The sequence below is a fragment of the Bos javanicus genome, chromosome 22 (genome assembly GCF_032452875.1).
Source record: "Bos javanicus breed banteng chromosome 22, ARS-OSU_banteng_1.0, whole genome shotgun sequence".
Taxonomy (NCBI): Eukaryota; Metazoa; Chordata; class Mammalia; order Artiodactyla; family Bovidae; genus Bos; species Bos javanicus.
In genome coordinates, this window is record NC_083889.1 from 52572152 (window position 1) to 52698728 (window position 126577).

The window sequence follows — 126577 nt, forward strand, 5'->3', positions numbered from 1 at the left end:
ACATTAAAAAGAAGTGTTTCTCTTTGGGGTAGGTTTCCCATAGAGGTGCAGCCATATGCACTGCAGCCAAGCCCAACTCATGCTTTTACACAAGGCTCCAGGTTTCACATTTTCCCAGGAAATCTAGGCAGCCTTTTGTTAAAGGGTGGTGACCAGGGAGTTGCCAGGTTTTAGAAAGGACCACTTTGACGAGGAATTCTGTTACTTCATTTCTCCTGGAGTGTTTTGTTTTTGTTTTTTGGTCAAAATCCTTCCCTTCCAGTCACCCTTTGAAACCTTTAGGCTCAAATCCCCTCAATGGTGATGAGGGTTACTGGCTAATCCAGGGCTGGTTCATTCCTCTCAATGCAGGATTTCACACTCATTGCCGATCTAATCCTCCACACTCCTCTGGCCAACTCCCTGCCTGTACGATGTCTGCAGTGCTTTGGCCTGTTTAAAGCTGACCGAACACCAAGCCTTTCTCTTCTGGGTTATTGCCCAAGGGTCATCTCCGGATGAGGGTGGCTCCAAACCTGCCCTGATCTTAAGGATAAGAGTTAGAGGGTTAAGCAGCCCTGGTAAACTCTGAGGAACAGCAGCCGCAGAGGTCCCCAGCACAGCCAACACTGGTCACATCTCAGCGAGGGGACGGGGTCTAGCCTGGGCACTTGGATGGTGACTGGATCCACGTCTGCTGAGCTTAGGTGGCTGTATTTCTTCAGCACTCTGATCCTGATGGATGCCAGGATGTAGCATTTTTCCTTCCTAGGCAGGGCCTGTCTGCTGTAGCAACACCGTGGAAGCACAGTGACGGACCTGCCGCTCCTGCATTCAGGGCGGCCATATGCGAGGGGTGCAGGTGGTCTGGCTGCAGCTGCCCTGTCCTCAGGTAGGTGGGATGACCTGCCTGTCCTTGGCTTGTGTGGAAGCATCTTTGGACCTCCCTCTCCCGAGTCTGGAATGTGGGTCCTGAAAGGAGAACACTTTCTTCCTTTTTCTCACCTAAAGATGCCTGGAGGCCCTTGGGAACAGAGTCCTAGTTCCCCAGGACCAGTCTGCCTCTTACTGCCTGCCCAGGAGGGGGCAGGCTTCCAGCCTCCCCTTGAGGCTAGTCACAGCCCAGATGAGGAAAATGGTCTCAAACCTAAGGCCTGAGAGTCCTAGCAGGTGGGAGGCTTCTGAAGGTGCCAGTCTATTGTTCTCCAGCTAAGGAAGCATAAGTTCAAAAAGGAAAGTGCTTCCTAACACACTTCAGCTGGGGAATAGCAGATGCAGGATGTGAGCTCGACTCTGCCCACAGAACTCACCCATCTTCTGTGGGTACACACTCTGTCTCGGGTGCCTTTCACCTTAGGGAGCCCAGCCTTTTCCTAGGCCTCTGCCACATTAGCTACCCAACTGTCTCACAGGCCCACGGAGCCAGACAGAGCCTACAACAGTCCAGAGTTGCCTTTAATATGGGGTACGAAAGTAGAAAAAACAGTTGAGACTATGGGGAGGTGAGTGGGGATCGGGCAGGGCAAGACTGCTGCTCCCTGTCCGGCTGTCTCCCGCCCACGTCCTGATCCCTGTCCTGGAAGAAGGCAGGGGGAGGGGAGGTGACTGGTGTTTTGTGTGTCCCCCCAAAACAGAACAAGCTGAGGTCACCAATGCCAGGAAGCCCATAAAGGGGAAAGTATATGAGGTGGGGGTGGTGGGGAGCACCAGAGCAGGTTCCCTGAGAGGCCAGGCTGTGGAGCCACAACTCACACCACAGAGCAACCCTCAGCCGGGGAGCTCAGAGCCCGAATCACGTCTTCACGGCCCATGGCAGCAAGGGCGTCTGCTAGCGCTCTGAGGGTGGCGCCACTGCCTTCCTGGACAGCCCAGTCCCTCAGCAGGGCAGAGGCGGGCCCTGGGCTCCGGGCCATGGTCTCCACTGCCTCAGCCTGGTAGCCCAGGCGGCCCGCCAGGCCCCGCCAGCCGTTGGCCGGTTCACCCGACACCTCCAGGAGCCGTTCCACTTCCTCCTGCTGCTGCCGAGGAAGGTGGAGGTAGAGCCGGCAGCCAAGTTCAGGCAGCGGCCCTGGGATGGGAGATGTGAGGGGCACGCAAGGGTTAGACAGACTGGTACGACAGGGCTGGGCAGGTCTAAAGGGCGACAGGTAGGGGAAGGGGCTCACCTTGGCTGGGGGCACAGGGCTCCAGGCCAGCTGGAGAGTCCCGGAAGACACTGCTGTCCCCATGTAGCTGGTCCCTGCTGAGGGCCCCCAGCTCTGCGGTCCGAGCTTTGGCCAGCTGCTGCCTTTGTTTGCGTGAGCGCCAGCTGTGGGGAGCAGGGGGAACCTGCCAGCCTGCTCCAGCCTTCACTGAGATGGCGAGCTGGCTGGGAGTCCAGACGGGGAGGAGGGGTACCCCAGGGCAGTGCCCAGACCACCTACCACTTGAAGACCACGTAGGCAAGCAGACCAAGGACCACGGTGGCCAGGAGGGCACAGTAGACAGGGATGATGCTGCCTGAGGCCCCTGGGGGCTCAGGGGAGAATGGGGAGGAGGTGCTGGGGGCCAGGGCTCCCCCTGCCGCTGCCCACACCCCTTCCCTGTCCTGCTCCCTCCGGGTCTTATCTGTGGAGAAAAGTACAGACAGGGTCAGCGGCAAGGAATCAAGACCAGGGGTCGATTTTGCTGCTAGAAAAGCTGGAAATCATAGCCCCTACTATGGAGTGACAAAAGCTCATACCATGACAACAAAAGCTGACTGGCTCATTCCCTACCATCACCTCCCACAGCCTCCCCTTGGCTCGCCACGCTTGGACACCTAGCCCCGGATGTACCTTCTCCAGGCTTCCAGACGTCTGCCCTTGCTGGTTTACCTTTGCTCCCAGGCAGCAATCTCCTGCTCTGGGAAGTCATCCTTGGTGACTCCCAGTCTCTCCCTTTCCTGGCTCCTGGGGCACCTCCTCTGTCTACAGTGGCACTAAACCGTGTCCTGTCGCCCCCAGCAAGTCTGGTCTGTGCACGCACAGTCATTCACGCTAGTCCCTGTGGAAGCCTCTGTGCACGGGAGACCTTGCAAATTTTTACAAAATAAAAGTGAACCAGGGGCTTCCTTGGTGACTCAGTGATAAACAATCAGCCTGCCAATGCAGGAGGCATGAGTTTGAGCCCTGATCCAGGAAGACCCCACGTGCTGCAGAGCAACTAAGCACATTGTGCACCATTATTGAGCCTGTGTCTAGAGCCCGTGCTCCACAACAAGAGAAACCATTGCAATGAGAAGCCCATGCACCACAACAGAGTAGCCCCTGCTTGCCACAACTAAAGAAAAGCCCTCACAGCAACACAGACCCAGCATAGCCAAAAATAAAAACTGAACCAGAAGGCAAGTAAATGCTGCTGCTCACTTCTGCCGGCAAGTCAGTTGTCCCTACAATCCAGTGCAGGCAGGGCACCAAAAACAAAATGCTCCAGGGCTGTGACCAGACTTGTATGTGATCGGCAAGGCCAGGGACCCATGGATACCTCCCATCCTACCCAGTGCCCAAAATCTGGATCGAAAAGTACTTACCCACATGGACCATGGCTTCCCTGTGGCTGGAGTTCTGCAGCATGGTTCTACCAGCTAGCAGTGCTCCCAGTGGCTGCACTTCTTAGAGAAGGTTTTTGGAGTGTCGTGAGCAGCGCACAGAAAAAGGAGCTGGGAGACCTCTGAGTCCAGCAGGGGCTGTGTGTAGGAACAAGGAGGAAATCCCTCAGGCTGCAAGTCAGGAGTCCCTTGGGGTAGTCTGCCCCCTCTGCTGGCTCATGTCATCCTGATTCATTCCAGGGCTGCGCACCTCCCCATCTTCCCACTCGCCAATCTGGACCAGTTTCCTCCGGTGTCAAATGGGGTGGAGCTGATACTGCTGGTCCCAGCTGGCCAAAGCTGGAGGAGACCAGAGTGCAGCTGTCTCAAAGACTTGGCAAACCCCGGGTGTGAGTCCAGAGCCAGCACAGGAAGACCAGGGAGACTCCCGTCCCCCATAAGCCAGAACCAGGCGGAGACTCACTGGCTGATGGAAGCTCCCCAGAGTTCCTAGAAGAGCACAGTTCCTGGGGTGACTAACTCTCACTCCTGCCTCCAGGGTCAATGTCCAGCCCTTACCTCCTGGTCAGGGGCAGGATGGGAGGCTTCCTTGGTGGGTTCAGCCAACACAGTGGGCCCAGAGGTACCCGGGCCCTTTCTTATCTGGGAATTTGGCAAGGGCCTGCAGGCTGGAAATCTGAAGAACACACAGTTCCAGGACCCATCTGCCCTTACAGGGCTGATCCTGCTGGGACCTCCCTCCTGAGGCCTGGATAGAGAGACCCTGGACTGGGCAGAGAAGGGGAGCTTGCCTGGAAAAGGGATGGAGATGAGACCTGGGCGAAAGTCCTGTAACTCCCCAACATCCACATCTGGCCCAACCCCTGCACTCCAAATTCACTTCCCTCCATAAGGCCAGGGACGGATGTGGACAGCAAAACGCACACTAGACAAGTGGGTCTGGCATGGAGCCTGTGGCGACCTTTGCAACATGAAGGATGTGTATGTACAGTTGTGTCACTTACCACATAAGGAACCCTGCCTGGATCGGGGTTGGCGGGTGAGCCTGTGACTAACGCTAGCTCGCAGAGACAGCCAGGCCTTGTGCCCGACCCACCTCGAGCTGCAAGACTGGAGCCTCTACCAACCCCTCCTCCACACACACCCATCTGGAGGCCCACAAATATGCACACATGCGCACACAGGAACACCCTAAACGCCCACACTACCCTGACTTCCCACAGGCATCCCAACCCAGATGCTGGCACCACAACCGCGCAGGATTTTGGCTCCAGAATGGGGGAGGTACAGAGAGACAGCCACAGCTCCCTCCTTCCAGGAAGACCCGACGCTATGTCCCCAACCCGCTCCTGACCTGTGGTGGCTGACCCTCCGTCGGTCCCAGGATCGGTTTTGCCTGCAGGATGGGGCCTCCCGGCCTTAAGCCAAGCAGGGAACACGCAGTGGAGTCCCTGGAGAGGCCAGGTTTTCACCCGGCGGAGACGAAAGCGGGCGGCAGAGGACTGGACACCGAGGGGGCGGGGTGATGATGGGGGCGGGGCCGCCCACGGTCTGGCCCCGCCCGGACCAGGAACTCGCACATGCGTGGAGGTGAGCCTGAAGCGGAACTGGGCGTGAAGCTGCCAGAAAAACAGGCCCGGGCCCCTAGGGACAGGGGCGGCGTAACTGGGGGGCTAGGGGCACGGTGCGGTGTGGATGCTCATGGACCAGGGGACGCCAGCCCAGGGCGGTGGCCAGTGCCAGTTAAGACGCGCACACATGCTCGGAGGCAGAACAACTACAAAACTAGTCCATGTTTATTGCTGAGATGCGAGAGCGGGAGGGGTCGCCCTTAGGATTAAGGCCACAGCCCGGCCCCTGTGCTCCGCCAGGACCGGGGATCGGGAGCCTGGGCTCCCCACCCCAGACTGTGCAAAAAGTGCTGTGCGGCCGCTGGGGCCAGTGCTGGGACTCCGGGCGGCCCCTCTGCCGGCGAGGGGCAAGATTTCCTGGAGTGACATCGCCCGCCAATCCCTGAGCTGGGCAGAGGTGGGGCCCCGCCCACCCCCGCCTGAGTGTGGGCGGGGTGTCCCCCCGCCCCCCGAGGGCTCTCGGGCGGAGCCTACTGGGGCGAAGCCCGCTGGGGGCGGGGCGGCGCGGCAGGAGGAGGCGGGCTGTCAGCGCGCCTCTCCAGGGTTGTACTCTGTCTCCCCAGAGGACACCTGGGAGATGCGCCGGGAGGAGGACCGCCACAACTTCCGTGCAAACTGGCTGCTGCGCACCTAGTGGGAGCAGGCATGGGTCAGCCAGAAGCAACGCTCCCACCCTGTGCAAGGCCCACCCTGCCCGCATTCTCACCTCTGAGGGCTGCCCTGCGCCCACCACGATAAGCTTGCCGTCTTCCAGCCCCACGAGCACGTGGCTGCGCTCCTTGGTCACAGCCACGCTGCGGATCGGCACCTTCATGGGCAGGGGAGGAGCGGCTGGCAGCAGTCTGGAGGGAGGAAAGGAGGTGATATATACAAACTTGCAACTGCAAGGAGTTTTGCATCCAGCACATAGTTGTCTCTTCATTCTCCCATCCACCTCCCAGTCCTCATTTGAAGGATGGCTGGAGGAAAATCCTGACAAAAGGGTCCCACACAAGTGTGTGCCTAAAAGAGGCCCAGGGCAAGATCTCCCCATTGGGGGATGGGAGGACAGAGACAGGCCTTGAAGAATGTGTCCATAGGGCATTTAAAGGGGTTAGGGTCCACAGAGCACCTCCTAGTGTCCCTCTGCCAATAACTACCACCTGAGGGATCACGTGACCAACCTAGACAGCATATTAAAAAGCAGAGACATCACTTTGGCAACCAAGGTCTGTCTAGTCAAAGCTCTGGTTTTTCCAGTAGTGGATGTGAAAGTTGGACTATAAGGAAAGCCGAGTGCCAAAGAATCGATGCTTTTGAACTGTGGTGATGGAAAAGACTCTTGAGAGTCTCTTGGACTGCGAGGAGATCCAACCAGTCCATCCTAAAGGAAATCAGTCCTGAATATTCATTGGAAGGATTGATGCTGAAGCTGAAAGTCTAATACTTTGGCCACCTGATGCGAAGAGCTGACTCACTGGAAAAGACCCTGATGCTGGGAAAGATTGAATGCTGGAGGAGAAGGGGACGACAGAGGATGAGATGGTTGGATGGCATCACCCACTCGATGGACATGAGTCTGAGTAAGCTCCAGGAGTTGGCGATAGACAGGGAGGCCTGGCGTGCTGCAGTCCATGAGGTTGCAAAGAGTCAGACACGACTGAGCGACTAAACTGAACTGAGGGATCACAAACCCATAAACAGTGAGGCTCACTTGTTCAAGTGGAGGATGTGCAGGGCACACTGGGCCGTGCCCAGCAGAACAAAGTCCTCTGTCACCTCGAGGGCTGTGGGCTGCTCCACCAAGGGCAGTGAAGCCCGCAACCTCCCATTCACTGAGTACAGGTGCAAGGAGTAGGTGACCTGGAGGAAGCAGGACGTGTTAGCAAGGACAGAATCCCAACTACCCCTATCTTGGCTGGGCGCCCCTTTCCCATACCTGAGCCCCCAGACGCTCCCGCGCTGAGCTCTGCACCACAATCTGGCCCTCAGACCCCAGCACCAGGTGGGACACAGGTCCAGGCAACGTGCTTCCTGGAGGGCTGAGTGTGGCCACAAACTGGCCACGGCGCACCGTGTGGATGATCACAGTTCCGTCCTGCAGGAAGGCAGCTTAGGGTGCTGGGCACAGGCATCTGGCTCCAGGGGCAGGGCCCAGCAAACAGCCTCCCCTGGGCACAGGCAGACACACACCTCCGATCCGGACACCGCCATGTCAAGTTCAGTGCTGATGGCCACACAGCTCACGGCAGCCTCATGCCCATACAGGATCTGCACGGGCTTTGATGCCAGCCCCATTGAGAGACCATTCTGTGGGGAACACCAGGGCTGGCTCAGGACTGAGGCACCCCACCACCTTGGCCCCAGAGTGAGAAGGCTAAAAGCTCAGAAAAGTGAAGGTCTGATCCAAAGTTAGACAGTTGGAGCCCCAGACTCACTCACGGTAGTAGTAGGAAGGGGAAGAGAGCAGGGTAGGACTGGAGGCCCACTAGAGGGGCAGATGGGCCGCAGATCTGGACCAAGGGGGCCCACGGGGCTGCCACCCAGCACACCTGCTGCATGAGCCGCCACACCATGCATGTGGTGTCTCGGGAGCCTGAGATGAGGTAGATGCCACAGGTGTCCAGCGCAAGGCAGGTTACTACATCTGCACAGGAGAGGGGAGGAAACGGGACGGGAAAGAGAGAGGGGAGGGGAGAAGAGGGAAAATAGAGCAGTTACCCCTCCCTGGCCAGCTCCGGAGCCCTGCTCCCACCCGCATAACCTGAGCTCCCAGGCAGCACCTACCAAGGTGGCAGCGGAGCTGGCTGAGCAGCCTGCCCCGGGGCAGCGCAGTCACTCGCAGGCTGCCATCCCAGTGGCCACCACTGAACAGCAGCTTTCCGTCCGGGGACACTGCCAGGGCTTGCCCACTCACACCACTGCCTGGAACCCACGGGCCGCTCAGGAGTCGCTGCATCCTGACCCAGTGAGGAGGACCACAGGTGAGGCCAGGCTACACAGGAGACCCTCGCCTTCAGAGACCTTGGCCAGAGCATTTAGAGCCCACCCTGGCCCACAACCCTCTGTCCTACTTGGGGTTGCCCATGGTGGGGTCTTTGCTGAAGCTGAAGTAGTTGCTTATGTTTCGGTCATAGGGCAGCCAGCTGTGGGTCCCCAGCAGCCCACTGGCACTCACGGTCACCTGGGCGAGAGAGGACAGAGGTGGGTTGGGGCAGAGTCGGGGGTGGAGCTGAGGTGGGGCCCGGCCCGGTGCACTTACCAACAGGTCTGCGGAGCCCTGGGTGATGAAGGAGTGGGGTTGCCGGTGGGGAACCAGGGCCAGCACCAGGGGCACGCCATCGCTGATGACCTGCGGGGGCAGGGCGGGACTAGCTACCCGAGCAGCCGGCTAGAGCCCCCACCATGCTACCTGCTTCTTGGCCCTCAGCCCCGGGGCATCACGTGACAGGCAGAGGTCACTCTGAGAGACATGCAGAGAGCAGTGGGCCTTCAGGGCATCTCAGGAAGTGAGAGACCAGATGGACAAGGAAGACCCTTCAAGCTTGGTTTCAACCTCGGTCATCCCACCCCACGACTCCACATCTCCGAGTCGGCTAGCGTGAGGAGAGGAGAGCCTGAACACCTTGGAGCTGGGGGCCTTCTGGGATGCAGGCAGGAAGGTGAGGAGAGTATTGAGGCCAGACTCCCTCCTTCTGTTCTCCCTAAGGATGACCAGGGGAGTCAACCTGGCCTGACCCTCCCTCATGAAGATGGCACCCAACCCTCAGTGATGTTTACCTCATATTTCCTCTTATTTCCTCGATATTTACCTCTTATTTCTAAGATGTCTTAATATCAGGGACTTTGATTTAGGTTTTCCATCTCCAAGAGATTGGCAAGGACCGTGGAATTAAATGAACTTCACTGGGTAGGTAGTTGAGACCCTGCTTCCTCTCACCTCTGCAAAGAAGGCCTTTAGCTGGCCCAGGTGCTGGAAGATGCTAGGTGAGTTAGTGTCCAGACGTGCAAGGCGCTGGGCTGCTTCCTCCACGGAAAGCCGAGCTGGATGGGGCTCCTGTGGGCAAGGAACCATTCAGCACCGCGGCCAGGGCCTCCCTGACCACGGTCTTCCCAGCCGGCCTTACCTTCAGCAGCTGACAGGGTGTCTGCCCGAAGTTGCTGATGATGCCCTCCAGTGCCTTCCGCTCCCGCTCATCTGCCACCTGGTCCAGGTCCACAGCCCCTGAGCATCGGCAGGTTAGGGGGGGGGGGTGGGGCGGGGGCGGGCAGTCAGGACTCCTTCTGTGCCCCCTGCACGCCCCATCCTCTGCACCCCAACCCTCACCGGCGTCCAGGGCACCGCTCACCCTCGTAAGTGCAGTAATAGAAGACATTGAGGGCCTCCTCTGCAGCTGGCCCCCGCTGCTTGTAGCCAAAGATGAGGTCGATCCACTCATGCAGGTGGGCAGATACATACTCTGACTCCTAGGGGCAGGGAGGTGGCCGTCAGTCCAGGAACAATGGACCCTCCGCCTCGGCCCTCCCCTCTGGCCACCTGCCGGTATCTGTGCGCACATCTCACCAGTGCCCGGCGGTGCTGCTGGATGAAGTCCTCAGGAGAGCTGGCCCATGGGGGCAGTACCACATCACCCACCTTCTCGTTGGTCAGCTGGAGGCAGCCCAGGTCAAAGCCTGGCACAGAAGGCTGGGTCAGCTGTCTCGCTGTGCCTTCTTCACCAGCTCCCCGGCCACCCTCCATCTTCATGCCTCCCGCCCCCACCCAGCGCCTACCGTTCTGGTTCTCCAGGAAATCGGGGAAGTAGAAGAACTCTGGGATGAGCTCCTTCACATCAGCGGGGCTCTCCAGGCGGGCCTGCCAGGCTGCTGCCACTGAGTGGAACTGCCGGTCCGAGCAGTCGAAGCTGGGGAGGGGCACGGGCCAAAGTGAGGCAGTGAGAAGGGAGACAGGGAATGAAAAGGTGCAGCCCTGGACAAGCAGGGAGCCAGCCTGTCCAGGATGCCTGGAAGACCCACCCTTCCCTCATCCACCCTGCCCACCGCCCCACACCATCTGCCTGCCCCTCCACACCGGCCACTCTGCAGCTGGACGTGCAGGGAGGTGAATGGTTCCACGCGGATGAGGTAGTGCATCACGCCCGCCGCATTGGAATAGTGGGTGCCATAATGGAACTTGTCGATGGTGCCCGCTGGGTCCTCGAAGCTCTCATACCTAGAACCACGGTTGGAGGGAATCAGTGGAAGCCCTCCCTGGTCCACCCCAGCCCCGAGCCCAGCCTTGCTCATGCACTCACTTCTCCTTCACAAGCTGGGCGTGCTTGGGGTTCACCACACCAATGGGCTTGGACAGGTCCCGGAAGACGGCTGGGTTGCTGAGGTCCAAGGTTGGGGACACGTAGTCCTGTAGGACCCAGGGGAACTGGCCGCCCACCCGGGCAGGAGCTGCATGAGGGTCCTGATGGCCTACATGGCCAGCCTGCCCTGCCCGCACCCTCACCCTCAGGAAGATGGGTGGAGCCCACAGGTGGGGGTGCACCATGGGGAGCAGGAGGGATTGTCTGAGACAGGATTTCCTTCAAGAACAGAGGCCAGGAGGGGAAGGGAGTGGGGCTGGGTGTGCGTGGGGGGCTGAGCCGAGAACAGAGGCCAGGCCTCAGGCAGCACCTGCCCAGGACTGAGCTCAGGGCTTGGCCCTCTATCAGTACCCACACTTGGGTGGACCAGGGCTGGCGGAGCAGAGGGTGGGTGGAGGGGTAGCAGGCCCTTACCACAGGGTACTGAGACAAGTCATTGTAGGTCCGCCCCGCAATGGTGTTGAGCTGCATCAGGTACTCAAAGTTGGAGATCTCTCGCTGCACCCATTTCTGGGGGGGCAAGGATACGAGGTGAGCCGGTGGGCTGCCAGCACTCTCCCCAGTGGCGGGGCTCTGACCTCACCTGACCCCCACCCTCCAGGGCTCTCACCTGCGTAAGACCTGAGGCGCGCAGCATCTCCTGGGGAGAGCGGCTACTTAGGTAGCCTTGGGTAGGGGGTCGCAGACGCAGGAGCCAGGAGTACACCTGGTTCCGCACCTGGGTGTGGGGTGGAATGAGGGAGGGCTGGGGCCTGGGCACGGGGGAAGGGGATGAGGCTGCGGCCCCGCCCGTCTTGCATGGGAAGTTGAGGAAGTAGTTGGCCTGATCAATGAAGAAGAGCTCAAGAGCTGAGCGGCGCAAGTTGAAACGCCGCAGGTGGACCTCTCGCAGCTGGGCCAGTGGGCGCCGGAAGTCATGGCCGATGCCTGTAGGGATGGAGAGCAGGTGCTGGAGCTACCCGCCCCAGCCCCACGAGACCCCAGCCCCCATCCCTGCCGGCCCTCCAGCCCGCTCCAGCAGAACACACCCTCCTCAGTTTCGACCCGCTCGGCACTGCCATCGTAGAAATACACGTGCTGCGTGGTGACCTCCAGCAGCCCTGGGACCACAGCCACCACGGTGACCAGTTGGCACTCAGCTGACAGCACCAGATTCTCATGCTGCTCATCCAGCTCTGCGGCCTCCAACCTGGGGGCCAGCACCCACTTTAGGTACTAGGCTCTGGGACCCCCATTCCCAACCAACCCAAGGACCACACTCTCAAAGTACCACTAAGTTAGGAGGCATGCTGCTCATGATCCCATAGGAGGAGGAGGAGCTGCCCATGGTCCAGACTGGCCCCAGTCCATGCCCTGAAACCTGGGCTTCTAAAGTTCCTGCCAGGACACCAACCCCTGTCCCCAGCCTCCCCTCACTCAGCACCTGCCCACTCCCATGGGTGCACATCCTGGTCTGGCTTCTCAGTCCTGCTCTGGGGTGCCTGGCCATCAAACAGCAACTCTCCATCCTCTTACAGATCTGCCTAACCCTTCCACCTGACTTTGGACTGTCCCTTCAGGGTGGTTAGCCCCACAGCAGGAGGGCAAGTACACTGAGAAGTCCTCTGCCACTGGCAGGCACACATTGGACAGGCCCCCTTGCCCTGGGCAGCTCTTTCCCAGCCCCACTCACGGGGTCTCCAGTGCAGCCAGCTCGTCCTCGCCCAGCTGGTCTTCCTGTAGCTCCTCAGGTAGGCTGCTGACTTTGGCCTCTTTGGTCACAGCGAGAGGCAGTGAGGCCTCCTCGGTGGGTGTCAGGGGGGCCTCACCTGCAATGGGCCCAAGGGTGCTCAGCCAGAGCTGGACAAGACAGGGCTATGAGGTTGGGTGGACACAGCTCGGCACACCCTCTCACCCAGGTTGTCGCGTAGGGCACTGGCCTCCAGGTGAGGGTTGAAGTGATGGTTGGGCACCAGCTTCAGACGCATGCGCGAGTAGGTCTCAGCACTGGAGAGCTTCCAGTGGGGGGTGGGCGGATCCCTACAGATATGACCCCACTTACGGTCATGAGTGGGAAGCAGCGGGTTGCAGACCCCTCTGCCTTCCTCCCAGGCTTCTCCTCAAAGACACTCTCCTGGCCCCTCCCTCCCAAGACCCACCCACCCAACGAGACTCCTCCCAAAGCCCCGCCCACCTCAGGGCCCAGGCCCCACAGGGGCTGGCTAGCTGGCGCCACAGCGCCCCCCAGTGCAGCAGGGCAGTGGAGTGCTGCGCTGCCTGCTGCTTCAGCGCCGCCGCGTATCGCAGCCCCTCGAAGCGCGCCCGCCTCTGCACAGGGTCCAGCACCAGCTCCTGCGGGGTGGGGGTGGAGGAACAGGTGAGGCCCGCTGGGTGCTTCCAGCTCCTCCCTCTCCTCTCAGTCCCAGCAGCCGTCCTCTGGGTCCACAGAGGGCCCAAGTGTGGAGCTGCTCCCGGCCCCCAGGGCAGGTCGCACACCTGGAAGGCCCGACGGCTGCGCGCGCGCTCCCGCTGGCGCCGCTGCCCACTGCTCATGAGCATGTCGTAGCAGGCGTTCCAGAAGCCCGACATGAGGTCGTGACTCTTAGCGTAGGTGTCCATTTCGAACTGTGACATGGTGGGCTGCACCTGGAGGACCGGACAGGGAGAGGCGACCGCGCTCGATGCGGGCCCCCAGCCCCCACTACTTTGCCCGTGCCCCTGGCCCCAGGCACCTGCTTGTCAATGAAGTGACGCCATTCGGGGGTGGCACAGAAGGCCTGGAAGTCCTCGAAGAAGGTGGGGCTCCCGTTGGTGGGCGGCAGGGAAGGCAGGCCCCACTGTAGCCCCAGTGGGCCGTAGGCGCGGTCCAGCAGCGTGCGCACCAGCGGCACCAACCACGAGCAGCGCTCTGCAGCAGCGGCGGCGACTGGGGGCTCCCCGTTCTCGGTGGGGGTCTCTGATGGGGAGGTGTTCAGCGCCCGCGCCAGCGCCGCCTCCAGCTTGGAGAGCACGTAGCAAGCCTCCTCTCGGCGCATGGGCACTGCGGTCTGCAGCAGCGCGTGCAGCTTCACGTAGGCTTGGGCGTGCAGCTGCGGACGGAAGAGTGGGGGTGTCACCAGCTACTCCCCGAGCTCCCTAGATCCGCTGCGCACCCTCCCCCCACAGCCGCCCTGCGCTCACCTGCGGGTCCTCCAGCAGGATGTAGCCGAGCACCAGGCGCAGGCCGATCTGCGCCATCTCTCGGAGGTCCGCTGTGCCGTTGGCCAGGTGTGGCCAGGCTCCCAGGCGATCCAGCAGGCTACACACTCCTTCGAACAGCTGCCGCACACCATACATTCCAGGTGGCCATCACCAGATGAGGCCAGAAGCCCGTGAGGAGAGAGGGAAGTAAGGTTTGGGCTGGGGGCCAGAGAGGGTTTCCACATACAGATAGACCTCTGCTCACAGATACCAGAGCTGAGGTCCCCATGATTGCACATGTATACTCAGCCACTCTGCAGACCAAGAGCCCTCGGGGCATGTGAACACAGTGCTCCTGCCCCGAGCTGCCATACCTTCTCACTCCACAGCTCCTGGTTACCATGGCCCTCGGCACACAGGAAGTCCTGCAGCAGACGCAGCAGCCAAAGCGCCTGCTGGGTGAGGCTGGCCAGGACCCCAGGGGGGGCCTCTTTGATGTCGGTCAGGGCTGACTCCAGCATCATCTCCAGGAGGCTGGAGGGGAATGAGGGACTCTGGTGTCTACCTGACTGCCTTCTGGGCCCCCAGGCTTCCCCACAGCCCTGCTCCCTCACCTGCGCTTGATGCAGTCTGGTGGGCGCACCAGCGTGGCTGAGGACCCCAGCTGGGTGAGCACGGAGAAGACCTGGCCGCGCTCCCGCCAGGCGGCCTCGTCACTGCCATCCACACCCCGCCACGTCACTGAGAACAGCACGTTGGTGAGCAGGTTACAAAGCTCCTCCTCACAGGTTTGCTGTGGACACAGGGGGTGTGTGGAGTGCAGGCTGGGGAGGGAGGGAATCACTGCCCCAGCACCATCCCTGTTCAGCACCTCTGCCCACCCACTAGTAGGCACAGCAGGAGGCTGAGCCTTTGGCCAACGGCCCAGCCAGTGTGCTGCTGAGGGCCTAGACAAACAGTGTGGGACTCGACCACCACCTGAGTTCCAGGGAGGATCCTGGGGTTCCAGGATTCCTAAGAGGAGATGAGGCAGTTCACATAGTTACCTCACAGGCCTCAAGGACTGTCCCAGAACCCTCTGGAATAATGCCATTGAATAAGCAAAGGCCCCTCCCCAGATCCAGAAGCACAAGGCAGGACTCTTAGAGCCATGCTGCTCACCAGCCCTGAAAAGCCCGTGTCCCACAGGCTCTCAAGGGCCTTCCAAAGCCTGGCAAGTGCCCCCAGCTGTCTCAGCACAACTTGCCCTGTTCTGGAATATCCGCCACCCCTCAGAGAACACACTGCAGAGGAAAGTTATGAGGGGGCAGCGCTGGACCTGACCGGCCGTCACAGCCCTGATGTCAAACAGTACCACACCTCTGGAAAAGCTCCACTGGCTGCCCTGGGCCCCCGAGGAGCCCTACCTCAGAGCCCGCCTCACCTGAGGGTTGCTGGTATTGGAGGTGTCATCCCCACTGATGGTGGGCTCTGGCAGGCTGCCGTCCTCCAGCACGTTGGAGAGACTGGAGCTGTGGCGGCCCTGGGCCATAGGGAAGGGCCGGGGTCCATCGAGTGGGGATGGTGTGCCAGGCTGGCTGGCTGGAGTGACAGTCCCGCTGCCGCTGCCACCACCGGCAGTATTTCCTGAGCTCACACTGGCCCGCTCCAGGCCCAGCTCAAAGGGGGTGGCGAACGGGGAGAGGGCGTGGTAAAAGGCATCAGGGTCAGGGGCCTCTGGGGGCAGGAAGACGTCTGAAGGCTCAGGCGACTCAGTGGGTGGCTTGTGTGAGGCTGGCTCCGGGGAGGTGGGTGGCTCAGGGGTAAAGGGCAGGGGACTGCCGGCTGTGACAGCTTCCAGGACAAACAGCCGGGTCAGCACATCCTGCCAGCCGGCCTGGCGGGCCAGCAGCCGCACTATGTCTGGCTGTCCGTAGATGAGGTGGAAGAGCTGCCAGGCCAGGGCACAGGAAGTGAGGGACTCACTCGACAGCCTGCCCCAGCACCTCCTCAGGGGGCCTTTGCACGGAAGGCCTGCAGAGACCCCTCATCCCAGGCAGGCAAAGCCCTCAGGGTGGAAGCCACCCCACACCCCCAACAAAGCTTTCACTTTCCACTCACCTGACGACAAATGTCCAGGCGGACGCTGAGGTCAGCCTGGAGGGACAGTTGCACCACAGCCAACAGATCAGAGAGGTTCAGGCAATCTGGGAAGATGGCCAGAAAAGGCCTGAGGGACTGACCCCAGAGGGGAACTGTGCCCCGTTGCTGGGTCAGCCTCGGCCCTTGGACCAACACCTTCCTGATTCCCACCTGCCCTGTCTCCTGGATCCATGTCATCCCTCTACCTGGCCTGCCTCTTGGCCCCGCCCAGGTTGTACCTGCCCCCAGGAACAGCTTGTAGAGGCCCTGGCAGAGCTGGGGGGAAACGGCGCCGTCTGGCAGGCAGGCAACGAGACCCTGGAGACCACACTCTCGCAGCCGGAGCCGCTGACGGCTGCGCTCAGGTAAGCGCTCATTCTGTTGCAGTCTGCGCAGGATCTGTGTGGGGTCATCATCAAGGGGAAGGAGTTACTGTAGGAGGGTAAGCCACCACACAGGGGTGGGGCTCCAAGAGAGGCCTGCAAAGACAGCTCCACCCACTAGCCCAGGGCCTTCTGCCTATCCCTGGACTCAGGCAGGAGCCCCAGTGAATGAGAATGCAGGGTTCGGGGGGAGCTAGATGTACCTTGCAGACTCGGTCGGGCAGCAAGGGCATGGGCCTCGGCCTCACCAGCAGTGCCAGCAGCACCTCAAGGTTCCCCGGCTCCAGCAGGAAGACAGCCAGAGACTCCTGTGCTGGGGAGCCTTGCAGCAGCGCCAGCAGCAGATCCAGCGCACCCACCACCTGGGGACACAAAGGCTTACGCTAATCGCGCCCAGCCCCAAGGCCCGCAACATGGTCCACGCTCCACCCCTCATCCAGGCTTCACCTCTGCCAACCTCTAGCCTACCTGGCCATCATCACCCAAGGCCGCCAGAAAGTTTAGCACCACCTGCAGGTCATCAGCGGTAGAGCTCCGCACCAGAAACTCCCGGGCCAGGCCCAGGAGTGACGTCTGCACTGTGCGCAGGTCGTCGGCGGGTAGGGGGCGCTCGCGCTGCGGACTGGGCAGGTCCCAGCAGAGAGGTCACCCAGGGCCAGGGAAACCACCAGGACATGGAAGGGAGGCGAAAACACGGAGGGCCGGCAGGTGAGCTGCGGGGCTGAACAGACCTGCCCCCAAGGCCCGAGGCTGGAGCATCAGCACCCCACCCCATCTGTACCCACCAGCCTCACCTGTAGTGGACACGCAGGGCATCAAGGATGAACTGGACCCCATACTTCTTCCGCAGCTTCTGTCTGTGCTCACGGACTATGCTAGACACATACTGGATGTGGCCTGAGCGGGCATCAGCAGAGGGCTCAGCCCACCAGGCTGCGCTGGGTTCCTTCCATCATCCAGGACAGGGCCATGCCACTGCCAGACCCCCACCCCCACCCCGACCAGGGGAGGGTCGTCGTCCCCTCAGATCAGCTACAGGGCTGTAGCCTCTGAGAACGTCCACTGCCACCCTGGCTGGCAGCATCTCCTCACCCAAGTCGGCACACCTACCCAGGCGCACAGCGAAGTCGCTGAGGGTCCAGAGGTGAAAGTTGAAGAGCAAGTGCTGGTAGAGCAGGTACAGGAGGGGCCCACTGCCCTCGGCTGCCACCTGCTCCATCAACAGCTGGGCAGACATGAGCACATTCATGTCCATGGCCCAGCTGGGGACCTGGGTGGGGGCAGGAGCTGGGGTGAGATGTCAGGCCTTGTCCACCCACTATCAGGCCTCCCAGTTTCCACCCTGCCCTGCACAGGCAGATGGACACAAACATCCTGCCTGCTCCAAACCCTCTGGCGGCTCCCTGCCCTCTGAAGTACAAGCTCCCAGCCTACTGTGCGGGTGTCCTGCCCCAGCCTGTGCTGGTACTTCCCCAGACCCTCTTGGCCCAACCCTGCCCCGCCTTTCAAATGCCACCTCTCCCAGGAGGCCCTCCCTGACTGATGGCATCAGGCACCCCGGCTTGGTCCCTCCAACAGCCCCTTGGTCAGATGAAGGAGTCCCCTCCCCGCCTGCCCCAGCAGGCCTCACCTTGCGCAAGAGGGCCCCGATGATGGCGGGCCCCTGGCAGTGCATCAGGCTCTCCTGATTCACGGGGTGGCCCTGCAGGAAGTTCCGCAGCATCAGCAGAAAGGCAGCCACTGCATTCTTCTCCATTCGCTCCTCTGCCACCACCAGGAAGGGGACAGGTGTGCGTCAAAGGCCTGTCAGGGGCTACAAGACCTCAAGCACTCCAGCCCCCTGCCAGGCCAAGGTCTTCTCTCACCAACACAGGCACCAGGGACACTTTACCTGAGGACTTGCCCAGTGGGAGAAGCAGGCCCTGGGCACTTTGGCCAGAGGTCAGTTCGGGCCCCACAAGGTCATGTGTTTCTGCTGGACCTGCCTCGGCTTCCTGGGGTTGTGCAGCCACTCGCTCCAGCAGGGGCAGCAGGGCACCCATGCCTCCCACGCAGTTCACCACATCCTGTGGGCAGGGGGCCTCCGTGAGGGCAGCACCCCATCATCTCCTGCCCCCTCCACCCTGCAGACCCTCCAACCTGGAATCCTGGGTCTCCTTAAGACCTCCCAGGGCACGGAGCCACTCCAGCCCACCCTGCACACTGCCCGTGCTCACACTTCCTGCACACACTGTCCACGTGGGCACACACCTTCACGTCCCAGGTCTCCACTCTATGGCCCGTAAGGCGGCCATCCAGCCCATGGCCAGGGGACAGGTCCAAGCAGATGTTGTTTTTACAGGCCTGGGAACAGGGGGTGAGCAAGGCTCAGTGTGGGTAGGGGGAGGCAGGCGATAGAGGGTGGGAGCCAGGGAAGATTGAGCCAACTGCCCAGCCCCCCATACCTGAGGTGAGTAATGGAGGAGCAGTTTGGTGCCAAGTTCATGCAGTTCACCCTCAGGCTTGAAGGGTGCTGTCTCATTGGGCCCTGGAGGTGGGCAGGGGGCTTCAGACCTGGCTGGGCTTGCAGCCAGACCCCACCCAGAGCCTGCCTCTTCTCTGCCTGATCAGAAGACAGACCCTTGGGGATACCCACTCCCCACTGGAGCCCTACTTTTGGGCCTGGACACTTTGTGAGACCCAACCTCTTGGGTCGTGGGAACAGGGGTAGGGCTGGGGCGGGGCGTGGGGAGCACGCTGCATACCCAGGGCGCACAGGACGCGCAGGGCGGCCGCCTGCAGGGCTTCATGGAAGATGGCCACAGCCCCCAGTTCGCCCTCCAGGGAGGTGGGGCTGCCCCACCGAGTGTCCTGTGTGCCAGCAAGGGTGGAGCTGATGCTGCCCTCCTGCAGGGGGGCCACCAGCCCGGACCCCCAGCCAAGCCCTGTGGTGGCCGGGACTGACTGGGAGCGGGTGAGCGAGGGGTGAGTGTGAGCCAGGGCGGCGGGGCCCGGTGGTGCAGGCAGCCCCGTGGTGGTGGTCGTTGTGCGGTGCCCAGCAGACCCGATACAGCAAGACGAGAAAGGCTGTGGGGGCCAGGGTTGGGGGGCGGTCGGTCAGGTCACGTTACAGCCTGGGGTTCCACCTTCCTCAGGGACCCCCAAGGCTGCACAGACCCCAGAGGCTGAAGCCTGTGGGGTGGGGGAAGGGAAACAGGGGCTCCAGGGCCCACCCTGTCCAAGGCTGCCCAGCTACCCAAACCTCCCCAAACCCCGCCTGGCACACCTCACTAAGGGACGGGCAGCGAAGGGGTGCTGTCTTGACCAGATGGCCATCTTTGTAGACGTGGACCAGGTTCTGGCTGAAGGGCCGGCGCCCGGGCACGTGGACTATGGCCACACAGTGCTACAACAGAAGCCACGAGATCAGGTGAGGCCCTGGTGTCCCCTGCACCTCCCGGGCCACGTGAGGATGGAGGCTCACCCAGGCGGAGTCGGCAAAGGACACTTCAGGCAAGCTCATGGTCAAGTATTCCTTCCGGGTGCACACAGCCACCACCAGGGTTCCAGCCGCCGTGAAGAAGGCTTCAAACCCCGAGCCACTGCTGGTGAAGAAGCTGAGGGCCAGCCAAGCCGGTTAAGCCTGCTGGTTCTCCCGCTTACCCTGGCAGCCTGCCCTGACCCCTGGCAGTCACCTACCTGTACAGCTGCTTCCGCTGGAGCGGCCGGGTGGGGGTGGGGGCGGGGGCAGGTGCTCCAGCCATGGGGTGCAGACAGAGCCAGGCATGGAAGGTGAAACCAGGGCCTGGCCAGCGCTGCACAGGGGGGACCATGATGCCCGCCATACTGGGTGTTAGGTCAAAGTAGCGTAGGGCTCGTGCTGGGCCCTGGTGCCGGGCCATGCCAGAGAGCGCGCGGATGATGGCACCTGCGTGGCGGGCCTGCCCAGCCTCTGCTCCACCTGGCCCCGAGTCCAACCCTGGCGGCGGGCGAAGCAAGCGCCGCAGCTCCAAGGGCCTTAGCGACACGTGGCCCAGTGCTTGCAGCAGTGCCAACAACTGCTCCTGGCAGCGGGCCCCCAGGGCCACCCCCTCGCTGAGCGTCTCCAGAAGGCAGCCCACCAGACCCGCCTGCACGCACGTGGCACGGCTGGCAGGGCAGCTGTCACAGAGCCACCAGAGGCGCTGTGCTAGGAAGAGCCGCAGCTCAGCCGTGGGCAGGCTCGGCAGCCACCTCATCAGCACCAGCACTGGCTGCTCGTTGCGGATCGGCGGTGGGGGACACGTGCTGTGGTCGCCCTCCACAGCCTGTGGGGGGAGAGGATGGGCTAGCCCCCAGGCATCTGGCATGGAACAGGCCACCCTCACAACAGTGGGACTTCCTGCATCGTCCTGGGACTTGCTAACAAGCAATAGCTTCTGGACCCCATGCAGCTCAGAGTCCTCGCCCCAGTGACCCCGACACACAGGATCAGGACACAGGTCACACTGTGTACGGGCCACAGTCAGTATGGTCCCCCAAAGCGGAGAGCTCATTTTCTGTGCTTGCCCTGACTCAGTCCTGGCTGCCCACAGGGACCCTGACCCCCAGCCCCTGCCCTCACCATGTTGAGCAGCTCTTGCAACAGCCGATGGGTGGGGGGACCGTGGCTCTGCAGGACCTCGTGCAGGTGAGGGTAGCCAATGCGCTCCTTAAACACCTCCTGTGCCAGGATGGATGGGAAAGGCGCGAGCACGGATGTGGGCCCCAGGGTATGCTCACAACCCATGGGAACCTTGGAGGAGGTTCAGGGCTCCCTCGCCCAGCTCTGACTCTGGATCACAGTGATAGTAGGGGTGGGGACCCATGGCAGGATGGGGGGGAACGGCTCTGCCTCGGAGGGCTGCAGATGGTGGTCAGCCACAAGCATCCGTTCCCCTCCAGCCAGGACACCCAGCTCCCAGGACTAATGACGAATGACCATACCTGCCCCATGGGCTGATCTGCACCCCAGAGGACAGGATGGCCACCTCCCCAGCTCACTTGCTCTGACAGCCATCAGCCAGACCCGTTCTATTTAACTCCACCCCATGGCCCTACTGTAGTGCGACGGCAGCATCCTCACCTTGGCGGAGGGGGAGCCACTCATGATGCAGGTCAGCACTCTGACCACGTGGACTGCAATGGCGTCTGTGTCCTGGTCCAGTACCTTGGGGTGGGGAGGGGCAGTCAGGAGAGGCAGGTGCCAGGATGTCGCAGCTGGCAGCACCCTGCAGTGAAAGGGGTGCAGGGACAGGAGGAGATGCCCCCAGGCCAGTAGCTGAGTGGGCTTGGGGCCCCAAGAGGCTGGCACCCTGACATGGACACCAGTGTGTCTACCTTTGCCCAAACTACTGTGACCTTCACCATGACCTTAGGGCCCCCTCTGAACCGCTTGGCAAGACCCACTCCGAGAGAGGCCGGAAGAAGCCGAGGCTGGGAAGATCACCAGTGAACGCTTTTGCTGCAGCCCTCTGCCCACCACAGTCTGGTGGGTTCATAGGCCTCAGTCTCCACCCATCCCCACCCAAGCTAGACACACGTGCAGGCAGGCTGGCAAGTGCCCCATCACCCATGATGATTGACAGGGGGTCTGGGGATTTAGGGACAATCAATCACAGGATGTTAGAACCAAAAGAACCTTCGAGACCTTTAAGTCCTACCCTGCCCCTTTCCCCTAGATCCAGGTGGGAACAGAGGCTCAGCCTGGACAGACCTGACGACCCAGGGCATGTGACTCCTTCACCCGGCCCTACGGAGGCGTGAGGGGCCAGGAGGGCTTGACATTGTGTCAGCAGCTGCTAGACTATTTCAGCTCCGTGGAGCCCTTGGCCCCAGCTCTGCCCAACTCCCCAAGGGATCTCAGGCAATCTTCTTCCCCTGTCCAGGCTTCAGATTCCTCATCTGTAACAAGCAGGGGTCTCACCAGCCTCGCCTGCTTTGTAGAGGAATGGACCTGCAGGTTCTCAGAAAACAGCCAAGTGCAATAGACACACGGGGCTGCTTCATGAGGCCAGAGCAAGGGCAGGGCTCCGGACACGGGGGCCCAGGTGTTGAGCCACAGAGGGGGTGCCCCATGAACAGCCCCCAACCAACACCCTACAGCCTCCTGGAGCCCGCAGGTGAGGTGAGCAGGGGGCACGGCATGAGGTCATGAGGGGACGGGGAACTCCCAGGGACCTGCTTAGGGCAAGTTCAAGGATTCAAGCAAAGAAGTGGCCCCATGTGAGGGACCCCCTCTGTGAGCGCCCACAGCCAAATCCCTGAGTATCTGGCCTCCTGTTTCTGCTTTGGTGCAATGGAGCTGGGTGGTTGAGTATCGAAGGTTCCTTCCGGCTCGGCAAAGCCAAACCCCAGCTCCCAGGACTAACACCAGGCAGGGCACAGATCCCTCCTGTGTGGCTCCCTGGGCTGGGGATCTGGAAGGCCGGTGAGACAGCGTGGGGGACCCAGCCCCATCGCTAGGCTCCACCAGGCCTCACACAGATCTGCTTGCTCCCCCTGCAAACTGCAGAAAGACTCAAAGAGGGAGCCCCAAGGGGTACATGCCCAGGGATGTGCGTGACTGAGGTGGTGTCGGCCTGAGGGTGGTACCTTCTGGACATCGGGCTCAGTCAGTAACCAGGTAGCCAGGTCACTGTCCCCCTCAGGGGGCGCCCGGGCCTGCAGGTACAGCTGTGGGGATGCGGGAGGGCATAAGGTGGAGGGGGCAGAGGAGAGAAAAGATGGGGGAAGGGTGGGGTTAGAGCAGGACCTGGGGTGGCTGCCAGGGCTCCCCCCACAGGCAAGGATGTGCCCTGAGCCCCAGGCCAAGTGCCCCCCGGCACAAGGGCAGAGCAGGGAGCTGAGCCACCCACACCTGCCCAGAGGGACAGCGCCGGGGGCAGATGAGTGGGCAGGAGTAGACACTGCATCCGAAACAGCTGAGCCTTCCCTCCTGCCCGACACCTGGGACTGGGGAGAAGGGAAAACGGGGGGCCAGGGCAGCTCCCGTCCATCTACGACACCCTCTTCCTATGGGGTCCAGAGCATCCTGACTCCAGGCCCTCCCACTGAAGAGCAAGCCACCCCACCAGCCCCAGCGCATCCAGCCCATTTGCTCAGCATCCGTACGTGGTGCCCCTAGCCTCTGGTTCCAGGCCCCTGACCTGGGCCCCGCCCACCTTGCTGTTCTGGATGAGGCGAATCAGGTGTTCAAAGCAGTTGTTGCTGAGGAAGGTGGCCTGCAGCACTGGCCGGTCCTCGCATGCCAGCATCATGGGGATGGCATCTGTGGAGGGGTCAAGGGTCAGCCCCGCCAAGCATCTTGCCAGCACCACCTCTGGTCAGCCTGAAACCTTCCTCCCATGCTGCCCAGGCCGGCCTTTCCATCACCACTTGGGGCTTCCCCTGCTAATGCCACCTCCCCAAGAGGCCATACACACCAAGCATGCTGACCCGCAGGGTGACATGGGCTTCTCCAGGGTCCGGGCTCGGCCCGGCTGGCCAGTCGGTATTAAGGATGCGGAAGTAGCCCTCCAGCAGGGCTCGGAGCTCTGGCCCCCGCGGGGGTGCGCGGCTGGCGTGCAAGACGTGTACAGCACCCACCAGCACCTCCAGGGCCAGCGGCACCAGGCGGGGGTCCTGGGCTGGCCTGTGGCCCCAGCCCCGCACCACATCCAGCAGACCCTGCACAGAGCCGGCACTCACAGCCTTCTGCCCGTTCTCCTGCAGGTGTGGGCAGAGATGGGGAGTTGGTTCACCCAGCAGAGAAACCCCGAGACAGCCACTCCCTGGCCCACAGTCTCCTCCAAGCCTACCTTCCCTCCCGCAAGAACAGCTCCAAAGAGGTGGATGAGACGCAGCAGGAGCACAGAAGGCAAGCGGTCTGCATCTCGCAGGCTCTCTGGACGGGGGAGGGGGCAAGACAAGGTCAGCAAGCTTGCAGGGCTGTGGGTCCAGGGGCCACACAAGAGGTGGGTGCCCTGGGGTGGCAGGGGGAGACTGGGAGATCACATCTCAAGGAGAAGACTGGCTCTGCGCTGGGAGTCTCTAAAGTGTCGTGACTCTGTGCCAGGGGTTCTCAGGAGGACACAGCCCTTCTTTGGGGAGCTTATAAGGGGCATGGCCCTGCCCTAAGAGCCTAGCCAGATCCCTGGATCCTTAATCCTGAAAGTGAGGACCCCAGGGTGAGCGCCCCCCATACACACTTCCCCACGGCAACCTAGGGTTTAGTTTCTTAGATGCAAATCTCCTGGTCCCTTTGCGCTGTGACGGTTGGAGCTTGCCGTGAGCAGCTCTGGGGGCCCTGCAGTGTCTACTACACAGATACCCCACACACCATCCCCCACACCCGCACTGGGACTTCTAGGGGCTTTCACAGCGTCATATCTGGGAGGCCCACCTGGCCCTGCTCCAGCCAAGCTGGACAGGATGCCAGGACATGAACTGAAACCCAGAGAGCAGAAAGGACCAGCTCTGGGTCACATGAGTGTGTAGGGGCTGGGACCATGCAGGGCTGCCTTGACCAGTGGGATGGGGAGGGAGGCTTCCCCAGGAACAGCACCATGGCTGGAGAGCAGAGAGTGAGTGGGGCTGAAAAGGAAGGCTGTGGGGAGGAGCAGGATGGGATTCTGAGGGTGTCAGGCCCCCATAGAGGAATTTATAGCACAGAGAACAAAATCCTGCATGTATTAAGAAGAGTACTCAGGCTGTGGAACAGCAGAGCCAGGAAACTCCCCAGGGGCATCTCCCCTCTTGGAGGTGTTGCCCCCACTCCAGACCCAAGCCCACGGCTCCCTGGGGCAACCCAGAAACACTGAGATATTTTCTAGCCCAATACGCCACCGCCTTCCCAAGCTGGCCTGCCCCTGTCCAGGCAGCACCCTGCCCTAGTAGTGGCTTAGTGCAAGTCACTCAGTCATGTGCAACTCTTTGCCATCCCATGGACTGTAGCCCGCCAGGCTCCTCTGTCCAGGGGATACTCCAGGCAAGAATACTGGAGTGGGTTGCCATTTCCTTCTCCAGGGGATCTTCCCGACCCAGGTCTCCCACATTGCAGACAGATTCCTTTATCATCTGAGCCACCAGGAAAGACCCTGCCCTAGGCCCATCTGAGATCCTGGCCAGTCTCCCTCCAAAGAGAGGAGAGGGGAGACCCAGGGGCATAAGGTGCCCAGGGAGAACAGGTGCCCAGAGATGTCCTGAGGGGTTAGCAGGAAGGGGGGACACCTACTGTAGAGACTGTCATGCGGAAGTGAGGAGACTGGGGGGAGCTACAGGGACAAAAAGACTGGACCAGACAGTTTGAAGACGGTCCAGGCCAGAATGGGGTACAAGTCACTGGGGGGATCCAGGAGATAGGAGAGAAGCAGGGAGGCAAATCAATTCCCCCCTCAGATAAGAAATTACTCATTTTGTGCAGACATGCCCTTCCTCTCCTCTCTGCCCCTCAACTCCCATTTCCCTATAGAGGCCCATTCACATTCCTTCTCCCAGCACCAAGTGCAGCCACAGTAAATGGGTCCTTACTACATGTGCGATGGGGAAACCACAGGAAGGGGCTCGGGTATGAGGGCGGGGCCAGATGGAGCCGAGTGGGATGGGGGTGGGGCCTGACCTCGGAAAAAGGCGCTGAATTCAGAGGGCAAAGCAGCTGGAGGGAACTTGTATTTGCTCTTCTCCTTGGCGCTGATGACTTCCCTGGTGGGGGGCGGGGATGGGGTAGGGGCCAAGGTGAGGCCAGCGCGTCACTCCTCCTGGGTCACACCCCCTCAGGGGCCTGCACCCCGGCCCCTCCCACCCCTGCACCTGGGCCACCCCATCCTCTCCCCGGTCTTCTCTGGGTCCTCTGCCAGTGGGCCACCTCTCACCCCCGGTGCTGGCGCCGCCAGGTCTGGTATGGGTCGAAGAGGCCCTCACAGAGGAGCAGGGCATGCAGGGCTACATTCTCTAGCTGGGGCCCACGGTCCTCCTGCGGTGGTGGGGGTCCTTTCAGCTGTAGGCAGACGGAGAGGGTGGAAGGGTGTTAGCTGGGCCGTGGCTACCACCTGCCACCCCCAGGGTAGAGGCCACCTCACCTCGGCCACCAACTGGGTCAGCAGCGCCAGCACCCGGGGCGCCAGCACCCGGCCCCAGCCCGCCTCTACGTTCTCAGGGTTCCTGATGAGTGAATGATGGGAGAGGTCCCAGTGATATGCCAGTCCCTACCCTGGGCCCCAGCTCCATGCCCTCCCACCGTGGAGAAGACAACAGGGACCCACCTACAGAGGATGACGAAGAGCTTGAGCAGCAGCAGGGCTTGTTCCAGGTCCCCAGCATCCAGCTGCTCGGCCAGCACATGCAGCGCGTCCAGAGGGAGCAGCGGCACCTCGGCACCCACCTCCTCTGGCCTGCGGGGGGTGGGGGGAGGCGTCACTGGGCACCGAGGACCCCTCAGTCTCCCACCCTCTGAGGAGCTCCAGCCTCACCTGCGTGGCTCCAGAGAGGAGAGTGAGATGCTCTTCTCGAAGGCACCCACAAAGGCCTTCAGCCACTGCTGCAGGTAGCCCAGGTCCTTCTGCAAAGGAGGGCGCAGGAGGGGCACAGTGGACACAGGCGGGGAGTAAATGGGGGTGGAGAGAGATTGCAGGCAGAGCAGGAGGGGAGGTTACGGGTGGGGAGAGAAAGGGGGAAGACAGGAAGTGGAAGGTCAACATCAGAGGACTGCCTGACATACTGACCACTCTCCCAGGCACCCCCGTCTGCACTTCTTGGCCTCCCAGTCTCTGCTCCCACTTCCTAAACTCTTGGGGATCCAGGCAAGCTTGACACCAGCAGGGGAGGAGCTTAAGTGTGTACATGTCTAGAGTGTGGCTGTGGCCCACAAGGGTGCTGGGGCTACAGGTCTCCAACCCACTAGCCTCCCTGAACCCAAAGCTCTGGGCTGGGCTCTCACTTGCTACCTTCTCCCAGCTTCGCAGGCACCACCTCCAGGAAACCTTCCTGGACTGTACATCTCAGGATGCATGTGCACCATCGACCAGGCAGAGCCATGCACACACAACACCCCACCCACATGTGCAGGCGCAATGCCTGACCTCACCCCAGGAACCTCCACCCACCCTGGCTGGTTACCTGGACCCCAGGTCCCAGAGCTGGTTCCATGGGCAAGAGCGACAGCGGCTGAGCCCAAGTCTGGGCGCCACCAGCCAGGGAAACTTTGGTGTGAACGGGAAACATCCCCTCCCGCTCTGGCCCCTGGGGCAGGAAGCGCAGAGTCACGGTGGGGGAAGGGGGCCGCTTCCTCCCGGCAGACCGCAGGGATGTGGGGGGGCCTGGGGCACCCAGGGCCCAGCAAAAGAAGCTGTGAAGGACCCAGCCTAGCGCCGGGGGTGGGGCCTGCAGCACAAAGGGGCGGGGGTCACACTGCCCTGGGTGGAGTTTGTGGACAGAAACTAGTTGTACAGGCGTGAAGTTCGGCCTATCTAGGGACAGGCTGTGGTCCCTACTACAATAGTGCCCTTCATTCAGGGCACCCACAGCTCCCTGAGCAGGGTCTGAGGCCTCTGGCCCAGGAAATGATACTGGAAGACTCATCCATACCTTTGCCCTGCCCTCAGGCCAAGTCTTGTCTTGGCTCCCCATCGGCCCTGCAGGTCTCTTTGCTTCAGGGACACAGGTAAGCCCCAGACAGCCCTGACCTCTAAGCTCCTCCCAGGGCATAAAGTGGGCGGTAGCCTGGAACTAAGCTCCTCCTTCCGTCCCTCCACCTTCCCTCCTTCCACGAAGGCGTCATCTGGAGCTCCCATCTAACAGTAGGGCCCAGAAGGCAACTTTCTTTCCCAGGGGCAGAGGGGAAGGACAGGGACTAAAGTGGAGAAACTTTACGGGCCAGGGACTCATCACAGGCAACACCCCGATACTGTTCCCCGGCTGCCAAGACCTCAACTCCAGGCCCTGCACAACTATCTTTGCATGGACAGCTCATTTTCTGGCCACTTGTGGGCCTCAGACCACAGGGCCAAGACTGAACGGGCCCCAGGGAAGAGGGCCTGACCCCAGCAGACTGGGCCAGGCCCCCCAGAAACTGCGGCAGAGCAGCCCTCCACCCCGTGGTTGAACCCTCTCATACATTTTGTCACAGAGCTGAGACCCAGGCAGCTCAGAGAGAGGGTGCGGCCACCCAGGTGCACACCATGAGGACTTTCTGCCGGTCAGTTCTCTTTGGTGACCTCGCCACCCTATGCTGCTGGCCGCCTCCCTGCTCACCTACCTCTGTCCATTCCATACCTCTCCTCTCCACAGACCAGCAAGGACCCAGCATGCCCAGCCCTGAAAACACCAGAGCCGGCCAGGGCTCTCAAGACTATTTCTTCTGAAGTCTTCCCATGGCAGATGGGAAAACGGGGGGCCCCTGAGGGGATGCCTCATGCACTACCGCAGCTGCAGCTGTACCTCTGAGGATGCTAAAAGCCAGACCCGTGTACTAGGCCAGGCCCACTTACGGTGGCTAGAGTCAGTCAGCCCAGCTGACCACACAACCCACGACTCTGCCTTGGTGATCCCACAGATCCCGGTCTACCTGCAGAACTCTCCCAACACCATCCTCCCTTCTACTCCTAAACCACCCCTAGTCAAGCCACCATCTCTCCCACCCAAAACATGAGTCTCTTTTGCCCACTGTAGCTCTGATGAGCACCTATAAGCCACATATGATCATGTCCTCCCTCCCTGGACCAAAGATAAAGGCTCAATTGCTAAGGCAGGCATCCTGGGTCCCTAGTCCAAGCAGGGCCTGCTTCTCCAGCCTGTCTGGCCTTCGTATCTGTGATGCATACTCTCCTGTGCAGGCCTCTGCTCCCCACCCAGGCCCCGCTGCCGTCTGTGACTTGTGCTTGTGGTACTTAAGCAGGAATCCTTCACCCTCTTCATATCCATCACCTCGATCGGCCCTCCCAGACCCGGACAGGCCCCCTCAAACTCTGCACACCTGCTTCCTGTCCCTAGAACCATATCCTCTGCCTGTCCGGTCTTGCAGACTTCCAGCAGGTCCAGGCTGAGGCAATGCAGGCGGCAGCCTCGGTGGGTTCTGGAGGGGTCTCTGAAGCACAGGACTAGGCAGGGGAAGGGGTAACTGCCTGTCTTGGCTCTGTGGGTCTCACCTCTTTACCCCTGGACGCCTCAGCCTGGCTCTAACCCGGGTCCTATGACTTGAGGCTGCAGTGTTGGGGACTGGGAGGCTGAGCAGAGCAGGGGCCTTGTGCATGGAGGCAGTGCCACGTGCAGAAGTTTCCAGAGCCTGAAAGAGGCGGCTGTGCTGCCTGGGCTCCCACACTCCTCTCAACGCTCCGCCTCGCCGGCTCCTCCTTCCCACTCCAGCTCTGAACAGGAGCATGGGCAGGCCAGCCCACTCCCTACCCCACCTGCCTGGCCCGGGGTCCCAACCCTGCCCCTCCCGTCAGGAAGGTCAGGAGCAGCCACACTCCGCCCTGGGCCCTGCAGCCGGGAGAAACTGTGGGTGTGGGGGAGGTCAGTTTCCCGGGGCGGGGGGGGGGGGGCGGTTCTCAGAGTCATCCCTGTAGGGACCCCAATTTATGCCCCACCAGCCTTGAGGACACTCAGTGCTGAGGGAGGGGAGCTCCCGAGGGCTGGTGAGGCCCTGGATGGGCAGGGAACCACCACTTCCTCAAACTCTGAGGTAACTGGGAGGATGGGTGGGCACGGCTGTCTGTCGGAGGGACAGGGACCACTGAGTGCCTGGCGCCATGCTGAGACCTGCCTGCCCTACCCCAAGCCTGACAACTGCCCCGGCTTACTCTGTGTCCCAGGCCCCAGACTTTGCCCCAAATCCCCCATCACCATCAAACACGAAAGTTCTTTAAACAGCACCCAGTGCCCCCCAGGGCACATTGGTTACACCACTGTTGTGGCAGCTGGCCGGCCGCTCTACCACAAGCTCAGGGTATGTCCACTGCCGCCTCCTCCAACTGAAGCCCCACTGGCATGGTGCCCACCTCACCTCCAGCCTCACGTGCCACATTCACTGGATGCCCCGCTGGGTATTACTCACTGTCCCCACCCCCGCAGGTCTGCATGTGTTTGGCTTTCCGTGCTTCCTCTGCCTGAACGTTCCCTATCAGACTCAGCACCTCCCGCAAGATGCAGCTCTGTCTGGAACTTCAGAGTTCGGGGGTCCCACACTGAATGTGGGTAAGGGCATGGGTTCTGGAGTCCAGTCCCGATTCTTACACTTGGTAGCTTACTTAACAGTAATCTCTCAAAAGGGAACCCTCCTACACTGTTGGTGGGAATGCAAATTGGTACAGCCACAATGGAGAACAGTATGGAGGTTCCTTAAAAAACTAAAAATAGAGCAATCATATGGCCCAGCAATCCCACTCCTGGGCATATATCTGGAAAAAAAAAAAAAAACATTCTTTGAAAAAAATACATGCACCTCAGTGTTCACTGCAGCACTATTTACCATAGGCAAGATAGGGAAGCAACCTAATGTCCATCAACAAAGGAAAGAATAAAGAAGATGTGGTATATATATACAATGGAATATTATGCAGCAATAAAAAGGAACAAAATAATGCTATTTACAGCAACATGAATGGATCTAGAGATTGTCATACTAAAAGAAGTCAGGCAAAAAGACATATTATGTGCTATCACTCATATGTGGAATTTAACTTTTAAAAAGTGATATGGATGAACTTATTTACAAAACAGAAACAGACTCACAGGTTTAGAAAACAAATTAATGGTTACCAAAGGGGAAAGGTAGAGGCGAAGGATATATGGGAAGGTTGGGGTTAACATACACATACACACACATATACACATACATATATATATAATAGATAATTAGAAAGGAGTATAGCATAGGAAACTTTATTCAGTGCTCTAAAATAACCTATATGAGAAAAGAATAGACATATGTACATGTGTAACTAAATGACTTTGCTACACACCTGAAACTAACACAGATTGTAACTCAACTATACTCCAATACAAACAAAAATCTAAAAAACAAAAAAAAACAAAACATTAACCTGTTTCAGCTGCCTCTTTAAAAATCCTTGCTTTGTTTAACAGGTAAAGGCTCCCCAACCACACCCACCAGCATGTGGTAAGGTGAGTGGGCTCTGCCTTCCCAAGCCCTTGGCATTCTACAGCATCCCTCTCTTCTCCCCACCCAGCTCCATGAGTGACAGATGAGAGGCAGACCTTGGCTCACTGGCTGAACCAAGGTCCCAAGGGCTACTCCCCAGCTGGGTTGTCCAGGCAAGTGGAATCGGAGGATCATGGTGGACCCTGGGTTAGTGTTAGGAGCAGGGTAGGGAGAGCAGACCGAGGCTCCATAGTGGTGACTCCTCCCAGTCAGCACCCCTTCTCCTGGAACAGGCAAACAGAAATGGGATAAGGTGGATGGAGCCCGATCAGGATGACCTCTTTCAGGCCTGGGTGTCTTCCCAGTCAGCATCAGGAGGGGGATGGCAATGTCAAGCTGAAAGTGGCTTTGGGCTACACCAGGAAGACTGGAGGCCAGACTCAGAGGACCTCAGGCCAAGGAATGAAACGAAGATGGGGACTTCTCCAGGGCCAAGGCAAGTGAGACTAGTGGTCCAAGGGCCTAGGTGGCTGGGCAAGCTGCTCCCCTTACCTGGGGAGGGGTTCTTGAAAGGCATGGACCTTCTGGTCTCCGAAACACCCCTAGGGCTTAACCTTCCCCTTGTCCTATCACTATGGAAACCAAGAATTTCCTTTCAGGGTCCCCATAGTAACCAACCTGTTTCCATGGGGACCCCACACTTCCACATCAGCTCCCCAGTTGCCATAACAACTCCAGTGATTACCAGCCCCTCCCCCAACTCTGGGCTCTGTGCTACTCTCCCCATTACCTCAGTCTCTCCCTCTTCAGTTGCCTCAGTAATGAAGGCAGGGAGGAGGAAACCCTGGTTGCCCCTATGAGGTATGGAAGGGGATTGGTGTGGCCAAGCAGCAAGGAGGTCCTTTTCCTCATCTCAAGAGGGTGAACTGAGGCATAAGAAGAAATATGGCCCAGCTAAGTTCCCAGAGGGAGCAGAGGGCCTGACTAGGTTTCCATGATGCAGTAGAGCTCATCGGTCAGGGTGAGGGACCAGGAGGGGTGGGCAAAGCAAGGTCAGCTGGAGTTCTCACCTGACCTCCCTGGAGCCCCGTGTCCTCAATGACATAAACGGAGTTCAGCCTGGGGTCCACACCTGCACCCTCAACATCTGTCCCGACCTTTGGGTCCCCAAGTGGCCCTCAGCTCTCATGCACCCCAGTGCTCCCTTTCACTGGAGGGCTACCGAGCAACACTGCTGCTCCAGCTGCAAGGGGGCCGCTCATCTGCATCATTTGCATCACCTTTACACACCAGTTGCTAGCCTTTGGGTGCTGTCCCCAGTCGCCTTATCCTTGCACCCACTTCCTAAGCCCTCACTGGGGAAGCCCTGCTGGGGGGTCCTCTCGGTGTGCTGCCACCCGTCCCTCTCACTCCTGACATCCTGCCTCTCATATTTCCCATGGCCATGTGCCTGATCCTCCCTGTCCTGCGCCCTCAGATCTCAAGGCCCAAACTCCGTCCTCTGGCACCACATCCCTGACCAGTCACTGCTCTGGGGCCTAATGCCTCCATTCAGCTATTCAGCTAATACCCAGGGAGCACCTACTAAATATGAGGTGAAACTGTGGAGCAGCAAGCACAACGAGTGTGCAAACGAGGACATGCCTGGGCTTCAGTCCAGCTCAGTCAGGGTGGGGGGGACAGGGCGCAGACCCACCTGAGTCCTGCCCACGGGGCTAGATCTTTCCTGGGCAAAGGAGCGCAGGACGGAGGCTGGCTGGAGCTCTGCTGGACAACCTTCGTACGACCCCGCCTTGGTTTCCCCGCTAAGGCCCTGGGAGGCTCGGACTGAATGATGTCTAGGGCGCACTCTGCTCCTCCTTCAGTAGCCACCCACAGCCCCCTCACCCACTCGTGGCCCCCAGAGGTACAGGGTGAGTGGGGCTGAATCTAGGGTCTGTGAGGGGAAAGGAAGGGCAGAAACGGGGGTGCTCCCTGGGCGGGCCCAAACCCACAACTGGGGAAACAGGTTTGCCAGCTGATGTCAGCTCTCACTGCTGAAGGGAGGGGTGAAAGTATTGGGGGACCTACTGGCTGGGTGGCTGGCCAGCTCAGGGTTTCTTAATAGCCTCTATCAGTTCAACCCCTTACCTATCTTCCCCTCCCCTGAGCACACACACAATAGGTCCCTGCAGGGCTCTGACGAGGACAGCCACCAACCACTCCAACCACTCCCTGGGAGCTCAGTGCAGAGGGTGGAGACCACGTTCCGGGAGCAGGAGCAGGACCAAGCCGGCAGGAAGGCCGTGCTGGGAGGCTGGCTGGAGCTTCCTCTCCCCAGGAAACCTGGCCCCTCCCGGCTCCGGGGTTCACACTCATATCCTGGATTTGTTTGCCTGGCCCCAGGCTGTCCCCTGCCTGCCCAGGCTTCCAAGGCTACAACCAGCTAGCCTGTGCCCCACACCTTCCAAATGAGGTGAGGAGTAGGAGGGGGAGAAGGGACTCAGCACAGGTGAATGCTAAACACCTGTGAGGGACTGCCTGCCTGCAGAGCTCAGCTAGAAGGGGCAGCAAGAGGCACCCATGTTGGAGGTACAGTTCTGGGAAACCAAGACACACCTTCCCCCAGCAGCATGCCACCCTGCCCGAAGACCCACCATTAACAGCCCTCAGACTCATCACCTCATTCAAGCCCTTCACCTGATCACGGAGAAGAAACTCACAACCAAGAACCCGCCCACGACCACGGGGACAATCAGAAGCACAATTAACATCCCTCAGATCAAGCCCCCCTTCACCTGGTTACAACTGAAGGAAGTGAAGACCAAGAACCTGCCCGCAACCACGAGGGCAATGAGAAGCATAAGGGCCAGTGGCAAGTTTCCTCCTAAAGCTTTTCCCCATCACCAGGACCAGTCTTTGGACATAGAGACAGATAAGCCGGGGGAACAGGATCCAATGGAGCAGGGAAGCAGGAAACTTCTCTGGCCTAGACCAGTCATACTGGCTACCCCAGTCATACTGGCTACCCCTCTGCAGAGTCCAGGCCACTCCAGGCCAGGACTGTGCCAAATTTACAGATATGGAAACGGAGCTCAGGGTGTAAACAGTATGCATGCCCTGAATCACACAAAAGATGGACTCTACTCTGTTCACTGCCTCCTGCCAGATGCCTGGATTTCTCACCACCCAAGCGGGCTCAAGAAGCTATGGCCTTTGTGGCCTGGATTCCTGGTCCCTGGGGCCCCAGACCTAGCCTACAGTCCCGAGAGACAGTGGGCTAGCCTCTTCTCAGAGGGCCCGCTGATATGAGCATGAACTTCCCCCCAGTGCCCAGATCAGGAGCATACAATAGTCCATTGTGCCCAAGGTGCACCTGAGCCAGGAGTGTGATGCCAGGCAGGTGCAGGGAGGAAGGTTGGTGCTGGGTGAAGGGCAGAGGGGTGTTGCCCTGGGTTCTCTCCCTGGTTCTCTCCCAGAAGGAAAATGGGGCCCTATGTGTTCGATACAGTTTGGGGGACACCTGTGTTGCTCCCATCACCTTGAGGCCACTTAAGGTAATCAATGAGGCAGGATGAGAATCTCAGGAGACAATGGTATCCCTCCATCCCTTTCAAACATCCCTCCCAGCTTGTCTGCATTCCCCGTCTCCACCCTCAGCATCCAGAAAAAATCTTTTCTTTGGGCTGGACCCCCGGTAACCCACACCCTCCTCCGCGCCCGGGGTTGGGGTGGGGCCGGCTGGGGTCAGGAACTCACCACGGTCAGTTCGCTGCAGCGGATCTGATGAGTTGACCCAAGACCGAAGTAGGGACCTCCCACCCAGCCCACTCGACCAAGACTACCCAACTGGGCGCAGCCGTCAGGAGGAACAAGCCCAAATGTAAAGTAAGCCTCCCAACCCGGCCAGTCTCTTTCCCGCCCCCGCCGGGGCCTCAGTTTCCCCATCTGTAAAAGGTAAAAGCCGGCTTGGTCCAGGCCCCTCTCCTCCGGCACAACCGATGCTACCCAGTCCGCACCCATGAGGCTCCAGTGTGGCGCGCGCCCGTAAGGACCGACCCCCAGGTGTAAACTCCAGAGGCACCAGCGGGCCGGGGGCGCACACGTGCGTGCGGAGCCGGAGCAACCCCGGCTCGCGCGCAGATACGCGGCCCAGGTTGTGCCGGGCGCAGGTGCAGCAGGCGCCGGGCGCGCGGAGCTGGGGGCCCGGCGGGCGCGGGGCGGGGCGGGCTCACCTGCGCGTAGTAGAGCAGCCACAACTCGTAGAGCCGCTCCGAGGCGGCCATGGCCCGATCGGGCTCCGGCGCTGCTGCACACCACCTGCCGCCACCGCCTCCTCCTCCGCGCCGCCCGCCAGTTGCCCACGGCCAGGCCCATGAGCGGAGGGCGTCACTCCAGGGCGGAGCGGCGCGGTACTACTGGGGGAAGTAGTACTGGCCCCCGCCGCGCTCCTCCTCCTCCCGGTCGGCCGCCGCCCGGCTTCCTGCACTTCGGCGGCTGCCACCGCCGCCCCGCCCCTCCCGGGACCGAGCAGAAGGCGGGGAGCCCGGCGGGAGGAGGAGCCTGAAGTCAGGGCGGCCCGAAGGGCGCCCAGCGGCCCCGCCCCCTCCCAGTGCCTCGGGTAGGGCCAATCTGAGCCTTCCGGACTAGGGTCGGGGTCTGGGATTCCAGGCTTGCCCCAGGTCTAGACCTGACCGACAAGCAGCCCGCCTGGCTGGAACGGCCACCATTCGTGCAAGGGAGAGGCTCGCGGGCTTGGGGGAAGGGGCTGCAGGCCGCGTGTAGATGGACAGTGCCCTTCAACAAGTTGTGAGGACAGTAACCGTGACGACCACTTGTAGAACTTACTACGTGCCAGGTGCTGGTCTAAGAGCTTTATGCGGAGACCCAAGTGCCACCTTTTTTTTAATCCTATTGTTAGTGGAGCAGGATAGTGTGACAGGAGTGTGGAGTGGGGCGAGGGGATAAGAAAACTAGGACAAAACTCAAATAGCTCTGGGCGAGCAGTTTCCTCCACCTGTTTAGCAGTAGTCTTCACCTCGCCTGGATCCCCTCCTTCAGGAAGCCTTCCTAGATGCTCCAAGTGGAGGCAGCCTCCACTCCAGGGTTCAGCATTTGGTTCACATCTTTTAACTTCAAGAGGATAAAGGCTAAAGGGTGCCTCGTGTCTCTGTGACAGGCAGAGAAACTGAAGCCCCGATGGACCAAATGAGGACCATTTGGGCAGCATGAACAGGGACAGATGCCGGACAGTTTTCAGACCCAGTGCCACCATCACCCCTGGGCCTCTTTCTTTCCCTACTTCCGCCACCCCCAGCTCCCTGAGAAGTGAGGAGGGCCCTTGGTGGCCAAGGGTAAGGCCCTCTATTGGGGCTGCGGGGGGTGGGGGTGGGGTTGCAGGACCCAGAGAGTTACCATCAATTGGAGGAATTGACTAGTCTGGAGCCCACTAGATTCCTGATGCCAAGAGGAGACAGACTCTGTCTCCATACCCATCCTATTCTGTCCTCGTGGGTTCACGGGCATCTCCTCCACTCTGGCCTTTTCCCCTGCCCCATCCATCCTACTTCTGACATTTCCTGAGCACTGACTACCTTCGTATTGTGTATCACCTGGATACCTGGAAGGGCACCCCACACAGTGCAAGGGAGAGAGCACCAAAAGGCCCAGGTTACAGAGGTCAAGAGGGTCATTTGTGGGGACAGGCTAAAAAGGGTTGTGTGGCCCTGGAGATCTCTGTTGGGAACTGGGAAGGAAGGAAGGAGTGGGTGTCCACCTGCTGTCAGACTGGGAGACCGCAAGCAGGGAACAGCCTTGTTGAGACAAGTCACCAGTGTAGGCGGGCGGGTGGGGGGCATGGCCTCCTCTCCTCAGATGGGAGGAAGTGTGGCTCTGGGAACCTGGATAGGCTATCAGAAGGTACTGACTTCGACCAAAGAGGTCTGTCTGTTGTAGGTTGTCAGGGCATGTTAATTAACTTGGGAAAGGATACCTGGCAGCTCCAGCTGCGAGGTGCACCACTGTGTGCGCCACACCGTCAGCTTAGTTCTCAGGAACTAAGCTCAGGATGGTCTCTTGGGGCCCCCTGGGCCAAGCTGGGGTTTGCTCTTCTTCAGGTTAGGTAGTCTGGCTCTAGGTACTCTGCCACCCCATGAGGGGTTAGGGGTGGGAGGGGAGCAACCTTGAACCCAGAGAAAAATGGTCATTCAGCCAAGCCCTGCTCTGCTCAGGCTCTGTCTGAGCTGACAGCGGCCAGAGAAGGGCCCAGGGGCCCATGAACAAGTGTATCATGGAAGCCACTGGTATCTTTAGAGGAAAGGAAAGGCAGACCACTTAATCTGGGGTCGGAATGGAGTCAGGGAAGGCATTCGAGCCTTGAAGAATCAACGTGGACAAAGATGGGTCAGTTCAGTTCAGTAGCTCAGTCGTGTCCGACTCTTTGCGACCCTATGGACTGCAGCACGCCAGGCCTCCCTGTCCATCAGCAACTCCCGCAGTTTACTCAGAAAAAAAAGATGGGTCAGCGAATTGCAAAGTGGCGCCTAGGTAAAAACCAGAGAGAGCGATGCGCTCTATCCTCCTTCACTCAGGTCTGGCTGCTCTTGCCGCTTTTCTTCCTAATTGGCATTGGACGAATCGAGCCTTGGAGCCTTCTTCACCGGCCCCGAAGAGTTCGGAGAGTCGCGAGGGAGGAAGAAGGCGGGTCCGTTGGTTGGCTTTCAGGTCTTCCTGCTCTCCCATTCTCGTCCCTGGATTGGCCGCGAGAGGCTCATCTACACCTTGGGCCTGCGCGCTGAGGGGCGAAAGAAGGTTGGGGGAGGGGGTTGTCTGTGGGCAAGATGGCGGCGACTGCAGCCGGTGTGGGCCGATTAGAGGAAGAGGCGTTGCGGCGAAAGGAACGGCTGAAGGCCCTACGGGAGAAAACCGGACGCAAGGTGAGGAATGCCCTGTGAGGGCCGTGGCTGAGGTAACCAACGTTTGGATCCGCCATAGCGACGAGAGGGCAGGGGGCTGCTGGGAAAAGGCAACGGCCGAGGTCACGCATGCGCGCTGTTGGAGCATGCGCACTGCGTCTGTGCCGGCCCCGTGTGGCGTTGCTAGAGCTGTTAGTCCTTCGCTGGTGCTGTTGCGCATGCGTAGCGACGGGTAGGGCAGTGGTCGTCGCTCCGCAGTCCCTTTGGCCTCTGTGTTTTCCGTATGGGACTCCAGGGCCACTACGAGTTTCGCATGGTCATTGGTTTAGGCGTGGTTTGTTCGCGTCTGAACACGCTGAGTCTTCCGTTTTCCCATGACCGTCCGGCCTGTGTGCCAGAGCGCTCGGAGAACGGCAGTACGTACTGTACTCTGGGCGCTCAGCTGAAATTCTTGAGTGCAGAAACCGACAAGAACGATCCATTTCTAGATTAGGGTAGACTTCGGGGAAAGAGGCGGGCGCTTAGTTGTTTACCAGACTCTTCTTTGGGGCTGGACCGTCTAGTCCTACTGGTTGCCAGACTTGGAAGCGTTGTTCCTTTGTCTTGTTTGACACCAAAATGGCCTGGTTCTGTTTCTACTTTGTTCATCTCTCGAAAGTAATCGAGGGAAAGGAGAACTCTGAGGCTCACTGCTTCTGTGCGAACCCTGGACCTGTCACTTGGGGTTGTGGGATGTGAGACAAATTGCTTCATCTCCGTGAGCCTCGGTTTCTTCATGTCTCCAGTGGAGGGTAACAACCCCTAAACGTTCGTTCTCACTGGGTTATTTACTCTGTTAGATTATCTATATGCAAGAGCCCTGGAGACTGTAGAGTACAGAGGATGGACGTTGTTTATTCTGCTGTGTTTGGATGGACAAAAACTTTGTCCTCAAGTGTGCAAATTACAAAGGATGTTAAATATCTAGACCTGCAAGGGATTGGGGAAAACAGGGAGGCCATTTTCCAACTAAAAAAAAAAAAAAAGGCAGGTCCCTTTGGTTTGTTACCTTTCTGCATGGCTCTCTGATGTCCTGCTAGAAAAGAGGAAGGGGAAGTAATAGAGAGTGAAAGCCAGCAGAATTGCCTTCTGTGTTTATTGGCAACTTTTCGGTCCTGTCCGACAGTCATCTCTGCAAACTTCATGGCCCAGGCATGCTCAGGACCTCAACTTTATTATTATTTTTTTTTAGGACCTCAATTTTATAAACATTAGCTAGTCGACTGGAGCTGTTGGCTTAGATTTAGGGCCCAGATGATTGAAATTTGGGTTTGAGGGCAGAATACAAAGAACAAAACAGCATCCTGAATGCCCCTTACAATGGGAAGGAGGCCTAGGCTATCAGAAAACTGACCTTTAAATACACTATATATTTATTTTTGGCTGTGCTGGGTCTTTATTGCTGAGTGGGCCTATCTCTAGCAGCAGCGAGCTGGAGCTACTCTGTGGTGCACAGGGCTTCTCTTCGAAGTGGCTTCTCGTTTTGTGGAGCTCTGGGATACAGGCGCAATAGTTGTGGCACCCGGGCTTAAGTTGCTTCGCAGCATGTGGGATCTTCCCAGATCAGAGGTTAAACCCATATCTTTTGCATTGGCAGGCTGATTCTTTACCACTGAGCCACCAGGGAAGTCCAAAACTCAGCTTTTAAGAGGGATTCTCTCAATGGGCTGAAAATACGAGCCTATTTTTTCCCTTTGCTTTAAAAAAAGTTGTGTAGAATATACATAAACACAAAATTTACCATTTTAAGTGTACAAGTCAGTGTCATTAAGGACATTCAGAATGTTATATAACTATACCACTATTTCCAACACTTTTTCATCATCCCAAATGGAAATCTGTGCCCTTTAAACAATGTCTCTTTCCCCTGTCTCCCCAGCTCCTGACAACCACCATTCTTTCTGTTTCTTTACTATTCTAGATATCATATAAGTAGAATCATGTAGTACTCGTCTCTCTGTTTAGCGGCTTATTCATTCAGCATAATGTCAGGGTTCATCCATGTTGTAGCATGTGTCAGGATCTGTTAGCAGGCAGTTGGATTGCTTCTGGGTTTTAGCTGTTGTAAGTATGTAGAGGGTGTACAAACATCTATTTGGGTCTCTGTTTTTGCACTTATATCCAGGAGAATTTGGGGATCCTACAGGAATTCGGTGTTTAATTTTTTGAGGAACCGCTGTGTTTCCCATAGCAACCACATCATTTTACATTCCCAATGGCAGTGCTTAAGGATTCCGGTTTCCCCACATTCTTGCCAACACCTTTTATTTTCTGTGTTGTTGATTATATACATACTAATTGTGGTTATAGTTTTGATTTGCATTTCTCTGATGGTTAGTAATATTGAACATCTTCTCATGTGCCTATGGCTATTTGTGTGGTTGTTTTTTTTTTTTGAGAAGTGTTTATCAATCCTTTCCCCATTTTTTTTTTTTTTCTTTCTGCTGTTGCTTTGCTCATTTTTTAATTGGGTTTTGACTGTAGTTGTTGAGTTGTAGGAGTTCTTCATGTGTTCTGGATATTAAGCCTATATCAGATAGGTGATTTGTAAATATTTTCTCCCACTCCCAAGGTTGTATTTTTACTTTCTGATAATGTCTTTTGATGTGCAGAGATTTAAATTTTGATGGTCATTTTCCTTTTTCTGTTGTTGAGGCTGCTTTTGGTATTGCACCTAATGAACCATTGTCAAATAGAAGATCATGAAGCTTTTCCTCTGTTTTTTTCTAAGAGTTTTATAGTTTTAGCTCTTTCATTTAGGTCTTTGATCCATTTCAAGTTAATGTTTGTATATGGTATAATGTACTTTCTTTTGCATGTGAAGGTCCTGCTTTCCCGGTACGATTTGTTGAAAAGACTGTCCTTTTCTCTATTGAATGTTCCTTGTACCCTTGTTGAGGATCATTTCACCATATATGCAGGAGTTTATTTCCGGGCTCTCTCTCCTGTCCCATTGGTCTGTTGTTTGTCCTTAGGGCTGTATCACACTGTTTTGATTACTGTAGCTTGGTAGTAAGCTTTGAAATCAAGAAGAATGAGTCCTCCAACTTCATTCTCTTTCAAGATTCTTTTGGCTATTTGGGATTCCTTGAGATTCCATATGGATTTACTTTTATTTTTTCTGTTTGTGCAAAAAGCACCATTGAGATTTTGATAGGGATTGCTCTGAATCCATAGATCATTTTGAGGAGTATTGCCATCCTAACAGTATTGTCTTCCAGTTCAAGAGCAAGGGATGTCTGTATGTTTATTTACATCTTCAATTCCTCTCAGCAGTGCTCTCTAGTTTATACTGTACAAGTCTTCGGCCTCGTTGGTAAATCGGTATTAATGTTCCTCAGTATTTTATTCATTCTCGTGCTGTTGTAAATAGAGTTGTTGTCTTAAATTCCTTTCAGGTTGCTCATTGCCAGAAGTGCTGCTGATTTTCATCAGTTGATTTTGTACCCTGGAACTTTGCTGAATTTGTTATTGTTCCTGAGTTTTTTGTTTTTATTTTTATTCTTGTTTGTTTTTATCTGGCTGGGTTGTTTGTCTGTTTTGGTGGACTCTTTGGGGTTTTCTGCATATAAGATCATGTCATCATTGAACGTCCTTTTTTGGCAGGTCTAGCTAGGAGCTCTTGACTATTCCACTCATATAAGCCTTTTCCCGCTTACAAAGGGAAGTTAGAATTTTTAGTTGATTCTTCAGTTTCCACACAGTGGTGTCAATGGTGCAGCAGTGGTAGGCGATGAAATGTTGTTTGGTTTGTCTGCACATGGGTTATTAGAGCTAGTACTCCTTTCGTTCAGCAGATGTCTATTGAGCGTGCACTGTGCACCAGTCATTCAGACGCTGGAGGTGCCACAGTGAACCAAGCAAACAGAAGCCTGTGCCCCGGGCAGCTTCCATTTAGCTGGGGGAGCACACAGTCAAGCAAAATGTATCTCACGTTAGATGGAGATGGTGTTATGAAGAAAAGGAAAGAAGGAAGAGAGATGGGGCATAGATGGTGCTCCTGTTTTACTCAGTAGCTCTGGCAGTTTAATTTCTTTATTAAAGGCAACAGTATTTTCAGATTTAACATGGTTAATGATACCACCTGCCTGGCTTATCTTATCTGGTGTTGATGACAACCTTGAGAAGAAGGAAGAGGGCTAATTTGTAGGTAGAAGCACCGAGACCAATAAACATGAGGCGGTTTTATTTGTCAGGTAACGAGGAGGTACCCTAAATGAGCGCCGGGGTGAGGAGGGACACAAGAACGGGGTGGCTGTCTTTACTCACTGAATGGGACTGGTTTCTCTGAGGCAGAGTGGGGAAGGTTGAGAAACCTTCCTATGTATTTGTGATTCCTTGAGGTTTTATGAATTACATCCCCCCAAAAACAACAGTGGCAAAAGAGTATAGACCTCAATCCAAGCTGCCCACATACCTTAATCTTTTCTGGTTAAGACCCTAACTAGTCCTGATTCTGGCCCTTCTTCACACCAGCAAGGATGGGTGTGGCCTTATTTGCCACAGTTCCTTTTCTTTCTTTTTGATATATTTTTTTATTTTGGTAAAATCTGGGTGACCTAAAATTTGCCATTTAACTGTTTTTCATCGGCATTAAATATATTCACAAATGTTGCGCAACCATCACCACTATTTCTGCAACGTTTTCATCACTCTAAACAGAAACTCTGCAGCCATTAAGCAATAACTCCCCATTCCTGTCTTACCGCAGCCCCTTGTAGCTGCTAACCTACTTTCTGTCTCTCTGAATTTGTCTAATGTAAATATCCCATATAGAAAGGAATCTTTCAGTATTTGTTCTTTGTATTTGGCTTATTTCACTTAGTGAAATAATGCTTGTAATTCTGGGTCCATCCATTCCAGTATGTAACAGTTTCCTTTTAAAAGCTGAATAATATTCCATTATATACATATATATATATGTACACACGCACACTCACCTTATGTATATACACACAACACATTGTCTAGTCATCTGTTCATGGACACCTTTGGACAGTTGTGGTTAATACTGCCATTGGTATATTGGTGTACTTTTTGGTGTATAAATCTTTGAGTCCCTGTTTTTAATTCTTCTGAGTATATATCTAAGGAGTGGAATTACTTGTAATTCTGTGTTTAACTTTTTGAGAAACCGCCGAACTACTTCCCACAGCAGCTGTATCATTTTCCACTACCACCCGCAATGCACGAGGATTCCAACCTCTCTACATACTTGCCAAGACTTGTGATGTTCCTTTAAAAAAAAAAAAATTCTAGCTCTCCTGGTAGGTGTGAAGTGGTGTCTCATTGTGGTTTCGGTTTGCATTTCCCTGATGATTATTGCTGTTGAGCACCTTTTTATGATTTTCCATTTGTATATGTTCTTTGGAGAAATAGCTATTCATGTCCTTTGCCCGTTTTTAATTGGGTGGTTTGTCTTTCTGCTGTTGAGTTGTGGTTGATTTCTTTACATATTCTGGATATTAAACTGTGGTCAGATATGGGATTTGCAAGTATTTTCTCCCATTCTGTGGGTTGTCTTTTCACTTTATTGGTAGTGTCCGTTGATCCACGACAGTTCTTAAAATTTTGATGAATGCCGATTTATCTTTTCTTACCTTTTGTTACCTGTGGTTTTAGTGTCATATTTAATCTTCACAGTTCTTGAGTGACGTTATTGTTGGGGTAGATGCCTGGGAAAAAGACAGTCAAGAGTCTACAGTCAGAGTTAATTTTCCAGCCCACAGTCATTTCCTGTGGGACCTGTGAGTGGGAAGGAAGTATAGCCTGCCTGCTGCTGGCAGATAGGAAGCGAGGGGTCTCCTCACCCAGAGAGGAAGTGGTGCCCCGCTTTTATAGTTCATTCCTCTGATGTGAGGATGAGGCCGCTGTGGGGCAGACTCCAGGCTTGAGCACTGCCTCAGCCTGTTGGTGGAGAGTGCCTGTCTGCCCCTTGGGGGTGGCTCCCTGCTGGCCCCTAGACTCAGTGGTAGGTCCTTCATTGATACCATCTGTGCGCATGGTTTTGCTGGAGGTATCATGGTTTCAGGCATGAGGTTGATTTTCCTCATGGTGTATCTTCTCCCTCACAAGACTGTAAACTCATAATGTAGTGTCGTCTGGAGGAATCCGTCCTGAGAGTGTGACAGACGGACTCAAGGTTCCAGTCACAGAGTTTCCGTGTATTATTCAGTAGTAAAGCTCCATCATGGTTGTGCAGCTTGGCAGTTTTCCAGAGTGCTTCCTTGCTAGCCCATGTGATGCCACTGATTTGAGAAGGGGCAAGACAAGATGGGGTTCAGAGGTGCTGGGATGCCCAAGGTCCTGGAGCCTAAGTAACTCTGCTGGATTCTAGCTCAAGCAAGACCCTCTGCTAGAGGGGGCTTTTATTCAGGGGCAGCCTCACTTGTAGCAGCATCCTGCAAGTCAGCCAGTCCAGGGTGACAGGTGGAGAGACCACATACAATATTCGACCGTGCTCCTGGGGTTCCTGGGAAAGCCAGGCTGGGTCCAGAGATGCTTCACGGGAAGGCAGAGTGGAACATGAGCTGAGTTGTGATGGATGGGACTGAGGTTGGAGTATTAAAGTAGCTGGAAAGGAATGTTCCAGGGGAGCATTTCAGAGGTGGGGACATCAGGGGCACAGAGAGGCCAGCAGGGGATGCTCCAGAGGGTTTGACAGCACACAGTTGGCAGGAATGAGGTCTAAAAGTGCCGCTGGGCAGTCTGGTGGCCAAGTTCTACAAGAGCCAGGGCTTCCGGCTGGGAGGGCAGCCAGCCTTCCCCGGGCACATATTTCTGTATTGTAGCATTGGAACCTCGTTTCCTGATGCTCATCCAGAAGTTCTAAGCCAGGTGAGTAGGTGAACAGTTCAAGGCTGTCGATGAAGCTCTATGTCATTCTCTTCCGTCCTGGCCACCAGGGCACCTTGAGGCCACTTTCTTCTCTAATCTCATCCTCATCAGCAGCCAGTTGGAGGCTTCCAAAAGTGATTCAGTTGGCACAAACATTCGCCCCTTGGCTGTTGGTTCTTCTGACATTTGGCCTGGATTGGACTGTCTCTTTCTGCCCTGAGACTTGGAGACTGGTTGTCTGCTCAGCCAGCCCCTCAGGGATTGGGTGTGACCTCAGGCCCAAGGTTTGGCTGTCAGCTTTCAGGTTCAACAGCAGTTCCTGTTTTTCTCTCTAGAGAGAGCAGAGCAGCGCTGTTCAGTGTTCTCCGTACAATCTGCCGTCTAGCGCTGCAGCAGTGAGCCACATGTGGCTCTTGAACCCTTGAAATGTGGCTAACATGCGTTAATTTTATTCCATGGGCTTCCCTGGTGGCTCAGTGGAAAAGAATTCACGTACAATGCAGGAATCGCAGGAAACCCAGGTTCGATCCCTGAATTGGGAAGATCCCCTGGAGGAGGACATGGCAACCCCACTCCACTATTCTTTAGTCTGGAGAATCCAATGGACAGAGGAGCCTGGTGGGCTACAGTCCATGGGGTCGCAAAGAGTCAGACACAACTGAAGCGACTTAGCACGAATGCAGATTAATTTATATTTAGACAGCCATCCTTAACGTATGACTGCCTTATAGAACAGTGTATCTCTGGAGGGCTTGCTCCATTTCATCCAACTTATAAGAGACCATAAGTGTCTCACCTGAACGCCCATTTATTAAGAGCCAAGAGGGAGAGGGCAGGTGGCAACCCAGGTGACCATCACGTCAGCCTCGGGGTCTAGAGTTGGGGCAGAAGGCTTTGAAGTTGTCAGTCTTTGTGGCCAGCATCTCCAGCCGATGTATATTCCTGACCTTTTGAGTGTGCACCCAGTGGAGTTGAATGCTGACCATTCGGTGGTACAATTGTGATCTTCACACTCAAGACACGTGCATGTGGAGAGCGGAAGCAGTGCCAAGGCAGAGGGGAGCAAGTTGAAACTCTCTGACTTGGGTGTTGTGGGTAAAGTCCTAGCCAGTGTGGGGTGAGGGCATAAGAGGGAGCTGGAGGGAAGGGCTTGCATGGGTTGTGGGCAGCAGAGGGTGGCAGCAAGCGAGGGATGATGGAGGAGAGACGAGCGAGCTGGGGTGGCAGGGGTAGTCCAACTTGTCCGTGACCTGCTCATCTCTCAGAAAGCTGTCTCTGTCCCCACCCCATATGGCCGCATCCCCATGCCCAGCAGCCTGATTGCTAAGTCACTTGAGGCAGTCATGTCTCCTGGGTTGACAGCCTTTTGCAGGTTGGCAGACCCAACATTTACATGACCGCTTACAGGGTCTCATGACTTGTTCATTCCTGAAGCAGTCCTTTAAGATAGATGTTGATTACTCCCTATTTAATAGGTCAGGAGACCTGGGGCTGTAGGGACCTCTGATGTCTGTGCTTTGTCATGTTGTCAGTCCCGGGTGGTCCCTTAAGCTCTGGCTCTGTGTCCCTCTCCACTCCTCACCCCCTGAAGAAGAGGTCACCTTCCCATCATGTACAGAAATTGCCACCAGGTTGCCTGGAGGGATCCACAAGACACAGCAGAGAGCATGTGCTCTGTGTGTGTAGACTGTCCGGTTCAAATCTCAGCTCCACTCATAACCTCTTTCGGATGAGAGCAAATCTTTAAAGCTCTAGACCTCCCTACCTCTGTCTGTAAAATCCAGACCTTGTCCGTAGCCAGGAGCACAGAGAAGGGGTCCAAAAGAGTCCATCTTAAAGTCTTGCACACGGGCCTTTTACCAGTGTGGGCGTCTGTCCTGTCTCTACTGCCCTCCTGGAAGCGGGAGTTCAGGTGGTCCTCCAGCCCTCTTTGCTGGGTGACAGTGGGTAGAGCCCACCCTGTTTCCAGCGGAAGCAAAGAGGACATCCTCCTGGTCCCCTGACTACTCAGCCCAGCCCTGATTCCTTGAAGGTATCAATAGAATTCATTTTTAGTGCAGAAGGTTGAGATTAACCAAAAAAAGAAAAAGTGAATTTGCAGAGCTGCACCCTCAATGAAGTGTGCAGTACCCGTTCATCCTAAGGACCAATCTTCACTTCCCCACCTCTGCTCGGACCCTGAGGTCTTAGAGGCCAGTGAAAGGGAGAACCTCGTGGGTGGGAGGTTTGGGCTCCCCACACAGACACCTGTTGATGAACCAGTATTGAAACCTTGGATTGAGTCATCCCCTCAGAGGGCCCTGACTTGTTCATTTGTCAAATAAAGGTGTTGAATCAGTCAGAGGTCCTCACACCTACTGGTGCCCCAGGATCACCTGGGGACACAACTTGCAGTTTCTTCCCTGGCTCCATCCGAAACCTCCTGTCGGGATCTTAGGATAGTGGCTAGAAATCTGAGCATTTTTGAAGTTCCCCAGATGATTCTGATACGGTATTTATCTGGAAATCCCGGATCACTCCCTGGACATCCCCCCTTGACAAAAGGAAGTGGAACACTCCTTTTCCTGGAGCCCTTCCTAACTGCAGAAACTCTGCAGCCAGCCACCCAACAAGTATTTATTGAGTACCAGCTGTTTGTCAGACCCTGGGGATCTAACCTGTGAATAAGACTGCCTCCCTGCCTCCAGGGGCTTCCATGGGAGGGGCGGGTAAGGGGTGGGTACGGGCCCTTGTTCCTGAGATAAGTCCAGGGGAGAGTGGTCTTGCGGAGGAAATCAGGAGTCCAGTTTAGGCCACTTTAGTTCAGAGATGACTATTAGACACCTAAGTGGAGAGAGACTGTTAGGCAGGCATCTGCTCTGCTGAGAGATTCTTGTGTAGGAGGATTCGAAGCCCTAGACGAGATCCCCTGGGTACCGAGCTTAGACAGCAGAGGGGGTTAGATACTGCCTAACAGTGTATAACTTTATTGCTACTTCTGTCTCAGGTATTTGGAAAAGGTGTATGGATTCATTACACATTTTAATGTATTATCTATAGATTATAAGATAAAGTCAAACATGTATCTGCTGATAATTTTCAACTTGACTTGTCTTTATACTTAGAAATGTCTCTTAATAGTAGGCTTCCCTGATGGCTCAGATAGTAAGGAATCTGTCTGCAGTGCAGGAGACCTGTGTGCGATCCCTGGGTCAGGAGGATCCCCTGGAGAAGGAAATGGCAACCCACTCCAGTACTCTTGCCTGGAGAATCCCATGGACAAAGGAGCCTGGCAGGCTATAGCCCATGGGGTCCCAAAGAGTCGGACACAGCTGAGCGACTGTCACTTACTCAACAGTTTTCCAAAGTGCCTACACCGTTTTACACTCCCACCAGCAGTACTTGGTATGGTTAGTCTTTTTCACGTTAGCCTTGCTGATGGAAGTGTAGGGGTATCCCTTTGTGGTTTAAATCTGCATTTTCTTCCTAATAAAATTCTGTATCTTTTCTTATGTTTATGGGAAGTGCCTGTTTATGCCTTTTATTGGGCTGTTGTTCAGTTGCTTAGTTGTGTCCAAGTCTTTGCAACCCTATGGACTGCAGCATACCAGGCTTCCCTGTTCTTCACTGTCTCCCAGAGTTTGCTCACACTCATGTCCATTGAATCGATGATGCCATCCATTGGGTTGCCTGGCACTTTTTCCTATTGATTTTGGAGAGTTCTTTATTCCAGTCCTGAGCGGGTCCTTTGTTCTGTATGTGTACTATAGCTGTCTCTCTGGATCTTGACTTTTCTTGCTTGTAATCACATTCTTTGATGAAGAGAAAATCTTCATTTAACATAGGCCCGTTTATCCATTTTTTCTGCTAATGCTTCGTGGCCCATTTAGGAAATGGCTGCATACTCTGGGTCATGTTGATATCCCCTTGTGTTGTATTCTAAAAGTTTTATTGTTTTAGATTTATTGATTTAGATTTAGTTTTATCACCTTTAGATTGCTGATCCATCTGAAATTTATTTTTATGTGGTTTAAAGTAGATGTCAAGATTTTCTCCCCATATGGATATCAGTGACTCAGCACTATTTATTTTTTTAGAAAGAAGACTATTTTTCTCTGAATGGTTGGCATGCAGTGTCCTTGATAAGACATACTGCTAATCTCCCGCAACTTTTTTTTTTAATATTTATTTATGTGGCTGTGCCAGGTCTTAGATGCAGAACGTGGGCTCTTTAGTTGTGACATGTGGGATCTGGTTTCCTGACCAGGGATCAGACCCAGGCCTCCTGCACTGGGAGCAGAGTCTTAGCTTCTGGACCACTAGGGAATTCCCCTGCAGCATCTGAGAGTAGTGGTAGTTATTATAATAATAGTAGTAGTGATTTTTTTTTGCTTTAAATGTTACTGAGTCCCAGTTCATGCCAGCCCCCCAAGAGATAGGCAGCTCCTTGGAGCAGGGACAACTCAGATTTATTTTGACAAGGATTTAGACATTTCATGGCCTGGGCAGTTGTCTTGCGCGTTCTGTGTCCCATAACTCTGAGCCTGTTGGCTTTGTGCACAAAAAGGGACTTATTTCGGACTCATGAGGAGGGCGGGGGCCTGTCAACTGGCTCCCCAAAGCCACTTAGACTCCATCCACTCTGTCCATACTCTGGAGCAACTAGGGGCTGTTCTGACTAGAAATACGAGTTGCCTCGAACAGTTGCTTCTAGGTCAGTTGTCTAAACTTGGGCTTTGTGTTTTCCATTCACGCCTGCTGACCCTTGGAGCAGGATGTGGTTGCTCTGTGGTACTAAGTATTGTAATCCAGGATTGAAATGCGATCTGTGCTATTATTATTATTTTAAAAAATTTGTTTGTTGGAGTCTAGTTAATTTATAATGTTGTGTTAGTTTCAAGTGTACAGCAAAGAAGATCAGTTATGCATAGACATATGTCCACCCTTTTTTAGATCCTTCTCCCATATAGCCCATTACAGAGTATTGAGTGGAGTTCCTGTGCTATAGAGTAGGTCCTTATTAGTTACCTATTTTATATATAGTAGTAATGTGTATGGGTTTCTCTGGTAGCTCAGCTGGTAAAGAACCCCACTTGCAATGCAGGAGACCCCCGTTCAATTCCTGGGTCGGAAAGATCTCCTGGAAAAGGGATAAGCTACTCACTCCAGTATGCTTGGGCTTCCCTGCTGGCTCAGACGGTAAAAATCCGCCTGCAGTGCGGGAGACCTGGGTTCAATCCCTGGGTCTGGAAGGTGCCCTGGAGGAGAGCATGGCAACCCACTCCAGTATTCTTGCCTGGAGAATCCCCATGGTCAGAGGAGCCTGGCGGGCTGCAGTCCATGGGGTCGCAGGGTTGGACGTGACTGAGAGACTAAGCACAGCACAGCAGTAATGTGTGTGCGTCAGTCCCATTTTCCCAGTGCATCTCTTTCCCCCTTTTCCCTCTGTGTTCTTGTTTCAGGAGAAGATATGCCCCATGTTTCATCCTGGGATACTGAAGAATACCTCCCCCCAACACACACCCTCATATTTTCCCACCCCCCCAGATACCCCAACTCACCTCCACATACACACAACAGTATACCCCCAAACCTCCCACCCCCGTGGACCCTCTTGCATCATTGCACCCCACACCTCCCCACACACCCCAAACAGCAACCCGCCACACTACGCCCACACCTCCTGTACTCCCAACCCTCAGTCCCCTCATCCCACCCCTGTACGCATCCCATAATTCCCCAAAGCACACACACCCCACACCCCATGCCCCACGCCCTCAACACTGCCCTCCCCCCAGCACACACAACCCTGAACAGCTGGGAGGACTCGCGTGTCTAGCTTCTAAGCCCCCGCAGAGATATGGGAGACCCCGTGGCAGAGCTCGCTGTGGCTGGGGGTCACGGCTGGCCCTGCTTCCTCCAGGGCCCTTCCCTCACTCCTGGGCGGCCTGGCTTCTCCCCGGTTTTGTTGTGGAAGGAAGCAACAGCTTGTACTCTGGAAAGAATTCCTAGAGGAGAAACAGTTGCTATGGTAACGACTCCCAGTGGGGAGTAAAATCTACACTCCAGGGCTATATTGACTCCAGGCTCTCAAGAGCTGCTCTGTCTAGAGAAAGTGCGAGTGGCTGTCCTTTCAAGGACAGCACTCCGTCTCCCTCCAACCAACCCACCTCTCCTCGTGTTCAGGGCAGGGCTGCACACAGGGTCTGGCAGGGCGATCTGAATGCTAAAAAAGAAGTGTGTGTGTGTGTGTGTGCGCGCGCGCATGCATGCACGATCTGAATACTAAATAGAGAGTGTGTGTGTGTGTGTGTGTGTGTGAGTGTGGCAGCTGGAGAGGCAGTTCTCCGCTGACAGAGCCTTCCTGCCCTGGGTCCAGGAGTCCTTGCGAGCCAGGCTCTCTGGGGTGAGCAGCAAGTTTCCGAGCCCTCGCCTCACTCCTGCTGAGGAATGCCGGCTGTGTGCTGGGCCTGTGATGGGGGCCAATTTCAGCGAGGCTGGGCCCAGTAGGGCGATGGACCTGTGCACACCGGTTGCAATCCTGCTGACTGGTGTGCACTGTCCTAGGGCCGGAGTGTGTGTTGGGGGGTGCCCCAAGAGAGCTGTGTGGGCTCGCAGGAGGGGTGAGGAGGAGGGAGTGTGGAGGAGGGAGTCCTGGACCCACTGTGAATCTCCTGTATGTTATTGACTGGCCTGTGGGTCACATCTTCATTTGGGCTTTGTGCTCCAGGCGGCCTAACTCTGACCTGGTGGAGGTGCTGCAAAAACCCTTGAGGAGGGGTGTGAGGGGCTGGCTGTCTGGAGCCTTGGGAGAAGGAGGGTGGGGTTGGAGCAAAATAGGCCGGTGGGAAGGTGTCTGACTTCAGGGAGACCGCCTGTGGAAGCCCCCGCCCCAGCAACCCCGCACACTGCGGCTGGCTTTTCTGACCTGGACTCACATCCCCTGCACGCATGATGGAGCTGCCCTTCTAAACCGTGGTCAGCTCAAGGGCAAAGCCTAGGTTCTCCTCGGGATGAAGGGAGGGGAGGGGAGAGGCGTGCGTGTGGGGTCAGTCATGTGCCCCTTTTCAGCGATGGGGTGAGGGGAGCAGGCCTCACTTGGGTGATGGAATTTCAGGGGCCTCGTGCTCAGGATGCAGGTGAGAGCGTCCGGCGTCGCCGTCATCATCATCGTGGTCGGCGCCTACTGTTCATGGTGTGGCCACAGCAGAGAGCTCCGCACGTCACAGACGCTCCCTCATTTAACACCCCTCTGCACTTTTGGAAAGTGCTGCTCAGAGAGGCCCACGAACTCAGAGGAGTCCCACAGCTCTGCTTCCTTGTGCGGTTCAGCTTCTCAACCTTTCAGCCCAGCACATGGTTAAAAGAAAAACTGCTTTGCTTCCAGAGGAAATATGTGTAGGTGAAAACCGAAAGACCTTGTTCAAGCAATTTTTTCCCCCACAAATAAATGTGCCACTTCTGGCTTGTAGTTTAAATTTGGTTTTAATGAGGACTTTATCACTTGGAGATCACACCAGAGAGGAGACAGCTGTCTTCCCTGTACTTCTCAGACTGTGACACTCTGAGAAGCAGCTGATCAGAGGTTAAAATAGCTTCTAGTCTCCTAGGAGCTTCAGCGCACTTTGTTGCTCTGTAAACCGCTGACTAGCCTGGGAGCTGACTTGTCAAGAATTTGCTGTTTGAACCGGGGTGCCAGGGTGGGGGCCCTGCACATTTCAAGCTCACCTCCAGTTTGGGATGGAGGGATAGTGGGATAGTGAGAGGAACCCAGGTGAGACCCTTGGCTTGCCTGCATCTGCCGTCGGCCTTTGTGGTGGACCTGGTGGGATTCTGGAAACACATCCACAGAACACTTTACATTCCGAGCCCAGCTGCTCCATTTGCAAACTGGGCCTCAGGACCTTTGCCTGGCTTGTATCCAGGGCTTCCCTGTGGATCAGATGAGTCAGGGTATTTAAGAAACTTGGAGTGCTTAAAGTGATGCTCATGATGTGTTCTTGTGCTGTTCTTATATGTGGTCACATTAAGCCAGGGTACTTAATTGCAAGCAACAGGAATCTGTTCTGGCTGGTTAGTTCATTAAAGAAAAGAGAGCATACCTTGGAGATGGGCAGTCAGAAAGAAGCCCAGCGTTTCACAGGAAAAGGGCTTGCCCTCAAATGTCTAGACACAGCAGCTTGCTTGCTGCGAACACTTCCAGAGAGAAGTCTGTTTGCTGGCCCCTCTCCCTGCTGGGACAGCGAGTAGTGGGCACTTTCAGCTTCTAGAGCGTGAAGCTGGCTCGTCCTCTCCCAGGACTCCACATGGAGCCTTCCCAAGTAAGAGAAGGGTGTGGGTGGGCACTGGGCAGCCCATAGAATGACCTGGGAATTCAAGTTCCAGTCACCTTCTTGCGTGGCTCCAGGCAACGTGATAAAATAGACAACATACCAGTCTGATTGAAATCAAGAGACCCCAGGTCTAGACCAGCCCAGCTCTTGGCCTTCTCATGCTGCGCTCTGCCTGGGTCTCTCGTGGCCTGTGTTTATGTTGTATGAGAGATTTCTCTGTTTCTTCTCATCCTGTCTACTCTGATGCAGAGGCCACCCCTATGACCACAGTAAGCCCTCAGGCAGCTTGGGGTGGCCTCATACAGGTCACTTCCCCCCACTGGTCATCCTCTTTGAGAGGAGGGATGTGGTCTGACTCAGAGGCTCCTCAGCTGGGGCCATTCACTGGAATCGTGACCCCAGAGTGGGCCAGCCCTTGAAACATGCAGATTCCTGGGTCTTACCCTGCAAGATTCTGATTGAACGCGTGTCCTGGGCCTCTGGATGTAGTTCTTGTTGGACCTGAGGTCTTTGCAGCCCTAGAGTCGGTGGCTTTGTTACTTTTCTCACTCGGTAATGGACGTGGTGATCCTTCGGTGGCTCCTGTGCGGAAAGCACTCCCAAGCCTTGAGGCTGTTTATTTGAAAGAGTTTTGGGGGCGTGCTGCAATCAGAAACCTCTGTTTAAAAGCTGACCTGTCTTTTATTAGCTGTGAACTGTTGAGTAAGCTCCTTAGCTGTTCTGAACCTCGTTGGCGTTGTCTGGATGGGATGATAATGCCTGACCCCAGGGGTGGCTGTGGGGGCCAGAGGCCCCGTGTGCACTGGTGAAGCGTGGGCAGCTGTGTGAGCACAGCCTGGCACCGTGCGGCTGGCAGGGGCTGTCCCTCCAGACACACCCAGGGGGCAGCTGCCATCTGCCAGCCTTTTTAACCCATTCCTGGCTTGTTTTTCCTGTGGCCTCAACCAGTGACCGCTGCCCTTTCCTCTCTGGCCCTTCCCGAATGTTCTTTATGAACACCCCATCACACTGTTGCCCCCTGCCTGTCCTCGACTGCTCGCTGGTTTCACGCTGCTTGTGGATGAAGTCTGTAGCCCCCGGGGCAGGCCTTTCCCTGCCAGTTCCTCCTCCAAGGGCACCATGGGGGTCTCTGCCCGCCCCTCGGACACAGGGCCCAGCCTCAGACGCCCACTATTTCCAGTAACTCTGGCACTCCCTGCGCTGCCCTGCCTGCTCTGCTTTGACTGACTGTCCCTCCAGGTCAGCTTGAATTTCATCTTCCGCCCAGCTGTTAGTCACCCTGCATTCCCACGGCTCTGCGGGAACTCTCCATTCACCTGTCTGCTTCCTCTTTCACCTGCCCCTCAGCTCCCTGAGGGCAGCAAGTCATGTCTTAGTCACCTCTGCCAGGTTACAGGACTCGGGGCACTACATAAACATCAGAACGACGAATTGAAGCAGTTCAACAGGCACGTGATCTGGGAGTTGGTTCGGCTGAGATTTTCCCCGGAAGAAAAGCAGGAGTTTGGGAGGAGTTCAGGGGAGAAGGCGATGGCACCCTACTCCAGTACTCTTGCCTGGAAAATCCCATGGGCGGAGGAGCCTGGTAGGCTGCAGTCCATGGGGTCGTGAAGAGTCTAACACGACCGAGTGACTTCCCTTTCACTTTTCACTTTCATGCATTGGAGAAGGAAATGGCAGCCTACTCCAGTGTTCTTGCCTGGAGAATCCCAGGGACAGGGGAGCCTGGTGGGCTGCCATCTCTGGGTCGCAGAGTCGGACACGACTGAAGCGACTTAGCAGCAGCAGCAGGGGCTTATTTAAAAGTCTGCGGGCGGCAGCCATGCCAGCAAGATCAACCTCACGGTGTGTGAAGTCTAGTGAGTCTGTTGCTCAGTCATGGAGTGGGCTTGCTTTGACTGCTGTGCGCATGAAGAGCTGCTCGTTTTAGGGGGTCACAGGCTTGTAAAAAGCCAGCCACGTGACATTGGTAACAGGAGCCCTGATGTTGTCCTGTTGGTGGCTGTTGGGAGAACCATTTGGGGGCACCACCGTTGGTGTGAACGGGCATGTGTGCTTAGGTGTCTGGGGGAGGTGGGACAGTGTCATTTCAGGGGCCGCTCCCAGTTTTCAGGCCCTGTTTCCATGGAATCCAAGATGGTGAACACACAGGAGATAGGCACCCTCGGGCCTCCCTCCAGGACTCCACTTCAGAGCCCCGCCCATCAGCCAGAGTTCAAGTGCAGAAGCTGTTCTCCAGCCTGGCTGACCTGGAGAGGGTCAGACACCATGGGGTTCCGGGGGGCTGTTCAATTCCCCACAGCTGATCAGCTGGGCCTGGTGACTCTGACTGTCCCCTGTGGCCAGTCCCCCAGAGCCGCATGTGGCTGTCCCATCCCTAGGCAGGGGGCCTTCGGGGACCTTACCATTTGCCATTGGGATTCGCTTGCTCTGGCTTTAGCTGTGAGCCTCGCACGGTGAGGAAGTCCCGGGGGCTGTGAGTTCTGCTTTGTGGCGGGGGAGGCGTTTTCCCCCTCCCTCCAAAAAAGGGAAATGGTGGGGCCAGGGAGGGGAGTGGGGTGACCTCACGGATCACCACCTGTTAACTTCGTAACTGAAATCTTCAGGCTGATTATTCACAGGGAGACATTTGGCCTGATTGGAGGCGCTCGGCCTGCAGCCTGGCTGCTGGTTGGACCGCCGGGCCCTGTCCCTGGGCGCTTAGGGCCGCAGTATGTGCAGGCCTCCATCTGCCCTCCTCTCTCCCCAGCAGTGCTGGGGTTTTTGTTTTTGTTTTCGGCTTGAGAAAGGTCATTAAACCCTGACCGGGCTGGGTCGGGCCTGAGGGCTACCTATGGTTCCCTGCTGGCCCGCTGGGGCAGGTGAAGGTCAGGAGAGTCCAGGGTGAGAGCACAGGCCAGACAGGGAGCGGCAGGCAGCTGGGCTCCTCCGGTCGCTTATGTCTTTAAGTCATTTCGTAAGTCATTTGACAACAGAAGGAAAGGAAACGGAGGAAGCACTGCCCACAGCCTTGTTGTGTGACCGTCCCGCGTCAGTGTCGCCATGGCTTCGCTCACGCTCACGTGTGTGGCTCCACGCCCCCTGCATCCTGTCCTGTCTCGCGGTGATGCCCGTCAGGTGGCTACTCCAGTGACCGACTGGCAGGGGGCGTGAGCCGCTGGCCTGCCTCCCTGCGCCCGCAGGTCACAGCCTCCTCTGGGCCCCACTGCTCCGTATCACGAGAGACACAGGGGGAGCACCTCTGTGTATGTCGTCCTTCTGTCTCCGTGGTGCTTTCCTGGGACGGGAGTTCCTGACCCAGAAACAGCCGAACCTGGGGCTCCTCGTAGTTTGGTTGCGTTTCCCAGAGATGACACCAGGAAGGGATGTCAGCCCTATGATGTGAGGTGGAGTGACGTTAGACGCCAGTGAGACCCTCTGAGTGTTTGAGGTGGGCGGAAGGAGGGTCAGAGGCGAGGTTCTGTGGAGACCCCGAGGCTGGAGGCCCACCCTCCCCTTGGGGCGCCGGCAAGCCCGAGCAGCAGGACTCCGGGCGAGTTACTTCACAGTAACATCCCCAGGCCTCCAACTTTCTTATCTGTGAGAGGAGAAAGCAGTGCTGACCTTACTATTTTTTATGCTGATGAATTAAATAATGTTATTTCCATTCATTGAATAGTCAGTTGCTTGGCATCCTGTTATGACTGCTAGGAGATACAGTAGAACAGAGGTGAAGAACAGCTGGGTCCCGCCCTCCCCAGAGCTCACCTGCTATTGGGAAGCCTTCTAATGTTGTGTGGAACCTTGTTATATTCGATCCTTCCCACTCTCTTAGGAAGTGGGCACGGTTGGGGTTTATTTGCCCTCATTCTCCAGGAAAGAAGAGGTGCAGATAATTGACAGGGGGAGGGTAGGACAGACAGCTAAGGGGTGAACAAGCAGATGTGTTGGTAGAAGGAACCATGTATGTAGCAGCAGGGAACTGGCTTCCAGTTGTCTGTCTGTCTCAAACTGACGGAAAGACCTTGGGGTCCGACACACACAGAGACCTGTGTTAGGTGTCACCAGGCCTCAGACCCTGCGTCCTTGGAGGCAAGGATAGTGATGCCTGGTGCGTGAGTGCAGTTTGGCGGCCCAGACCACGTGGGGAGGAGAGCCTTGTCTGTCAGGGGGTGAATTAACATGTGCATCCTGCCTCTCCCTGCCCCCACCCCAGGTTGCCCATTCATTTGTTCTCCATTGTCACCTGCTGCCATGTGTCAGGTGCTGGGGAGCAGTGATGGGCAAGCCTTTTGTAGCTTAATCTAGGAAGACAGATGACAAGCAAAATCTCGAATAGGCAAATCAAGGTAAAATCAAATGTCTGGGACAGTTATCACTTGATGGCCTGACTGGGAAGAACGCCCTTCTGTTAAAAAGGGGTGTAACCTTCAGCCTGCCCACAGCCGGGGGGGAAAGTGCCGCAACCTACCAACTGTCTTCCAGCTGCCGTGGAGCTCTGTGGTGGATGCAGAAAGAGGTTTCTGTAGGGAAGCCTCACAGATGTGGTGTCTGCTCTCCCAGCCTGGGGCCCCTGAGGGAATCAGACAGGCCATTCTTCATTTGAGTCTCAATTTTCAAAATGAACAGTTGGTCACTTACAGAAACTTGGCAGAAAATAAAGAAGCACTATCAGAAAAGGATACCGAGGGCTCAGGGAAGCGGGTGGTGGCGAGGAAAGGAGAGGATACGCCTGGTTTTCCAGGCCCCACCGCTGATGGAGGGCAGGGCTCAGGACATCCCAGGATGCCAGCGGTTCTCTCCCACACTGGGTATCATGTAGGGTTCTGCCTCAGATGGCGGATCCCGAGTTAGTGTCTTTAATCCTCAAACACCCTGGGACAGAGCACCAGCCCCACTTTAGCGGAGTGGGGAGAGCCTCTGGCGGAGGCTCAGAGAGGTCCTTTAGGTGCCCACTGTCTCACCACCAGTAAGTGATGGAGAGGGATTTTCCGACCGCTGGTCTGTCCAGCCCTGCCGCCTGGCTTCCTGCAGACCACAGTGCATCCATCCTCCGGGGGGCTGGGCAGGAGCTGGGAGCCTTGCCTCGCTGCGCAGGGGAACTGGTCCAGGCTGGCTGTGTGTGAAGGAAAGGAGGGGGTTTGTCTTTGCTCTGCCCTCAGTGTTTCGTCCCAGTGGCTTTCCTGCAGGGGCCGTGGGGGCCGTGGGGGCCGTGGGAGGGTCCTTGTTAACCCTCTGCACACTCAGGGTGCTCGTCCCCTCTGCTGCCCTCCTCCCAGCCCCAATCCCACTCAGCCTTTAAAGTGCAAGGAAAGTGGGGGACTTCCCTGATGGGCCAGTGGTTGAGATTCCACACTTACACCACAGGGGACACGGGTTCGATCCCTGGTTCAGGAACTAAGATCCCAAATGCCACAGGGCCCCCAAAAAAAAGAAAACAAGAGAGAAAGAAAGGTGGTATTTCCTTTGGCAAGCGTCCTCAGACACCTCAGGTGCCACCCAAAGAAGCCCCTGTGACCTTTCCTTTCCTCCTCTGGGCCACCACCCCGCTGAGAATCTGAAGAGCTGTGGATTCTTCCTCTGGAACAATGAGCCTTTGCACAGCGGGCCTGCGTGTGTGTCTGATCATGAAATCCTGTCCATGGACCCAGGCTGAGTGCCCACATTGGCTGCGAACAGCCGGTACCTACCGGTTCTTTTTTTCCCTTCTTGGCACCCAGTGTGGAGTGCCTAGCAAAAGGGAACCAGTCAGTATTTCTTGACTGGTAGACTGCTGGACAAAGGTCTGTGTAGTCAAGGCTATGGTCTTCTCAGTGGTCATATATGGTTGTGAGAGGTGGACCGTAAAGAAGGCAGAACGCCAAAGAATTGATGCCTTTGAACTGTGGGGCTGGAAAAGGCTCCTAAAAGTCCCTTGGACAGCACAGAGATCAAACCAGTCAATCCTAAAGGAAATCAGCCCTGAATATTCACTGGAAGGACTAATGCTGAAGCTGAAGCTCCAGTGTTTTGGTCATCTGATGCAAACAGATAACTCATTAGAGAAGTCCCTGATGCTGGGAAAGATTGAGGGTAGAAGAAGAGGGTGTCAAAGGGTGAGAAGGCTGGACGGCATCCCCGATACAATGAACATCAACTTGGGCAAATTCCGGGAGATGGTGATGGACAGGGAGGCCTGGCGCGCTGCAGCCATGGGGTCACAGAGAGCTGGACACGGCTGGGCGACTAAACCATAACAACAGACTGCTGGAGGACATGCCGCCTCCTTTGAGCGTGACTAGTTCCCTGTTTGCACTTGTGACCAGAATAGGACCAGACTTGGCTTGGGGCCACCTCCCCATGCTTCTCTGCCACATGCAGGACGCCAGCGGTCGTCCAGGGCAAGGCTGTGCGCTGGAACCTCGGCCTATGTCTGCGCCAACCATCATCAGAGTCCAGGCATCGGACCTCAACCCTGGACAGCCTGAAAGCCACCGCACCCTTTCTCTTTGTCCCCTCAGCCCTGGCACCGTTTTTGTCTCAGGCACCTTCATTCTCCCCTGGTCAGGACCTCAGTCGTCTCTGACTCCTCCCGCTTCAGGCACCCCCTTGTTCTGTCTCCCCCCCACCCCACCCGCTCTGGCCCTGACCTAGTTCCGGGCTCTTATCAGCAGCCTTATCTCCCTCTCCCTTTCTGTCCTCCCAGCCCTCCGCTCCCTGTAGCTTTGTTCTCTCCGCTCACAAGCCTTTAGAGAATGTCCGCACCCTTAAAAGCTTGGGCGGCTCTGGGGCCGTTAGTCCCCACCCTCCCCTGCTGACCTCTGATTCCTGGTGGAGCCCTGAACCAAGGGGAACAGGAGATCTGTCCCCCCCATGCCCGTTGTCTGACATGCCTTCTGACGTGTTTGTGAAGCAGACATTTTAATGCTCTGGGGACTGCAGAGAATGCCTGGTGGAGACAGTGAAAGTGAACAGTCCTCATGGCCTCCGCAGGTGCCGGCAGTCTGGGCCTGTGGCTTCTCCGCAGCCCTTCCTGCCCTCAGGGTCTGCTGTCTTGTCACCCAAGCTGCAGGCCTTCCTCTTTCTTCCCTGATCATTTCTTTCTTATAACAGGGCCATGATGTTGGTGTGATCATCACACTTCATAGATGAGAAAATCCAGACCAGAGAGGTTGAATGACTTGCCCAAGGTCACACAGCAAGGTGAAATCAAGGCCATGAGCTGTGCCTTCTGTAGGCGGTGTCAGGCCCAAGGGTAAGACAAGCATCTGCCTTCAGGGATCTCCCTGTCTCCTGGGCAGACAGTGGGCACACAGGCCAGGTGGTCCTAGCAGCAGGCTGAGTGCCAGGGCGCAGAGTCAGGGCCCCTACAGCCCACGAATATCACTGCCCACGAGGCTCGGACCCTCCTGCCCACTCCATTCCCCATCTCTGGGCAGTAGAGCGCTGTGCAGCGTCTATGTCCAGGCATGGTGGCTCTTATCACTGGCTCCGCAGGATGAGTCAGACTCTGGGTGACTGCCCTACCCTCAAGCGCCCTTGGCACACAGCTTCTGCTGCAGCTGCCCCTGACAGGAAGTCCCTGTGCCTTCCCCCAAGGTGCCCTGGCTCTGAAGATGTGTGGCAGGGTGGTGCAGTGGAACATGCCCATTCACCCTCCACGTTGTCAGTCCCCTTCTGCTCCCCAATCCTGGCATCTGAGCCCGTCTCTCTGTGACTTTTCCCCATCCTGGGCCAAGTCGGGGCTGGAACGGCTCAAACCAGGGCCACTTTCCCCTCTTCCTAGGGGACTAAGGTTTGGAGCCTAGTTTCTTTCTCTCTTTTAAATTTATCTGCACCACATGCCATATGGGATTTTAGTCCCTCAATCAGGGATGGCCCCCAAATTAAGAACAACCCCCCACCAAAGCACCAAGTCTGAACGTATCCCCAAATTGATAAATCTCTAGCTGGTCTAATAAGGAAAGAGAAAAAATGCAAATTATCAGTATCAGTGGATATCACCATAGATCCTGCAGACATTAAAAGGATAATAAGAGGATATTATAAGTGACTTTGGCCAGTAATTTCAGTATAAATGGAAATTTCCTTGATAGACACTATGTAATAAGATTGACTCAAGAAGAAAAAGGAAATCTAATGAGCCTCTTACCTAAAACCTCACAAAGGAAAACTTCAGGCCAAGATGAGTTCTTATCATATGTGTAAAGAAAAAATAACACCAATCTTGCACAAGACTAATTTTATTTGTAAAAGTGTTGTTTCTGGCAAAAGGATTTCAAGCGTTATGAAACAGGTTAGTCAGGCTCCGTTTGGGGCAGGGCTGTTTTTGAGAACCCCTGAAGTCCTGCCTCCGCGGCGCCTTCCTCCTGTGGGCTGTGAGGAGGGTGAGAGCAGGGATGGGGCTCTCGTGTGGAAACCTGGGCTGGGGTCAGAAATGTGAGGCACCTCCAGGAACGGACAGGTGGGCTGTGGGGAGGACCCCGGGCCAGGCCAGGACTTCCCTGCCCTGAGCCACTGGTGTTGTAAGAATTTGGCTCTTCTGGAGTTGGTGAGGAGAGTTGAAGAGTTGGTAAAGTTGGCAAAGAGTTCATGAAGGTGATCTAGTCCCGGCTCTAGGCTATGCCTGGAGGGAGTCCAGGAGACACCCCCCCACCAAGAGGGACTTGAGGAAGGGGGCCGATGATGAGTAGGAATGACCACAGGCCTGTGTCCTGGGCCCAGAGGGGTGACAGAGCCCAGTCACCTCAGAAGGTGGCCTTGAGAAGGTGGCCTTTGAGCTGGTGTCTAGACTGGCCAGGTGGGCCGTCTTTGGGGTTATCAGAATGGACAGGACTTGAGACGAAGGGTCCAGTGTGTGGATGAGGCCAGTGCGGACGGGCTACGGGCAGTGGGCTGGGCCTGGGGAGGCTGCGAGGGGGATGCTGTAGTCCGGAGCTTGTCCGGAGGGTGTGGGGACCAATGAGAGCTTCCAGAAGAGCGCACGCTCCATCCATGTGGATGGACAAGGTGCAGAGAGAGGTAGGGGAGGGGCATTAGAAAGACAAGGGGAGAACGCAGCAGGCCGTGGTGTTCTCCAAAGCAGAGGGGGTGTAGCTGTGGGCTTGGCTGCGGTGGGGACCATGGGTGCGGGGTAGAACATGGGGTTGGAAGAAGGGGAAAGGGTGGGGTTTGGGGAAGGTGTGTGTTGGAGGGGCTAGGCAGTGAGTTGGATTTAAGGGTCTGGGGGGCGGTGAGGAGTCTCCAGATCCCCTGGGACGCCGTGCACCTCGGGCCTTCTGCCTGCACACCCTTGGGTGTCCTCCAGGGTGTGGACGTTGGCCCAGCTGGCTGTGACTGGTCTGATCTCACAAGGCCAGGTCTGATCTCACAAGGCCAGGTCTGATCCGCGGGGGGAGCGTGGCAGAAGAGACCGAGGCCAGAGCTGTTTTTAGAAAGTAAGTGCCTCTCCCATCTCCTTGGCAGGAATGCAGGGCTGGGTTCAGGAAGACCTCGACCCAGACCCACAGCCAGCGCTGACACGTTCTGTGACCCCGAGCCAGTCTTTCCTTTCCCTAAGGGCCATTTGGCAGCTTCCCCCATGGGTTGAATTGAGGGCTTAAAAGGCGGCGGTCCTGAATCCTTCAGATCTGAGGGTCTTCAAGAGTCTCTCGGGCTGGGTGGACCATGAGGCTGGTCAGTGCCTCCTATCACCCTGCCTAGCAGTGTGAGCGTTGTGAGCCAGGCCAGGGTCTCCCCAAGCCACACCTTCTCATGGACGCTCACCGTGCTACCCGAGTTGCCTTGAACGGCGACTGCAGCGCACCTTCATGTGGCCTGCTCACTTGTTCACCCGCTCCCACCCCCCACACACACACGTGGGTACCATTCCTGAGCCCCTGCTCTCACACAGACCCTGCTCTCCTGACTACAGGGGGCTTCCTTGACCTCCGCAGTCTGCACCACTGCTGCAGCCGCCCACCAGACTGCGGGGCGTTTTCTGTAAATGTCATTTAGATCGTTGGGTGTTTTCTCACTTATTAATGAGTAACTTGGCCTTTGCCGAGACACTTGAGCGTCTCCGGGACCCGGGGAGGGTGGTGACAGACACACTGCTGAGTTTGTTCTTGCTTGGGGGCTGGGAAACGGGCATGGGATTTGCAAAGGACTGGCTCCCAAAGGCTGTTCCCACAGCCCCCACCCTTTGCCCCGAGCTGGCCCAGGTTAGCAGAGCCCACAGGGAAAGAGGTCTTGCTGGGGGCTTGCCCACCAGCCCCCTTGAGGGGCAAGCTGGGCCTTTGCTGTTCTCTCCTCTGTCCTTGCTGTCGGGTGTGTGTGTGTCCATCACCTCGTCCCCTGAGGCAGGCCCGCTGGCCATCTGGGAGTCCATTGGCTGCAACTAGGAAGGAGTTTGAATGTCCTGGCTTCTGGCTTGTGTGCGTGTGTTCTTCTTTCAGTCACGTCCGACTCTTTGCAGCCTTTTAGACTGTCGGCCGCCAGGCTCCGCTGGCTTGTGTAATCACTAGCATTTGTCAGGGAGGGGTGTCCGCAGGTGGGAAGCCACATGGGGAACCCTGACTTCTGTTTTAGTTAAGAGTTTATACTCTGCTCTCCCATCTCTTTGGCCATCACCAAATCTGCCTCTGCCTCTGTGCCTCCCTTCCCAGCCTCATCAGCAGGCTTCTGGGAAAGGCCCCTGGTCCTTCCGCCTGTAGTTCCCGCGGTCTCCTCTGGCTCCCGTTGCCTAAGAACCCTGGCCAGAGCCCTATGTGACCGCCCCCCCGCCCCAACCTTGACAACCTCACCTGTGTGTATGTGCTCCAACCACCTGTGTGTTCTTCAGACCACACCCGCTCTTTGCTCAAGCTTGCTCCCCTCTGGGAACACCCTTCCTGCTCCTATCTCCCCATCCTATGACACCTGCATTCTGCCCACCCCTCAGTAGGAAGGTAGGAAGCCCCCCCACCCACCCACCCCACAAACCCATGTTGACCTCACTCAGGTAGCTGCTGTCATTCATTCCTGCCGCCTCCTCCCCAGGAGACTGAGCCACCCGGGTTGAGAGCCAGGTCAGCATCTTGCCCTGTTCACATCACAGAAACCTTTCTCTGGGCCAGACCTCCCAGCCGGGGTTGGTGGCTCCCAGGGTCTCCATGACAAACACTGGCAGGAAGTGACTCATAATGTGAGTGCCACCCTCAGGGAGGCCGTGTCAGTAGCATAAACAAACCTCTAGGAGAGGTGACACGAGCAGCTGTTTTACTTAGACTTTATATGTTCTTATCTCCCTGGCAGCAGGTTCTCCGTGGCAGGAGCTTCCGATCGTCTCCTTGAAACATGCTCCAGAGAGTCAAAGGCAGGTCATGGCTGGTAATCAGGGGCACAGGGACTCCCTCTGAAGGGCCAACCCTGGCGTGCAGGGAGACCCCCGACAGGGCTGTGTCCCAGGGCCTCTCAGGACAGGCACTGGGGGCGGGGGCCCACGTATGCGAGAGCATGCTCCGTGTTCACTTGTCTGCGGGCAGGTCTGATCCAGCGGCCGTGGTCTCGTGGTAAGGAAGGAGTGGAAACAGCACAGGGTGACTTTCTGCCGTGCTCTCGGCGTACCTGGAGAGCAAGCGTACTCCGTCGGGGTTGAGATGAACGTGGCTTCTCTAGACCTCCAGAGAGGCTGGGAAGGATGGTGGTGTGGGGGAAGGAAGTCCAGGCGTGCCAAGGAAGAGAAAAGAACCAGATTTAGGGATTTCCCTGGTGGTCCCATGGCTGAGACTCCACGCTCCCAAGGCAGGGGGCCAGGTTCAACCCCCAATCAGAGAACTAGATCCTACATGCTGCAACCAAGAGTTCACATGCATGCCACGGCGAAGATGGAAGATCCCACGTGCTGCAACTAAGACTCGTCACAGCCAAATAAATACGTTTTTTTTTTTTTTTTTTTTAAAGAACCAGATTTAGAAGAAATTGTTCCCATAGAAAGTTCAAACCAATTCCCCTCCCCTCTGCCCCCCTTAATACATTGCAAGAATGAACTTGTACAAGCCTGGTCCTAACTTGAGTGATACTTCTCCTGCAGTGAGCCAAATAGGTATCTCTGGAGAAGCCTCTGGCCTGGAGGGGTTTCAGGAGGCCTGAGCTTTTGTCCTGCCCTGGCTCCTGGTGACTCGTCTTCGCTCTGTCCCTCCCGACTCCTGAGGGTGGCTCCATCCAGACCCATGAGGGTAGCTCCATCCAGACCCATGAGGGTGGCTGGTGGCCTGCCAGCGTGGGCCCTCCTCGACCCTGACCGGCATCATCTCTCAGCACCCATGACCTTCCAGCTCTTCCAGCGCATGCAATCTGAGGGCTCCCTGGGTCTGGGCCTGGGCTGGGGTCAGGGGCTTTAAATTCTGCTGGGGGAGCCGAGGGGTGGAAGGGCGGCTCCAGCACTGTGCCTGTCAGCTACATCAGGCGTGTGCTTGGCTGGAACCCCAGGCTGGTCCTCGCCAGGCCGTCCTGTTCTCCGTTAGTTGCCTGGGTGGTGTGGACTGGAAGGAGGGGTGTTCATCTGAGCAGTGGTTTCTCTCCCTTCCTTTGCAGGACAAGGAAGACGGGGAGCCAAACACCAAGCAGCTCAGAGAAGGGGAGGAGGAAGGCGAGAAGCACAGGTAATGCCTCGCACTCAGCTCTCTTCCCTTCCCTGTTGGTTTCCACATCGTCCCAGCATCGTCCCGTCCATATCTGTCCTGTTGCTGCCTCTCCACCCCATGGCCACTTTGTTCAGACAGGATGGTCCTCCTGTTGGAACCTTTTCTGCACCCTTGCCCTCACTGGCTATCTGACTCTCAGCCACCAACCATTTTTTTAGCCACCAGACCCCTCACATTATGTCTCCTCACTCTCTTCTAAAATACTTGGGGTGACATGGTTCTACAGCAACCCCAGAATCAGGTCCAGACTCTCCCTGGTGTGTCTAGCTCTGCTTCAGCCATCAGCCTGGGTTCCTGCTCCCTGTGAGGACTAGAGCTTTTTTTTTTCCTTAATATTTGCTTATTGGGCTGCACTGGGTCCTACTTGCGGTATATGGGTTGTAGAGCTCCATGACCAGGGATTGAACCCCGGGCCCCCTGCATTGGGAGTGCGGAGTCTCCGCCGCTGGACCACCAGGGAAGTCCCCGGTACTGGCTATTGAGGCCCTGAGAAAGCTTATCCCGGTGAGCTGTGCATTGAGGGGGTGCAACAGGAGGGGGCCACTGGGCCGGCGACTTCCCGACGCTGCAGCCTGCCCTGGCCTCCTCCGCCAGGGTGAGTGGAGCCCTCTCCGGGGACCGGTGCCTCGTCTGCGCCTCTGTGTTCAGGCGCTGACCTCAGATGAGATGGGGCCTTTTCAAGCCCACAGGGGTGCATGTGTGTCTGCATGCTGTGACTCCACAGTTTGCAAAGTGTGTTCACACCATCCCCACGGAGGCCCTGGGGCTCTCGCCACCTCACTTGTTTTCAGAGATGGTGACGGCCCTGCGCTGAGGAGGCTGGTGATGCTCCACGCTGGTGCAGGGACCCTGGTCACCCCAGCTCCGGGCTCTGTGGTTTCTCGTTGGGGCTCAGCCCCCCAGCACGTTGTGCAGCCCGCACCGGTGACAGAGACGAAGGCCAGGTCGTCGCTTTTATTTGCCAAGTGACCGCAGGCTCAAGGGCTTGGCGGTGGGTGCCTGCAGTTTCCGCCTTTCTGTGGAAACTGCTGAGAGACCCTTTGGTTTCCCCTGGGTTTGTCCTCAGGTTTTTGATTGCTGGCTGGAGCCTGAGTCATGTCTCAGATTCGGTCATCTACCCAGATACAGTGCAGGGTCAGGGGTGGTGGCTGAGGAAATGGGAAAGTCCAGTAGGACTAGAGGCAGGCACCCTGGTACCTCACCCGTCACCAACCTTGCTCTCTGCCCGTCCTCTGGCCCATCTGTCCACAGAGACCTTTTTGGAATCATGGCTGTTTTAGTTCCTTTGGCTTTCCTTATAAATTTTAGAGTCAGCTTAATATCTATTTTAAAAGCTTGCTGAAGGTGACAGAGTAAATCGTGACCGAGGGGGACAGTGGCACGCTGTGGAAAGCGGGAGAGGAAGAGGGGGCTTTCTGGATGTGGTGCCCTCCCTGTTATCTTAACCCAGTCCTTAGTGGCCCCGCCTGTGGGTATTTCAGAGGCGGTGGGAGGGGCACACTGTCTCCTGTCAGTTCCTCTCAAAATTTCAGAATGTCGTCATCATCTAAGCGTATGTGTCTATTGTTGCCTACTTATTAAAAATAATGATAAGCTAATATAAATAAAAAGTTTGCTAGAGTTTCCATTTGTATTACATGGAATCTATAGCTCAGAATACCTTAAAAACATTTTTTTTTTCTTACTCTCTTCAGGATAAATCCTGCCCCATTCCCCTACAACCAAATCCCCATTTAGTGAGAATCAGTTCCCCAAAGGCCGACCAGGTACTGTGTGAAGGAAAGACATGTTCCTACCCCCAGGAGGACCCCCGCTTCTCCTCTGGGCTGGGTCTTTCCTCTCCCAGCCCTCCTTCCCTCATGGCCCACCTCTAACACAGCCCCACTGCCTGCCGCCTAGAGGAGAGATGATCCCGCAGCCCTGGAAACCTGGCCTCAGAAAGGGACACTCATGTCAGTTGCTTGTGTTTTTCATAAGCCCTCAGTCACTTCCTCCTGATGGCACGTCGGTTGGTGTGTGCTGTGGAGGTATGTCGAGGGTAGGGCTTGTGGCCAACAGTCATGGCCACCCGGCCAGGTGGGAGGGAACGGGTGGTGTTGCACACTCCGTTGGGCACGGGGCAGGGAAGCGTGTCCTGTTAAGTGTCTGAACAAGCCAGCCCCAAACCCTCAGCCCCCACAGCCCCTGGCTTAAGATCGTGGTCAGCACCCAGCCAGAGCAGTCACCGCTCGGGGACGGCGGTTCACCCTGGGTGAGCGTCATGTACCGCAGAAGGAACTAGGCCACTCACCTTCCTTCATGGGGATGGAAAACCAGTTCTGCAACTTCCATGTGGAGAAAGGTCCCACCCCAGCTGAGGCCCGGCCCAGCTCTGGCCCAGTGCCAGAGCCCTTTAGGCTGGCCAGTGCCAGGCCTTCTCCCGTCTGTCAGTTGGGTCCCCAGGATGGTGGCTGTGTACCAGAGCGTCTCACAGACCGGTGACGCAAGCTTGATTCAGCAGACATTGCTCCACTGAGCAATGTAGCAATGTAGCAGCGCGGATCAGAGCGGCCCCCACCCACAGCCCCTGAGTCGCGCCACTCCCACTCCAGGACTCACTAGGGAGACACATAGGAGGCTGTTTTCTGGCTGGCCTCAGCCGCTGGCCCGCCCTGCCACTTGGTGTGTGACAGGCACATCCCTGCCACGCTGTGGGCCACTTGCCACGCTGTGGGCAGTATTTCGAGAAGCCTCTGTAGGCTGTACGTGTGTCTGCTGGGCTGTTCCTTCCCATCTGCCTTCGGGACAGTCTGCCTTCATCTCATCCTAACAGGCAGAGAGCACTCAGGGTTTGGGAGGGGGCTTCCAGGGCAGCAGTGGGACACCCCTGTGAGATTTGACCCCTGCTCTGCAGAGCACCACTCTGTTCAGGGTTGATGTCCACAGTCTATATCATCTACAGCCTCAAGAGAAATGAAATCCTTGATTTTCACGTGGAGGCCAGTGAAAGCATGAACCTGCCCGTCCTGTCTCAGAAGCATCAGAGCTGGGATTTGGGCCCAGGCTGGTGCCTCAGATGGTAAAGAATTTGCCTACAATGAGGGAGACTCAGGTTCGATCCCTGGGTTGGGAAGATCCCCCAAAGAAGGGAACAGCTACCCTCAGCATTCTCTGAAAATCCCATGGACATAGGAGCCTGGCGGGCTACAGTCCATGGGGTCGCAAAGAGTCGGACACAACTAAGTGGCTTCCACTCTTTCACTTTCATGGTGTTGGCAGAACGGGGCTCTTTTCACCCCCTCCCCTGAGCAGCTACTTCATTCTAAAATGGGGGTTAAAAAAAATTTCTAAAAACATGACATTGGAGTAGCAGAACCAGCGTGTGCCTCTAGTGGCCTCCAGAAGAGTGAATTCCGCACCCCCCACCCCTTTTTTTTAAGTTGCAGAAGGAGGGAATTCAACCTTGGTCCTTTGTTAGAAAGGCTAGACCCTAGAGCAGCACCAAGTGCCCCGTGAACTCTGTCCAGAGACTTTCGCCATTTGGCAGTAATCGGGGTGGGGCGGGAGGAGCAGTTAATTGGACATCAGTGTGGGTTAGTCTCCTCATTAGCTCTCAGCTGAGTGAATCAGGGCTTGAACCGCACTCCACAGAGCTCGACACACCCAGCAGGCCTCCTTGTTTACAAGTGTGGAAATCTGAGTTCAGGATGGGGTAGTCCCACAGAGACTGGGGCCCAGGTTCTTGACCGCATGACCAGCGCTCAGCTCTAGGGGAGGACAGGGACGGCAGGCGGCTCGGCTGCTGGGGGCAGTGGTCGCTGAGCGGCCAGCCCACTGGCTGATGCCGCTCTTGCCTGTTGCCGCTGGCGCCCACCTCCCCTGCTGTGTCCCCCTCATGCCAGCCAAGGAGTGCTGGGGTGTGGGTGCTGTGATCTCAGGGCTCAGCTTCCACCAGACTCTCCTCTCTCCCCTCATCTCAGGGCCCAGGCCCCTGGAGCCGGTTTCTGAGAGTGGCAGGGTGTTTTTTCATTCTCACTAATCCCTGCAGGTTTCTTCCCATGCCCAGTTTCTCTTCCGCTTTTCTCCCCACCCTGTTATAAATGAAAGTCAGCATTAGCGATCCTGCCCCACTTTCCCCGCCGGTGCTTCAGTGACCTGGCATTTACCTCCTGGCCTGAGGCAGGCATTATGGGATGGGGTTCAGGGCAGCGTCCCTGCTTCATAGAGAAGGCAGACCGTGGGAGTGGGCAGCAGGCTTCTTCCACACCAGCCCAGCTGGTATGGCCCCGGGACATGGGGGTTTAGCCAAGCCCCAGGACTGCAGGCCATGGGGGCCCTGGCAGAGGGCAGGTGAGGCTCACAAAAGCCCCGAGTTGAGACCGTGCCCCTCGCTGACTTGTGTAGCCACACACACCTTGTGGACTCCTTCACTTGAGCTTGCCTGTGCCGCAGCTGGAGAAATCAGCCACATTTCCCTGGCACGGACACAGGGTCCCCTAGATGAGAGACTGCAGGAGGCCTCCTGTTGGGGAAATGTTCCGAGGACTTCCGAGGGGCCAGCAGTGCAGAGAGGGCTCAGAAGAGCTTGTGGGGAAGAAGGACCCACATCTAGTCCCATCTGGCTGACAGGCTGGCAGGTGGGGGGCACTTCTGCCTCCCCCAAGGCGTGGGATCTGTCCCAATGTCTCTCTTGCTTTTATTAAGCAGCAGCTCCCAGGACCTCTCTCTCTTTGCTGCCCTGTGGAGTTAGCTGAGGACCCGGCCTCTATGTGGGCTGCTGTGTGTGGAGCTTGGCATTTGATGAGCTGCTGAGCCAGGGAGGCCTCCAGGGAGCACTTGGTACAGCCCGCCCTGCCCAAGGAGATGCAAGGAAAACAACCGACCGCGGTGGGTGGCCAATCCCCGTGCGATTCTGGCTCCTCGTGGCTGCTCCCCCGTCATAGAGGTCGTGGGGTCCGCCCTGCTTGATTTTCAAGCCCTTGTGCAGGAGTGAGGTGTGTGAACTTATGGCTGTCCAGGCGGATTGTGGCTTTCCTGCCCTCGCACATTGCCGTGCCTGTTGCCTCAGCCTTGGCTGGCCACTCCCAGTGTGCCACACCCTTGCCACATGTGTCTGAGACTCCGGGACACGAAGGCTGTGAGTGGGAGGCAGGCTTGGGGAACCAGTGGGTGACCGCTGGTTTCTCTTTTAGGAGTAACTCAGCCCAAGAGCTCTGGTCCTCGCTTGGAGTCATAGCTTGCCTTGTCTCATGCTGCAGCCACTGCTGTGTGACCCTCTAAAACTGGTACAAACTCTCTGACCCTCAGTTGCCACAACTGTCAAGTAGAATATGCTGGAGAGACAAAGTGAGTGCTCTCCGCGTGCCCCTGGCCCCAGCTCTGTTCGAGAACCTCCATTGCAGGTGTGGCTTTGGGAGAGCACGCAGCCTGGCTGCTAACGGGAAGATGAGGGGCTGAGGCTCAGAGATGCTTCTATCCCCGTGCTGTCCGCCTGTCCCAGGTCATCTGCAGAGAGAGCAAAGTCAGGAAGTGACCGGCTCCTGTGCCTCATCTCGCGCCAGCCTGCAAGTGTAAGAGATGAACGAGACTGTGTCCCACGCGCACTTTACTTCCTCTCTGCTTGTCCTCACTGCCCTTTAGGGAACTCAGGCTGCGGAACTATGTCCCAGAGGATGAGGACCTCAAGAAGAGGAGGGTGCCCCAGGCCAAGCCAGTCGCAGGTAGGTAGGCTCTGTGGCCCTGTCAGCCGCCTCCTCCTTGGCAGGCATCACCCTCTCCTGGAGAATAACTGGCAGTGCCTGGGCTGGAAGCTGGACCTCTGGGACCCTCCATCACCATCACAGCGGATGGACAAATAGAAGCGGTCAGGGCACTGAAGCGGCCTGTCACGCCTGCTTCGCCCCGCTCACACCCTGCCTTGCAGGCCTTCCAGTGACTGCAAGGGAAGGTCCCTCAGAGGACTCTCTGAGCTGGGAGGTGGACGTGGCCCTGGGCCCTTGGACGGCAGGAACAGGAGGAGGGGTCCTGTGGGCCCTTGGAGGGTCAGAGAGACCCTGAAGAGGGGCTGACTGTCCAGGTTCCTGGAGAGCACTGGGCAGGCAGACACCCGCCCAGCTCTGGGAGTGGCAGCACTGGGGCACAGACGGTGGGGAGAGGTGTCCTCGCTGGTGGGCTGAGGGGCCTGGCCCAGTCACGCCTGGATGGGGAGCATCTGGCCAGCTGTGGCCTGTCCACAGCCATCCACACGGAGGGTGCTGGGTGCTTCTTATGATGCAGATCCCTGACTCTGGCTCGGTTTTTATTCTTTGGTTTTTAATTTTAAGTACATTTATCCTATAAAAGAATAAAGTGTTAGCTACTCAGCCACACCCCACCCCACCCCACCCCTGCAGTCTTCTTCCCCATCTCCTTGGGCCCTGAGAGCACAAATCTAATCCTCCAGAGCTGCCTTGGCAAGGTCTTTGCCTCTAGGGAGTTAGGGGCTGAGGGGAGAGGCAGGGGTAAGAAAGCGCAGACCCCCTGGCGACCTGCGGCTGCCGGCTGCAGTTGGCCACATCGGGGAGTGGTGGCTGGTTTCCGACCGGCATCCGCTGGTGTCTTGCGCCCTCTAGTGGAAGAGAAGGTGAAGGAGCAGCTGGAGGCCGCCAAGCCAGAGCCGGTCATCGAGGAAGTGGTGAGTGCTGGGGGTGGCCCTGTCCTCTGCTGCTTCCGCGGGTCCTTTTCTCCTCCCCACCCGCTCTCCTCACTCACCCTTCCTTCTCCTCACTTCTCTCTTCCCTTTCTACCTCCCTGCTTCCCCTCAGCCCTCTCGCTCCCCCCTTTCCTCCCCTTTTCCTACCTCTGTCCCCGTCTTCTCCTGAGCCCCTCCAGCACTGACATGTGTCTGCTCCCTCCCAGGACCTGGCCAACCTCGCGCCCCGGAAGCCGGATTGGTGAGTGTTGCCCGTGTGGGACCAGTGCAGACTGACCGGGTGTTCTTGGTGCCCGGCATGGGCTCGCAGCAGGAGGCAGGCAGTGGAGACAGACAGCCCTGGGGTATAATTGCAGTCTGACGTATGTGCTGAGAAGGATGTAAGTGGAGAATGAGGGACGTGGCGGGGCAGGACACCTGAGGGTGGGGAGTGGCTCAGGCAGAGGGGGTTCAGCAGTCCCCTCCAAAATGTCCCTTCCGAAAGGATGAGGGCCCACTGCGCCTCAGAGAGCTCCATCTGAACAAGGCTGACCCTTGTCCTCAGAGAGCCGGAGGGTGGAGGCAAGATGGCAGGAAGGGCAGATGTAGGCTTCTGCCCCACTTCCGCCACCAGCTAGCCTGTCCCCCTTCGATCCTGGTTCCCTCTTCTCTGAAATGGGAATCTTCACTGTCCTGGCGCCTCTGTGACTGGGCTGAGACAGAGGATGAGAGAGGGCCGGGTGTTCACCTTGGGCCAGAGGCACCCGTCCCCCACCCTTCTCGCTTGCAGTTCTGTGTCAAGTGGGCACCAGCTGAAGGTGTTCTAATTAGACGAGACAAAGGATGGGGCGTATGTCCTCGGAAACCCCGAACCAGGGGGAAGAAGCTGTGTGTGTGCTTGTGGAAGTTCCTGGGGGTGAGGGGAACTGGGGCCAGAGGAGGACCAGGACCCCCCGCGGGCCGGGGCGCGTCACTCCCTGGTGGTGACCAAGGGGAGCAGACCGGGAGGGGGCCCTGGGGGCCATCTGGCCTGCGCGCCTCGGCTCGGCCCCCTGGGTTGGGCGGGCTGTGGTGCTAGCCCCTGCCTCCCTGGGGCTGCAAAGGGCAGCTGCTGCTGGGTTTTGGAGGATGCAGAAAGGGAGAGAGAGGAGGCACACCACCATGGTTCCTAATGCCAGAGGGGCTGTTGGAGGTGAGGGAGCCCCAGGGCCGCACTGGGCCAGCCTTCAGCCTCCGCCTCCTCCTGCCTCCCTGCTCCAGGGACCTCAAGAGAGACGTAGCCAAGAAACTGGAGAAGCTGGAGAAGCGGACCCAGAGGGCCATTGCTGAGCTGATCCGTAAGTGCGGGGCCTGGCATGGCGGGGCCCCCTGCCCTCCGGGCGGTGGCGCAGGCGCGCGGCCCCGCTCCACTCCTCCCATCTGCCCCCATCCAGGCGAGAGGCTGAAGGGCCAGGAGGAGAACCTGGCTTCTGCAGTGGCCACCACCGCCGCCACCGAGCCAGAGGCCTGTGACTCCGACTGAGCCGTGCCGTCCCCTCACCCGCTACCAGGCCTGTCTTACAGGAAGATGGTCTTGGGCCGGGGTGGGGGCTGGACTTGCCACCACCTCCAGTTTGCCTTCAGAACTGACTCCCTGCCTCGAGTCTGAACCCCACCCGTCCCACTGGGTGAGGTCAGCTCCTTGTCTCCTGAAGGGCCCCCTCCATGCTGAGTGGGGGCAGAGGCTACAACAGCCCTGTGGGCATGCTGTATCTGTGCTTGTTCTATGTATTTTGAACTTCTTTTTCTATCTGGAAATAGAAAACACTGACCCATGTGTGTGGCAGAAAACCGTCTGAATATTGCGGGTGTTTTGAGTTTGGGCCCCAAGACAGGGCAGCTGCAGAGGTGATGCTTACTATGAGGAAGCCCTGTATTGGGCTCAGTGTGCTGAGGTTGGAGGGGCGGGGAGGGCCAGGCCTGACCTTCAGATGTCTAGGTCCTGGCCCAGTCCTTGGTTAGCGGTCATCATCTCAAAGCCCTCGGGTGATGGCTGTGGACCTCACAGTAATCTGTGGGACACCTTGCAGAGGTTCTCGCTGTGGTCCTCTGTAGACCCCCTGACAGTGAGAGAGAGAGAGAAGAGACTGGGCCCCTGACAGGGGTGCGCTGCATCCTGGCAAGCCTCAGCTCTGGGCTGCCACAGATTCGAGGTCCTGGCACTGTTCATTCACATCCACTCAGCCCCAGAAAGCCCTCTTCCCCCTTCACCTGTCAGAGCTGAACTCTGGCTTCCCCGGGACAGGGCCCCTGCGTGGGGAAGGCTGGCCCATTCTGCTCACCACTGGGGTATTATAGCCTGGATGTTGGGAATGGCCTTGGACCCTGGGCCCTCAGGGTCCTGGCTTTAGGACCATGAGCCTCCCCTGTGGAGCTTACTGTCCAGAATGACCGGCTGACCACAAGGCTGACTCCAGGAACCTGTGACCATTTAGTTTCATCTCCTCCAGGATCCTGAGTTTCCTTCTGGATTACCCTTGAGCCTCCTGCCCCAGTCATGGGTCACATCGCAGTGTATTGTGTCCTCTGTGCTAGTTTTCAGGGACACAGCGGCCTGGCTCCGGTGGACGGTGCTGAGAAGTCAGGCGATGGAGGGCAATGAGCTTGCGCACAGACTGCCACACTCGTACAATAAAGCAGACGCTTGAACGCACAGTGACGCAACTCCTCTAAAAAGGCAATTCTTAGGATAAGGGGCAGAAAGTTGCAGCTGTAGGTAAGGGCCGAAGTGGTAGGTGGCTGACAAGGCCAGAACGGATTCCCCCCACAAGGGACGGGGATCAGACATGACCCCCAGGTGTCAGGGCTGGAGCCAGGCTCCCTCTGCATAGCCAGGGGTCTCGAGCTGTTTCCCTTTCTAGGCATAAAGGATGAAAAGATGCTCACACCTCCTGGGATTGCAGTTGGAAGCAGGATGCAATCCAACAAGTGGGAGAATTTCTGCTGGAAGAAAGTAAAACAGTAACATCCTCATGGGCTTTGAAATGAGCGTTTGTTTCATCACCAGAGAGATCAAAGAGGGACTGACCCCCCTCACAACTCAAGCACAGGGATTTGTTATAAGAACATGAGAAATCTTGAAAATAAAGAATGTTTATTAAAATAAGAAACTCACTGAATGAGTTGAATGATAACTTATAGTCGAAGAAGGAATTAATACATCAGAATTAAAGCTGAAGATCCAAAAGGTGGCAGAGAGAGAGAAATAAGGACTGTTTAGAGAAGCATCATGCGTGCAGAATGATCCAAAAGTGAAAGCAGGGGCGGTTGTGACCAAGTCTTGGAAGTGGTATTCCTCCACGGTCTGTTTGTTGGAAACAAGTCACTCCATCCAGCCCACACTCAGAGGGAGAAGATGGAGATTACACCTCAAGGTGGAATCTTTAAGAATTTGAGGGTGTATTTTAAAACCAACACATACCTGGGCACAGTGTAAGAAACTGTCAGAACAAAAAGACCAAGAAACGATCTTTAAATTAGAGATTATATCATCTTGCAAAGAGCAAGCACACAGCAGATGTCTCAACCACAGCCGGCGTTAACTGGAATGGTACCTTCTAATATCAGTGTTGACAGACAAAGGTAATTGTTGAAAATTCTATACCTGACAAGAACATGCCTGACAAGTGCAAAATATGTTTAGACAAAAACCAGAGATTTTTGTCACCAGCAGACTAAAAATCTGTTTTGAGGTAATGAAAATATTCCAAAATGGACTGTGGTGGTGGTTGTATGAGTCTGTGAATATGCTACAAGCCCTTTGTATTGTACCTTTATTTTTTATTTTTTTTAAATTATTTTTTATTGAAGGATAATTGCTTTACAGAATTTTGCTGTTTTCTGTCAAACTTCAACATGACTCAGCCATAGGTATACATATATCCCCTCCTTTTTGAAACTCCTTCTCATCTCCCTCCCCATGTATTGTACCTTTAAATGGGTGAATTGTATGAGGTATATATTATATCTCAATAAAGCTGTTTTTTTTTTTTTTTTAATGAATGTCTTCAGACTGTAAAGCTGGAGATCCATTTTCTTAAAATGCATGTCTTCAGACTGAAGGGCCACAATTCCAGGTGGAAAATCTGAGATATAAGGAGAAACTAAGAGAAAGAAAATATACATTTAAGTAGGCACTGACCTTATAAAACAAATAGGCATTGTGAAGTAAAAAAAGAGCTACTTAGAATACATAACAACCATGGTGTGTATGTCCCGAAGTGAGAGGTGACTGAATTCTAGCCATCAACCAAACTCACCCAGGAAGAGAGAAAAGACTCTAGTATATGGGCAGGCTGACATTTCTAGAATAACCCTAAAAATAAACATAGAATATGCTTCCTTCCAAAGAAATTGAGAAAAAAATAGAATGAGAAAAATTATCCAAAAGAAGGCAAAGAGAAAAAGAAGAGGCAAATACATCCAAATATGTCATATATTACTATTAATGTATCTTACTGCTTTAAAAAAAAAAAAAAAAAAAAACCTCGGTCTGATGCTATTTAAAAAGAAACCTAAAGCCAGTCTTTCAAGGAGAAAGACTGAAAGTGAAGGGCCTCTCGGGTAGCTGAAGTGATACCGCACCTGCATTTTCACTACAATGGTCAAGATGGGTAGAGAAAAATCCTACAAGCTACAGGAGGAAAACAAAACTAAACACAGAAAGATTGCCTACTGATGAGTGAGTTCCGCTTTCATCAGTAGGAGAAACGGAAGGAAAAATTTTCCTAAGTGCCGAGGAAACATAAATGTCAATTATGTCATAATGCTCCATTATAAATAATAAGGGCAAGACAGATGTTTTCAGGCTTATGACACTGTTTACTATGTACTGAAATTTGCTGAAAGGATACTCCATAGCAGGGGGAGTGGGGTGGGGGCAGGGATGGCATTTGACAGGTGCACCTACAGATCTTAGGGAGAGGTCTGTTGTTCTTGTGTTACATCTAGTGACTCCTTGAGACCACCAAGGACATGAGTTCCTTCTGGGTCCCCAGCTGCCATCCTTAGCTCCCCTAGGAGCCTCCCCCACCTCCCTCCAGCTTCAAGCTCCAGGTGGGGGGGAGTGGTGGGGGGAGAGAGAGTAAAGGGCAAACCAGCTGAAGAAACCATGGCTTTAAGCCCAGTCAGTCCCCCACGATTGCCTTCACGTCTGATCAGCCATCACTGTGTCAAATTCAGTCCTAACTTCAGACATGCAGGAGGAAGGGTATTTTAAGCTGGGCATATTGCCACCATGATTGATGTTGAGGTTCCATGAGAAAGGAAGAAGGGCAGAAAGAGTACTGGAAAGGCAGCCAGCAGTGCCTGCCACAGGATGCAGGAAGAAGTGGTGAGCAAAGAAAAAGTAAACCACACAAAAATCAGTAATCGACTAAAGAAAGACCAACAAAGAAAGAGGAGACGTACATTAGGAATATTAGGAAATGAAATAAGGCAGTCACTGCAGACCCTGTGGACATCAAAAGGACAATAAAGCGAAACTGTAAATAACTACCCACATGAATTTGACAGGTTGATTCAATGGACCAATTCCTTGAAAAGCACAAACTGCCGCAACTCACCCCAGATGAAAAGATAATTTGCATAGCTCTGTAACTATTAAGGATATTGCATTAATAGTTAATAATTTGAGACCTCTTGAAGTCTCCAAGCCCAGGTGATTTTACTGGAGAATTGATACACAGGTTTAATGCAATTCACATCAGAATTTCAATAAGATCTTTATATATGGACAAGAATATTCTAAAATGTATCAGGAATGTTACAAGAACTTGAACAGCTTAAACAATTTTTAACTAGATGAATGAAGCCCCTAGTGGCTCAGACGGTAAAGAGTCTCCTTGAAATGCAGAAGACCTGGGTTCGATCCCTGGGTGGAGAAGATCCCCTGGAGAAGGGAATGGCAACCCACTCCAATATTCTTGCCTGGAAAATCCCATGGACAGAGGAACCTGGCAGGCTACAGTCCATGGGGTTGCAAAGAGTCGAACACGAATGAGCGACTAACACTTCCACTTTCATAAAGCAGGAGGAGCCAATCTACCCATTTAAAGACTTACTGTACAGCTATGGTAATCAAGATAGTGGTATTGGTGGAAAGATAGGCACATAGATCAATGGAAGGATACAGAGAACTCAGAAGTAGCTCCACACAGGTACAGCCAACTAATTTTTGGCAAAGATACTCAGTGAAGAAGGATAGTCTTCAGCAGATGGTGCTGGACTGATTGGAAATCCATCCATAGGCCCCTCAAAAAGGAACCCTAAACTTCAAGCCTTATTAAAAAAGTGAAAGTGGATCATAGGAGGAAACCTTTAGGACCTAGAGCTTGGCGAACAGAGTCCTCAGATGTGACAAAGCATAATTCATAAAGGAAAAAAAAGCAAATTTGACTTTTGCTCCAACAAAGACCCTGTTAAGAGGATTAAGAGAAAAGCTACTGAGACAATATTTGCAAACCCCGTATCTGACAAAGAACTCATATCTAGAATAATAAAGAACTCTCGATTGGAGGGAGAGGTGGGAGCTCTCAGGCCCCAGCAGCCCCTCTTATCGGGCAGAAGAAATGGGCTGAGTGGCAGCGCCCAGCTCTCTGGATGAAGCCTGGTGTGCCACTGCTACCCAGCCCACCAGGCACTCCTCTGGGACAGCCCCGACTGACCTCCCAATGCTCCACGCCCCTCCTCCTGCTTAAAATCCTCAAGGACATCTGACCTCTGGGTCATTGCAGGACAGGTGTCAGGCCTGAAATGTCCTGCAACAGCATGGAGGCCCCTTCGCCAAGCAGTGGACAGGAGCACAGGGCCTGCTGGCCTGGAAACTCAGGCTGGGTGCCTCTGGGTGATGGGGGGAGAGGGGGGAGGACAGCACAAGGGCTGAGAGGAAGTCACACCTGGGATTGCAGGAACAGGACCCTAGAGGCCAGGTGGACATCCTGGCTGGTACAGGGCCTGTACCATGTGAGGAACAGCGGACTCTGGGTCAGAGAGAGGCAGAGCCTCCAAAGTTATGAGGGAAAGTTCTGTCCCGTCTAGTGGACTGCAGGTCAAGTGTGTGAAATTGGCCAGCTTGGGCAAATTGAGTCCCCTGGACTCCGCCTGTACATCCTCAAGCCCCTGGCATCCTCCAAGCCAAGTCCCCTGTTGGGGTTCCATGCTGCTGCTCCCCACCCCTGGGCTCCACTGTGTGAGACTCCCGCTCACCTTCCAGGGGCCTCTCCATGGGACTCTGAGCTGCAGCTGGGGCCTGCTGCAGCACCCCTCCAGGAGCTGGGGATTCAGGCATTAATTCATCCTGTTGCCTGAGTATCTGCCTTGTGCTGACGACTTCCCTGGTAGCTCAGTGGTGAAGACTTCGCCTGCCAATGTAGGCAACATGGGTTCAATCCCTGGGTCAGGAAGATCCCCTGGAGAAGGAAATGGCAACCCATTCCAGTATTCTTGCCTGGGAAATCTCATGGACAGAGGAGCCTGGCAGGCTGTGTACGGTCCATGGGGTTGCAAAAGAGCCGGACACGACTGAGCAACTAAACAACAGCAGCCTTGTGCTGAACACTGTTCCAGTGAACCTGACGTTGCCTTGCTATCCGGGAGCTGACCTTCCACATGGTTTTGGGGTCTGTGCCAGGAGCCATATCCCTTCTGTCAGACCAGTCTAAAAGACTTTCCTTTTCCCAGACCATCTGACTGGGCATCACAGCGAGCCTTAGTGAGTAGATAGGACCCCGAGGGCCCAGCGATTCTGTTCAGCCAAGAGACCTTTATGGAGAAGAGTCAACCTGTAGTCTTCATTTCCATGAACTGTCCTCACATGGCCGCTGGGGGGCAGCAGAGGACACCGACCCAGGGCCCCTGCTCGGTGTGGGTCAGCATAGCCTGCTTTTCCTGCTGCTCAAGTGGGTCTTCTGTAACAAACCTCACCCACCAGAGGAAGCACCCCTATCTTTTCCTTTGGGGCCTGTGTCATTTAAGGGGCTGGCCTCAGAGGTGATCCCAAGAATGGGGCTCCGTCAACCTGAAACCCAGAATAGTGGTGGCTGTGTCCTGGGGAGCATCAGTACCCTCCACTCGCACCCCCATGCCAGCCTTCCCCAGGTCCCAGGCACTTTCAGGGTGTGGGGGCTCCAAGTGGAGGGTATGGAGTGCCCTCACAGCCCTGAGGGGAGTGCCACCCCTGTCTCATCCCTCCCGAGGGACGGTCTGCACGTGTGTGAGGTGTGTGGACACACCCAGGGATGTCTGTAGCCTGGCTGGGGAAGGGGCCCCGCCTGGAGACTCAGGTCCCCATAGCCCCCGGGGCTTGTCCTGAAAGTCTGTTCCTCAGAGCCAAGCTTCTACGATGCCTTGATCTGAGGCACGTGGGCATCCATAGAGCAGAGTGAGTGTGCACACTGGGTCCCTGGGCTGCCTGCCTCAGGCCTGGCCTCAGGGCCTCTGGCAGCTGTGGGCTGGGCAGGGGTGTCCAGCCTATTTCCCGGCCAGCCTGCCCTTTCTTTATGTATTTACTGGTTTTCTTTAAATGTTCCCATTACTCAGGCCTCCGGTCGGCACTGAGACAGAAATAAATCCCACAAGGCCGCCCAGCCAGAAGGGCGGAATCCGATTCCCCCTCAAAGGCCGGAAGAAGCTCCTATGCGGATCGTGCTCAGCCCAAGGTGGCCCACACATCCCACATGGCACGAATATGTCCACGCACCCCGTGTGGGTGCCTGCACACCCATGCATTCACACACCTAAACTCCTACATGCACAGATGCCTCACAAACATGCACACACACCCGTGTCCCACACACACTCAGATTTGCCTAATACACATACCGACTCGTTTGTACATGCGCTCAGCCCAGTCACACAGATTGGCCTCCTATGCACACATGAACACACCCCATTGCAGAATGGATTTATACATACACATACACACACACCCCTACATACACACATGAAAACTCACCCCCCTCCCCCTAAACACACAGACACACTCATGCACACATTCCCTGACAGGCAGGCTTCTACTCAGTTGTGACCACAACACTCTGGGATCACAGCTCAGTCATCCTCAAGGTGCTGGTGGGCGAGACAAGTGGTGAGGCTGTGGAGGGTGGGAGGACGAGGCAGCTCCCGTGCAGCTCCGGAGGAGAGTGGCCTCATGGGAACACAGGCCCAAGGCTGCCAAGGCTTCTGAATTTTTAAGAGAAATTGAAAAGCTGAATTTTTATGTGAAATATCCTGATTTTTAAATGTTGGCTCGAGATGTTGAAAATACTCTGTGGGCCAAACCAAACACATCTCCAGGCCAAATTCCACCCACAGGCGGCGTTCTCAGACCACGGGTCCACACAGACACACACACACAAATAGACACACATATATATACAGACATACACACGGATAAATACAAATAGACACACTGGTGCACACATGATACAGTCGCATACACACAGACACGTGAAAATGCACACATGCAAATGGACACAGATACATATACAAGCATGAGCACATCTACAGCACACAGACCGGGTACAAGTAGAACTACAAACTCACAATACAAATAGACACAACAGACACACGAAACTAGATGCATACAAACACACGTAGACAAAGACATGCACAAATACAATTAAGCACATAGACACAACACAAATACACAGGCACATATACCCAAACATACATAACAACAGACACACAACACGTCTCTCTTGTCTCCCTGGTGGGGGTGAGCTTGTGGGAGCAGGTATCCTGACAGTGCGGCCTCTGTGCAGGGCCAGGGCGCGGCTCACACCGACTGTCCCCTGACTCATGTATGCTGCAGCAGGAACAGGGTGCCAGGGCAGAGGCCCCCAGGAGGGCTGGCTGGAGAGCGCAGCGTGGGGAGGGGAGAGGAGCAGGTGGTTGGCCTCGTGTGCCAGGCCCTGGGAGTCTGGAGCCACAGGTACTGAAGCTCTGAGAAGGGAGCTTGCAGCAGCCACAAGCCCAGCGCGCCATGCCCGGAACCGTCCTCCCAGCCTGGCCTCACCCGCTTCCTCCTCACCGCTGGGAAGCAAGGCCAACAGGAGCCCCATGGGGCTGCTCATCAGCAGAGACCCCCACCAGAGCTGCTGGCCGAGCAGGCCTTCCAGGCAGGGGTCGTTTGGGGGAACTGAAACTCTCCTCTCTCCTCTCCCCTGCAGGTGGTGGAGGAGCATAATTAATGCAGGAACACGAAGGGCCCCACCTCCCCAGCCCTGCCCTTCACTCACAGATGGAAGGCGGAGGCCCAGAGGGATGGTTTTAGGCCTCTATTTTCTGCCTCCCAGCCCCTGGCCCCTTTCCTGACCCCCAGCCTTTGGATGGGGAGAAGCTGCACAGAACTTGCACCCACCCCCTTGGGCCCCCCCCTCCCCCGCCTGCATGACCCAGATGCCAAAGAAGGAGGGAGCCTGTTACTGGGGGGTGTCCTTGGGAGCCTGTCACTGGGGGGTGTCCTTGGTCTTCCATGCTGAGGGCTCCTAGTTGCCCAAGAAAAAGTCCTGGTACAGGAAGCTAAAACCCAGCCTGGGGACCCAAAAGGGGTACTGAGACCACGCGGGTCAAGAGACCTAGATGGGATCCTGGTCCCAGAAGTGCAGCTGAGGCTCAGAGAGGGCAGGCAGCTTGCCCTAGATCACACAGCGGACACCAGGAGCCAGCCATGGCCCAGACCCCGGCCTGTCTCTGGAGTCCCAGCCCCTCTGCCCCAGGCAAGGCTTGTTTCAGTTGGCCACGGGAGCCTCAGGCTGGAATCATTCTGGAGTTGGCTGAGGAGACAATGGGGATATAGCTGAACGCAACCCACCTAGCCTTCGTGGCGATGAGAGCCGCCCCACAAGCACCCTCTGACCAGGTCCCCACAGCCAGACCTCACATCTAAAAATGAAGGCAGAGCCAGGACCCTATCAGAACCCCTGAGAGAGGGCCCATGTCCACCACCCGCCGCCTCCCCGCCCCACCACAGCCACAGCTGGGCTGTGTCTCCTCAGACCGCCTCAGGAGGTCCATGCTCCTCAGGAGCCCTCAGTGTAGGGCTGTGCCCACTCAGTGTTTCTCTCCCCAACTGAGTCATGTCCCCTCACGCACACTCAGAACAGGGCTGTCTCCCCTCAGACTCCCACGGAAGGTCCATGTCCCCTCAGAAGGATTGTGTGTCTTTAGACCACACAGGACCAGTCTCATCTCATTCACCCTCAGAACAGGGCTGGGTCCCCTCACACTCCCCCAGGAGGTCCGATGTCCCCTCAGACGCCCTCAGACTCCTGATAAAGGTGAAAGGTTCTGTCTCCTCAGGGCAGGTGTTGTCCCCTCGCTCCCCCTCGGAGCAGACACCCACAAAAGGTCCATATCCCCTCAGTTGCCCTCAGGGGAAGATTGTGTCTCTGTAGCCCACACAGTGCAACTATCATTTCTCAGTCTTCCTCAGAACCCCTCAGGATGTCCAAGCAGAGCTTGGACCTTCTGAGCAGAGCTCTATTCCCCTCAGATCCCAGAGGTCCACGTTCCCTCAGGTGCCCTCAGAGTAGGGCTTGCTCCCCTCAGGCTCTGTCAGCACATGCCCTCAGAGGGGAGCTCTGTCCCCTCAGGCACCCACAAAAGGTCCATGTGCCCTCATGTGCCAACAGGGAAGGGTTGGGTCTCCTCAGAGCACACGGAGCAGGTCTTGTCACTTCCCTCACCCTCATCAGGGCGGCTCCCCTTGGACCCTCACGGAAGGTAAATGTCTCCTCACCTGCCCTCAGAGCAGGTTGTGTTCCCTCAGACTCCTCAGGCTTAGGGGTCAGGCCCAACATAACCTCTGAGCAAAGGTCAGGCCTCTTAGGGCCTCCTCACAGCAGAATTGTATCCCCTTAGACTCCCCGGGCAGGGTCCGGTCTCCTCATTTGCCCTCAATGCATGGTCGCAACCCCTTAGTCCTCCAGGGAAGCCCACGTCCCCCTCGCACGCCGTCAGACCAAGGCTCTCCTCAGACCTCTGGGCTGGGTCCTATGCTTTTCATCTTCCAGGGAACTGAGTCTCTGTTCTCCTCATTCTGTCTTCTCTGTTACCACCATCCCAGACTGAGTGCTAGTGGGAGTACACAGTGAAAGCTTGCTCACTCCGGGCTCACGTATGGGCCCCGTTCAGTCATTTCTTCTCCACAGGCTTGCATGTGAGGGTCATCAGAGGCCTGTCTTTGATACCCCTGAACCCTTCAGACCTGTTCTGAGCTGGGAACTACTCTGAACTGGGACTCACCCAGCTTCCCCATCAAGCCTGGCCTGTGTTTCAAGAGCCCCGGGGGTTGCATTCCTTTCGCGTCTTCAGAGGTCCCCCTCTCAGCCTGGGCTGGAGGTAGACAAGGCCAGAGAAGGCAGGGCCCGTGCAAATCCAAGACAGGTGGGAGCTGCAGCCCATCTATTACTGGCCCCAGTCGGAGTCCAGAGCAGCCCACGAGGTGCCCAGACACTGTGGCCAAAGAGACTTGACGAGTCAGGGTCTCCTGGTGTCCTCCGCCCTGCCTGCCTGCCGCCCGGCTCGGCCGCTGTTTATGTGTTCCCTGCGGCTTGGCCGGGCTACGCAGCCTTGAAGGGAGAAATGACCACCTGGATCCAGCCCCTGTTCAAGGCAAACAGGGTCCTGACCGCCTGCCAGGCCCTCTGAGGGCTCCCACTTCCTCTGCCAACACCTGGATGCCCCAGGCGGGGCTCAGGGCCCCTCTGAGTGGGGAGGCCAGCCCTGGCCCAGGAGCTCCAGGTCTAGGCGAGGGGACCTTGTCCTGGACCAGGAGCTTAGACTGATATCAGAAGTCCAGTTCTATCCTGGACATCCGGTTAAGGAGGAACATGGTGCCCAGTCTAGAAGAGGAGGCCTGGCCTTGTCCTGGGTCTAGAAGAGGAGGCCTGGCCTTGTCCTGGGTGCGAAAGTCCTGAGGAAGGAGGGACAGCCCTTGGGAAGGAGGCATTCAAGGGGATATGAGGGAACCTGGCCCTGTGTGGGGATACCAACTTGAGGGGGTACCCAGCACGTCTCAGGGACATTTAGTCCAAAGAAAAAGCTCAAAGCACTTGGCGGGGGGTTCATCTGAAGGGCCAGTGGTAACAAGTCTGAGGGGCGAGCGCCACCTTGTTTTGGGGGGTGGCCGGTCTGTTGGGGGCAGGGCGTGGTGTGAGCCACCTAAAAGATGAACACAGCCCAGTCCTGGGGGAGTCCAGTCTGAGGGGTAAGCACAGCCCTGTCATGAGGTGGAACAGTTTCCCGTCTGTGGGAAGAGGCTTCCCCTGTTCAGAGGAAATCTGAGGGAGGCTCCACTCTGTGCTGGGGGTACCCCATCTGAAGGGAAACACGGTTTTGTCCCAGAGGTACCCAGTGTGAGTGTTCTGGGGTGAGGCCTTGTGGACTGCACTTCGGAAGCCTCCTGAAGAATCTGGGCTGGAAGATGGGGCCCTGAGGCCCAGCTAGCTGGGGGGTGAGTGACTCTGCCTGTGGGGTTGGTGGGGTGAGTTCCCCTGAAGGCCCAGTGATCTGGAGGTCCCATGGCTAAGCCCTGGAAGTAGTTGCGGGGGGGTGGGCATCATAATCCCCTGGGGACAGGGGGCGGGAATGGGGCTTCTGTCCTGCTTAGGTCTCCTTCATCCAGGGCCCTTCCTAACAGTAGTACCTCTCACCCCTATCCCCAGCCCCCCGCGAGGGAACCTCTCCCCTGACCGCCGTGTAACCTCTTCGGGCCTGGACACTGGAGCACGTTGCTCAGACCTTGCTGCTCTCCCTTCAGAACACCCAGTGGCTCCCAGCATTCACAGGAACCCTTGATGCTCAGCCTGGTGACTCAGTGGCCTTCAGGTCCTGCCCTGTGCCTCTCACACCATTCCAAGCAGATGGCACTCCATGGGCGCATCAGGCCTTTGGACAGTTGCTTGTCCTTTCCTTCCATCTAGATGGGCAGGCCGGCTGGACCTGAAGCCGCTCACAGCACAGTGCCTGGCACCTCAGGGAATTTCTGGTCATAGCCTCATGACCTCTCTCCTAGCCCTTGATGGTGGGAGAAAGCAGAAGTGGGGATAAGAGACAGGGAGCATTCCCCAGATGCCGAGTCCATGGAGAACAGAGTTGGAACTGGAGATGAGAGAAAGGGTGGGCTAGGCAGGGGCACCAGCTCGTGCACAGACCCAGAGGCAGGGGCGTCTTCGGGTCTGAGCAAGCAGCTTGCTCCAGTCAGAACACACGGTGGAGATGCAGTCGGGTCATTTCTCAGACTGTCAGGCTGAGCAGAGCCTGTGCCATTCTAGACCCCAATACTGGGGGCAGGCAGCAGGGGCTGAGGGGGCAATGTGGTGGGTGGGTGGGTGTCGGGTGGGGATGCTAATGACCACGCTAGATCCATGGTGAGTGGATGTGTGGAGTCTCGCAGACACCCACCTGGACGCCCACCCTAGCCAGCCTCTGGGCTCAGAGCCCTGGCTCCCCCCACAGTTCCTGCGCCAGAGCAGGGACCCCAGCCCGCTTTTCACCTGATGGCCTTGGCACTGCTCCCGCACCCTCTGTCTGGTGGCCAGAGGGGTGTCAGGTCCAGGATCAGGACTGGGGGTCACGTTTGGAGGGTTCCCTGCATGCTTCAGCCTCCAAAGGGCATAGTGTGGCCACTAGACTGGCAGAAGGGGGCCCTGTAGCAAGGTCCAAGGCTTGGGGACATGGCCAGGGACCCAAGGGGTCTACTGTCAGCACTGGGTGACAGAGACTGGGGGCCAGAGCTTCTCTAGGCTTAGACAGTGGCCTCTCCTGGGCCCTTTCTGCCCCCTGTGCCCTGATACCCCAGGGGCTGGCCCACGGTTCCCAGACCCCGCTCCTGAGATGAGACCAAGAACTCCCCCATGGCTCCCAGCCCCTCCCCTCCTGCAATGAGTCCCCAGTTCAGACCTCAGGAAGCCAGACACTGCTTCCTTTTCCCTTTTCTTGTTTTTTTTTTTTTTTTCTGTTTTGTCCTCCCAGCCCCAGCCCTGAGTGGGCAACTGTCCAACAACCCGTCTCTTGGTCCGCCTGTCCACGCTCACGTCCACAGGTCCAACCCTCAGGTCCCTGATCACATAACTGTCTCCCACTCCTCCTGCAGCAGGACAGGTGGCCTCTCTGGCGCACAGGCCTCCTCATCCAGCCCCGAGCAGGAGCCATTGAGGAATCCATCTTCCTTAGGAGCAGCCACGGCAGGTGGTGTGGCCTGGAGAGCCGGGGACCCTGACTTGGTGTGGCCGGGCAGCGGGGGGTGGCCATTGGTGGTGGCCGCGGGCAGCAGGCGGGGACTGAGGGGCAGGCCAAGTCCCGTGCGGGGCCCTACATTGGTCACGCTCGTGTGAGACACCATCGGACCGTAGCTGTAACTGCTGCTCCCGCTGCGTGCCTTGCGCTTGAAGTCCAGTGCCAGTGTCCAGCGGCTCCAGGATTTCTTGATCTCAGCCTGTACCTTGGTGGCAGTAGGAGGGCAAGCAGTCAGGTGTGCCCCAAGCCCTTCTGCCACATGTCCCCAACCCCAGCAGTGCCCGCATCCCTGCCCCTAACAACGCTCAGCACTATTACTGGAAAATTTCAAGGCCAAGAAAAATCCCGTCATTCTCAGAACATGGTGCCTGGCGGCAGGCAATTGACACACCCAGCATGTAGAAGGCTCAAATGACCCCAAGGGTGGCTGAGTGTTCAAACTGGATGACAGACAATTCAACCGTGGGGTTGAGAAAACGCTTGGCTATGCCCACACATCCTGAGCCTGAATCATCTGGAAAGACTTCTCTCTGCCTTCAGAACGTCCTCTGGGATGCTCTTGGAGAAACAAAGTGAAAACCAGGCAGGAGGATGAAGGGACAGGACTTGGGCAGCCCCTGGCACTCCTTTTTTTATTCTTTCTTTTTTTAATTTTTAGATTTTTGGGCACACCACACGCCTTAGTTCCCCAACCAGTGATCAAACCCAAGCTGCCTGCAGTGGAAGCGCAGAATCCTAACCACTGGACTGCCAGGGAGTTCCCCCCACCCCACCCCACCCCCGGCCCCTGGAACTCCTGCGGCCTCCCCGTCTTGCCCCAGTCTGGTCCACCGCTTACCTCGCCATTGCAGAAACAGTATATGATGGCAACAAAAAATCCCTGTGGAGAGAGGGTCGTGGGTCAGGGCCCAGAGAGGCATCTGGAGAGGGTGGAAGCAGCCTCCCCCACCCCACCCGTCCGTCCCACCCTCAAGGCTGCACACCTGGAAGGAGTTGAAGAGCATCTCGTAGTGCATCTGGACTTGCCAGAGCGTCCCTGAGACCTCGGTGTACGGCGTGGCCATGAAGACGATGTAGTGGACGCCAAAGAGCGGCATGAGCACCAGTGTGGATTTGAGCAGCTTCCTGGGCCAGTGGGGCAGGCGGGTCAGGGTGGAGTCACTTCAGCCTCAACAGGCACTGTGCACCTCAACCTGCCAGCCCCAAGCTCCAGAAGCCCCTAAAAGGCCCAGAGCTCTGGCAGTTCACCTAAGCCAGTGACACTTTGCTGTCTCAGCAAAGTGTGAATAGGGCCCCTTGATTCTGAGGTGCCCCAGAGTGGACCATAAGCTATGTCGTCCTGTCCCTGCACCTGCTGGTCACTCTGCTGGTGCTCCCCTCACTTATCCCATTGACCCTCCTCAGGTTTCAGCCAAACTTCCACCTTCTCAAGCTCACCCACTGCCCACCTGTCTCTCAGACTCCCTGGGACCAGCTCTCTGAGGAGAGGTCTGGGTTTGTCCTGCCCTCACAGACCCCAGCTTGAGTGCAGGGGCCTGGCACCAAGTGGCCCAGGCTGGCTTAGGGGGTGCCCCCAGAAGCCAGGCAAGATCCCATCATGGCCAGCAGGGCCAGCCAGGGAGACAGGAGCTGAGCCCTTCCTTCAGACAGGCTCATCCCTGGGGCCTCTGCCTGCTTTTGAACGTGCTGCTGGGCTCCAGTGACCCCTGGGCTCTGAGGCGTATAGGCACAGCGGACGTGGCTCACCGGTACTGCTGCCGCGTGTCACACCGGCCAGCATTGGTCTCTCGCAGCTTGGTGGCGAGAACCCGGACGATGTTGATGAAGAGGATGAAGTTGAGCTGTGGGAGTGAGGCAGGGCTGCATGGGTCTTGAGGCCGCAGCCCCAGCAGGGAGGGGCGAGGACTCTGGGACCCACGGCCCCGCCCAGGCTCTGCTCTGCCGAAGTATGTCTCCAGGTGGCTCCTGAGGTCCTTGGTTCCCCACGTGGACTGGGGTGGGGGTCAGCTGCCTCTCTAGCACTGTGGCTCTAACCTTGGGGTACAGAGGAGCCCCTATAGGTCCCCGTCAGGGGCTGATCACCGGGACCCAGGGTCCACACTCCCACCCGGCCCTGAGGTCCCCTGCTCACCACAATGGAGGCCAGGATGGGCACCTGGATGATCCACTTCTTGTTCCCAGAGCTGAGATCCCAGCACCTGAGAAGGCCAAGGCCGTCAGCCCCCCACACTCCCCACAAGGAGGCTCCAGGGCAAGTCGGTTCTGACATCAGCTGCACTCCCCCACCCCAGAGCACAGGACAGGGGAGTGGGGATGTGGTTGGGCCCGAGGCCACCCACAGAGCCCCTTCTGCAGTGGCCTCTGGTGACCCTGAGTGGGCACCCAGCTTGAAGCTGGGCTGAAAACTCCTGAAACTGGGGCCGCTCAGGGCCAGGGGCAAGGGGTGCCCCCTCATATGTTCTACAGAGAAAGAGGGTACCAGGGGTTTCTCTGGCCCGTGTCCCAGCCTCCTGCTCCCTTCTCCAGCTGGACCTACCCGGTGTTGGCCAGGGTAGCTCTCACACCGACCCACACAGCCACAAAGATGGCAGGCAGACCTGTGGGCAGAGCGGGACAGAGTGTGAGGGGCTCTAGCTGCTGCCCACTTCTGTGCCATTCCCCTCATCCCTGGTGACCCCGGCTTAGCCCCCCCCCACTGTCCCTGACCCCCCTCACCCTGGGCAAATGGGCTGCTTGGTGACAGCCCTGCTCTTACATGTGCTGCCCTGCGGTCCCCACAGCCTCCCCTCGGGGCTCCAGCCCCCAGGACCCAGCTCAGCCCTCTGCCCTCATCTTGGTTCTGTATCTTATACCACACACATGCACTCCTGTTGGGCACTTGGTGAAATAAGGGATCACTAATTTATTCACACCTAGTCTATTCTGCCCTCCCCTCCTCTAAAGGGTGCTGTTCTGGGCTGGGGGCTCCCTGTGGAGGGGAGCTTACAATCAGGGGTCTTCTGTTCCAGCATATCCCCTGCTTTGAAAAGTCCCCATGGATGAGGATGGATAGTGTGAGGGTTGTTGATCCAGGAGCTACAGAGGAATCTCAGTGTGCCTAGGCCCGAGCCAGTTCAGATGGTACGTGGTACTTCTGAGTGAGTTTTGCTCTCGGAAGGAGCCCCATTCCCCACTCTCCACCCCCTCCCACTTCATCCTAGGTCAGGTGTACCCTTGGGAGGGGCAGGGCATGACCTGGGTTTGTGCAAGGAAAAGAGCTGTGATGTCCCTGTGCCACAAAGTTCTGTCTGTTCCCTTATCTGTGTGTGGATACCCTCTACCCCAGAGCCTGCATCAGCCTGCAATTCTGGGGCTTGCCATGGGTGAGGTCAAGGTCAGAGTGTCCACCAAGGAGCAGGGAGGCTAGGATTATCGATCTGAGGGCCTTGAGGTGCTGAACGCAGGGAGGGCTCCACCCACCCAGCCTGCCCCTCTGCAGTCTGGCCAGTTGCCCCGGAGCCCGGCCAAGCTCTGGAGCTGCCAACAATAATGGACAATTATCGGTAACTCAATCCCGGAGCCCATCGGGGAGGAGGGCAGAGCCCCAGCAACCCATTCTGCAGAGGGGCTGTCGAAGCCCAGAGGATGCTATAGAGCCAGGGCCTCCAGTTCTGGGCCACAGACCCTGTGCACGGGGGTGGCAGAGGCCTGCATAGCTCCACACAGTGTGGGGAGTGGTGGAGAAACGGGACTCAGGGTGGAGGGAGGTGTTCCGGATCCCAGCTCCAGTACTGGTGATACAGTGACAAGCATAGCCGCCTTCCAACTCCGCCCCATGCTGACCTCTGACCCAAGGTCCGCTCTGATCCTGAGTGGAGTCTTGACCTGAGAATTGCCTGCCCTTCCCTCTACTGGCCTGAGCCTCAACTCCAGGTGAACCTGCCTCCAGGAGAGCCCCAACTTCAGGCTGAGCCAACCCCAAGTGAACCTCTGGCCAAGCCCTGCTCCCTGAGCCTGGGGGGTCAGCCTGGGGGACATCTCCCGCCCCACATCCAGCACAGGATGTGCCGTGTGGGTGCCTTCCCCGCAGTGGCACTCTCTGACCCTACTGTCCGTGGTCCCACCCCGCCCGCGTGCCGGCGTACCCCAGCCGAAGACTGTGAAGCCCCAGAGGTACTTCTTCTCTGAGAAGAAGGCCATGAAGATGAGGCTGTGCAGATACAGCCCCTCCACCAGAATCCAGTAGTAGTTGGTGGCCAGGAAGTAAAGGAAGAAGGTCACAGCCACCCGGCAGCCCACCTAGGAGACCAGCTGGTGTTAGCCAGAGCGCAGGGCCTGCATCTGGGGAGGGCTAGGAGGGACTGAGGGCAGGCAATGGTAGGGGATGCCCGTAAGATTGGTAAGATCAGACAAGCTACTCTAAGGGCAGGGGCTGAGGAGTGTGTGCTGAAAAGATAGGAGGACACTCAGAGCAGTGGTGGGGACGCAGGGATCATGGAGAAGAGGTGGGGTGGTTGGGGGCCTGGGCTGAGGCAGGAGAGTTGATGAAAGTGCACGCCGGGCGGGGAGGGTATTCACAAAGCCCTAGGCAACAGGGGTTGGAGGGGTGCAAAGGGTGGGTGTGAGCGGCCCGAAGCGCGTGCGTGGTCGCAGGAGACGGGTGAGGGTAAGGGTGCGTGGGGCTCCCGCGAAGCGGGCGGTGGCGAGGGGCCCAGGGCGGGCCGCCGGAGCGGGGCACTCACGTAGCCGGCGGCGGCGGCGGGCGGCGGCGGTGCCTGGGCGATGGCGCGCAGCTCTTCCTCCGTGAGGCGCTCAGCCTCGTCGAGGGCGGTGCCCGAGTAGAGAACCGCGTCCTTGACGAAGATGCTCACGGCGCGAAGCATGAAGGACAGGAACAGATGCATGTGGATGTAATTGCGTGTGCAATGCAGCCTCCTGCAGGGCGCGCGACAGCACGGTGGGTGGGGGGCACGGGGGCGCGTGCTGGGCGGGCAGGGGGTACAGGGATGGGTAGGGAGGCCCAATTCTTCGGCCCCACCCAACCATGCCCTTGGCCCCGCCCACGTCCCCTCCCCAAGGACCCGCGTCCCATTCCTCGCCCCGCCCACCTAAAGTAGGCCAGGATGAGGACCGCCACGGTGAGAGATGCCAGCGAGACGGAGTAGCCCACGGTGTAGATCATGCCCAGGCGGTCAAACACCTCCTGCGCAGGTGGGGAGTTACCGTCAGAGCCCTGGGACTCGGGTGAGCACCAGGTTAAGGGTCGGAGAGAGCAGGTACGTTTGCTGGAGGAGTCAGGACTAGGTCAGAGGTCATCGGGGGGTGGTGGTGGTGGGGTAGCCTGATCCTGGTCAGGTGAGGGCGGGGGAGGGGGGGAAGACTCGCACCCGTTCGCGCGTCTCATTGGTCAGGAACTTGACGCACTCGCTGTAGTTGGCCCACGTGCGGTTGTGCCCAGGCACCAGCTCCCAGCTGCCATTGCGGTCACAGCGGCGGTAGGCATGGCCTGCAGGTCCGCAGGGGGGTCAGGGCAGTCAGGTCTGGAACCCCTGAACCCCTAAGCTTCAAGTCCTGACGGTGCCCGGGGTCCCCCACCCTACTCCAGCCTGCCTTACCTTTGTGATTGAAGTCATAAATGTAGTCGGGACAGGGCATGGCCACCACCTCCCCTGGAGCCCCCAGCGGCCAGCACAGGATGTGGTCCCACTCCGGCAGGCAGGGGCGCCCTGTGCCCACAGAGACAGACAGAAAAAGGTGGAGGACACCTGTCTAGATCCAGTTAGTGACCCAGAGGAATACACACACCTGTGGTCGCTGGCTCCTGCAGGGTGCACCCTAAGACTGGAGAACTCAGGCTTGGAGCATTCCGGAGAGAATGTATTGAGCCCTTACTCCCGACTGTGCCCTGCACGCCCTGGCCTCGTAGAATTCACTACAGCCCCTCCTTGTGGGTGTTGGCAATGGCCCCATTTTCTAGATTGGCTAGCAGAGGCCAAGACAGGCGAGTGATTTGCCAAGGTCATACAGCCCAGGGCTCTGCCCTCCTCAAGTTCTCAGCCCTGGCCAGGCCTCCCTCTTTTCTGTTCTTGGTCCCACCTTCCAGGTGTCCCTGGAGAAGGGCAAGTTCCCCGAGTAACTCTCCTTCAGCTGAGAATGCTTCCAGCATGATCCATGCCCAAGGACCATGGACTAGAGGCAGGAACTCTCGTTTCCAGTGCCAGCTGGACTCCTGAAGAGCTGCCCACCTCATGCAGGTGTCCACCTTCTTTGCACTTCAGTTCCCTCACTGGGGAATCAGGATTGATATGCACTTCCACCACTACCCAAGACCCGCCCCGAGCACCTGCTCTCAGACTTTGGTGACCACTCCTGGAGGGACACATAATCCCCCAAATCTATAAGTGCTAATTGTGGGATTCAAGGCAGGGCAACACATCCCACTTTGGGGCTCCAGCCTCACAGCAGAGATGCTAAGTGACCTTGGAAAGACTCCAGCCTCTGAATTTTCCACTTCCCACCCCCAGCTCCCTTCTCTCTCTCCGCAGGGCTCCAACCACAGGACTCTCCAGCCACCCTGGAAGGTTGCCTTGATGGCTAGACCCACCCTGGCTTGGTGAAAGGCTCTCTGTCCTGGGCACCATATTCCCAGCCCCGCCTGGCCAGGCCTACAATTCCCTCTGATCCCCGGGGAGCCACAGGGTGACCACAGCCTCCCAGATGTGGCCCATCTGGAATCTGCTGCCCACCCAGCCGGTTCAAACCGGCCCTGTGGCTGCAGCCTGGGTTCCACGTTTGTCTCTCCTTACCTCCCCCAGGGACAATGCAGGCCACATGTCCCTCCCTCTCTTCTCTTCTGCCCTCCTCCTCCCCCTGTCTGGCCCTACCCCATTCACAGCCACCTTCCTGTCCTGCCCCCCCTCTCCTTACCACCCCATGTGTCTTGATGCACCTCCTCCGACATACTGAGTCCCGTCCCGGTGCCTCTTGGTCCCCTCTGTCCCCCCTGCCTCTCTTTATTTCTGTGTCTATGTCTCCATGTCTCTCCCAGGCCCCTAGCTCCTCTCTTTCCCAGATTCTCTGTCATCTCTCTCCATGGGAGGGGCCATAACCCAGAGTCTACCCCTGAGGTGTGTGGGTCAAGTTCTCTGCCCACCTCTCGGTCCAAGCCCATCCAGCTTGCCTGCCCACTCCGCTCCATCTCCTCCCAGCACCTCCCTTCCACCAAGAGCCAAGGAGTGTGATGTCACATGGAGGCAGCAGAGCCATGGGGCAGGCGGGTCCGAGTTGGTCTCAGATGGTTGCATGGAAGCACAGACGTACCTCGGGGCCTGCTGCCAGTGGGCACCTCCTTGTCCTCCTCGGACTCAGGGTGGAGCTTCCCAGATGGCTTCTCTTTCTTGGGCTTCCCTGATGTGGACGCGGATGCCCATCCTTTGTCTGATTCCATTATGTCGGCTAGATAAATCAGGGCAGTTATGGCTGTCAACAGTGCCGCTACTACAGGAGACCCAGGGTCCCCTCCTGCCTCGGACGCCCCCTCCACACAGTGAGGGTCGTCCCCTGCCCTGCTGACACCCAGCCTGACGACAGGTAGAGACATGCTTTACAAACAGCAAAGTGCTTGCCAGGTACAGAAGTAATCAGCAGGCATGTAGACTGTCAACAAGGGGTTCAAAGGGGAGCGAACACCATTCAGGTGTGGGATCAACTAGTAGTTTGAGCAGTAAACGCAGGCAGAAGTGTCTGATTCAGCAGTTGTAGCCAAAGCCCACCAGGGGGCGTATGGCAAAAGCAGACCGCGGTGGTTATGTCAGCAGAGAGGTGAGAGAGTAAAAATGAAGTCTGGCCAGAACGTCTCTGTAGGTCTAGAAGCTGGTGGTGTGAAACACAAGGGTAAGAGTGTGCAGTTGTCAGGAGAGGGCCGATGAGCCCACCCACCCCATCCCCTGCCCTGGGATACCCGAATAAGGGGTTCACAGCTTCCACAAGGGACCCTGGAGCCTCTCCATCTCAGATGGGACCTGGCCTTTCCCTCTGTTAGAAGTCTGAGGTCTCTCTTCCTCGCTGAAAAGTCTTCCTCCTTATCTGACCTTCAGCTGCAGCCTCCTGGCCTTCCCATGTTGGGTTTTGTGGCAACAGTGGGATGCTAATTGCAGACACCCTGGGCTGAGACAGAACGGCTGTGCCCATTTTCCCACCTGAACCTGAGGGCATCAGTAGGGCAGGGGCAGCAAGACGTGATGGAGTGAGAAGGGAAGGCCTCCATGGTTGAACAGAGACAGCAGAGGGAGGTGCCTCCAGGCTTCCACAACCAGAAAGAGGGCTGGGTTCAGACACCCCCAGCCCCTGATGTGACTGGGGCAGGGGACCAGGGACCTGCTGGTGGGGCCAGTGTGGGCAGGGCTCTGACAGCAGAGACCATGTGAGTCCCTGTGAGTGGAAGCAGGGGCTGTGGGCTCCAGGGGATGTCACTGTGAGCTTGCGTCCGGGGTGTACGTCACCACCTTCTCCCAGGGGCTGAGGGCCAGTGCAGGGAGGCCAGTGCCCGCCAGTCAGGTGGGGTCTGGGTCTCTTCCAGGCCGAGGGGATTAATGAAATAGAAGTCAGAGGCTGTGCTGGTTACTCATGAAGCCCCGTTTCCGCTTCCAGGAAATGGACTCAAGGAAGAGACCAGCTTGAGACTGGGGTGGGAGCTGTGAGGTCAGGTGACTGCCCCTCCCAGCTTGACCATGGCTGGGGTTCCCTGGAGATGCCGTGTTGGTAGGAGGGAGCATTCCTACCCCTTCAGGAGACCTCTACTGGACAGTGACCATGACTGACATGGATACCCATCCATATTCCTCTATTCTCCTTCCCTTCCAGCCCCATTCTCCTGAGCCTGGACACCCTGCCTTGCTCTGTGCCCAGGGGTCCTCTTTCAAAGACGTATTCACGCTTCTGGACTGGCACTGGGTACTGCTTCCTCCTCTAAGAGTCAGTCCTGGCCCACTCCGGCGCTCCTGCTCCTGACGGGCCTCACCACATCTACCCATAAGAGATGATTCAGACTGTAGCTACCTTCATGCCCTACTATCCCAGCCCTGGGAGGGGAGGCTCAGGGCGTCTCGGAACCTGCTGACTTTCAACTCACCTGACTCACCCCACTTTTGGTCTTCACTGTGGCCTGGCCCCCTTGACCTGGGCCCGCCCTCCCTTGGTGCCACCCGCCTTTGCCTCCTGGGCTCCCACCTTCCTCTGGCCCCTCTGTGTCTCCTGCCCTTACCCCCCAGACCCTCCTCCGGCCCCGCCCCCACCTGGCTTCTGCAGGACTTCTTTGAGCCGCTTCTCACATTGGGCCTGGGCACGGTGCAGCAGGAAGATCTGCTCCTCTTTGGTCATGACGTCATCTGCATCCACCTACCGAGCGGAAGGTCAGATTGCAGGCAGCACTTCCCCGAAGAGTGCTGGACGCCACAACCATTGCAGCCTCCTTGAGGGACACCCCCCCACACACACACACAAGAATGTGGGAAATCCGCCTTATGTAGCTCCATTTTACAGACAGGCAGCCTTGGCTTCAAGGGGAACGGCCTGATCTACCAGAGGGAAAAAAGGGGAAGGAAGAGGGGCTGTCCCCCACTTGTCCGATAGTAACCCCATAGAAGGCAGCTTCTGATAGTCGCTGTCCAGTCTGTTCCCCAAGGGTGCGTGGGAAAGGGATGGAATGTCCCAGGATGGATGCTCACCGGATCTTGCTGTCTGTTGGGGGCCCTGGGTAGGGAGGGGGTGGGTAAGCGGTGGCGAACTCTGGGGAGACAAACGGGGGGCCTGGATTCCTGCAAGTCCTAGTGCCCGTGGGACCTTAGGAGTCACCGATTTCCATCCTGGCCCTCTCCCCAGTCAGTGCTTTCCCCGTGAATGGCGAGTGCCTCGGCCCCTCCCACCCTTGAGGTCCCAGGAGGGAGGGGATGGAGAAACTGCTGGCAAGTGGTCTGGGTTGGGCGGGGCACTCGCGTGCAGGCTGTGGGTGGGAGTCACCCACATCCATCACTTATCTGGAAGCTTTCCTCCATCCCTGTAGACCCTGTGTTCTGATGATGTGGACAGACCTTGGTTCCTGCTCTCTCCTCTGCCCGGGATGTCCTTCCTTCCTTTCCTTCCAACACTGCACACCCTGGGTACTGGCTGCCACCCGCTAGGTTCACTGGCAGTATTTTAAGGACGGAAACAGGAACATCATGGTAGGGGGGAGTGGGGGCGGGACTCACTCTGAGCCTCTGTTTCCCTGACTTGGGGTTGGGAGTCAGAGGTTAAAGGCAGCATCCTGCCCCGGGAACAACTCAGTGTGCCCCGCCACTGCCATGAGGGACCACAAGAGGTTAATACATCCCCTTAGGCCCCACCTTCTCCTTCCAAGACAGGGCCGCGTCCCTGCCAGAGCCCCAGAACTAGGAGACGTGTCCCATGAGACTACTCAGACCCAGAGCTGGGCTGTGACTCCTCAGACTCCACAGGGCAGAGCCGGGTTCTCTTAGACCTTCAGCGGGCGGAGCTGCATCCATTCAGACATCCCCCGGGAGGACCGGGTCCCTCCAGTCTGCGCGGAGCTTTGCAGGGCGGGAGAGCCCAGAGGAGGAGGAGGAGGGAGGCGGCGGCCCGGGAAGGGGCGGGTACCCACGCTAGGGGGCGGGCCGGCCGGCCGGGCGGGTCAGGGAGCCCGCTGCAGGGAGAAGTTAATTGACCGAGTCTCTTGGTGGCAGCAGCAAGGGCTTCTAGAGCCAAGGAGTCTCCAATTGGCTCGGTCGGACGTGGGTTCTGCTGGTTTCACTTAGCGGAGGCGCGTGCGCGTCTTCGCGCGTGCGCGTGCGTGGCTGCACATCCCGAGTGGCCGCGCACACGCCGTCTGGCGATGTGTGCACTTGTGTGTGCCCCCGTCTCTGTGCATTCTCACGTGGGGATCTCCAGCGTGCACGTTTGGGACGTAAGCCTGAGGTGTCTGTGAGGGTGTTTCTGGGCAAAGGTCCGCCTGTGCGTGTCTGCGAGTGTTTGATAACGGTTGCTTATTAGCCTGCATGTTTGCAGGTATCCGTGCTTTTTGCGCCCGTATCACTGGCATCTGCATTGCACCCTGAGATCTCAGCTGGACCCAGTGCCCAGGAAGGGCTGGAGAGATTCTCACGTGTTTGCTGCTGGCCCCTACAGCTTCTCTCATTTCCCCCACCTCCAGCTATGACTGAGCAGACTAGGGCAGAAGTGGCCCTGAGAACTGGGGTTTGAGGGAGGCAACTCCGGTCTGCCCTAATTCGGGGAGCTCCCAAACTAACCTGAGGTTCTCTCTGTGCCTCTGGCATTGGGCACCCAGGCTGCAGAGGGGTCTGAGCCCACCCCCACTACAGCACCCTTTCACCACCATTTCCATTATTCCAACTGGCACTCTGTCAGCTAGCACCATCATCACCTTGACCACCAACACCAACACAACCACCCCCATCACCAGCAGCAGCACTAACCACTATTAACACTGGCAAAGCCACGATCAGCACCGTGACAACTGGCCGCACATCATGACCACCACCACCACCAGTGCCTTTTCCAGCAGCACAAGGACCCCCACGACCGTCACCACCCTCACCAGCACCATAGCCACCAAAGGCAACATGAGCACCATCCTTGCCACCAGCCCCATAGCCACTGTCAGTACCATCTTTCCGGTATCTTAGTCTTACTCCCTCAGCCCCCCTCCCCACCACCCCTTCTCCTTCTGTCCACCTTTATCTCTTTCAAGACGAACAGATACTCACCATACTTGTTTTTTTTTTTCTCCCAGCTGACAGAAACCTCCCAAGTAGCTGACAGACTTCCACCAGTCCCCAAAGCCTGGCACACCGGCTCTCTCCACAGACAGACTAGCCCACTGATGTGACTGAATGTCACAGCTGGTGCCCTGGACTAAAGGCAGGCAGGCAGTCGTGGGTTGAAAACTGCCCATTTGGCAGACTGACAGACAGACAGGTGTGCAGCTGGGCGAGGACCAGGAACTCACTCCTTACCCTCTCACAGGCCCAATGCATCTGCTCAGCCTCTAACTACTGCACTCTCTCTGTGGCCAAGAGGAGGCACATTCTCTGCCCTGAACTCTCATTTCCCGGTGGGTCTGGGAATGCCCAGGAAGGGGGAGGGTATGTGCTTCAGGCATCAAATAGCCCCCAGATTCCTTCACCCACAGGGTCAGGGGCATCATCTCTGGCCTCCCTAAACTGTATGACCCATTTGCCTGTCACCCAATCACAACAGAACTGCCACTGCAGCAAGAAGAATTCACGTCAGTCAAGAAAGCACTTGCAGGACTTCCCGGGTGGTCCAGTGGCTAAGACTCTGCTCCCAATGCAGAGGATCTGGGTTCGACCCCCGGTTGGGGAACTAGATCCCACAGGGCACAACTAAAAGATCCTGCATGCCACTACTAAGACCTCGTGCAGCCAAATATATATATATATATATATAAGCGCGCGCGCGCGCACACACACACATATAAGCACTTCCCCAAGGAATGGAGGGCAGCCCTACATCAAGTGCACCCCCACTTGCTTTAGAGCACAGCACCCCTACCTGGGATGCCATCACGTCTCCCTGCACCTGCACCCTCTCATCTAAGGAGATTCTGCCACCAGCACTGGAGCGTGAATCCCGCATCCACCACCAACTGGCTTTGTATCTTTGGTACAGTTGTTTAACCCGTGTGCCTTAGCTTTCCACCTGTAAAATCAGGACAATAAGAGGGCTGTTTCGGGGACTTCCCTGGTGGTCCAATGGTTAAGACACTGCACTTCCACTGCAGGGGCCATGGGTTCGATCCCTGGTTGGGGGACTAAGATTCCACATGCTGTGCAGCACTGCCAAGGATAAAAATAAATAAATAACAGGGTTGCTGTGAGAGTTAAACAAGGCACTGCAGGAAAAGCTCGGAGGTGGAGCTCCGAGCTCCACCTTCACGGAGCTTCATGGAGGTGGAGCCCATGGAAAGCTGTTGGCTACCATTGCTACCAGGTCAGCAGCACCACCAAGTCATGGCTTTCCAAGTCTGCTTATGGACCCCTGTGCTGCGGGACACCGTGGGTGCCCCCAGGCTGGGGACCTAGAGAGATAGGGGAGATTGAGTAGATGACTGAGTCCACGGGGCCACAGTGAGGGGCACGGGCCGGGGATGGGGTTCCAGGGAGGATTGGGAGGCGGGGAGTACAGGACAGCCTGCAGGGTGAGGTGTGCCTAGCAAGCTTTGGGGGTGAAAGGCATTCCAACAACTCCAGATGTGGATTTCTAGATCCACCCTGGACTCACACTAAGATTCCAGGTCACTGCCAGACCCCCCACACTCGGGCTTAAGGGGCAGGAGGGCCCCTTCCTCTGCTTCTGCTCTGAGTGAGGAGGTTGTATCTCCTGGGACAGATTCAGAAAATGCTGATAGCTCTGATTCTCCTCCTGGCCTGGCCACTCCATCCGCTGCGCCCTCCTCAACCAGCCCCTTTCCCCCTGCAGAGTTCAGGTCTCCTTGGCCTGGCTCCTGGTAAGGAGGACTCAGACTTACATCATTTCAGATCCAGAGAGTCTGTGCATCTTGGGTCTCATTGGTGAGGACTGAGGGGCCGGAGGCTGCGTCATGGCCAAGGGGGCAGTTAATTCATACGTACCACTCATAGGGTCACTGAGCCCTGGGGACAGGTGTCCCGAATCCCCCTTCCTCCCACACCCCTCCTAGGGTCTTGGGTTAGGGCTGACTTCCCCTGACCTGACCACTGTAGAGCTTGGCTGCAGCACTCTCCCCACATTCCATGCTCCCACATGGAACCTTCCTGGGTGCACACATGTACATGATCTGCAGTTTGTGAATAGGCAGGGAGAGAGGTGGCCTGGGAGCCCAGAGTTGGTATCTCTGGGGCTCCAGGCAGGGTGCAGAGCGGGGCTGAAAGCCAGTATGTTATTTACAAACATAGAAGCTGCTGTCTCAGGGAGAGAGTAATGTGTGGTCAAGAAGCCCGGATGTGTTTCTCATTTCCTGAGTTCAGAAGCTCACAGGCAGAGAAAAGCCATCTGCTCAGTACCCCTCCTGCCGAGGGGTGGGGGCAAGCAGCTCCTTCTAACTCAGCTCCCGGGGTGCCCCCATGGAGGATGGTACTGGAGCTGGGAAGGCAGGGATGGTGGCAGTAGGGCTGGAGATGCAGACAGCGAGTGGGGCGATGTGGAGGCCGGTGATGGCAATGGAGGTGTGATGGTGCGGAGTGGTGGACAGCCAGCTCCATGCCACTGACCAAATGAGGGCTGCTCCTCTCGGTCCATCTCCTAACTGCCAAATTCCACACATTTGCTGTCTGTGATCCCAGACATGCCTACAATTCTCCTCCTTCGGGCAAAATGAAGGAGGAAATACAAGGGATCCTTCTTCAGCTGCTGACACCCCTGTCTCTGGGACAGAGGCTCCCCTACTGATGGTATCTGCCTCAGGATGACCTTTTGGGTCATCTTATCCATCCCTCTGCCTAGGGTCAGCTTGGTTCCCTGCAGGGGCAGGCAGCTGCTGGCTTCTTGATCACCTCCAGAGAAAGCAGATCTACCTGCTGTTCATCACTGGGTGTGGCCAGTGTCTCCCACCCCATGACAGCCCCTCTGCAGGCTGGCACCCACCACTGCCCCTGGAGCTTTAACCACCTCTCCTCCACCTTCCATCACATCTCCGTCTTACAAACGCCGCCACTGAGGCTGAGAGCACAGTTAGAAAGAAGAGGGCCAGGAACGGAGCCAAGGTCTGCTTGATACCAAAGCAGCAGCAACTCCAGAGGATGGGAAACAAAGGAGGAGGTGCCCTGCCACATGGATCCGCTAGAGTCAGCCTCAATACCAGTTTTCCTCAGAGCCTTTCTGGATTGTATCTTTCACTGTGTCAAGCAAAAGCCTCTTTGCAGAGCATCTAGAGCAGCTTCCAAAGAGGTAATTTGGGGATGCTGATAGATGTGGAGGTGATCAGATGGTGATGGTGTTTATTGGTGATGGCAGCTTCCGCTCAGCTCTGACTGGGCAGAGGACAGCTGCTCGCTCACACATTAGGAGGAAGGGGAGTTCGCACCTCCAGAAAAGCCACAAGGAGAAAACCTTGGCTAACAGGAGACCCCCTGGTGACCTCCTGGCCTTCCTGCACCTCTTCTCCAGGTTCCACTACTGGGACCTGTGCTGGCACCCCTCGATGTCTCCCATGCCAGCTGGCTGGGGATTGCTCCCTGCCCCTTGCTGCCCTTCGTCTGTCTGGCTGGCCGGAGCAGGCTGGGACGGGTTCCCTGCCGGGGACACTCCTGCCCCGCCACGCCACCGCTGACAAGTGCTGACTTTTCCTCCCCCTCGCCTGGCCTTCCTGAACAGGCTGCCTGTGTTCGGGGCTGGGAGGGGCTGGGGGGAGGCACTGTGACGCCTCTCATCCTGGCCAACGTGGAAGCCTTCAGGGCAGGCAGTGGGATGGAGCCTGGGGTGGCAGAGTTGGCTGCTAGGACCTGGTGGATCTTCACAAGCAGCCTCTACCTGGGCTGGGGGAGCGAGGCCCAAAAGGATGGTATGAACTAGCCTAACCCTAAGGTGGTCAGCAAGACAGAATCCTTCCAAGTCTTACCTCTGCACAAGGCAGGTTCCAGAGCTGGGGGTTCTGAAAGGTTTGGGGGTTTCTGATGTCTCTTAGAGTCTGAATAAAACTCTGCACCCTCTCCCAGTCGCACTGTATTTTGCAGACAATTTCTGGCGTCTGCAAATCCCCCACCCCACCCTTTCTTTTTCCTGGGGACTTTCTGAAAGAGCTGCCTTCCTGATGTGGTGGCCGGACCAGGGAGTGTCCCCAGAAGGCCCACAACAGGAATCTGGGGGAGGCCTCTTGACGCCTCATTAAAACATTCCGAAGAAAACCCAAATTCCCGGGAGGGTTCAGCCCCCTCCTCCTGCTCTGTCCACAGGCGCTCCCAGAGCTGCGGGTGGAGGGGTGGGGGTGTTTAAGGGCAGGTGATATAAAAAGCTTCAACAAATCAATACCAAAAAAAGACAAATAACCCATAGAAAGAGGGGTAATGGCTCTGAGCAAGCTCTTAGAAGATGGACCATAAACCAACGTACAAGTCCAGAGGCTCACTGGTCATTAGCGAATTAACATGACAAGAGACACCATTTTTCATGTCGTTCTCGTTAAAATGACAAGAGACACACGGCAAACGTGAGGAAAAGAATCTTCAGACTATCCCTTGGAACAGAGAGTGTGCGTTAGAGGCCTGCTGGTCACTCCTAGGGCCGAGTATAAACCCGCACGGGCATTTTAGAGGGCTATTTGGCCATGTCTCTTGAAGTAAAAAAAAATATGCATGTTCTCAGACCCAGCAATGATAGGATCTAGAAATATCCTACAGGGAAATGGTTGCACAAGGGCACAGGAGGGCATTTCAAGGGGCTTCCCTGCTGCCGTCTGAAATCTCTCTCTCTCTCTCACACACACACACACACACTTGAAAATTATGCAGAAACGATCTAAATGTACATTTCAAGGGACTGCTAATGAATCTCAGGCTTTGGAAATACTACGCAGCATTAAAAAAGACAGATTTATATTTACTGACATGAAGGTCTCCAAGATACACCTTTAAGTAGAAAAATGCATATGGCAGAGCCCTTATCTACCAACTGCCATCATTTACTAAAAAAAAAAAAAAAACAGAAAATGACAGACTAAAACTATCTCCTTTGTATGGACACCAAAGGGGCCTTTTTGGAGAAAAAGCTCTAGGAGAACATCTCCCACCCAGACTGTTTTAAAAAAAAGCTTTTTCTCTAGAACGGAGAATGGGGTTTGGGAGGAATCAAGGTTAACGTCTCTTTAATCTCTATTACTTGAATCTTCTAAAAGAAAACATATTCAAGTATAGTTCTGAAATTAAAATAAGAAAATAAAAGTAAAATAGCCAAAGGATTCTACTAGAAAGAAAGAAGAAAGAAAAGGAGGAAAAAGGAAACCAAAGGGAGATATAGGGGTCTCCTGCCAGCAGAAGCCCTCACCCCACTTTGGAGGAAGAAGCTCAGTGCAGGTGTGTGAAGACCTGAGTTGAAATCCAACCTGGGGCACAGACTCACTGTGTGACCCTCAGGGCCCTTTCCCATAAAATGGGTGGCTGAACAGATGGAATGAGAAAAGACTTGTGATGGTTTCTAGCTCAGAATCCGGGGATAGCCACTGTTCAATACATGTCAGTTCCTCCCCATCTATAAAAGTGAGCCCCTGTGGCTAGCTGACCTTGGAGCATGCTAGGAGCGCTTCCGTGGAGTCCCACTCACCGTGCCCTCTCCTGAGTCTGACCCTGAGATAGTATCTCTACACTCTAAGCCTGCCCCTCCCAACCCCACAATGCCGACCTTCGGCTGCTCCCACTGCAGTTTCTCCTTCACAATATGCATGCCGAGGGTGTCCTTAGGATGAGGCATCCCCGAGGACAAGACCACCCCTTTCCCCGCTCCCCCACTCAAAATCTGTTGGCCCATCTCTCCCTCCAAATGTCACCCCACCTGACCCTCAACCTTACAGCTACTCTTTTCTGGCACAGAAAAGATGGAAGGCACAAGAGGGACCAGCTGAGTCTGGCTACAGCCAGTGTCCTCCCACTGGGAGACCTCTTGGTCCTGCAACTGTGAGGTCCCTGGACTGGGGCCAGTTGGGTGGGCAGTATGTCGGTTTGGTGATGAGAATCTATCTGCTGAGGATGAAGCGATATCCACTGGGTGTAGGAGAGGATGTAGGCAGACTGAGTTTCTTGCTGGCTCCAGCTGAGCCCAGGGGGCCCACAGGCTGTTGGGGGAACCCTCAGGCCATATCCTCTACCCCCAGAGCCAGCGAAGGTTCAATGTACTCATGTCCCATGTGTCAGCCACAGATGTTCCAAAAAGGTCCCAGGGCAGACCCAGCCCTGGCATCCTTTCTCTTTCCCTACCCTCAGCCGTGGGCCAGGGCTAAGCCAGGCAAATACTTTGCATGTGCTTCAGCTTCCCTGGAAAACAGTGTGGGTCCCCATGGGTCCCTGATAGAGGCACAGAGCTTGACCATGGTGGACACGCAGCAAATAATGGTCGTTATTGGTTGTGTGAGCGTCAGTTAAAGGAGACAAAAACAACCCTTTCTCAGAGGGTTGTTGGAAAGACTGAACTAGCTAATATTGTAAAGTGCTTAGAACAGTGTTTGGTAAGTAGACAGCGGTAGAGAAGCATTTATTAAATAAAAACACGGAAAAAAAAACAGACCTGGATGCAAGTGTGATCACAAATACACAACACATACGTATGCACAACCATGCTCCTGCAAGTCACGTGCAGACCCACAGCCTCAGACACACGTGAACTCACACAAGGACTCGGACACTCGAAGTTGCACAGACCCAGGGAATACCACGCTCCGAGTCCCACTGTGCCCCTCCTGGAGACACAGATATACTCATAGGTCACCCACGCCCATGACCCCGTCTATTCCTCAACAGTCGCTTGCACACATGCATGTCCACAGACCACGCTGGCTGGCTCTGCACAGTGGCTATGCTCATGCACCTTGGAAGGGGCCCTGGGAAGGGTGACCCTGGCCCGAGGGGAGGCTGGGAAATAGCTCTGGACCCTGGCATTCACCAGGGTTTTGCAGCACACCTGCACAGGGTGCTGATCATCTCTGAACCTCGGTTTCCTCATCAACACATCCTTGTATGCAGCGATGTGTCTGGCTTTGGGGTGCCATGCTGTATGGGCATGGACAACAGTAAACGGGATGTGCTAAAGCCAACAGAGAAGAGGAGAGCTGCAGATCAGGGAATTCTTAGGCAGATGTTTCTTTCTTGGTGTCTTTTTACAGATAGGGAAACTGAGGTGGGGACCAGGATAACACAAGGTTACATAGGCTTTGGCAGAACTGGAAGAATCTAAGAGCTCCCGCCTTCCCACCTGGGGCTCCCTCTGGACAGGGAGCCGGGCAGGAGGGGGCCGTTTGCCTGTCTCTCCAGAAGGCAAATGCCCGCACCTGGGAGGTGAGGGGGAGCAACTGGGGCCTTGAAGTCAGACGCACAGGCGGACAGTCTCCTCAGCAACGGCGGGTCCCCCGAGACAGGGCTGCTGTGGAATCCGACTGACGCCCCAGGAAATGATCCCAGACCTGGCCCAGAATGAGGAGGGTACTCACGCTTCGTGCCTCCAGCCCTCAGCCCCTGCCAGTCTTCCCCTATTTTTCTTTGCTATTCTTGGTCTGTCTGCTCCTCTTGCCCTGGGGAGCTCTCACTCCCACCCTCTTTGTCTCTGTCTCTCTCTTCTCTCTGTCTAACCTCATCTCCTATTCTGTCGCTTCTTCTCCCCCTGGTCCCCTGTTGGCCTCTGCTCTCAGGAGGGTACAACGTGGGTCCCCTCACGCACCCGATCGAGTTTCTCTTGTGGGAGTGTTTTGTGAGGTCAATCTCCTTCAGGGGACCTCCATCCCTTCTCCATATACCACACACTATACCCGCCTCCCTGGGCAGACATCTTCCAATCTGGGTGAAGCTGGACATGAGTGCAAGCCTGCATGTGTGTGTGCAATGGTGCAAACTGGAGGGGGTCCCTGAACCCTACCCCCTGACGTCAGACCAACAGCCCTGTGTCCCAGATTGCAAACAAAACTTAGAGAAAACACAGGCCCCCAGAGCAAAGTCTGTGGGATCCGACCTCAGTCAGGGCCAAAGCCCAGTCTTCTGCTAGATCACACTGTCATCTTCAAGGGAGACACAGAGCAGAGATGCTCTTAGAAGCATTAGACAGGAGAACCCCAAACACAGATATCCAGACCTGGGACCCCAACCCCAGGCTTCAGAAATAAGGAAACCTTTATAGGCATCTGCAACCCAGAGTTCAGACATCCCAGAGACAGCAGGCACCCAGGATCCCGGGCTGGAGGAGACCCCCACCCAAAGTTCAGATTATTGGGGAGAACTCAAGCCTCTGAGCCCTGGACACACATCCCCCCTCCAGGGACCCCAGAGCAAGCCCGAAGCCTGTCCGGGAGTGTGAGCGGGTGACTTACCAGCGCGTATGCGGAGCTGAGCACTGGGCAGCAGAGCAAGAGCGCCAGGCCGGGCGCGATCCGGGCGGCCCCCATCGCCACCGCCTAGGGCCCCGTCCCTCGGGGCAGCCGCCGCCGCCGGCCCTGGTGGTGGTGGTGGTGGTGGGGTACAGAGCTGCGTCAGGCCGGGCTGCCCCGCCCACGCCACGGCCTAGGGGACCCCGGAGGCCCGGCGGCCCGAGGCCCCGGGGCCCGGCGCGGGGCCCATGCGCGGAGGGCTAGCGAGCGAGCGCAAAAGAGAGAGAGAGAGGGAGGGAAGAAGGGAGGCAGCCGGGGGCCGGGCGGGCGGCGGGCGGGCGCCGAGAGCTGCGGAGCTGCCCGTCTGCCTCCGAGCGGAGAAATCACATCCATATGGCCGGGCCCCCCGCCCCCGGCCCGCCCCCCGCCCCCCCACCCCCACCCCGCGCCGCCTTTTCTTTCTTTTTTTTTCTTTTGGGGAACTGGGAGCTGTGGCTTTGCCCCCACGCCCAGTGGGGGAGGGGTCGGGGGAGGGGTTGGGGTCGCGGTCTGCGGGGGGCGAACGGGACTGTTATTTTTAGCTCCGCGGCTAGCGCAAGTCGGGGGGCGGGGCGGGGCAGGGGGCGCGTTTTGCGCAGCTCGGGGCGTGCAGCTTGGATACTCAAGCCCAACTTTGCAACGACGCTGAGCCCTTCGAGGATCAGGCCGCCAGCTCCTCGCCCCTTCAACCCCATCCCGTCGGCGGCGGGCTCGGGCAACTCCCTCTCCATCCTCGGCCGGAGCCCCGCCTGCGCCCGCGCCGCTAGAGCGCGCCTGCGGCCGGGACGCTCGGTCTGTCTGCCTGTCTGTCAGTCCGTCTCTAGCTCCCCCGGCCTTGGCCTCCGTTCCTCCAGCAGCCCCGAGCTCCGTTTCGGTCACTCCCTCGCTCCTTCCTTCCCCTCCCCCTTTTCTCTCTACGAAAACATTTGCAAGTTTCCAAAAAAGCCACGGAGCCGAGCGGCGCGGGGCTGACGGCTCCACGGGGCTCAGAAGAGGCGCCGCCGACCCCGAGACAAACCAGCCCTCCCGCCCGCCCGGGTCGGGCCGGGAGTCACCCTCCCCACCTCCATCCTCCTCCCCTCGCTGCTGGCCCCCAACCCCGACTTACTCCGAGCGCGCCGCCGCGGCCCCCGCCTAGCCATGGGTGTCGGGGATCCCCCGACAGCCTCCCCAGGACAGCGCCCCGTCCACGGCCCCGGGGAGACTTCATGGAGCTCTTGGGATCCCCCCTGGCCGGCCTGGCCTCCAGCGCCCCCCGCCCGGCCGCTGCTCAGAGCCGCCGCCCGCCGCGCGAGTCCCTCGCCTCGGCGTCTGCCGCTCCCCCTCCCCCCGCGGCCCGGGCGCCTCTTCCCTCCCCCGCGCCCTCCCTGGGCCTCTCCGCCCCCCGCTCCCCTCTGCCGTCTCCAACGCGGGTGTGCGGAGCGGCGGAGAGGAGCCCGCGGCCCCTGCTCCTGGACGATTCTCTAGAGGCCGCGGCCAGGGGTCGCACAGCGGCGGGATGTGAGTGTGCAGGGGACGGGGCCGGGAGCTCTGACATCGGGGCCCGAGAACGTGGCGCGAGCCGCTGCCGCCGCTTCATTTTCCTCTCCGGGAAGGCACAGACGTTATTTATTTTTTTTCTGATCGTCCGGCCCGGGCCGGTGAATAGCGGCCCTCAGCCGCGCAAACAGGCTCTCTTCACGGGCGGTACCCCGCGGGCCCCCGGCTGCAGCGCTGTCTGTTCGCCCGCGGGACTCCCGCTCAGGCTGGACCGGGATCCCCGGGGAGGCTGCTCGGCCGCCAGCCCCTAAGCCTGGCTCCGCCGCTGCCGCCCTCCCGCCCGCCCCGCCCTCGCCTGGACCCCCAGCCTCAGGCAGCTCCCGAGTGGGTCGGTGTGCTGTGCCCTAGGCCCGCCCCCGTCCCTCCCCGCGTCTCTGGCCTCACACCCCTCTCCCTCCCTCCCCAGTCTCTCTCCCGGGTCCGGGTCTCTCCGAATCTCTACCCATCCGGACGCCGGCCGGGCCTCTGTAGCTCCGCCCCTGACTCCACCCCGGGCGGCTAGAGGCTGCAAGACCCTAGACTCAGCTGAGCCCCCCACCATGAGGTTCCGCCTCTCTCTTCCACCCTTTCACACCCGCAAAAGCTCTTGGCCGGCTCTGGCGCACTGGGGACCCTCGACTTGGGAAAAGGGCGGGAGGAGGCTTTGGGGGCGGGGGCCAGGCGGGGGCCGGGCTTATGTGCACCCGCCCCGCCCTGGAGAGGAGTGCTCAGAGGAGGGGGCCTTGGACCCCAAACCTACGACCTCGAAGTATACAGTGGGCAAGCTGAGTTTCAGGGAAGGCCGGGGGTGCCTGAAGCAGAGGGCTTTAGGCATCTTCAGGAGGAAGCTAATGTGACTGTCGGGACCCTAAGTGGCAACCCCAGCTCAACCACTTACCAGTTGTGTAATCCTGGACACGACGACTCTCCTGCTGTCTGAGCCTCAGTTTCTTCATCTGTAAAATGGGAAGCTGACCAGCTGATTCAAAGGGCACTTTTGACTTTACTGTTTTAGTGCCTTGGAGGGTGGGTATCTCTTGGGGTTTCCCAGAGACCGTGGACTCGAGGGCTCCCCAGGCTCACCCTGTGGAAATTGAGCTCCTCAGAGCCCTCAAACTGTCCCCATGTCTCAGGGTTGGCCCCTTTCTTCAAGATGAATGAGTGCACAAGCCCTAAGGCCACTGGAATCCAGTTGCTGCCAACTTTCCTGGCAACCCATCCCTGCTGCTGCTGCTGCTGCTAAGTCGCTTCAGTCGTGTCCAACTCTGTGCGACCAGGCTCCACCGTCCCTGGGATTCTCCAGCAAGAACACTGGAGTGGGTTGCCATTTCCTTCTCCAATGCATGAAAGTGAGAAGTGAAAGTGAAGTCACTCAGTCGAGTCCGACTCTTAGCGACCCCATGGACTGCAGCCTATGCCTGCTCAAATTCACCCATCTCCCAGACTGTACCCACAGCGGTCTCCTTCACGTTTCTATGGCCATACTCTCTTCCATGCCCACTACCCTCAAGTTTCTCACCCTGGTGTTTAAGGACTGTGCTGTCGGAGGCAGTGACCTCCAAAGGTGACTCTCTAGTTCACTAGACTCCTGGCCCTCTTTCTGTGTTCACTCCCCTGCATTTGCCTTTGTAGTTTCCTCTTCCAGGCTCATACTTCTTTGCCTGACATAAAGGACATCTCTGTCTCCTTGCGTCTCCATCTCTTCCGTTATTGGGGAGAGTGAAGCCGCTGTGGTTTGGGGGCTGCTCCCTATGATGAATGGGCTCTTCCGGAACAAGAAGAGAGAGGCTCAGGTGTCCAGAGCAGGCATCTCAAGAACACTCCAGAGAAGCTTTATGTCTCTGTTTCTAAGCAATTCGATTCCAAGTTTTATGATTGGATGACCCACAGCCCTTGATGATAGGAAAAGCACGTTCACGGAGGGACTGGAGGCACTAAGGGGTAGCGCTAGCGGCTGACGCAGGGGGTCCTTCTCAGATCTGACACCAGCAGCCTTGAGATTGAGAAACAAACAGTATTTCTGCTTGGGAGGACCAGGATGGGCTATGGATAGGGCTGCAGAGAAGGATCTAATGGGCTCTGGGCCCCGTAAGGGTGTTTCCTTTGCTATAACTCATGCGCCTCAGTCCAGACTTCTGCTGGACATTCCATCACTGTGGGTGGGGCCTCTGACCCCCCTGAATCAGCCCCAGGCCTCTGGTTAAAGTGCCACCATGGGGGTGGGGGGTGTCACACATTAACTGGTAGCACCCCAGTGCCTGGCAGAGCACAGCCCACCCTTTTTGACAGGCAAGCCCCAGGGCCCCAGGGTCAGTTTCTGGTCAGTTTCAGGTCAGTTTCAATGGTGTCTGGAAAGGCCTGGTTGGGGGTGGTAATTGGGAATAAGTCCGGATAGGGTCTCCCTTCTTTGACCCCCAGGCTGGGGCCTAGGAGGAGGGGCTAAGGCCGGCTGGAGCTCAGAACGGGAGCAGGGGCCGGACTCCGGTTCAGCAGCCCTGGGCTGACAGGCCTCTGCTGCCGTCACTGCCACCATGAGTAGGGCTCTGGCCAAGGTACACAGACCCTGGGGCCAGAGTGGGCACCAGACTCAAACGGGAAAAACAAAGGCTCTCTGAGACCTCTGCAGCCTGGCCTCACTCCCTCAGAAAACCCCTTGCCCTAGCCTGGAGGCTATCTGGGAGAATTAGCCCACAGACAGAAACACCCCCACCCCCATCTTTCTTCAACCCTAGCCCCAAAGTCAGCCTGAATCCCAACCTCTGACCTGACCCTAGAGTTAGCTTAACCCCCGTGCCTTACCCCTGCATGCTTATCCCAGTCTGATCTCTAACCCCTGATTGAACCCTGACCTCAAGCTGAGCCTCCACCAGGCCTCAATCCCAGACCTCTTTCCAGGTTCCTAGGCCCCTCTGGAAGCTGTTCAATGCAAGGGGCTGGCTGAGGAGGGGATGGCCAGGCCATAAGTGAGCCGAGGTGCCACTTTTACAGCCATTTCGGCTGCTCATAAACACCCCCCACCCGGATGAGTCACTGGAGGCTCCCAGGCAGCTGGTTGGGCAGCCCCCTCCCCTTGCAGCAGAAGGCCTGGCTTTCTCACTTCTCAGGGAGGCGAATGGCAGGAAGCTGGGACACAGGGGGATGGGCTGCCCCGTCCCAAGCAGAGAGCACTCCTGGGGCAGGGGCAGGGGCAGGCGGCTGTAGTTGTGGGATTTGTGTCCCTTTTGGTCACATGATCACAGCCCCCTGCTGCAGTAACACCAGATCCATAGGTGTCTCCTAGTAGGCATACCTTGTCTGCCCCGCGGGCACAGGGACACACGCACTAACCAAACGAGGTGTCCCGAGCCCCCCTCTTCCAGCTACACTCAAGTCCCAGGGCTCCCCTGGACCCCACTCACCTGGAACACATAAGACCGTCCAAGTAGGGCCTGGACCCACAGAGCAGATTCAAATTGGCCATGAGAAGGTCATGGATAGCCCTGAGTAGCTTCTGCGGTTCAGGCCTAAGCAAGGATGTTGCTGTTCGGGACAGGAAAAGGCCTGAGTCAGAGCTTTCACTTGAAAAAAAAAAAATTAATTATTTTTTTTTTTACCAAACTCTGCACTAGCCCAGGACTTTGTCCCAGACCCCTGGTCAAGGAACAGAGGCAGGTCCAAGCAAATCAGTGTTCAGGTGTCCTGGGATGGGCCTCTCTGCTACTGTCCCTGGGTTTGCCTGCCAGGTGCCCAGGCCAGTTCAGCTCTTCAGGTGTGTGTGTGTGCCTCAGTGGTCTCCTTGCCTTGCCAAGCCTTCCTCTGATTAGCTGTCCTTCTGTCTGCTCCTGTGTACCCACTGCCTGCCCCTTCCAGCCTTTTCCGCATCTCAGAAATTTCAGGCCTCCATGAAATATGAGCACAACCCCTATGAGTGACTTCATTCAAGTTTTGGACACCTGGAGAAATCAGGTGATGGCCCAGAGTGGTTCAAACCCAGGCCACAAGCAGGAAAACTGAGGCTGGGAAGGTCTGCCCTCCAAGCACTGGGCACCCAGTGTCCCCCAGATAGGAGAGATGGGGACCCTCATTCTACCCAGCCCTTGTCTTGATCCCTGCAGACCCACGCCTCTCTCTCTCTATCTGACTCTTTACTCACTGGAACATGGGCTCCTGATGTGAAATCAGCCAGGAAGCCCTGACAGGCTGCTCGCTCCCACACCGCCCCCTCCCCGCCCCTGCTGGTCCCCAAGCAGGCCCCCGCCAAGGCTCAGGGCCTGCTTCTGCTGTTGCAGGTCACAGGGAGGTGGTGGACAGAGGACAGATGACCTCCCTCTGTGGTTCTGCAGAATGAACTGTAGCAGAACTAGGGCTGGACCTGGATGCTAAGGGTGAAGACGGTGAGGAGGAGACCGCGTAAGATCTTGGAACTTCACCTCAGGGCTCAGAGGCTGCCCTTCTGCCGGAGCCCAGTCTGAGCTGGTTTGAGTCTGGAAGTCTCAGGCTCAGCCTGACGAGGTGTAATGATTCACGTGGTAGCTGCTGCTCCACACATTCCAGCCACAACCCCCAGTGCTTAGCACGTGAGATGACTGGCCCGGAACCACACTTAGTGGCTGGGGCATGTTCCTAGGGCCCCCCCACCTCAGGGGCGACCTCTCCCCAGGTCTTCCCAGCTCCTGGGGAGGAGGGTAGCACACTTTATAGTTTCGAAAGTAACTCTCTAGTTCACAGGCTGGAAAGAGGGGTGGGGAGCTTGTCAATACCTGGTCTCCAGGTAGGGAAAACGAAGCTCGGCGGGACTTCCTGGTGGTCCAGTGGGTAAGACTCTGCACTGCCACTGCAGGGGGCGTGGGTTCAATCCCTGATTGGGGAACTAAGATCCGGCATGCCAAAAAAAAGAAGAAAAAAGGAAACTTAGAGAGTAGACTTGGACTGGCCAGGGGCACATAGCGAGACTATGACAAACAGGGTTCTTACGGGAACTTACAGGGTTCCTGCTCCTGGCCTGGGCAACTCCCAGTGTCTGACTCCAAGGAGTATCCCAGGGCGAGGAGTAAGGCCATTGGAGGGGCAGGGGGCCGACTTCAGCTTTACAGGTCAGCGGGCAGCTGTGTTCAAGGGGGAAGACCTCCTGTGCCCTCTGTCCCAAACTTCCCAGCGCCCTGAGCTTTCCCCCATGGAGTCTGTCCGCCCTCTGAGCCCACACACACCCCCCTGCTCCCATCCCTCCTGGCCAGGGAAGCGAGAGGCTGGGGCTCAGCGCCTGTTCTGTTCTGACTTGTGGATCCTGTTCGTGGCCTTGGTTTCTCAATGTGTCATTAGCAGATGGGCAGTTCAAGGCCGGAATGGGCCACATAAAGTTCCCAAGCCCTCGGGTCCTGGATATAGACCTGGGAATCTGAAAACCTGAGGTGCCTTCTCCCCATCAGCCTTGGGGGCTTGCCTGTGCAGGTCAGGCCGTATTCCTCCAGTGGGCCCCAGCCCAGGGTTCTGAGGGGCGAGTCTAGCTCTCAGCTCCGGGGACAGGAAGTTATATTTTGGTCCCGGGTCCTGAGGAAGGAGGCAGGGGGAGAATGGCAGCTCAGACCCAGTCATGTTTACTCGGGCCCGGCCCCCTCTGAGCTCAACAGGCCCATTCATTGGGAGCCCCATAAACCCTTCGGGGCTCCCTGAGGTGCACAGCGCCTGGACGCCAGGCCTGGCTGCCGCCCCCAGACCTGCTGGAGGCTGTGGGCAGCATGTGGGGCATGAGGGAGGCAAAGCCGGGGATGGCCATGGGGGACCCAGACATGCCTCGGCTGCCAGAGTTTTGCCTTGGGATAACGGTTTCTGCCCACGCGTACTGTGGAGCAGTTGGGGAAATCGGAGTGGTCTTCGTGGCTGTCTCCCCTAGAACCAGGCTCCCGAGAGCATGTCCTCCAAGCATATCACCTTCAAGGCAAGCCTGATGCTATGGTGGTCCAAACCAGAGCTGACTTCCTGGTAAGGACCCCACACCTGTCCTTGGGTTGTCCACAAGCCACGCCCTGGCAAGGTGGGCATGGGTGTGCAGCCCTCCGGGGTGGAGAGAGGCCCTGGCCATCTCCAGCGCTCTCTTCCTCATCTATTCAAAGGCAGATCTTCATGAGAAGTGGAAACGTGGGGACTGGATGGGTCACTGAGCGATGAGGTCCTAAGGTCTGCTTACTCGCAGATCAGGAGGGGTGGTTCATATCAAGAGTCCCACCACACGATCCTCCCACTCTGCTTAATCAGATGGGGTCAGATATTGTCCTGTGGTCCCTTGAGATGGAAGGAATACAACAGCATTTAGTGAAAACAACTGTGGGTTGGGGGTCTGATCCCACCTGACTCATGTGTGACCTTGGAAAAATCTCTTCTTTGCTCTGGGCTTGCGCTGACCGGACTCAGAGGGGATGCAAAGCAAAACTCTGCTCAGCCGCCGGGGTTCCATGCTGGCCAGGGAGGATGAAGGTGGGAGCAAGACTTCCCACCACAGACTCCTTTCAGTAGCTCCCCCACATGCATGGGGGCATCCTGGCCATCCGCTCAGGGACCCTGGCTGGGGGCAAGAGCGGAGTCTCCTTTCCCTGACGCCTTCCAGGTGGAGTGTGACTTCCCGCTCCAGCGGTTGTAAAATCCCCTGAAGCCTGGTGGGTCCCTAGTGGTGGTGGGGGTGGGGGAAAGGACGGGGAGGTGGAGGGGGACGGGGGTCTGTGCCTCGGAATACCCCCCTCCCAGGCGTGTTTGACACGTGTTTCCGCCTCTCCCGGCATGGGCTCCTGCTGCTGCTATTTATAACCTTTAAGAGCTCCTGCCGACTGCAAAGTTTTCTTAAACTCAAAATATCACTGAGGTCCTGGGCACACGTTCCAGAGGCCGGCTGAGCCCTGCGGTTTGAAGGGACGAGGGGGCCAGGGAGGAGGAGGGAGGAGTGGGAAACGGGTTAGCTCAGACCGTGGGTCTCGCCTGGGGGCAGTAGTGGGGAGGCCTGGGGTGGGGGAACCCCTAGTTGTTGCAAGTGGGGGTTCTCCTTGGCCTGGAGGGACCCTCTATGTGGGTGGTCCTTGTTCAGACCGGGCCATTTGAGGACTGCTGGGCCATCTCTCTCTGGACCTCAGTTTCCCCTCATCCTGAAAGCCTCAGGGCCCGCTAGCTGGGCGAAGCGATGAACTGGCAGTGACACTGGGAACATCTCGGGCTGCGACCAGAGCTGTGTCTGCCTGGCTGTCCAACACCCGGCAGGCACAGAGCCTGGCCCAGAGGCGCCGTGGACGTTGGCTGAACTGGCCAGAAGGGGAAGTACTTTGGGGAAGTTTATAAAACTGTGTGGGAGAGCGATGTTCAGAGAGGGACAATGGCAGGCCAGAGGTCACTCAGACCAGGTCCCCAAGCCTTCCCAATACCCAGGGCCCTCTCGGGCTGTGGAAGAGGCTGAAGGGTCCCAGCTGGGGACAGGTGAGTCACCACCTTGGAGGAGAATCCAGGGGTGACCAAAGAACGGCTATGCGTGGCTCAGCGACCTCCCTGGAGCCTGGAGGGGGCACTGCTCACCAGCTGGATCCAGGGAGGACTGGATGCAGTTCAGAGCCACACACCCAGCTCCTCCTGTCCTGGGCCACTATTCCATCTCTGGGGCCCCTCTGCCTCCTCAGGAGTGAATGAAAAGCTCAAGCCCCGTTTCCCAGGGGGAAAGCAGAGGCCCCGGGGACCATGGACTCAGTCATGCTCTCCACCAGGAGGCTGGTAGTTAAGCTTCCTCTGCCTCTGCGGGACCCCTTTCCTTTCCTACCTTCCTGAGCTGCTGTTGAGGGTGCAGAGGCAGGGAACAGGAGCACTGACCTCTGGGCCACCTAACATATCCCACCCCTCCTGCAATGCCCTTTGCCCCACAGCCGGCTCCAGAAGCCATTTCTGGCCCAGGGAGCAGAGCTGGGTCCCAGATGGAAGGGTGGCCACCCCCGCCCCTCCCACTGGGAGCTCCACATACATTTTCCAATTTAAGCATGACCACAGAGGGCTATTTAGGGGTGGACAGGGGCAAAGAAGTGATGACCTAGCAGAGAGAGGAGCGGGATGGGAGAAAAAGGAAAGTATTTTTGAGGGTCAGGCCTCATGGAGCCTCTCCTTTGATCAGATGCCTTTCTGTGGCCCTCCTGAATCAGATCACTTACTCCTCAAACGTTTGAGTCCTTATTGTGTGTTGGGCTGGCTTCAGAGGCTTGGAGGCCCTGCCTTTGGGAGCCATTTCCCTACAGGCCCCACTGCCCCGGGGTTCCCATTGACTGAACCCCGAGGAGTCTCTGCCCCTTACTGCCGGACTTGCCCTCCTCTTCATTGCTTGGTGGGGGGGTTCATATGCTCTTCAATGTCCCCTTTTCTTCTAGGTCTTCCTGCATCTGCTTCTGTGAGACCTCAGGTTCTTGATTTTTGCCCCTCTCTTGAGAGACTGCAAGCCCTGAGAGCAGGGACTGAGTCACCTCTGTGGGTCATCTCCAAGCCCTGTCTCATCCTGTATCTCTGGGGGAGAGGAGAATTACTTGCTGGAGCTTTGGACTGCCCCTTGCCCCTCTTATCTCTCAGTTGCTGTGGAGACGGCCTTCCTCTTCTGAGCCTCAGTTTCCCCACGAGGAGGGAGGGAATCCCAGGATCTCAGAAGGAGCCTCCTCCAGCCTTTGGACACATCTCTTGTTCTGCGGTGTTAGAAAGTTCTTCTCCAGGGAGTCTTATGAGATTAAACCTGATGGATTTGGGGGAATAAAGTGTTAGTTGCTTAGTCATGTCCGAGTCTTTGTGACCCCGTGGACTGTAGCCTGCCAGGATCCTCTGTCCATGGAGTTCTTCAGGCAAGAATATTGGAGTGGGCTGCCATTCCTTTCTCCAGGGGATCTTCCCAACCCAGGGATCAAACCCGGATCTCTGGCATTGCAGGCAGCTTCTTTACAATCTGAGCCATCAGGGAAGCTAGGGGACAGCCAGAGGGGCTGGAGTCCAACACCTCGATAGGAGACTGAAGCTTGGGCGGCCTGGGTCTGCATGGAGTGTCCACTCCGGTGCTCCAGGCCAGACCAGCCCAGCTGAACCTGTGGCCTCTGTCCTCAGTACCTCAGTAGGAGGATGGGTCTGGGGAGATCCCAAGGCCAGCAGGGGGCTGTGGAAGGGGAGAGGGCTCCTGGCTGGAGCAATTGATGGTTCCTCTTGGTTCCTGACCCCAAACTGCATCTACATTGATTATGGGGATTTTGAGCACGCTAGGTGGGAAGTGGGCTGAGGGAGGGGCCTGCTATGCCTACCGGAGACCAAGACTTCAGAGGAGTGGGGCTTACAGGCAGGCAAAAGTCCCAAGGGGCACAGGAGCCCCCCAGACCCTCCTCTGTTATCTGCAGCCTTGCATGAGCCCTGTATTCATGCAGAATTCCAGCCGATTGTTCCCTTGTTGACTTGGTGCTAAGCTCTAAGCTCCCTCAAAGAAGCTCCAGCCTTCTCCGAGGCACTGTGACCTGGGCAAGGGGCAAAGGTTGGTGCGAGTTGGGGAAGGAGGAGACTCATGTCCAAAGATGTCCCAAACTGACTGCCAGAGGGGTTTGTGTGTCTGCCGAGCTGACCCAAGACCCCATTCCGTTGTACAGGATGGGCGACACTGAGGTCTCCGGAGGGGAAGTGTCTCCAGTAGTCAGTGAGGGGCCAGGATCAGAACAGGGGTCCCTTGCTGGCTCTGATAACCAATCCCAGGACCAAAGCCTGGATCAGCTTTGGATGGGACGTAATGCTTTGATGTTCCCAGCACTCCATCCATCACCCTCAAAACAGCTTCTCTAGCCAGCCAGGCTGCAGACTTCTCAGACACAGTCTCTGACCATTAGCCCTGGCTCCAGAATATAAGAGGCTTCCTGGACCCAAGGGTCTCAAATCTAGATTTTGCAGAGAGCTGGGGTCTGGGTGTCCTCTCTCTGTCTCTGCTCCAGGCCCCCAAGCTTGGAGGTCCCTGGGCTGGTTTGAGGGGGTCATTGCGCATTCCCGGGCATTTGTGAGTCTGAATCTGCCGTGGTCTCCCTGCAGCTCTGTAGCCCAGCGCGATGGCCCCTGCTTGTTCCCCGTCATCCCCTTCGCCCTCCCACTGCCTGCTCTGGGGTCCAACATCTGGGAAAAGAATGGGTCGGGAGCCTTCCAGAGAGTCCTTTCCCACGAGAGCCGAGCTCTGACCCCGGTCCTTATCTGGCCCAGGCGTTCCAAGAACAACACAGATGCTAAGGCTCGCAGGCCCCGAACCTGGGGACGCTGACCTCCCCAGGCCCAGCTGCTCTGCTCTGGCCTCTATTCCCCTCTGTGAATGGGGTGGGGGTAGGGATGGCTCTCCAGGGGGTTCAGAGGGGAGGCCGTGGAAAGGTTCCAAGACTGTGGACACACTCAAACTCACATGCATGTGCACTCACACTGCCACCCAGACCTCATCATCAGGCAGGCCTGCTATGGGGCCCTCATTGCTCTCATGTTCTGCCTTTCTCCTACTTCCTAGAGCTTCTAATTCCCACCCAGAGCTCTTCCTACACCATGAGTTTGAAGGTGTGAGGTGTTAGGGGTGTGTGTATGCAAAGGCACGTGAATGAGTGTACACTTGCGTGCAAAGGGCATGTGTGGGCAAAGGGTATGTGCACCTGGGTATGAGGGTGTGTGCAAAGGCATCTACAGAGTGTGAGGGTTTGTGTTTAAAGGTGTGTGCTTAGGAGTGTGCCGGCTCATGGTCCGAGCACCTGTGGACGGGCTTCCTGAGTGACTGTGAGCCTGTTGAGTACGTATGAGTGCATCAGTGCACGCACACACTTCGTTGTGATCCTAGTCGGCCCCAGAGTTGAAAGGGATCAGGTGGCTTGGGGGTGCGTCCAGGGACCAGTGGGCGTCTTCAGACACACACAGACACACAGTGAGGGTGGGTTAGCCTGACCAGGGGACCCTGTGAGTGTGTGTGTGTGTGTGTGTGTGTGTGTGGTGTGTGAACGCGCATGTGTGTGTTGTACTTCAGACATAAATACAGCGGGTAGGCGGGCTGCAGGTATATAAATACCCACACCGGCAGGTACGGGAATTGACCCTAACTATTCTTGGCCGGGGGCTTGGGCCATTTTTAATGCAGGTCCACACCCTGAGCCACAGAGGGTGTTTGTGTGGCCACTGGAGGCAAGGACACAGCTGCTGCTAGGTAGGTGGGGTGGGGACTGCCGGGGTCTGGTGGGGACAGCCGGGGTCTGGTGGGGCCACCAGCTAGGTGCGGTCTGCTAGGGGACGGGGAGGGCGGCCCTCCCGGCCACCACTGCCTCAGCTTCTCTCACCCCCACCTCACCTCCTCGTCACGCCCTGCTTTCACCTGCCCCCACCATCCTTGTTCCCTGCCCTACAGTCCTACCACTGCCTCCTTGTAGCACCCATCCCACCCTCTCTTCCTGCATCCCAGTTTGATGAGTGCTTCTTGTCCACTTGGGGCAGCCTTAGGGGGAGTGGAAGGGAAGAATGAATCTGCCTTATACTCGGCGCAGGGCTGAGGTTGGGGGCGGGAAGGCTGTGTGCACATGCATTGTCCGCAGGCTCTGGGCAGCTCCATCCTGCCCTGGACGCTCCCTTTGTCTCTGGCCGACCTCAACGACCCTCCCGCTCCTGTCTCCTCCTGTCTCCACCTCAGGGTCGTTGGGTCCGTTGCCGCCTCTCTGTCAGCCTCTGTGGCTCGTCTCTGCCGCAATCAGGGTCCCTGTCTCCAGTTTCTCCATGATGGCCCAGGGGAGCTGGTTCCTCCCCGCAGCCAGTGTGAACTGTTTGCCTGAGACAGTCGGTCCATCCAGTCAAACAACCACCCAATTCAGACTTCTCGTCTGACTGACAGGGTTTTTTTTTCTCCCTGCTAAATTTACTTGCATTTTTGACTGAATTGGCCATTCAACAGAGGTTGTGTCCACATGCCCCTACCCCGCCCCACGCCAACAGATGAACGGGCTCCCAGATGGACACGCACACAGATCCAGGCGCGCCCAGGCATGCTTCTTACACACTTGGGGTCACAACCTCGTGTAACACACGTGAGCACACGAGACAACATACGCCCGTAAGATCACACCCCGTGTGTGTTCCCATCCTCGTGCACACAGGGATGCGTTTTGTCACACACAGACTGCACACATCTACCCGCTCACACACACGTTCATACCTCATGCCGTGGGGTCGGCGACTGTACCTCCTCAGACCCCTTCTGGGGCAATCTTGGGGAGACGGAAACCTGGGCAGAGCCCCCTCCCAGTAGCAGCCTGGGGCAGCCGGCCCCTCTCCCCTGAGGCCAGCTCACCCTCCTTCCTCCGCCCTCAGCCTCTAGGTGGTCATCTCGGGCCGCTGCCGAGCCCCTGCAAGCCTCAGTAGCAGCTCCCAGACCCTGATCCTAAAAGGGGACTCTTTTTTTTTCTTCCAAGGACAATAAATATTTGCTCTTTGGGAAGCTGCTGGTGGGAGGGTACAGGGTTTGGCCCAGCGGCGGGGAATGTCCAGGGCAGTTCAGGGAGGCCGCAGGCCATGCTGGGGGAGGGGCCGAGCCCCTCTAGAAGCTCCACCAGCAAGGAGAATGGGGGAACCAGAGCTAGGCTGCACCTCACTCCCTTCCCTGGGACCCCAGCATCAAGGCTCTGTTTTCTCCATCCCTTTGCGTAGCATGTTGGCACCCTCTTCTCCTATCCCTCCCACCTCAGACTCCTCTCTCCCAAACCTCACCCCGTGAAAGCCGTTTCCCACTCCTATTCATCTTGTCACCCCCCCACCCCTTTCTCACACACTCAGATTTCCAATCTACCTCCTTAGACCAGCCATTGAGGGCATGGCTGATGCCCCCCCAGGCTGGGTTCCTGACAGCAGAGCACGCCGCCCCCCAAAGTGGACCCCCACAGCCCAGGCTGCGCCCTCCTGCAAGGAGAATCAGCCTGGACAACAGTGTCCCCCGCCCTGTCCCCCATGAGGCGCTGGTCCCTGGAGGCTGCCTCCCTCCCACCCCTCCCTCATCCTCAATTGGGCTCCCAAATATAGCGGCCGTGGCCACAGCCGGCCAGGACACCACAGCCCCAAGCGTCAGTCCTGGGCCGGGATCAGAGGGGCAGGAGCTGATTATAGGTCCCTGGGCCAAACCCAGGGCTTGCCTGCCAGCCCGCTGGGCCCTGCCACCCCCACCCCCAGAACCACAAGTTTGGAGCATCTGGTCCCCGTCAGCACAGTGGGCAGAGGGAGGGGCCTGAGGGGTGTGTTTGGCCTGCAGAGGACAGAGTTGTCTGTGTGTGGTGTGGGGGTGGCGGGGATGGGCTCATCACTGCTCACGGCCGGTGACTGTCCTCCAACTCAGGATCACTGGGTCCCACCCACGGCCATTGTACAGATGGGGAAACTGAGGCCCAGAGGAACCAGGACCAGCCGGGGTGGGTTACAAGAGCAGCAGAAGTCTCCGGCCTCCCCCTTGGCCGCTGCTTCCCATCTTTCAAGGCCTGGGGCTGTGCCTCCGGGAAGCAGGCCACATCCTGTTGGTGGCAGAGCAACCCTGCTGGGAAGTCCTCCCTGGAGTCAGACTTTCACCCAAGGCTCCAGGAGCGTGGGATGGCACACAAATTCCTCTCCTTCTCCGGGTCCTCGTGGCTGCCTCGTGCCGCCTCTAGCCAGAGAGCCTGGGCAGCTCCTCCTGCCCCTCCTGGGGCCTCGGTCGCCTCATCTAAGCAGCTGGGCAGGGACTAGGGGCTCTGCATAGGGTTCATGTTTATGCGCGCCAAGCACGTTGCGGTGAGCGCACATCCGTGTGGGTACACGCGTGTGCCCTGGTGGGTGAACTGCCTCCCACGGGCCTGCCCCCGCCCAAATGGGGTCCCCGGGACCTGCTGCACAGCAACATTTGACCTACTTCTAAGGCTCTGGGTCTGGCCCAGGCCGCGTTCTTGACTCCTCCGGGAAGTTTGGGCCCAAGTCCCAGCCCAGGGGCCGCGGGCCAGGAGAGGCGGTCCTGGGCGGGCCAGGGCGGCCTGTGGAGCCTGCGGCCTGGGGGACAGGGCACGTGGGGAGCCCGACCCTCCTTCCCTGCCTCTGGTTCCTGGCCCCCAGGGACAGCCAGGCCTTCCCCATCCCTCCCTCTCCCCACTCTCCACTGCTCCCTGCATGTGGCCACCATATTCTGAGCTCACTAATTGGCTGTGACAGGATGAGGGACATTCCTCAAGCCCCTCTGAACACTGGTGGGAAGGTCTGCCAAGCTCTCCCCCTCTGCTGTTTGCCAGGAGCCCACCCCTCCCCTGGCCTGCCCCTGTCTACACTGGGCAGCAGGCAGTGTCTATCTGGAAAACCAGTGGCCCCTTTCATGGGTCTGGGTTCTGGGGTCTGGGTTTGGGTTTACAGGTCTGGAGCCTGGGTTTCGAGTAACTGGGTCCTGGGTGTTGAGTCCTGGATCTGGACTCTGGCTTCAGAGTCTTGAGTCCTTGGCCTAGGGTCTGGGGTCTGGGTGGCAGGTCTGGATTGGACACCCTGGGTTTTGGAGTCTGGGTCCTCAGAGTGGGGTCTGGTCGTGGGTTCGGGGTTTCAGGATCTAAGTTTGGTCAGATCCTGAGGCCTGAGTCTGGGGTCTGGGCTTGGCGTTCCAGGCTCCAGATTTGGAGTCTTGGGTCTGAGTTGGGATCCTGGGTTCCGAGGTTTGGGTTCAGGATCCGAAGACCAGTTCCTGTCCCTTCTACGCCCCCTGCTGGCTGGTCATCATGGTCAGGTCATTGCCTGTACCTTCCGACCGTCCCCACAGCTTCAGGCTCTTGACGGGAGGCTCAGAATGGATGCAAGTGTCGTGAAGAGCAGGCCTGAGCTGAGGGGGTGGCAGGTGGGTTGAGGGGCAGCTGCTGGCTGCACTGCTGTCCGGGGCGCCCCGGGCAGACACCAGAACTGTCGCTCCATCAGCAAATCACCCCTGGCCCTACTCCAGGGATGGGGTGTGGCCAAGGGTTCCAGTCTTCCTGTGAGAGGTCGGTAAATTGAGATGTTTGGGACATCGGCTCATCCAACATTTATGGAGTGCCTACTGTGTACAGCAGGCTCTGTTCGAGACCCTGTGGATATACAGCCCTGGAAGACCAAAAATTCTTCCTATGCCAACTGACATTCAAGGAAAGGGGCTCACATAAGAAACAAGGGAACAGCCTCATATTAGGGTGCAAGAATGGGGGGTCAGGGTGAGAGATAAGGCGGGTGGAGCTGGTCCGGAGCAGTCTGAAGAGGCTGCTAAATGGAGGTGATATCTCACTGAGGCCTGGAGGTGACAAGGAGCAAGTCATGGCCAGGGTCGTAAACAAGGACACCAGGAGGAGGAAATAGCAAAGGCATGGGGGCTGGAAAGAACTAAGAAGGAAGCCAGTGTGGCCAGGGGTCTCCTGCCTCTCTCCATGGGCCCCTCAGAAGTCGGGGCCACGTGTTCCTCAGCTGCGGGGTGCGGGGTGGGGAGGATAGTAAGGTGGCTGCCCCCAGAGAGGTCTCTGGAATGTGCCATATGCACTGGATGGGCCACAGCTCAGACACTGGAGCTGGGGGAGTCAAAGGAGAAGGATCCAGACTCCCTGTCTTCCCGCAGGCTCTGCCAGGATCTTGTCTGCTGGGCTGTCGTTCTTGAAGGGCATGGCGCCCAGGCTGGGGCTTGGGAGAGAGGCGTGAGTGCCAAGCCTTGTGTGGCTTGTCTTTACTCTCCATGCCTGTCTCTCCCTGTCATAAAGCCCCCGCCCCTGTTCACCTACCTACCCACCGCCCACCTGCCTGCCCCGCTTTCCTCCTGTCCTCCACAGTCCATCTTGCTGGAAGTCAAGGGGGCTGATCCCTGCAGAGTCCCTGCTGGGGGCTGGGCATTAGTAATGGGTTGAGAGTGGCCCTCTGGGGAGAGTCTGGGCACCGCTGCTCCCAGGAATCAGAGCTCTGACAGTCAAAGGCCCAGGTCCCGACCTCCATCTGAGTCCTGGGGAGGGAGTGGAGGATGGCTCTGTATATGATCTCCCCACTGCAGGACCATATCTGCTCTGGGCTTGAGGGAAGGGGACCAAGACCCCCCTTCCCTGACCCCCTCTCCAGGCAGAGGGAGGCGGTGCTGTGTAGCTCTGGTGGGCCTGCTGAGTCTGCACACCCCATCACAGACATGGGCCCCGAGGCTCAAGGAGGCGCAGGTCACTCATCTCCTCTGGTGCTCGCTGGTGTTGGGAGGTTTCCGGCGGGTGGCAGTTGTGTACGGATGGATCAATGCGCTTGGGAGTCTGGGCGCCCCTGTGTATGTCCGCCATGTTCCCCCAACGATGAACGAAGCAGGGTTGGGCAGTGTCTTGTTGGCTGTGCCTGTGGGTGGCTGGACTCCCCGTAGGACGTCCAGAGTCAGTTGTCCTGAGGTCAGCAGAGAGATCTCTCTCTGTGTGTCCCCCTCTGTCTGTCTTCTCCTCTTGTGGTATTTCTGACTGGTCTCTGAGGACCCTCCCCCACCCCTTTCTTTCTCAATACTCTTGCCAAACATCTGGAAGAAAAGTGAAAAACTTGCCTCCCCCCCAGCGCCGGATGTTGTCAGATTTCCAGATGTAGGGTGTTCTGTCCTCCAGATGAGGGGAGGACTGTCCTGTGTTCCAGCAAGGAGGGGACCCGGCCCCACCCCTGGACCGCTGTCCCCCCCCCCACCGTGAGCCCGATGACGGGATGAGAGGGGACCTGGGCTCCGCAGGAAGACCTGGGGGCACCCAGGTGGAGTGAAGCCTCCCCTCCGGCTCTACCCCCACCACCTCCCTACACTTGGGAAATCCCCGGGGGCCTAGGGGGAGGGGGGCAATGCCTCTGAAGTTTCTATCAAAGGCTCCAGGCATTTAAAAATAACAGGGAACACCTCCTTCCCCCGCCTCCCCCCGCCCCAGCACAGACTCCTGGCAAGGAACAGAGCCCAATGTGTTTGCAAGATGTCCCAGCGCTCTGAGTTCTGTGCCTGGAAGGGCTTCCTGCCACCTCCGCCCTCCCATCTCTCCCAAGGGTCACCCAGCCAGGCTGCCCAATGTCACCGCCATCCGCCGAGGGCTAGCACTTCAAGGTAGCACTAGGGAGTAGGACAAGGTGGGG

The 126577-nt window shown here is 57.0% G+C and overlaps 4 protein-coding genes and 1 long non-coding RNA gene across 18 annotated transcripts; 2 read left to right on the forward strand and 3 right to left on the reverse strand.

Moving 5' to 3' along the window:
• Positions 1 to 1416: 1416 nt before the first annotated feature.
• LOC133235449 (death domain-containing membrane protein NRADD-like) lies at positions 1417 to 3620 on the reverse strand. The gene is made up of 4 exons (XM_061396985.1): positions 3530 to 3620; positions 2403 to 2586; positions 2145 to 2287; positions 1417 to 2047 (listed from the first exon to the last, which is right to left on the reverse strand). Exons 1-4 carry the CDS (start codon positions 3570 to 3572, stop codon positions 1728 to 1730), a joined length of 690 nt encoding a protein of 229 aa, XP_061252969.1. The 5' UTR covers positions 3573 to 3620; the 3' UTR covers positions 1417 to 1727.
• A 1705-nt stretch (positions 3621 to 5325) lies between these two features.
• Positions 5326 to 35716, reverse strand: NBEAL2 (neurobeachin like 2). 10 transcript variants are annotated; one of them, XM_061396967.1, is made up of 54 exons: positions 35462 to 35716; positions 26620 to 26708; positions 26417 to 26541; positions 26230 to 26311; positions 26023 to 26147; positions 25770 to 25852; positions 23971 to 24056; positions 23596 to 23878; positions 23335 to 23441; positions 22766 to 22846; positions 21258 to 21341; positions 20757 to 20855; positions 19853 to 20460; positions 19638 to 19770; positions 19440 to 19559; positions 18919 to 19240; positions 18619 to 18701; positions 18425 to 18517; positions 18066 to 18240; positions 17805 to 17938; positions 17285 to 17444; positions 16969 to 17071; positions 16643 to 16796; positions 16378 to 16536; positions 16031 to 16190; positions 15771 to 15856; positions 15094 to 15600; positions 14285 to 14463; positions 14045 to 14204; positions 13671 to 13808; positions 13223 to 13579; positions 12987 to 13136; positions 12685 to 12842; positions 12406 to 12530; positions 12184 to 12319; positions 11540 to 11700; positions 11122 to 11438; positions 10926 to 11021; positions 10452 to 10576; positions 10229 to 10369; positions 9931 to 10061; positions 9722 to 9831; positions 9507 to 9624; positions 9285 to 9382; positions 9098 to 9214; positions 8420 to 8509; positions 8232 to 8341; positions 7945 to 8117; positions 7710 to 7804; positions 7351 to 7467; positions 7097 to 7255; positions 6872 to 7020; positions 5885 to 6020; positions 5326 to 5808 (listed from the first exon to the last, which is right to left on the reverse strand). In XM_061396967.1, exons 1-54 carry the CDS (start codon positions 35601 to 35603, stop codon positions 5704 to 5706), a joined length of 8334 nt encoding a protein of 2777 aa, XP_061252951.1. In that variant the 5' UTR covers positions 35604 to 35716; the 3' UTR covers positions 5326 to 5703. The 10 variants fall into 10 exon arrangements, with proteins under 10 accessions (XP_061252951.1, XP_061252953.1, XP_061252949.1 ...); XM_061396969.1 differs by having other exon boundaries at positions 26413 to 26541; positions 35462 to 35579; XM_061396965.1 differs by lacking the exon at positions 35462 to 35716 and adding an exon at positions 27266 to 29536 and having other exon boundaries at positions 26413 to 26541.
• A 1992-nt stretch (positions 35717 to 37708) lies between these two features.
• Positions 37709 to 76632, forward strand: CCDC12 (coiled-coil domain containing 12). 2 transcript variants are annotated; one of them, XM_061396991.1, is made up of 7 exons: positions 37709 to 38193; positions 65842 to 65909; positions 71571 to 71650; positions 72542 to 72603; positions 72828 to 72862; positions 73861 to 73937; positions 74034 to 76632. In XM_061396991.1, the coding sequence occupies exons 1-7, from the start codon at positions 37792 to 37794 to the stop codon at positions 74120 to 74122; spliced, it is 813 nt and encodes a 270-aa protein (XP_061252975.1). In that variant the 5' UTR covers positions 37709 to 37791; the 3' UTR covers positions 74123 to 76632. The 2 variants fall into 2 exon arrangements, with proteins under 2 accessions (XP_061252975.1, XP_061252976.1); XM_061396992.1 differs by having other exon boundaries at positions 38007 to 38161.
• LOC133235457 (uncharacterized) lies at positions 48398 to 52473 on the forward strand. Its single transcript, XR_009732558.1, has 2 exons — positions 48398 to 51110; positions 52113 to 52473. It is a non-coding gene; the product is annotated as an uncharacterized LOC133235457 (long non-coding RNA).
• Positions 76633 to 87574: 10942 nt separating the features above from the next.
• PTH1R (parathyroid hormone 1 receptor) lies at positions 87575 to 113006 on the reverse strand. 4 transcript variants are annotated; one of them, XM_061396987.1, is made up of 17 exons: positions 112885 to 113006; positions 110385 to 110442; positions 107933 to 108055; positions 97438 to 97608; positions 97152 to 97254; positions 95179 to 95313; positions 93474 to 93584; positions 93246 to 93364; positions 92967 to 93061; positions 92601 to 92793; positions 92004 to 92157; positions 90416 to 90476; positions 90011 to 90077; positions 89626 to 89720; positions 88863 to 89004; positions 88718 to 88759; positions 87575 to 88084 (listed from the first exon to the last, which is right to left on the reverse strand). In XM_061396987.1, the coding sequence occupies exons 3-17, from the start codon at positions 108005 to 108007 to the stop codon at positions 87707 to 87709; spliced, it is 1941 nt and encodes a 646-aa protein (XP_061252971.1). In that variant the 5' UTR covers positions 108008 to 108055; positions 110385 to 110442; positions 112885 to 113006; the 3' UTR covers positions 87575 to 87706. The 4 variants fall into 4 exon arrangements, with proteins under 4 accessions (XP_061252971.1, XP_061252974.1, XP_061252972.1 ...); XM_061396990.1 differs by lacking the exon at positions 97438 to 97608; XM_061396988.1 differs by lacking the exons at positions 110385 to 110442; positions 112885 to 113006 and adding an exon at positions 109077 to 109154.
• Between the last annotated feature and the right edge of the window lie 13571 nt (positions 113007 to 126577).

What these genes read in the sequence shown, in the direction of transcription:
- LOC133235449 (XM_061396985.1), bottom strand. Translation starts at nt 3,572, where the DNA reads ATGCTGCAGAACTCCAGCCACAGGGAAGCCATGGTCCATGTGG. An exon ending in GGAAGCCATGGTCCATGTGG is followed by an intron (nt 2,587 to 3,529) that starts GTAAGTACTTTT and finishes TTTTCTCCACAG; the next exon opens with ATAAGACCCGGAGGGAGCAG. An exon ending in GCCCTGTGCCCCCAGCCAAG is followed by an intron (nt 2,048 to 2,144) that starts GTGAGCCCCTTC and finishes CTCCCATCCCAG; the next exon opens with GGCCGCTGCCTGAACTTGGC.
- NBEAL2 (XM_061396965.1), bottom strand. Translation starts at nt 27,853, where the DNA reads ATGCCCTGGGAGGAGCTTAGAGGTCAGGGCTGTCTGGGGCTTACCTGT. An exon ending in TGCAAGAGCTGCTCAACATG is followed by an intron (nt 20,461 to 20,756) that starts GTGAGGGCAGGG and finishes CTCCCCCCACAG; the next exon opens with GCTGTGGAGGGCGACCACAG. An exon ending in TAAAGGCCTTCTTTGCAGAG is followed by an intron (nt 8,510 to 9,097) that starts GTGAGAGGAAGC and finishes CTGCCCCCGCAG; the next exon opens with GTCATCAGCGATGGCGTGCC.
- CCDC12 (XM_061396991.1), top strand. Translation starts at nt 37,792, where the DNA reads ATGCGCTCTATCCTCCTTCACTCAGGTCTGGCTGCTCTTGCCGCTTTT. An exon ending in CTGTGAGGGCCGTGGCTGAG is followed by an intron (nt 38,194 to 65,841) that starts GTAACCAACGTT and finishes CTTCCTTTGCAG; the next exon opens with GACAAGGAAGACGGGGAGCC. An exon ending in GGCCATTGCTGAGCTGATCC is followed by an intron (nt 73,938 to 74,033) that starts GTAAGTGCGGGG and finishes GCCCCCATCCAG; the next exon opens with GCGAGAGGCTGAAGGGCCAG.
- PTH1R (XM_061396987.1), bottom strand. Translation starts at nt 108,007, where the DNA reads ATGGGGGCCGCCCGGATCGCGCCCGGCCTGGCGCTCTTGCTCTGCTGC. An exon ending in CACTGGCAGCAGGCCCCGAG is followed by an intron (nt 93,585 to 95,178) that starts GTACGTCTGTGC and finishes CTGTGGGCACAG; the next exon opens with GGCGCCCCTGCCTGCCGGAG. An exon ending in ACTGTTTCTGCAATGGCGAG is followed by an intron (nt 88,085 to 88,717) that starts GTAAGCGGTGGA and finishes ACTGCCACCAAG; the next exon opens with GTACAGGCTGAGATCAAGAA.